The sequence below is a fragment of the Aegilops tauschii genome, chromosome 7 (genome assembly GCF_002575655.3).
Source record: "Aegilops tauschii subsp. strangulata cultivar AL8/78 chromosome 7, Aet v6.0, whole genome shotgun sequence".
NCBI lineage: Eukaryota > Viridiplantae > Streptophyta > Magnoliopsida > Poales > Poaceae > Aegilops > Aegilops tauschii.
Window position 1 is genome coordinate 192,336,128 of NC_053041.3, and position 142,048 is coordinate 192,478,175.

General features: G+C 47.5%; 9 protein-coding genes and 2 pseudogenes across 10 annotated transcripts; 5 read left to right on the forward strand and 6 right to left on the reverse strand.

Moving 5' to 3' along the window:
• The first annotated feature begins 19,649 nt into the window (after positions 1-19,649).
• LOC109784475 (uncharacterized) lies at positions 19,650-40,050 on the forward strand. Its single transcript, XM_040394219.3, has 11 exons — positions 19,650-20,324; positions 20,861-21,004; positions 21,078-21,232; positions 21,348-21,623; positions 21,714-21,838; positions 30,999-31,116; positions 31,202-31,294; positions 31,424-31,501; positions 39,038-39,140; positions 39,549-39,619; positions 39,713-40,050. Exons 1-10 carry the CDS (start codon positions 19,715-19,717, stop codon positions 39,569-39,571), a joined length of 1,725 nt encoding a protein of 574 aa, XP_040250153.1. The 5' UTR covers positions 19,650-19,714; the 3' UTR covers positions 39,572-39,619; positions 39,713-40,050.
• Positions 40,051-44,659: 4,609 nt separating this feature from the next.
• LOC109784467 (aspartyl protease family protein At5g10770-like) lies at positions 44,660-46,226 on the forward strand. The gene is made up of 2 exons (XM_073504816.1): positions 44,660-44,768; positions 44,983-46,226. The coding sequence occupies exons 1-2, from the start codon at positions 44,660-44,662 to the stop codon at positions 46,224-46,226; spliced, it is 1,353 nt and encodes a 450-aa protein (XP_073360917.1).
• An 11,557-nt stretch (positions 46,227-57,783) lies between these two features.
• On the forward strand, positions 57,784-60,419 carry LOC109784469 (aspartyl protease AED1-like). The gene is made up of 4 exons (XM_073504817.1): positions 57,784-58,189; positions 58,990-59,184; positions 59,326-59,924; positions 60,111-60,419. The coding sequence occupies exons 1-4, from the start codon at positions 58,021-58,023 to the stop codon at positions 60,417-60,419; spliced, it is 1,272 nt and encodes a 423-aa protein (XP_073360918.1). The 5' UTR covers positions 57,784-58,020.
• Positions 60,420-61,505: 1,086 nt separating this feature from the next.
• LOC120967927 (protein ALP1-like) lies at positions 61,506-64,997 on the reverse strand. The gene is made up of 5 exons (XM_045231093.2): positions 64,895-64,997; positions 63,780-64,274; positions 63,459-63,684; positions 62,425-63,378; positions 61,506-62,326 (listed from the first exon to the last, which is right to left on the reverse strand). The coding sequence occupies exons 2-4, from the start codon at positions 64,272-64,274 to the stop codon at positions 62,921-62,923; spliced, it is 1,179 nt and encodes a 392-aa protein (XP_045087028.2). The 5' UTR covers positions 64,895-64,997; the 3' UTR covers positions 61,506-62,326; positions 62,425-62,920.
• A 2,090-nt stretch (positions 64,998-67,087) lies between these two features.
• LOC109784470 (aspartyl protease family protein At5g10770-like) lies at positions 67,088-68,740 on the reverse strand. Its single transcript, XM_073504818.1, has 2 exons — positions 68,632-68,740; positions 67,088-68,413 (listed from the first exon to the last, which is right to left on the reverse strand). Exons 1-2 carry the CDS (start codon positions 68,738-68,740, stop codon positions 67,164-67,166), a joined length of 1,359 nt encoding a protein of 452 aa, XP_073360919.1. The 3' UTR covers positions 67,088-67,163.
• Positions 68,741-80,922: 12,182 nt separating this feature from the next.
• Positions 80,923-81,407, reverse strand: LOC109784471 (chalcone--flavanone isomerase-like; annotated as a pseudogene).
• Positions 81,408-100,132: 18,725 nt separating this feature from the next.
• On the forward strand, positions 100,133-104,783 carry LOC109784335 (aspartyl protease family protein At5g10770-like; annotated as a pseudogene).
• An 8,819-nt stretch (positions 104,784-113,602) lies between these two features.
• Positions 113,603-114,442, reverse strand: LOC109784336 (uncharacterized). The gene has a single exon (XM_020342929.1). It carries the CDS (start codon positions 114,440-114,442, stop codon positions 113,603-113,605), a length of 840 nt encoding a protein of 279 aa, XP_020198518.1.
• Positions 114,443-116,967: 2,525 nt separating this feature from the next.
• LOC109784333 (peroxidase 1) lies at positions 116,968-118,236 on the reverse strand. Its single transcript, XM_020342925.3, has 2 exons — positions 117,937-118,236; positions 116,968-117,821 (listed from the first exon to the last, which is right to left on the reverse strand). The coding sequence occupies exons 1-2, from the start codon at positions 118,141-118,143 to the stop codon at positions 117,054-117,056; spliced, it is 975 nt and encodes a 324-aa protein (XP_020198514.1). The 5' UTR covers positions 118,144-118,236; the 3' UTR covers positions 116,968-117,053.
• A 7,205-nt stretch (positions 118,237-125,441) lies between these two features.
• On the forward strand, positions 125,442-125,756 carry LOC141027026 (peroxidase 1-like). Its single transcript, XM_073503937.1, has one exon. It carries the CDS (start codon positions 125,442-125,444, stop codon positions 125,754-125,756), a length of 315 nt encoding a protein of 104 aa, XP_073360038.1.
• Positions 125,757-129,718: 3,962 nt separating this feature from the next.
• LOC109784334 (epoxide hydrolase 2) lies at positions 129,719-131,966 on the reverse strand. 2 transcript variants are annotated; one of them, XM_040394229.3, is made up of 3 exons: positions 131,377-131,966; positions 130,896-131,139; positions 129,719-130,113 (listed from the first exon to the last, which is right to left on the reverse strand). In XM_040394229.3, exons 1-2 carry the CDS (start codon positions 131,857-131,859, stop codon positions 130,900-130,902), a joined length of 723 nt encoding a protein of 240 aa, XP_040250163.1. In that variant the 5' UTR covers positions 131,860-131,966; the 3' UTR covers positions 129,719-130,113; positions 130,896-130,899. The 2 variants fall into 2 exon arrangements, with proteins under 2 accessions (XP_040250163.1, XP_020198515.1); XM_020342926.4 differs by having other exon boundaries at positions 130,904-131,139; positions 131,377-131,963.
• Between the last annotated feature and the right edge of the window lie 10,082 nt (positions 131,967-142,048).

Here is a 142,048-nt window from a genome sequence, read left to right on the forward strand (position 1 = left end):
TAGCATAAGGATTCATTTTAATCATATCAGTAAAACGCATACGCAAAAAGATAGGTCTAATCATTTCAGCAAAGCGCTCAAAATCCTCATCATCCTTTTTCTTGGATGGTTTGGGAGGAAAAGGCATGGGTTTCTGAACCCATGGTTCTCTTTCTTTACCGTGCTTCCTAGCAACAAAGTCTCTCTTATCATAACGTTGATTCTTTGATTGTGGGTTATCAAGATCAACAACAGGTTCAATTTCTACATCATTGTTATTACTAGGTTGAGCATCAACATGAACATCATTATTAGCATTATCACTAGGTTCATGTTCATCACCAGATTGTGTTTCAGCACCAGAAATAGAAATATCATTGGGATTCTCAGGTGTGTCAATAACAGGTTCACTAGAAGCTTGCAAAGTCCTATCATTTTTCTTTTTCTTCTTTTTAGAAGGACTAGGTGCATCTACATTAGCTCTCTGAGAATCCTGCTCAATTCCTTAGGGTGACTGTCGGTGTCAAAACCGGCGGATCTCGGGTAGGGGGTCCCGAACTGTGCGTCTAAGGCGGATGGTAACAGGAGGCGGGGGACACGATGTTTACCCAGGTTCGGGCCCTCTCGATGGAGGTAATACCCTACTTCCTGCTTGATTGATCTTGATGATATGAGTATTACAAGAGTTGATCTACCACGAGATCGTAGAGGCTAAACCCTAGAAGCTAGCCTATGGTATGATTGTTGTTGTCCTACGGACTAAACCCTCCGGTTTATATAGACACCGGAGGGGGCTAGGGTTACACAGAGTCGGTTACAAGGGAGGAGATCTACATATCCGTATTGCCAAGCTTGCCTTCCACGCCAAGGAGAGTACCATCCGGACACGGGACGAAGTCTTGAGTCTTGTATCTTCATAGTCCAACAGTCCGGCCAAAGGATATAGTCCGGCTGTCCGAGGACCCCCTAATCCAGGACTCCCTCAATAGCCCCCGAACCAGGCTTCAATGTCGATGAGTCCGGCGCGCAGATTGTCTTCGGCATTGCAAGGCGGGTTCTTCTCCAAATTCTGAATACCTGTTTGAGTAGTGTCCGGCTTCCCATAAATGTTGCACTCCTTGGCTTCCGCGCCTAACAATGGATATCCTCCACGCGTCGAGCGAATGCGAGAAGTCGGGGCATTTTTACATTTGCCACCCTAGCCATGTGGGCAAATCGCCTATTAAAGAGACGGAGATTCTCAGATCCAGATCACACCATCCTCCCACAGCGAGTATCCATTGGAGCGCGCCCGGAAAAAAAATCCATTCCATCATGGCCGGCCATCGCAGCTCCTCCTCTCGCTCCCGTAGCCCTAAGCCCGGCAATTGGAAGAAGTGTTCCGTCCCGCACAGTCAATTAGTAGAGTTACAGACCCAGGGATTTCTCCCTCCAGCGTATATGGTCCCCGTTCGAGCCGGGCTTGCCACCTACAATGGCGGGGAGCAAGCGGAGAGCTTTCCCGACCCATCCAAAGGGGAGCGGGTATGCCTTGTCCCTTACTTATTAATAGGGCTTGGATTTCCAATTCATCCATTCCTCCGCGGGCTCCTGGAGTTCTACGGCCTCCAGCTGCACAATTTTACTCCCGCCTCCATATTACACATCGCTGGCTATGTCGCCTTTTGCGAGCTATTTCTGGGCTGTGAAGCTCATTTCGAGCTATGGAAGAGGCTGTTCTGCCTCGTACCCCATACACAAGAGGGGTCGATATATCAAGTGGGCGGAGCCGAGATATGGCGCATCGCCGGGACCGGATATATGTCCGATACTCCGAAGAAGACGTCCGAAGATTGGCCTTCGGAGTGGTTTTATATGGAGGACGTCCCCCTTCCGGACCCTGTTCGGATGGGCCTTCCTGAGTTTAATAACGCTCCTTTGAAGAAACGCCGCAGCTGGCGCCCTCGGAGCCCCCAGGAGGAAGACAACAGAGAGGTCCTTTACCTGATGGGCCGGATACAAACGCTAGCCAAATCAGGATTGACAATAGTCGAGGTTATGTCCATATGTATAATGCAGGGGGTGCAGCCACTTCAGTATCGTGGACACCCTATGTGGCAATTCAATGGAGAAGACGATGCCACCCGCTGCGGTCGTAAAGGTCCGGACTCCGTCGCTGCTCTAGCAAAAATACTATCCAGTTTATACAAAGGAGAGGAAGAGGAGTTCATCCGTATCAAGCCACGGGATGGGTTCTCCATGTACAACCCCCCAAGCTGGGTGAGCTGCTACTTTTTACTCCAGACCTTCCCGCATTCTTTGTCATGAATATTTACCTTGCTATTTCATAGCAGGAGCTGCGAAAAGCTGTGAGGGAGGTCCACAACCCGCCTCCACAACCAGAGGACCCTGACCGGGCCCTCGACCCCGGACTCGAAGAGGATCCGGACATATTTGTGGAGCTGATTGACAGGACGTTCTATCAATTGAGCTCCGATGATGCCATGGTGGCCATCATAGCCGATTATCCTGGACTACTCCCTGCGTCGCATGTAAGTAAAACCGGAGTCCCAACTTCCGAGAAGGATCCCCTTTTCTGCACTTCACCTATTGCACACATATGGTGTCTTACAGGGAAGGCCCTCGGGACACCATGCGAACCCGCAGTGACTCACCAACAAGGGGCACCGAAGCCGGGTAGGCTTAAAAGGAAGGCGGTCAGGACTGAGACGCCATTGCAGAGGTATGAAACAAAACCCCGCTCCGTGGTTGTCGTCCTTTAAAATATAATAATGTCCATGTTTCCTAGTAGGAAAAACACTCGCCGGACTATATCCGGAAGGGCTGCCGGTCACGCCTCCACCAGTCAGGCTCTAGAGCCGGACATAGAGGCGGACGCTAACATGGGGCAAACGCCGGATGTTCCTCCTACAGAGGATGCGGATAGGCTATCCGCTACAAATTCCGAAGTGGAGAGCGCTATGAATCACAGGCGTCGCCGGGCCGTACTCCGTGACGTTTGTTTCTCCCAAGAGGCGTTTGATGCCTTCAACTCAGGAGACGCGTACATCCGAGCTGCTCAAAATGGTCTTGCCAGAGCCACGGACCAGTATGTAAAGGATATACGGGTGAGAAAATCTGATAATTATATATGTCAGTAGCCCCTGAGACTTGAAACAGTTGACACAACTGATTTAAGGATCATTATTTGTGCAGGTTCTTATGGAGAAGAATACCCAATTGTCTCAAGAGCTGGAAGAGTGCAAAGCCCAGCTATGGGCCGCAGTTGCCGTGCTGAAGGAGTCCGAGAAGGCCCCCTCTGGTAACACTTGTCTCTATTGCAAAGAATGACATGTACCAGATAGTACGCGGCATGCGTGCAAATCTAACAATAGATTCTGCAGATGACTCCGGAGTGAATCCGGAGGTCGTGACAGGGAATGAGCCGCATGCCCAACGACAGCTAAAGGCTGGTGAGCGCGTGCTTAAAAAGGTTAGGCAAGAGAAAAACAATCTCCAAGATGCCAATATCCAGCTGGGCGTGGAACTGAAAGATGTTCGGGCCCAGCTTGCTGACTCCGTAAAGGAGAATAAGAGGCTTCGACACGGCATTTTCAGTAAGTGCTTGAACGAACTTTTAAAGAGTTCGGCGAAGAAACCGGCTAACAGAGTTACATCTGCAGGTATGCTGACGGGTCGTCCCGAGGAGGAGATGCCCGGGTCTGCGGGTGATCTTATGCCAGAGCTCTCACAACTGCACGAACAAGTTCGGCAAGTGATGCAGGGCATTGCCCAAGCCTTGTGGCCATCCGTCTCCCTGCCAGGAGGCATGGGGGAGCTTGTAGAGAAGCTCAAGGGAGCGCGGCGGTGCTTCCAATTATGGAAGATATCAGCCTGCCGACAAGGTGCGAGGGAAGCCTGGGCCATGGTGAAGACGCGGTATACCAAGGCTGACCCTAACCACATGGCCGAGGTCGGACCTGTGGGGCCTGATGGGAAAGAGATCCCCGTCAGTTTGGTGTATGACCAAGTAGAATTAGCCGCAAAGTATTCCCAACAGGATTGTAGGCTAGACAGCCTGTTGGATGGTATAGAAGAAGAATCTAGTCAGTCTAAGTGACTGTGTACTTCAAGTGACATATATTGTCCCTAGACGGATTGTAAATCATTTGTCATGGCGGACCTTTTCGCTTCGACCTCTGGACCCGATAATCCGGTGTGTATCCGAATACCCGCTCAGTTATGTAAAAACCGGGGTACGCGTGGAAACCGGGCGTAGGGGTCATAAGTGCTTGAAAAGACAAGTACCCAACTAGCTATGTTATATTACATGGATAGTAAGAAACATCTTCCAGGGAGAATAGTTCCGTTAAGGGTTCCTTTCCCTGGGTACGCATACCCTAATGTGCATGTCCGAACTGCGAAAAGAGACGCAGGCTATAGACATCTGGGGGCATGTATTAAAATAAGTAAAAGTCATCTTTTGTTCACCGACCGAGTATTCCCTTAAGAACGCTAGCTTTCGGCTTCACCCAGTCTGAGGTACACATCCGGCTGACCCAGCAGTAACAATCGCAGAGGTGCTCCCCTTATGCCCTAGCCGAATTAACGGGAACGTAGGGCATAAACACAAGAGCCAGGCAACCCAGCTTGGCCAAAACTTAAGTCATATCGATGCATATAATGGCGAAAAAAGGTACATGTGGAAGAGTAACACATGTGTGGGGCATAGAGCCCGGAAAATAGTTATATTAAGCTTCTGTATAAGAAGCCCCCAGGTATAATGAGCGCGGTTAGCGCGTCAAGATTGTGTAGTCAAGACACAGTTTAGCCTTTTAAGGCCTTGAAGAAAAGGGAAAAAAGAAAGAGAGAAAAGACAGATAACGGATATGTAAAAAATTGACGGAGGTAAGGAGACGAACATAGAGTCCGGCACTAGGCGTAGAACCTTCGGAGTCTGGCTGCGTTCCATGGGTTTAGCTCGAGTCGATTGTCCGATGCATCCCGCAGACGGTACGCTCCACCGGTCAGAACTTGGTCAATAATGAAGGGACCTTCCCATTTGGGCTTGAGCTTGTTCTTTTTCTTCTCCGGTAGGCGTAGAACGAGTTCGCCAACGTTATAGGTTTTGGCCCGTACTTCTCTGCTTTGATACCTTCGAGCTTGTTGCTGATAGAATGCGGAACGGGATTTTGCCACATCACGCTCCTCCTCCAGGGAGTCCAAGCTGTCCTGCCGATCAAGCTCGGCTTCTTTCTCTTCATACATGTGCACTCGAGGTGAGCCATGAATTATGTCGCAGGGCAGTACCGCCTCTGCGCCGTACACCATAAAAAACGGTGTGTATCCGGTAGTGCGATTCGGCGTGGTCCGCAGCCCCCATAGTACGGAGTCAAGCTCCTCTACCCAGTGTGTGTCTGATTCCTTTAAGGACCGCACTAATATGGGTTTAATGCCGCTCATGATAAGACCATTTGCTCGCTCGACTTGACCGTTAGTTTGCGGGTGATAGACAGAAGCATAATCGAGCTTGATGCCCATGTTGCTGCACCAAAGTTTTACCTCGTCGGCTGTAAAGTTCGAGCCGTTATCGGTGATGATGCTGTGGGGGACGCCATAACGGTGTACAACCCCATATATGAAGTCTATCACCGGTCCGGATTCGGCCGTTTTAACTGGTTTGGCTTCTATCCATTTGGTGAATTTATCCACCATGACCAGTAAGTATTTTTTCTTATGGCTTCCCCCTTTGAGGGGTCCGACCATATCAAGCCCCCAGACCGCAAAGGGCCAAGTAGTGGGGATTGTTTGGAGAGCGGTAGGCGGCATATGGCTTTGGTTTGCAAAAAGCTGGCAACCGACGCAACGTTGGACAAGGTCCTGTGCGTCTGCTCGGGCCGTCGGCTAGTAGAAACCTGTACAGAAGGCCTTGCTTACAAGGGCCCGAGCTGCGGCGTGGTGGCCGCCAAGTCCAGCATGAATTTCTGCCAAAAGTTTCCGCCCTTCCTCTTCGGAGATGCACCTTTGAAGGACTCCGGTAGCGCTTTTCTTATAAAGCTCTCCCTCATGGACCTTGTAGGCTTTAGACCGCCGCACAATGCAACGTGCCACGTTTGGGTCCTCAGGTAGTTCCTGCCTAGTTAGGTAGGCCAGGAAGGGTTCTGTCCACGGGGCGATGACAGCCATAATCACGTGTGCGGAAGGTGTTATTTCGGTGGCGGAGCCTCCGACTACGTCAGAGTGTTCGGTATCGGGTGTTGTGGCCAAGTCCGGACTGTTGTTGCCGGTCTCTCCTTCCCATACCACGGATGGCTTAAATAGCCTTTCCAAGAAGATATTGGGTGGGACAGGGTCGCGCTTAGCGCCGATGCGGGCAAGGATGTCCGCCGCTTGATTGTTTTCTCGGACCACATGGTGGAATTCGAGCCCCTCGAACCGAGCTGACATTTTGAGGACGGCGTTGCGATAAGCTGCCATTTTTGGATCTTTGGCGTCGAAATCTCCATTTATTTGAGATATCGCGAGGTTCGAGTCCCCACGCACCTCCAGGCGTTGAATGCCCATGGAGACTGCCATCCGGAGACCATGTAACAGGGCCTCATATTCTGCTGCATTGTTGGAGTCTGTGTATAGTATTTGGAGTACGTATTGGACTGTATCTCCGGTGGGGAATGTCAGGACGACGCCAGCCCCCAGACCAGCCAACATTTTAGAGCCGTCAAAGTGCATAATCCAATTGGAGTATGCACCGTACTCTTTAGGGAGTTCGGCTTCTGTCCATTCGGCGACAAAATCAGCCAGTACTTGTGACTTAATGGCTCGTCGTGGTTTGTATATTATGTCGAACGGGAGGAGCTCAATAGCCCATTTGGCAATCCGGCCGGTGGCATCGCGGTTGTTTATTATGTCGTTGAGTGGTACTTCAGAGGCCACCGTGATTGAACACTCTTGAAAGTAGTGTCATAGTTTCCGGGATGCCATGAAGACCGCGTATGCTATCTTTTGATAATGTGGGTACCGTGATTTGCATGGAGTGAGGACAGTGGATACGTAGTATACCGGCTTTTGAAGTGGTAACTTATGTCCGTCCGTCTCTCGTTCGACGACGAGTACTGCGCTTACAACTTGGTGAGTTGCCGCTATATATAACAGCATTGGTTCGCCGGCATTTGGCACGACCAAGATTGGGTTGGTGGCCAGGATGGCTTTTATTTCTTCCAATCCGGCCGTGGCGGCATCCGTCCACTCGAAGTGTTCGGTGCGCCGAAGAAGGCGATAAAGGGGCAGTGCCTTTTCTCCTAATCGGGAGATAAAGCGGCTTAAGGCAGCCACGCATCCAGTTAGTTTCTGGATTTGCTTGAGGTCTGTTGGGATAGCCAACTGTGACAAAGCTCGAATTTTAGCCGGGTTTACCTCAATTCCTCTATTAGAGACGATGAAGCCTAAGAGTTTTCCGGCGGGCACGCCGAAGACGCATTTTTCCGGATTGAGCTTGATGTCGTATGTTCGGAGATTGTCGAACATGAGCCTCAAGTCATCTATTAAGGATTCGACGTGTTTGGTTTTAATGACCACATCGTCTACGTATGCCTCCACTGTTTTGCTGATCTGTGTCTCCAAGCATGTCTGAATCATGCGTTGATAGGTTGCGCCGGCGTTTTTGAGCCCGAAAGGCATGGTGTTGAAACAGAAGGGGCCGTATGGAGTGATAAATGCCGTTGCGGCTTGATCGGACTCCGCCATCTTAATTTGATGGTATCCGGAGTATGCGTCGAGGAAGCACAGTGAGTCGTGTCCTGCGGTAGCATTGATAATTCGATCGATGCGAGGGAGGGGAAGGGATCCTTTGGGCAAGCCTTATTAAGCTCCTTGAAGTCGACGCATAGGCGCCAGGATTTGTCCTTCTTTGGTACCATCACCAGGTTTGCTAGCCAGTCCAGATGTTTTATTTCTCGGATGAATCCGGCCTCCAGTAACTTGGCTAGCTCTTCTCCCATAGCTTGTCGCTTAGGCTCAGAGAAGCGCCGAAGAGTTTGCTTGACCGGCTTGAATCCTTTTAGAATGTTAAGGCTATGCTCGGCCAACCTGCGTGGGATTCCCGGCATGTCTGAAGGATGCCAGGCGAATATGTCCCAATTCTCGCGCAAGAACTCCCGTAGTGCGGCGTCTACTATGGGGTTTAACAATGCTCCGATGGATGCTGTTTTTGTAGGGTCCGTTGGATGGACTTGAAATTTGACTATTTCGTCTGCTGGTTTAAAAGAGGTGGACTTGGATCTTTTGTCGAGTATCACGTCGTCCCTGTCCACTTTGGAGCGTAGCGTAGTTAATTCCTCGGCCGCGAGGGCTTCGGATAACGCCTCGAGGGCCAGTGCGGCTGTTTTATTTTTGGCGCGGAGTGCTATGTCCGGATCACTAGCTAGAGTGATGATTCCATTGGGCCCGGGCATTTTGAGCTTCATGTACCCGTAATGGGGTCTAGCTTGGAAGATTGTGAATGCCTCCCGCCCCAGAAGGGCGTGGTATCCGCTATTGAACGGGGCCACTTGGAATGTGATTTCTTCGGACCTGTAATTCTCCGGCGTGCCGAATACCACATCCAGTGTGATTTTCCCAACACATCGTGCCTCCCGACTAGGGATGATTCCTCTGAAGGTCGTGCTGCTTTGCTCAATGCGGCTTCTGTCTATTTCCATTTTTCGAAGAGTCTCCTCATAGATGAGGTTTAATCCGTTGCCGCCGTCCATGAGCACTTTAGTAAGCCGGAAGCCGTCCACAATTGGATCAAGGACCAAGGCGGCTGGTGCTCGGGCTGTTCGGAATTTAGGTTCGTCACTGGCATTGAAGGTGATAGCCGTGTCGCTCCATGGATTTATTGCTGCCACGTGACAGACTTCGGCAAGGCTGCGGAGTGCTCGCTTACGCCTATTATTTGAGGCGAAGGTCTCGAAGACTGTCAGTACTGTATTGTTGTTCTCCACGGGATGGTGCTCTGCGGTATTGTTGATGAGGAGATCCTCACTGCTCTTGGCCACCTGCCGGAGTACCCAACATGCTCTAAGGCTGTGTGTTGGCATTGTATCCGCTGTACTGTGAATTTTGCATGGCCCATTGAGCCATCCCTCCAATACGGTTCCACGCCCTGCAGTGGGCTTATGTTTCTTTGTAATTGGATCGGGTGACTTACGAGAGTGCACCCTTTTAGTTCGGACTGGGGGTTTTGTCAGAGCCGGAGGATCCCAAAATTTTGTTTGGGTTTTCCAGGCGCTTTCCATCGCACAGTACTTTCGTACGATGGCCGTCAAGTCGGCGAAGTGTGCTATGTCACGGCGACTTATGGCGTTGAGGATTCCCCTGTCCGTGCAATTTTTGCAAAAGAATGAAATTGCGTCTTCCTCGCGACAGTCCTTAACCTTGCTCATTACAAGGAGGAATCTGGCCCAATAGTGGTGTACTGTCTCCTGGGGCTCTTGTCTAATGTGGGAAAGATCACTTATATCTGGGTGGGTGGGTAGATTTAGATCTGAACCCTGACCCGATCTGAGACCCAGGGGCGGAAGAGTTTCCGAGCTTGGAAGTTCAGGCTCCGGGATGCTGCCCAATAGGTCTGGCCCGCTGCCTGATTCTAGGTTCAAGGTTTGGGCCATGTCCTCCCGTAGATGGGTATCCAGCTCAGAGAGCTCAGGAATCCGGACATAGTTTGTCCTCAAGATAGAGGAAGAATCGCCGCATTGCTCCTCCACCACCGCTATCTGATGGGTGACCGGCGGAGAGTTAATTTCCCGTTGGTCGGGTTTAAGCCCAATCCGATCATAGTCCGTAGCGACTCCCAAAGCGGCGATGCGATCCAAGAGCTCGTTCAAAGAGGAGAGCTCCATTGGATCCATCTGCTCGGTGAATTCCGAGCCGACGTGGAGGCTGTTTTCGATGACCCGAGAAGTCATCGTCGGCGCAGCGGCCGAACGGGCGGTCATGACGAAACCGCCTAGTCGGAGAGTTTGGCCTACAGCCAGGGCTCCCCTAGAGGTGATGTTGTCCTTGACAACGAGGCGAACCATCCAGCCTTATGATGACGGCACGGTGGAACTCTCAATGAAAGCACCAATGTCGGTGTCAAAACCGGCGGATCTCGGGTAGGGGGTCCCGAACTGTGCGTCTAAGGCGGATGGTAACAGGAGGCGTGGGACACGATGTTTACCCAGGTTCGGGCCCTCTCGATGGAGGTAATACCCTACTTCCTGCTTGATTGATCTTGATGATATGAGTATTACAAGAGTTGATCTACCACGAGATCGTAGAGGCTAAACCCTAGAAGCTAGCCTATGGTATGATTGTTGTTGTCCTACGGACTAAACCCTCCGGTTTATATAGACACTGGAGGGGGCTAGGGTTACACAGAGTCGGTTACAAGGGAGGAGATCTACATATCCGTATTGCCAAGCTTGCCTTCCACGCCAAGGAGAGTCCCATCCGGACACGGGACGAAGTCTTGAGTCTTGTATCTTCATAGTCCAACAGTCCGGCCAAAGGATATAGTCCGGCTGTCCGAGGACCCCCTAATCCAGGACTCCCTCAGTGACCTTCAGGATACAAAGGTTCCTGAGTCACTTTACCCCCTCTAGTTGCAATTCTAATAGCAAAGTCATTATTCTTACTATTCAATTCATTGAGCAAGTCATTCTGAGCTTTAAGTACTTGTTCTACTTGAGTGGTAACCATAGAAGCATGTTTACTAATGAGTTTAAGTTCACCTTTAACTCTAGACATATAATCACTCAAGTGTTCAATCATATAAGCATTGCGTTTTAATTGTCTACCAAAATAAGCATTGAAATCTTCTTGCTTAACCATAAAATTATCAAACTCATCTAAGCATTGGCTAGCAAACTTAGTAGGCGGGATTTCAGCTTTATCATATCTATAGAGAGAATTTACCTTTACAACCTGTGTCAAGTTATCAAGACCATGTATTTCTTCAATAGGTGATGAATTAAGACCATGTATTTCTTCAACAGGAGGTAAATTCTTAACATCTTCACTTTAATACCTTTTTCTTTCATAGATTTCTTTGCCTCTTGCATATCTTCAGGACTGAGAAATAGAATACCCCTTTTCTTCGGAGTTGGCTTAGGAGTTGGTTCAGGGAGTGTCCAATTATTTTCATTGGTCAACATATTATTCAATAGAATTTCAGCTTCATCAACAGTTCTTTCCCTGAAAACACAACCAGCCCAACTATCCAGGTGGTCTCTGGAAGCATCGGTTAGTCCATTATAAAAGATATCAAGTATTTCATTTTTCTTGAGAGGATGATCAGGAAAAGCATTAATTAATTGGAGAAGCCTCCCCCAAGCTTGTGGGAGACTCTCTTCTTCAATTTGCACAAAATTATATATATCCCTTAAAGCAACTTGTTTCTTATGAGCAGGGAAATATTTAGCAAAGAAGTAATAAATCATATCCTGGGGACTACGCACACAACCAGGATCAAGAGAATTAAACCATATTTTAGCATCACCCTTTAATGAGAATGAAAATAATTTAAGGATATAATAGTAGCGAGTTTTCTCATCATTAGTGAATAGGGTAGCTATATCATTTAATTTAGTAAGATGTGCCACAACAGTTTCAGATTCATAGCCATAGAAAGGATCAGATTCAACCAGAGTAATTATCTCGGGATCAATAGAGAAATCATAATCCTTATCAGTAACAAAGATAGGTGAAGTAGCATAAGCAGGATCATATTTCATTCTAGCATTCAAAGATTTTTCTTTCAGCTTAGCTAATAATTTCTTAAGATCACTCCTATCATTGCAAGCAAGAAAGTCTCTAGCAGTTTCTTCATCCATAAAATAACCCTCAGGCACAACAGGCAATTCATATCTAGGGGAGAATCTTCATCATCACTTTCATCAATATTATCAGTTTCAATAATTTCATTCTCTCTAGCCCTAGCAAGTTGTTCATCAAGAAAATCACCAAGTGGCACAGTAGTATCAAGCATAGAAGTAGTTTCATCATAAGTATCATGCATAGCAGAAGTGGCATCATCAATAACATGCGACATATCAGAATTAATAGCAGAAGCAGGTTTAGGTGTCGCAAGCTTACTCGAAACAGAAGGTGAATCAAGTACAGAGCTAGATGGCAGTTCCTTACCTCCCCTCGTAGTTGAGGGATAAATCTTGGTTTTCTCGTCCTTCAATTCCTCATAATGATCAGCAGATATAAATCCCAAGTGACTCAAAGAATAGAGCTATGCTCCCCGGCAACGGCGCTAGAAAATAGTATTGATAACCCACAAGTATAGGGGATCGCAACAGTTTTCGAGGGTAGAGTATTCAACCCAAATTTGTTGATTCGACACAAGGGGAGCCAAAGAATATTCTCAAATATAAGCAGTTGAGTTGTCAATTCAGCCACACCTGGATAACTTAATATCTGCAGCAAAGTATTTAGTAGCAAAGTAGTATGGATGTAACGGTAATGGTGGCAAAAGTAACAGTGATAGTTTCGTAGTGATTGTAACAGCAGCAACGGAAAAGTAAATAAGCGAAGAAAAATATGTGAAAAGCTCGTAGGCATTGGATCGGTGATGGAAAATTATGGCGGATGCGATTATTCATGCAACAGTTATAACATAGGGTGACACAGAACTAGCTCCAGTTCATCAATGTAATGTAGGCATGTATTCCGAATATAGTCATACGTGCTTATGGAAAAGAACTTGCATGACATATTTTGTTCTACCCTCCCATGGCAGTGGGGTCCTAATGGAAACTAAGGGATATTAAGGCCTCCTTTTAATAGAGTACCGGACCAAAGCATTAACACATAGTGAATACATGAACTCCTGAAACTACGGTCATCACCGGGAGTGGTTGTCGGATCATAACACATAGTAGGTAACTATAGACTTGCAAGATAGGATCAAGAACTCACATATATTCATGAGAACATAATAGGTTCAGATCTGAAATCATGGCACTCGGGCCCTAGTGACAAGCATTAAGCATAGCAAAGTAATAGCAACATCAATCTCAGAACATAGTGGATACTAGGGATCAAACCCTAACAAAACTAACTCGATTACATGATAAATCTCATCCAACCCATCACCGTCCAGCAAGCCTACGATGGAATTACTCACGCACGGCGGTGAGCATCATGAAATTGGTGATGGAGGATGGTTGATGATGACGATGGCGACGGATTCCCCTCTCCGGAGCCCCGAACGGACTCCAGATCAGCCCTCCCGAGAGAGATTAGGGCTTGGCGGCGGCTCCGTATCGTAAAAGGCGATGAATCCTTCTCTCTGATTTTTTTATCCCCGAACGTGAATATATAGAGTTGGAGTTGAGGTCGGTGGAGCTCGAGGGGGCCCACGAGGCAGGGGCGCGCCCAGGGGGGCAGGCGCGCCCCCACCCTCGTGGACAGGGTGTGGGCCCCCTGGCCTTGATTCTTTCACCATTATTTTTTATTATTTCCAAAAATAATCTCCGTGAAGTTTCAGGTTATTCCGAGAACTTTTGTTTCTGCACAAAAATAACACGATGGCAATTCTGATGAAAACAACGTCAGTCCGGGTTAGTTCCATTCAAATCATGCAAGTTAGAGTCCAAAACAAGGGCAAAAGTGTTTGGAAAAGTAGATACAACGGAGACGTATCAGTGTGAAGTGGAGTACATAGCTGCTTCAGAAGCAGCGATTGAAGGATTCTGGATGAATGAGTTCATATCCGATCTAGGTGTAATACCTAGTGCATCGGGTCCAATGATAATCTTTTGTGACAATACTGGAGCAATTGCCTTGGCGAAGGAATCCAGATTTCACAAGAGAACCAAACACATCAAGAGACGCTTCAATTCCATCCACGATCAAGTCAAGGAGGGAGACATAGAGATTTGCAAAATACATACGGATCTGAATGTTGCAGACCCGTTGACTAAGCCTCTCTCACGAGCAAAACATGATCAACACCAAGACTCCATGGGTGTTAAAATCATTACTATGTAATCTAGATTATTGACTCTAGTGCAAGTGGGAGATTGAAGGAAATATGCCCTAGAGGCAATAATAAAGTTGTTATTTATATTTCCTTATATCATGATAAATATTTATTATTCATGCTAGAATTGTATTAACCGAAAACTTAGTACATGTGTGAATACACAGACAAAACAGAGTGTCCCTAGTATGCCTCTACTTGACTAGCTCGTTAATCAAAGATGGTTAAGTTTCCTAACCATAGACATGAGTTGTCATTTGATGAACGGGATCACATCATTAGAGAATGATGTGATGGACAAGACCCATCCGTTAGCTTAGCATAATGATCGTTTAGTTTTATTGCTATTGCTTTCTTCATGACTTATACATATTCCCCTGACTATGAGATTATGCAACTCCCGAATACCGGAGGAACACCTTGTGTGCTATCAAACGTCACAACGTAACTGGGTGATTATAAAGATGCTCTACAGGTGTATCCGATGGTGTTTGTTGAGTTGGCATAGATCGAGATTAGGATTTGTCACTCCGTGTATCGGAGAGGTATCTCTCGGCCCTCTCGGTAATGCACATCACTATAAGCCTTGCAAGCAATGTGACTAATGAGTTAGTTACGGGATGATGCATGATGGAACGAGTAAAGAGACTTGCCGGTAACGAGATTGAACTAGGTATGAAGATACCGAAGATCGAATCTCGGGCAAGTAACATACCAATGACAAATGGAATAACGTATGTTGTTATGCGGTTTGACCGATAAAGATCTTCGTAGAATATGTAGGAGCCAATATGAGCATCCAGGTTCCGCTATTGGTTATTGACCGAAGATGTGTCTCGGTCATGTCTACATAGTTCTCGAACCCGTAGGGTCCGCACGCTTAACGTTCGATGACGATTTGTATTATGAGTTATGTGATTTGATGACCGAAGTTTGTTCGGAGTCCCGGATGAGATCATGGACATGCCGAGGAGTCTCGAAATGGTCGAGAGGTAAAGATTGATATATTGGATGAAGGTATTCGGACACCGAAATGGTTTCGGGACGTTTCAGATATTTATCGGGGAACCGAGGGGTTACCGGAACCCCCCGGGGAGTTATGGGCCTTATTGGGCCATGATACGTCTCCAACGTATCTATAATTTTTGATTGCTCCATGCTATATTATCTTCTGTTTTGGACATTGTTGGGCTTTATTATTCACTTTTATATTATTTTTGGGACTAACCTATTAACCGGAGGCCCAGCCCAGAATTGTTGTTTTTTGCCTATTTCAGAGTTTCGCAGAAAAAGAATATCAAACGGAGTCCAAACGGAATGAAACCTTCGGGAACGTGATTTTCGGAACGAACATGATCCAGGAGACTTGGACCCTACGTAAGAGAAGCTTACAGGAAGCCACGAGGTAGGGGGGCGCGCCTACCCCCTGGGCGCGCCCTCCACCCTCGTGGGCCCCATGTTGCTCCACCGACGTACTCCTTCCTCCTATATATACCTACGTACCCCCAAACGATCAGATACGGAGCCAAAAACCTAATTCCACCGCCGCAACCTTCTGTACCCATGAGATCCCATCTTGGGGCCTGTTCCGGAGCTCCGCCGGAGGGGGCATCGATCACGGAGGGCTTCTACATCAACACCATAGCCCCTCCAATGAAGTGTGAGTAGTTTACCTCAGACCTTCGGGTCCATAGTTATTAGCTAGATGGCTTCTTCTCTCTTTTTGGATCTCAATACAATGTTCTCCCCCTCTCTCGTGGAGATCTATTCGATGTAATCTTCTTTTTGCGGTGTGTTTGTTGAGACCGATGAATTGTGGGTTTATGATCAAGTTTATCTATGAACAATATTTGAATCTTCTCTGAATTCTTTTATGTATGATTGGTTATCTTTGCAAGTCTCTCCGAATTATCAGTTTGGTTTGGCCTACTAGATTGATCTTTCTTGCAATGGGAGAAGTGCTTAGCTTTGGGTTCAATCTTGCGGTGTCCTTTCCCAGTGACAGTAGGGGCAGCAAGGCACGTATTGTATTGTTGCCATCGAGGATAACAATATGGTTTTTTTATCATATTGCATGAATTTATCCCTCTACATCATGTCATCTTGCTTAAGGCGTTACTCTGTTCTTATGAACTTAATACTCTAGATGCATGCTGGATAGCGGTCGATGTGTGGAGTAATAGTAGTAGATGCAGGCAAGAGTCGGTCTACTTGTCTCGGACGTGATGCCTATATACATGATCATACCTAGATATTCTCATAACTATGCTCAATTCTGTCAATTGCTCAACAGTAATTTGTTCACCCACCGTAAAATACTTATGCTCTTGAGAGAAGCCACTAGCGAAACCTATGGCCCCCGGGTCTATCTTCATCATATTAATCTTCCAACACTTAGTTATTTCTGTTGCTTTTTTACTTTACTTTTATTTTACTTTGCATCTTTATCATAAAAATACCAAAAATATTATCCTATCATATCTATCAGATCTCACTCTCGTAAGTGACCGTGTAGGGATTGACAACCCATTATCGCGTTGGTTGCGAGGATTTATTTGTTTTGTGTAGGTGCGAGGGACTCGCGCGTAGCCTCCTACTGGATTGATACCTTGGTTCTCAAAAACTGAGGGAAATACTTACGCTACTTTGCTGCATCACCCTTTCCTCTTCAAGGGAAAACCAACGCAGTGCTCAAGAGGTAGCAGGCCATAAGGGAGAAGGAGAGGGAATGCCAGAAGGTGCCCCCCCAAGGGCAGTCCAAATTGGACTGGGGGGGGGGGGAGGGGGCGCGCCCCCTTCCTTCCCCTCTCCCTCTCCTTCCCTCTTTCCCCCTCTTGGATTAGGAGAAGGGGGGGGGGCGATTACTACTAGGTTTGGAGTCCTAGTAGGACTCCCCCCTGGCGCGCCTCCTCCCTGGCCGCCAGCCTCCTCCTCCCTCCTTTATATACGGGGGGGGGGGGCACCCCAAAGACACAACAAGTCTTCTCTTAGCCGTGTGCGGTGCCCCCCTCCACAGTTTAACACCTCGGTCATATCGTCGTAGTGCTTAGGTGAAGCCCTGCGCCGGTAACTTCATCATCTCCGTCGCCACGCTATCGTGCTGAGGAACTCTCCCTCGTCCTCAACTGGATCAAGAGCTCCAGGGGCGTCATCGTGTTGAACGTGTGCTGAACACGGAGGTGTCGTACGTTCGGTACTTGGATCGGTTGGATCGTGAAGACGTTCGACTACATCAACCGCGTTACTAAACGCTTCCGCTTTCGGTCTACGAGGGTACGTGGACACACTCTCCCGTCTCGTTGCTATGCATCTCCTAGATAGATCTTGCGTGATCGTAGGTAAAATTTTGAAATACTGCGTTCCCCAACACATTTTGTGTTGAAGTTTCAGATAAAGGCCAGTTTTGTCCATTATGCGATAACCTCTGCTAGCCTCGGATTTCTTTCCCAGCAGATTTCATATTTAAAAGATCATGGGACCTGCCTACATGCATGCATATCACGTAGGTGGAGTAGCAATGGGACGTGATCGGAGGTTGCTGCTGTTTTATGCTCTAGCACCGGATCTGGGAAAGCAAGCATCCATGTTGGGCTCGCCACACATCTGTCCAGCCGTACCCTTGTGTAGGTGCCCCTGACCATCTTTTTTCCGAAAGTCCATCATGGCCCTTTGTAGCCTATGTCGGTTAGTCCACAGGTGTCCAGAGCGTCACGAAACCGTCCATTTGTGCCTAGTACGGCTATTCACGCCATCATGTTCATGGCCCTGGAGTACTTCATTAAGTCTCCTATCACTGCCCATGTATATCATTCGCACCAACTATGCCTCGGAGCATATCCCATGTCATGTGATGTTCATTTACTTGAGCTTCCCTGTAGACGAAAGTAAACCGTGCTTTTAAATCAACTAGTTCATCGGTGACCACATCAATATGATACTTCGAGTAACCCACAACTTCAAGCTTTATTTCATCATTCCAGAATATTCCAAGGCCGCCGCTCCTACCGGAGCTACTTACATCAAATTTTTTATTGTACCCTAAAGTACCAGCTAAACTCTCAACTCTACTTCCCTCTAACTGAGTTTCAAGAATGCACAATATAGAGGGTCAAACTGCCTCATGAGATCACGAAGCTCTCGAGCCGTCACGGGTTTGCCTGCCCCGCGACAGTTCCATACTAAGAGACTCATTGTGCTAGGCGCGACCCCCTTGGAGGCCCGCCAAACGCGCATCATTGTTTTTATTCACTACAGAATTCTTCCCAAGGCCCTTGTTAGCTGCTGGTGGTGTAAGTTTATTCCTCTTCGGGTCCTGTTTCGAGGAAGGGCTCTGTGGTATCTCTGGTGCGGTGAGTAGTAAGGTCTGGCTTGCTCCGATAGGCGAGGAAGTGGTGGTGGTGTTATTTAGCATGAGCTTCGGATCAGCTATAGGTGCTGCCCCCCGCTTCCTATTTTTCTCTGACTCTTGCATAACAATATCATCATTGGGATCTGGGTTCACATACTTGGTCAAATCATCCTGCTGGTCACGTGCCGAGCCTCTTCCCTGACCTCGTCCAGAGCGTCTCCTGCCTCTTCCACCTCTTGTTCCTCTACCTTCACCCGGTCCTCTACCTGCACCTTTGAGCCAAGTAGCCTGAAGGTCCTTATAGACCAGAGCTTTGGGGGGGGGGGGGTGGACACCATCCCCACACTCTTTATGCATGTGCCCCAGGTGGCCACAGACTGCACATCAGTCTGGTAGTCTTTCAAATTTCACTCGAAAAATCTCTCGAACTACATCCTGCTTCTTCTTTACCACTAGCGAGACTGCATTCTTGAGGGGTTTTGTGACATCAATCGTGACTCGCACCTTGTAAAAATTGCCTTCAAAGGCTGGAGATTTTGGTCCAACATATATAAACTCGCCTACTGTCGCCGACAAAGCTTTGATCTCTGGGAAGTACCCATCTGGAAAGTCATGAATCTGCATCCAGATGTCCATCTTGTTAAGAGTAATGTTGGACGGCCAAGTGAATCCATCTTAATGAGCTATCACCATAGCTTTTCCCTTGAACGACCATGACCCCTCCTGCATAACTCGCTCCCAGTCCCCAAGGCATGAGAACTGCATCGTGTAGATGTTTTCTTCAAATGGGCAGATCTTCACTTCTTGTGCCAGATCCCATGCCACCTTCATGTTCCTATAGAACCAATATTGACTATAGGACTTGGTCGTGTGCACCCTAGCAATGGCCATCCACCTGGTCGCTTCCGTTGGCAGTTCGTCCTCCTCAACGACCACATCTTGCAGATTATCTTCGTTGTGTCCTAGTTCTTCCATCATCGCCTTCAGGTCGGAAGTGGCAGAGCCCGAGCCAGAAGCGCCTGAGTCTCGCCCAAGAGAGATGTTTTCGTGGGCGGTGGATCCCAAACTTCTCGTCGGCCCCCCGAGCAGGCCAAAGGTCCAAGACCTCGGCCGCCGGAGCAAAGAAGACGAGAGGGAGGGGACAGAGGTCTCTACGGTGGAGGTCGCGCCGCCGCCCGAGAGGAAAAAAACCCTAGCGAGAGGGGGTTTTTCTGGAAATGAAGTGCTGAGCTCGCTCACCTGCCCAAGAATACAAGGGTCGGTTCAAGAATGTGAAAATAGCCCATCTTGTCGGTCCATTCTCAATCCAACGGCCCAAAAGCCCTTGGCGCACACGATATGATCTCCTCCCCCCTCGCAACCCCTGCCCGCATCGCCTCGATCCGGTCAGCACGGTCATGGCGCCGACCACGCAGGAAGATGTGTCGGGATCTAGTTCGAGGGCAGGACGGCGGCGGCGGCGGCGCACCCCGGTGTCCGACCGGTCTGCGGAGGCCCAACCGGAAGCTGCGCCGACCTCGCAGCGAGCGGCGCCGACCACACAGGATGAGGTGTCGGGATCTAGGTCGAGGGCAGGGCACCGGCGGCGCATCCCGGTATCCGACCGGTCTGCGGAGGCCCAACCAGAAGCTGCGCCGTCATCGCAGCGAGGCAAGAGGAAAGCCTCCCCGGAGCGGTCGTCCGCAGCATCGCAGCGACGCAGGAGGAAAGCACCCTTGGAGCCGTCAGAGGACAAGAGGCAGAAAAGAACCGCCAAGAAGCGGAAGAGAACTGACGAGAAGAAAGCCGCTAGCAGCAAGGGCGAGGAGGCCGCGGCGACGACCTCAGCTTCACCAGGCGCATCGCATGCCTCCTCCTCCTCCGAGGCTTCCTCTGCGGCCAGCTCTCCTCTGCGTTGCCCTCTTCCCCCCGCCCCCGCCATGGGCGCAGGACGTAACTACGACCCTGCGATGGAGCCTGCCTACGAAGCCTATATGGACTTGAGTTCCAAGTACCATGCGAAAAGAAGCAAGTTTGGGACTTTCCTTTTCATCTTATAGCCATTATTGAATGCTGCTAGAGATTTTGATATAGTACTCCCTCTTGTGTGCCATCAAGATCTTATATTGTGGGACGGAGGGGGTAGAAAATTGGATATCGTATTACCCTCTTGTGTGCCATAAAGAACATTTCAGCACGCAGTTATGCATGCATGACTGAATACTACATCTAGAGAACTAGATATGGCAGAAAATTGCATATGGAGGAAGAGTATGGTATTGTCCTCCCTCTTGTCTGTGGTAACAATGCCTCGGTGGGCATGTATGGTTGGATCCTGCGAGAGGCATATGTAGAAGATTGTGTATTGACTTGAGAGGATGCGGTAGAGAGTTGTATAAAATGTTGCAACAGTTTGGCTGACACTAGGCACTACTTTGGTGCTAGTGTGGCCCTAACACTCCGCTTTCATTCCATCTGATTAGTAGGATGTCTCTTTTGCTTAAGATAATATGGATTTTGAATACAATAGACTGATTCACCATTTTTTGCATGTTAACCTGCAGAGCGCCAACTTCAACTTGTAACACTTGATCGCTCCAAGGCTTCTTCATGTATGGTAAATGAGAAATTGCAGAGTGTTCGTGAGTCTGCAACAAAAACAGTTCTTCAAGTAGCTAAAGTTGTTCTTGGCTTTTCGTCCTATGTCGGTATGTAACACATTGCCTTTATTCGATCTCTCTCTATCCTTTGTCTTCATCTAATCTATTATTGCATCTACAGATGGTAAACTGATGGCACGATCATCGGGCTTTCTAATTGATTGGGATGAGAGGAGTAAAGCAGGCACAGTTTTGACATCTGCGCGCATAATCTGTTCAAAGTATTCAGCCCTAAGCCAGTGGTCAGGTACAGATGAGTATGCACCTAATGCTGAGGTGAGTTCACAAACAAATGAATTTTGGAATTTTGGTGTATATGCATGCCCATGTATTTTTGTACTTACAAGTGTGCTAAATGCACATTTATGTTATCTTTTGTTTCCATCTTTAGATTGTTGCTCATTTATTGGATGAAGATGATGCTACTGTACCAGCACTATTGCTTCATTATGACAAGCACGTCAACATTGCTTTGATTAAGGTTGAGATAGAATTATGTGCTAAGATTCCTAGCTTCAGTGGTGACGTGATCTATGGTCAAGAGATATTTGTGCTTGGTAGAGATGAACATCAAAATTTGACTATTCATCATGGACGTGTTCAATTTATGGGCCCAAATAAATTTCAACGCCATCATTATCTCTTCAGTGGTTGTGTGATTAATCAGGTATAATTAATCGTACATCGTGATTGTCTCATAAATTATTATTAACTTATGTTGCTTATAATTCTAATGTTGGCAATTTAAATATTTTAGCCTAGCATTGGAGGACCTGTTATTGACTTGAATGGACAAGTTTGGGGGATGGCTAATTTTCCAGGAACGGCATTTATTCCTTCCTCTATTATATTGAAGTGCTTGGATATGTGGAAGAAATATCAGTAAGTTTTCTTTCATTGCGATCATTATATGATTTTAGTATTGAACAAATATCTTGAGAAAACCGAAACATGATAGATGTTGTTGTGCACTTGTTCACCCCAGTTCAATCTCACGGACAGAACTTGAGAGCATAAGAAACAAAGCACTTGAGATAAAATTACAGTATCAAGCAAGGGACCGGTTTCCCACCGTAAACAAGAGGGTGCGAGGTAATTTTAGGGCGTGCATGCAAGTAAATTAGATCCTGCATGTGAGAAGCAATTGGCGTATCAAAGTCGTTACGGTGGGCGTTCCTGACTTCTCTTCTTGGATAAGGCAGCGTTTCAAATTTTTTTTTTTGCGTGGATGTAATGACCCAGATAAGCTCCTGCCGGGAACTATAGAAAAAACGTCCAGTAATGGCAAAATGCATCTTCCTTTTAGGCATTAGAGAAAGATTCAGAAATAGAATGGTCTTTTGCACTTCTCTGTACCCCAGTTTTAGGATGATTCTCAAATACAAAGAAGCCAACAACAGAAAAGAAACACAAGGTAATATCTGGGATAAATACAAAAATAAAGGATATCACAAGGTAAAGTTGGATATAGCAAATATTCTACAAACTAACTAATAGGCAAGTGAACAGTAAATTTAAAATCATCTTATGGGAAGACCTCACGGATATAACATCCATGGATTTCGAGTCGCTCGACTAGTCGACGAGTCGCAGTTCCAGGGCCGACTCAGCCTCTCGACTCGACTCCTGGGATGAGTCGAGCGACTCGCGCGACTAGTCTCGACTAGTGAAGCAGCACAAAGTTTGTGGAGGAGCAACTCCACCTTGCTGTTAGAATGTGTACAGCACAAGTGTTGAAGGAACAGCTTCAACGTGCTGCGCTAGATATCGCTCTAGAGGCGAATGTAGGTTGATAGGCAGCAAGAGTTCAATCCAGAACTCCTAGGGCACAAGATCTACTCCAAGATCTTAGATAAGGACAACAAGTTCTATTATAGGTAGGGGTACATAGTCTGCCTCCAAAGTAGAGGCGAGGACCTCTATTTATAGGGCTTCGGGAAGCCTTCACATACTTCTACTTATAGCTGGAATACTCTAGAAAACATTATGTAAGTTTCACCATTCTACTCATAGCTACTCACAACTAGAAGACTCTAGAAAACAGTAGGTAGGATAGAAAAGAAAAGGAAAGAAATACTACACTAGAGTGGAAGCATCTAGGAGTAGCCAAACAGATCTGGCATGTGTTTTCTTTCTTCTCATCTAGTGTTCCTCATCATTCTCCCTTGGTTGTTTGGAACTCGCCCTCGAGTTATCTTCATAGAGCGCTTCTTCTGGATGGTAGAGAGTCAAGTCCGCAACATTGAAAGTGTTGGAGATACCCATGTCACTTGGAAGATCTATCACATAAGCATTATCATTTATCTTCCTCATGATAGAGAAGGACCCATACCTTCGCTGCCTAAGTTTCCCTTTAACACCTAAAGGCAGCCTCTCTTTTTGGAGGTAGACCATCACCTTATCACCGACTTGGAATGATTTTGGCCTCTTTTTGCAATCAGCAAGTTGTTTATATTTCTGATTTTGTGCTTCCAAAGCGCCGCGAATCTCTTCAAATAACTCGGTGTAATTATCAGCAAAGGACAATGCTGATTTTGAGTTTCCCCTTGATGGCAGCTTCACCAGGTCCACCACATGTGTTGGAACTTTAGTGTAGACAATGGAAAAAGGGCTCCTTCCTGTGGATCTATGCTTGGAGTTATTGTAGGAGAACTCTGCGAGAGATAAAGCCAAATCCCATTGCCCCTTTCTTTCTCCACAAATGCAACGGATCAGATTACCCAAAAACTTGTTCACCACTTCCGTTTGTCCATCTGTTTGTGGATGAGCAGTGCTAGAAAATTTCAATTCAGTGTTGAATTGCTTCCACAAAGTGAGCCAAAATGCAGCAAGAAACTTGCTATCACGGTCTGAGACAATGGACCTTGGAACTCCATGAAGTCTGGCCACTTCTCGAAAGAATAGGTTTGCCACATGATGAGCATCCGTTGTCTTGCGGCATGGGATGAAATGAGCCATCTTAGAGAATCTATCCACGACCACAAATACAGCATCACTTCCTCGTCTTGTTCTTGGCAAGCCCAAGACGAAGTCCATAGAAATGTCCTCCCATGGAGCAACAGGAACAGGCAAAGGCATGTATAACCCTGTGTTCTGGACTTGGCCTTTGTAGGTCTGACATACGGGGCACCGTTGAACGAACTTTCCAGCATCTCTCTTTAGTTGTGGCCAAAAGTAGCGAGCTTCCAGGTTAGCGATAGTCTTGTCCCGTCCAACATGGCCACTAAGATCACTTGAATGGAGCTCTCTAACCAGCTTGTCACGTAGAGAACTTCTTGGAATGCACAAACGATCATTTTTGAAGAGATATCCATCTTGCATCAAATAGTCATCACCTAATGGTTGGCCCCTTGCGTGCTTTACCCAAACATGGCCAAAGTCTTCGTCACCCTCATACAACTCCTTTATTTGACCCATGCCCGGAAGTTCAGCTTCAAAAGAAGTCAAGAGGCATGCACGACGACTCAAAGCATCGGCCACTCTGTTAGTTATTCCAGATTTATGCACGATGAGATAGTTAAACCTCAAGATATGCTGCCCATCTTGCTAGCATGCGGTCAACATGCTTTTGATTTCTAAAATGCTTCAAGGATTGATGGTCGCTATAAACAATGAACTCTTTAGGCAGCAAATAGACTTCCCAAGTTTTCAACGCTCTGAAAACGACATATAATTCTTGCTGATAGGTACTCCATTTCTGTCTAGCTTCACTTAACTTCTCACTAAAGAAAGCAATGGGCTTCCTTTCTTGAGATAGGACAGCTCCAATGCCTAGTTGCCTACTCCACTTGCATCACACTCCAACTCAAAAGTCTTGTTGAAATCAGGTGGTACCAAGACAGGAGCTTGTGATAGCTTTTGTTTAATCTCATTGAAGCTAGCTTCAACTGCTTCTGCCCATTGGAACTTTCCTTTCTTCAAACACTCGGTAATTGGTGCCATGATAGTGCTGAAATTCTTAACAAATCGCCTATAGAAAGTTGCAAGGCCATGAAAGCTTCTTACCTCAAAAATGGTCTTAGGAGTTGGCCATTCTTGGATTGCTTCAACCTTAGAATCATCAACACGAATGCCGTCACATGTTATGACGAATCCTAGGAAAAGAAGTTGTGTTTGCAGGAAAACACATTTCTTCAAGTTGACGTAGAGCTCATTTTCCCTTAGTACTTCTAGCACCTTCCGAATGTGATCAAAGTGTTCATCCTCATCCTTGCTATAGATCAAGATGTCATCGAAATAGACCACAACAAAGTGGGATAAGAAGGGTCTAAGGACTTGATTCATTAAGTGCATAAAGGTACTTGGTGCATTTGAGAGTCCAAATGGCATGACTAGCCATTCAAACAACCCTTCCTTTGTCTTGAAGGCGGTCTTCCATTCATCCCCGGGTCTTATACGGATTTGATGATATCCACTTCTTAAATCTAGCTTTGTGAACACTCTTGCTCCACTAAGCTGATCCAACATATCATCCAGACGGGGAATAGGGAATCTATACCTTACGGTGATCTTGTTAACGGCTCTACTGTCCGTACACATGCGCCAAGATCCATCTTTCTTTGGCGCGAGTAGGGCTGGTACAGCACATGGGCTAATACTTTCTCGAATGTGCCCCTTTTGCAACAATTCCTCCACTTTCTCCTTCAATATACCATGCTCCTTTGGGCTCATTCGATAGTGTGGAAGATTAGGAAGACTTGCTCCCGGAATTAAGTCAATTCTATGTTGAATTCCTCTCATCGGTGGCAAGCCATGTGGCTCCCCAAGTATGTTCTGAAATTCTGCCAATAAACCACGTACCTTTGCTGGAATTTCAACAGTCAGGTGCTCTTCTCCCTTTACAACAAGTGCAGCACACAAATCTGCCTCCTTCAAGTCTTCCATAAACTCATGAGAGGTATGGGAGATAGTTAACATAGTTTTCCCCTCCTCCTTAGAGGTATTACCTTTGGGTTTGTTTGGTAAGATAATGATCCTTCTCTTGTTCCAAATGAAAGAGTAAGAATTTTCCTTGCCCTTGTGTGTAGTATCCACATCAAATTGCCAAGGTCTCCCAAGAAGAACATGGCTGGCATCCATGTCAACCACATCACACAACACATTTGAGCGATAATGCTTACCCAAAGAAAGTGGCAGGTTGCATTGTTTGGTGATCCTCATATTCACTCCTTTCTTGATCCATCCAATAGTGTAGGGATTTGGATGATCATGGGTTTCAAGCTTTAAATGGTCCACCAACTTCTGGGAGATAAGATTCTCGCAGCTGCAACTATCAATCACTAGTTTGCATACCTTGCCATTCACCGTGCATTTGCTCTCAAATATTTTCTTCCGTTGTGTATCATCGAGTTGTGGTGTGGAACATAGGACACGCTGGATCACACATACCACCTCTTCACCTTCTTCTTGACAAACCTCTTGTCCGTCTACATCTTCAGATTCGTATTCTTCCTCATCGCTTTCACCATCATGGATAGTCGTGTTAACAAATTTCCTTAGTGGGCAGCCGCTGGATATGTGTCCCTCTTTACCACATTTATAGCACTTTGGGCCTTCATTTGCCTTACCCTTGCCTCTAGTTTGCTTCGGGATGGGCTGTTTTGTCTTTGGTGGAGTGGTCTTTTCTTCCACTCTGTTAGGTTGGCTCCTAGATGAGCCTTCGGTATGAGAATATGGAGGATATGGAGCCTTAGTTGTCTTTCTCATCCTCACAAACCTCTCGGCCTTTAAGGCTAGAGCTTGTGCTTGATCAACGGACCAGATTTGTTGCATCATCAATCGATCTTGAATAGCATCATTGAGACCATTGATGTACCTTGCAACTTGTTGCTCTTCAGTTTCAGCAAGGTTGCACCTCACTTGTAGCCTTAGAAACTCCTCCGTGTAATCTGAAACAGTCCTATTTCCTTGAGCACAATTTTGAAATTGGATAAGTAGGATCTGGTCATAATCATCGGGCAAAAATCTCCCTTTCAAGAGGCCTTTCATTTGTCGCCAAGTTCTAACACGAGGTTCTCCTCTGAGCCTGCGCTCCTCTTGAACGCGATGCCACCATGCACCGGCTCCTCCTTTCAGTTTGTATGCGACCAAAGGAACTCTACGATCTTCCGAAACCTCCATGACCTCAAAGAAAGTCTCCACTTCATATAACCAATCCAGGCACCCTTCAATGTCAACATTTCCATTAAAACTTGGGATCTCAGCTTTCACCTTGTATGTATCTCTTGCATATGTAGGGTTGAGTGCTCTCCGATATGCGTAGACATTTGGCTCTTCAAGGGCATCATCATACTCTTCACCTTCAGAAGCCTCAACATAAATTGGCCTTCTTGAATCACGTTGAACAACATGTTGTCATGGCAGTCTTGCTCCAAGATTACCTCTCCTTCTTCCTTGATGAACATCTTCCTCTTCTTTAGATGAATCTCCTTCATTGGTAGCAGGGGGGACACCCTTTCTTATCATCTCAACCAGCTGGTCAAATCTCCTATTAAGATCTTCACGCAGCTCTTTGATTTGTTGTTCAGCAGCATCCATCCTCTTCTCCAATTGCTCCATTGCTTGCTGCAACTTACTCTCGAAGAGGACAGCAAGAACTAGTATGGGTCAACGAGGCTCTGATACCACCTGAAGCAACACAAAGTTTGTGGAGGAGCAACTTCACCTTGCTGCTACAATGTGTACAGCACAAGTGTTGAAGGAACAGCTTCAACGTGCTGCGCTAGATATCGCTCTAGAGGCGAATGTAGGTTGATAGGCAGCAAGAGTTCAATCCAGAACTCCTAGGGCACAAGATCTACTCCAAGATCTTAGATAAGAACAACAAGTTCTATTATAGGTAGGGGTACATAGTCTGCCTCCAAAGTAGAGGCGAGGACCTCTATTTATAGGGCTTTGGGAAGCCTTCATATACTTCTACTTATAGCTGGAATACTCTAGAAAACATTATGTAAGTTTCACCATTCTACTCATAGCTACTCACAACTAGAAGACTCTAGAAAACAGTAGGTAGGATAGAAAAGAAAAGGAAAGAAATACTACACTAGAGTGGAAGCATCTAGGAGTAGCCAAACAGATCTGGCATGTGTTTTCTTTCTTCTCATCTAGTGTTCCTCATCAACTAGTCACGACTAGTCGCGATTTTTGGGTCGAACGACTCGAGGCAGCGCTGGATCTGGAGCACTCTCCCACCGCCGTGCTGCTGATGCTGCTGCTGTGCTGTCTCGCTGCTGCTGCTTCTGCGCCCCCGCTGCAGCGCTGGCCGCCGCCGCCGCTGCTGCTGAAGCTGCAGCAGCAAGAGGAGCGGGCTGGGAGGAGGAGCGGTGGCAAGAGAGCTGCTGCGGGGGAGTTGAGAGATCCATCGCTGGGAGGAGTGGTGGACTGGTGGCAAGAGAGTGCCAGCAGAATGTGTGGCGGCTGTGGTGAGGGAGGAGGGAGTGTGGATGGTGGATTAGGTCACGGGAGGAGTATATAGCTACTAGATGGGCTTTTGGGCCACAGGGAAGTGCATAACTAGTGGCCCATCTCTCAGTTGGCCCTGGTTACTGCTGCTGCTGGTGTGCTCCTCCCCTCCTCCCCTGGTTGCTGCTGCTGCTGTGCACTTGTGCTCCTCCCCTGACTGCCTGCTGCTTAACTCACGTCGACTCGTCGCTATGTCGACTCGTCGACCGTGAGTCTAGACTAGTCACGACTAGTCTAGAGTCGCCCCCTCCGAGCGACCCGTCGACTCAATTACTCGAAAACATTGATAACATCTTTTTCTGCAATACGTAGTTTCACATGAAAGAACAATGAGATCCATGGATAGGTGCACCTGCATCATATTGGATTACCAAATGTAAATACACTGATGATACTCATACTACTTTGCACCACCCATTCAGTTTTGCTTAGAGGGAGACACTCCAGCACCTAATTGACACAATCAAATGCATCATAATCCGTTCTGATAGACTTTACTGGCTAAAAATCATCAGATCCACCACACCAAGAGATGGAACGGATCAAAAGTGCAACACTACTAAACCTGGGAACCCCAAGAAAGCTCTAATTTTCACAGTTCTGCACCAAAGAATCATTTTGTAGGCGGCTGATCCTTGCACATCGTGGAGCGTCTGGTTGAAGCGCCATTTCTGTTGTTGGGGCTTCCTCCGCAGCTGCTGCTCATTGCTACTGGTTGGCCGGAATCGCCGGAGGAGGCGATGCATAACACCCCTCAGGAGTTGCTCTTTGCTGGATCTTGGTGCTTACCTCCTGATTCGGTCCTGCATGCATTCTCTTCTCATTCCCTGGACTATTGTACATCTATGTATGATGGAGCATCACGGAGCAAGCAGCTGGTTCATCCACCAGCATCACGGAGCAAGCAGCTGGTTCATCCACCTTCATACCATGGACCTAAAACGTCTTATAAAAGTTTAAAAGTTTACAGAGGGAGTAGCTTCTAGGTAGAGCTTTCGCAGTAATGAATCGCTTGCAACTACCTAATACTAATAACAAAATCAAAATGCTCAATAGCATACGGATTATGCAACTGATGGAAAATCATGCAGATAATCATGTAGATGAATAAATAAATGAAAGTAAATAAATGTGGTAGTGGTAAAAAGAGAAAGGAAACAAATTAGTCATATTTGAATGGATTACCCTGAAGACAAGAAAACATGTTAAAGAAGACCAAAGCAATGCCTTACAGTTTATAAGAATCTGAAGCAAAAAATGTTGGTATGGATCCCTATAGAACCAATGGCTGGGCAATAAGTATACAATTATGTTTGTTTCACGAATGTGCCAAAACTGATGTTTAAGAGTTATAAGCTCCAGTAGAAACAAGAAACTCGATAAATGATTCTTGTTTTAGTAGAAAGTTTTTCTTTTTATTTTACATGAAAAGTTGCATATCTAGTCATTGGTTAGTAATATAGCTAAGCACATTACATGCCAACATTGCAAGAGCATCTTTAGAATGTCAACCTTTAATAGACAAATGCTTATAAGTAGACCCTCCCAAACAAGCTGAATGTATTTCTGAAGGAAATAAAAAAGGCTGAATAGAGGAAAATTCCATCAGAAATTAGGGCCTAATAATTGTGAGACAACATTACCAGTAGTAAGCCCATAATATATGCATCGGCTAGAAGGATTTACCTTTGACGACAGAGATCTGACGCAGAACTTGGATCTCCGAAACAAGCATCTGCAAATACTAGGTTTGGAGCAACACAAATTAAAACTGGACCACAGAATCTCAAATGAGAAAAGTAATACAATCTAAACTAATGGATTCAGGCTTGAGCACACCTTAGGCCACAACAGGCTACAACACGAACACAGAAAACAATGGTTAAACCATTGTTTGTAGAAACAGAAACTAGAATAAATCAGCAAGACTGAAATATAGAAGTAAAAATAAGTTATACTAATTACCCTTGTTTTACCGAAAAAGGCTTTCACCCCGCTTTATATATAAAGCAAACCACCAAGCCACAACATCCAACAGAGTTCAAACAACACACACCCACCCACACGGAGGTCTCACAAGTAAGAGGTTCAGCGAGGGCACTGCTGAGGGCACAGCTCAACAAGCCCTAAAAATAAAACACACTACAGCAGCATAGGAAATTCATATGGGAAATTACCCTTGTTTTATCAACTGAAATATAAGAAGGCAAGTTATATCTGGTGACAACTCGTCTTTAAAAGCCAATTCATATGGGAAAATCCAGTACAATTCATCCTGATTCTGCACCTATAGACCCGAGATACTTCTCATCTCAGTACGAGCTGTAATGTTTGCTTCATCTTCTTTGAGCTAAACTGTTCTCTTCAAGCCCAGTATATGAACCCAATTATCTTACAGACCACGTTTTATTGCCTAATTCTGTCGGTACGACCCAGAGACATGAAACCTACATAGATCTAATAATGATTACACTAATTATCTCTTATTTGTTAATCAAATAACTACATTTGATGGACCACAACAGACAGAAAATGCAGCATAGATACAAAGCTCCATTCATCGAATTGTTTTTTTTGCAAGGTGTATCCCTCGGATGCATATTGGGATGAAGCTTTCACCCATTAAATTTCTTGATCCAATTCATGTGGAGAGGATCTTTCGTAGGTGTAATGTCGATTCGGGTCTAATAGTTCATGAGGTATATGTTGTCTACTATTCCTTGTTTTCTTTAAAAATGTACACTTTTCCCTCTGTTGAGTAGTGCATGACAAATTGAACTGTAGGTGTCTCATGGATCAGTTGCTGACGAACTAGGAGTTAGACCCGGTGATATCATTGACTCCGTGAATGGAGAGCACATTGCTACCACAATTGAGGTAATTATCTTAACAGTAATAGCAGTAATTGTGTTATGTTGTTTTGTGAGTTATAAGTGGATAGAAAACTTACGTCTCATGTTTATGATCTTAATAACTCACATTTATTATTCTTGTTGTTGCTATCAGTTGGAGAACTTACTTATGAGAATATGTGAGAGTCATCTTGACGAAGGAGGAGTCATCGGTTCCTGTGTGGACATACCAGTAAGTTTATTTTTACCATGTTTGACTGCAGTTTACTTTTATATCTACTGCAAAAGGCCTTATGTTTATCTATAGTTACAAGACATTTATTAGTAGGTTGACCACACGGAATGAGGGAAATGCAGAAATATGATCGTAAGAAGACGTCTGTTTACTATATAAAAGGCACAAGTTTTCATGTAAATCACTTAAAAAATATTCAGATTATTCTAATTTTTCTCACATTAGTGTTTGTTACTCTTTTATTTAAGATAGGATTCTCCATTTTCCCATTGTGCATGAATGGAAAATGAGATACCGTATAGGTAGAAGATGGAAATATATTTCAAAAGCCAAAGAAAGTATGGTAAGCAAAATTAACTAACTCAAATTAGCCTTTCGACACCTGAAAAAAATGGGAGAAAATAGATTACTGGACACCAAAAGCACATCCTTTTTTTTTGTCACATTTCTATGATGTTTCATCTTGCCATCCCCCTTTTTCGCATCCTGTAGCTTCCCCCACGCAGGCTATATCAGGAGCATGAAGGAAGTACGTTAGCAGAAACATGTTGACTAGCAGCATCCCATCCCATGAGTTATACTGGATACTGCAACATCCCTTACAATCATTGTAGGAGTTCTTGTTTGTTCATCCTGTTCAACAGCTCTGCTTTATCTGTTTTAGCAGCACACATGCGTGGAGAATTATCTCACTAGGAGATTAAAATCAATATTTTCAAGGCTGCATCTATTTCTTAACTTCCAAATTCCCCAACACACAGCTGCTAAGCCCAGTGCATGAATTCTTTTACCTTTGGGTGAGAATTTCTCGGCCCATGATTTTTTTAGCTGATTGAGAAATAACATCAGCATGAATGAACATAGCAATCTCTCTCCAAACATCCTCAGGCATAGCAGATTCAAATAAAAAATGTTGGACAACTCCAGGATGGCCTCAGATGTACTAGTTTTTTTTATCACCCAGCCATTTCCTTTTTATCATTTTGTCTTCTTAACAGCGCACCTTTTATAACAACAACAAAAATGTTTTAACTTTGATAGATATTTCGGCTTTCTATATGTGTGTAAAAGAACTATCACCATATCTATCATCTATACAAATTTCACTGTAAACCTGCCTTTATAGTTTATTCCCCCAAGACCATGTGGTAACATCAGGAGCAACAGACAGACTAATCTGTTGAGCTTGTGACAATACAAAATCCTCTTTGTGACGCCTGTTAACAATCTCCTGAAACTTCGCTGCCATTGGTAATAGCATTGACTCACTGATTTATCCTTCTTATCACATATATCATAAAGAGCAGGGTATTATTGAGCAAAATTTATCACCAATCTATTTAGCCTCTCATTATTTGGTATTATCATCATTACAAATGATAGACTTTCTTGCCTTTCAAATTAATATTTTGAACCTTTAGTAGGCAAGCACAAGTCATCTGTCTTCTTTTTCCTTGACATTCTCCTGCTATAAACGTTCCTGTTTTTAGAGTTTCCACCATCATTTATTAGGGATATTTACTTTCATTTCCTCATAGTTTTAATAGCAAGAACTGTTTCTTTGTTGACCACAAATGTTATCCCAATTGACCTGGTGATATGTTCCATTTGTCCCAGCGCTTTGCTAGACAGTGTTCAGAAATAAGAGCATACAGCAAGTAGGGATGTTGGATAACTGGGATTAATCAATGTAGTCCTGCCATCAGTTTACATATATATCCCTGGTAGATATCAAGCCTTCTCATGATTTTCTCATCTACTTTCTCCTAGTCAATGACATGTGTTCTAAGATGCAGTAACAGCTGCCCCTAGGTATTTGATTGGAAAGTTTCCTATTTGATGATTGAACATGTTTGCATGAGAAAGGGCTAGTTCGTCATCTTTCCCAATAGTCATGATCTCATCTTTCCCAATAGTCATGATCTCATCTTTCCCAATAGTCATTCTCTCACCTTCAGCTAAATGGCTAAATTAATTTTTTGAACATACAACAGAAGCACCACTTTCTGGAATCTGTACTTTGGAAGAAGGATGACCATCACATAATCAGTCTGTAGGGATATTGCATGATCAACGTTTGGAAGAAGGGTGACTATCACATAATCTAACCCCTAGCATCAAATTTATTGTCGCAAAACTCTTGAGAGTAGGAGTGTATGCATGATATAATTTGAAAATGTCCTACACCTACGGAAAAAAAATCCATAAAAGTCCATCAAGACCAGCAGTTCTGTTGGATTTCATTTTAAAAAGAGCATTCCCTTTAGTTTCTTCTTCAGTAAATGGATCTATTTCAACATAGTTGATGTTTGGTTGTCTCCGCGCTGCTAAAAATACTAGTTAGTTGCCTGTGCGACATTTGATCGAGAGGTAACGTGTGTAGTTTCTGACAATATTGTTATGCCTGTTCATCATCTTCCTATGTCAATACTCCTTCGGTTTGTTTTCTCGTAGCAGAGCGTCTCCTTATCCAATCTGTCTACATTAGCATCCCCCTGCCTAGCCCTCGACTCATCCTCGTGTTGTCTTGTCTGCATTAGCTCTTGTCCCTACACCGCCTCGTCCACATTGACAGATTGACTTATCCTCGCATGCCCTAGATCATCTTTAGTGGTACCTGCCGCTTTGTTGTTCACCCACCTGCTTATCCTCGCACTGCTAGGTGACACCTCTTGTCACATGGCATGACAAGGCACAATAAGTAATCTGGGCCACATTCTGTTCTGGCCCAATTTAAGAACACCCCCCCCCCCCCCCCCCCCCAATCCAGGTACTATCACCCATTACATTTTGAGCCAACCCAGCTACTGCAGCTCATTAAATTTGGCCCAATTTATGGCCTTTTCATTCTCATATTTTGGAGCAGCTTACTAATATTCTGTATAACAATGTCATATCGTGCAGCCCCAAGGCTTTTTAAAATATCTTTATCACAACAACACATTAAACATCACACACAAATTTAGCCATTCCACTAATTGAGCTAAGTGCAATTGACCTATTCAATCACAGTTTACCAAGATACAGCAAGGAATTGTTTCGTGCATGAAAACAATGAAATGTTTGTTGACCAAGTAGAGAAACCTTCCGAAGAAAACTTTTCGCAGCCATAAATTTAGCTATTCCGGTATCATGCTAAAGGAATTGTATTGCACATTGCACGTATTGTTACTTACTAGTCCTCTCAGTTTTTCAGAACGGACCCCTAACTGAACTGAACATTTGTATATTTTAGAAGCCAAATGTTCAACCAAAAAATCTACAGCCTGATGCTCGACTGACTAATACTGCATTACTATCCAAAGGGTAAAGAAATATGAATAAAATTTTAAAGCAAACTACACTTTAGTCCAGATATATATTGCATTTTAAATCTGTACAACCACAATGTAACCTCAGTTTTTTGTGAAGCAGATTAACTGCAACTGCCAAGGACTAGTACAGATGCAGTAACCATCTATTTAAGCCGAGCAGTGCTCCTTGGTCGAATGTGAGAAGCATAATATAGGTTTGCTTCATTTAAAAATATATTTGCTTTTGGTCTTGTGATAGCTATACTCGTTCGTAGGATAACCAACATGTATTTTGACAAACTGATGTGTATCTTTTATCCACTTTCAGTTACAGTCAAGCTAAATGAGTTGAATCGAATTGAAAATGTACACAAAAGTAGAACTCTAGTAAGCTACAGCCTTAGTCCTTCAAGTGATACTGAAAAATACACCTCAAACCCTAGCAATCACAACTCCTCTCTCTGAACACAAGCTCAAGAATTTCAAGAAAGGACCATTTGGCGGTGACTCATGTGAGCCTTTATACCATTTCAGCTGCTACATCATGTTTGTGAAAACCATGGACAGGTTATAGGTAAGAAACAAAATTGAAGCCATCTTTAACATCAGCACGGGCCGAGGATGGGACCTTTTTCTGATTTTGTTCTCCTAGGGGGATCCCCAGTTTTGCGTTGCAGCAACCTACTACCATGACCCATGTTAGCATGAAAAATTCAGCCCCGCTGACCTGCAAACAAAGTAGCATGAGCACAACTGAACCAAAGAAGATCACAAGATTAAAAGATAGATCAGCATTATAGACAAAAGACATTATAGATGGTTGAATAAAATAACTCTTTCTCCTCAATCTAACATAGCAGAGTATGCAGGACTAAAATCACTGCACATATCTAATCTAGTATCTGTAAGATTCAATAAACTAACAACCATGCTGCACACATTTTCTTCACAAAATGCAACGAGGATTTAGATTTTAATACTGAGCGAGCACACCCCAATAGCTACGTAATTTACCTGCTTTACATGCTATTTAGACATTTAGATTTCTTTGGAGGCAGGGTCTTTAAGAAAGGAATGTGTTTGGTTCAAAACCAACATAAGGCAAACTGGCATTGTTCTATCCTTACTAATTGCAGTGCGTTAGTAAGAAAACTAAAACGGTCCCTTGCACAAGTGAAGTAGCAGGCTTCCTTGCATCAGATAAAGAATGAATTCAAAAGATTCCGTGGACTGAATTATTTTAGAAAGTGAAAATAATGTTACTAAAGTTGGGAATCCAAATATTCAGCTACAGCAGAGGACTTGCGGACATGTGTTTTGACGAAAAAGGGTTTCCCCCCGCTTTATAGATAAAGCACCATCACCACCACATTCGAGTAAGAAGATACAAACGCACTCCACCACCACACTCAACGCACACACCCAAGGCGAGATACAAAGGTGCCGAGCACCGAAAACACCACCCCAACGACGACTAAGCACCCTAATGATAAGCTGAAGACCACCATGAAGATGAACAATCAACCGAGGAGCGGTGAGACGGACACGGCCGGAGCGGGGACTCCAAGACGATGCCTTCATGAAGGATACGACCGTAGAAAGCCGTCATCATCTGATCCCAAAGATCAAGTTTTCACCCGGAGTGACACGCAGGAAGTGGGAGCACCACGACGGAGCCTGCAGGGAGGGGAACGACGTCCACAGACGCCGCCTCCGTCGGCCAGTATCGGGACTGGGCAAGTGGTGAACCCCGGTGCTCCTACCCCTCCGTCGCAACCCCACTCCGCCAACCACCCGCAACCATGCCGCCCAAGCGACCGTGGCTGCCCGCCCGCACTCGAGCTGCGCGGTCAGCCCACGACTAACGAGCCTCCCGCTACCAGAGCCGCCGCCCTGCCTCCAGACCACCCCGATGACCACCAAATGCCGAGACTAAACAAATCCGCACCCCAACCGCCTCCGAGACCGCCAGCCAACCGCCTCTGCCTCGAACAACGCCGGAACCAAGAACACGCGAGGATGGGGAAGGGGGAGGGGGAGGAGTGGCCCACGGCCATGACCGGCAACCACCTTAGGCCGGCGATGGGCAGCTCAGCAGCGGAGCCCCCGTCCCTCCAACCAGCTCCCCGCCTCGAAACCACTAGTTTCGCCCCACCCAACCATTGGCCCGGCCCCGCGCGAGACCACGGCAGCGGCCCGTCGCCGGAGCAGAGGAAGCAGAGCCCTCGCCGCCACGTCCATGGATGGCTACCAGAGAAGTCTCCCGCGCCGTACGACACCGACCAGCTGCAAGGGCCCGACCAGGCAGCGGCGCACGCATCCACCCGCTGCCGCGCCGCCTCCCCGCCCATGAGCCATGGTAGGGGAGGCCGACCGCGACCCAGGTCGCCCGTGACCCGCGGCTCCAGAGGCGGATCTGGGTGCGCCGCCGCGATGCAGCCGCCGCCACCACCACCTCCGTGCTGCCCGTCGCATCGCCGTCACGCACCGTTGCCGGCCCACTATGGAGCGCCGCATCCGGCCCACGCCGTATCCCCCATGCGCGGAGACGAGAGAGCCCTGCCGCCGCCCGCGATGAGAGGGCTTCGGCCGCTCGCGCCCCCCGGCGGTGGTGAGGGAGGAGGGAGGGACCGGCAGCGGCGCTAGGGTTAGGCCCCCCGGACGCCCACGGGAGGAAGGGGACCTGCGGACATGTGTTTTGCCTACAGAAATCATTAGTCAGTTGCATTTTTATGTGAATTTTTGTCCCATTAATGGTTTTTTCACCGTTTGCAGTTGTGGTGTTCTTTCTCTTTCTACTATCATTAGCTATCGTACGGAATACTCTGTGTTGTGATCACCTTTCAACAGCGAACCGTTTTTTGGTACCAGTATAATTCATTAATTCTTCCTCAGCATGAAGTTTTGCAACTAAACTTGAAATTGTTTTGTAGAAGGTTATTTTCGTGTTCCTTGAAGAGTTTCCAATTTAATTGCCTCATGTTTAAATAACTATAACTTATTTTTCTAGCTGCAGTGTCCACACACACACAACCCATTGGCACTCATAGCACAACCCATTGGCACTCATAGCACGTGCTCCCCACATGGGTTGAGCCGCAGGCTGTGCACCACATTCCGTAGGTTTTCTAGACTTAGTTACAATGCCACATGTCGTCTTAACCCGCCGTCGAGTTTTTGAAAAAAGAACAACCCCGTCCTTGAAAGTATTATGTATTTTTTCCTCTTTTATTTGTATATAATATCTTAACCTGACTAGTTTGTGCCAAGTTCACTTAACTAGTCTTGAAAATGAGGATGTTGGAACCAATGCAGCTCAGATGTGAATATGGGTGGTCTGTTATGACTGAGATCTATCGTTCTTTTGCATTTCTACATGCATGCTTCCAATCCTATAAAGAACCTATCGCTTTTTTTTTACGCTTTAGAATTTGTGATTTAGGGGTATAGAAGGCCCTGAATCCTCTGCCTTCCTTTTTGAAAAATTACAATTTTATTTTATTTTCCTAGAGTACTCATTCTGTGAACGCAAGGGATAAACTTCTCTGCAAGCTTTTTAAACCATTTTGATGACTTGGTGAAATCTCCACAAGAGCATCTCTTATAGTAGCACCCATACATCTGCTTTTCTCATGATATCTATCTGATAAAGTTTCAAAGGAGTTGGAATGTTTAGTACTACTACCTTTCAAATTTCTCTTGCTTGAGTATGCATGTTCTTATCTAATAAAATTCTCTTTCAAAGCAGTCTTTCACCTTTAACTTGTCTTGTGACTGGGAAGGCTCGTGGTCCTTCTGGGTTGCTCAACATTGAGTTTTTTTTTCTATGCTTTTGTGTTCCACCACCTTCTATCCATCATTTAAAGCTTCAACATTTACTTCAGTCTTCTTAAGATCACCTTCAGTCTTCTTATGATGATACCTTCTTCACCAGGCTTCCTGTTTTTTTGCGTATCGTCTACATATGGTTCACATTCTTCCTCACCTTAGCAGCTCAAATTGAATGATCAACTTTGTTCTTTTCGCCAGTCCCCCATGACCTTAGCAGGAGCAGATTTGGATTTGGCATGAGTAGGTTTTGGGCACCGTGTTTTATCAGAACAAGAGCAGAAAGCATTCTTAGAGCAAAATATTTTCACCACTCTTATAAATTTTTAAAGCTTTCTTAGATTCTTGTTTGAGTAACTTTTTCCTTCTTACCACCATCTCTTTATCATTTGCATTGTTTTTCAATTTACAGGTTGGTATATTGCACGTGCGGAAAGGTCGCAAAGATCCGAGGCACAGGAGCACTTTAAGTCTGAGATTAAATGTAGCAGAAGGCGTAGAGGCGTTCACAAGTGGTATGCATCCTTTCAACTAGTATGAGGCTTCTAGTAGAAGGCATATGGATTTGGGGCTCGGGCCAATACGGTTGTACTCCCTTTGTAAACTACTCCCTCCGTTTCTAAATATAAGTCTTTGTAGAGATTTCACTATGAAGTAGATACGGATGTATCTAGATGCATTTTAGAGTATAGATTCACTCATTTTGTTCCGTATGTGGTCCATAGTGGAATCTCTTCAAAGACTTATATTTAGGAACGGAGGGAGTAATATAAGAGCATTTAGATCACTACTTTAGTGATCTAAACGCTCTTATATTAGTTTACAGAGTGAGTATGTTTTATGTTTGTATATCCGAATGTGTGTTTCCCTCCGTTCATTTCTATGTGAGATAGATGTTTTAACAATGAAATTCCACTTTCCAGGTACTTTAACTGTCGAAGTATGAGATACTTGTCACTGCAAGAGAGTGCGCCTAGTTGATTTGATGAATATGGTGGGATAGGCATTTTAACTTTCCCCCCACTAGGTGCTTAATATGTTATTATATGAAATAAAGATTGATCATATATCTGCTTTTTTATTGCAGAAGAAGAAAAGCGGCACCACTAGTCAACGAATTGGAGTCCGTGACTTGCCTAGAGTGCAACTGTCTGGATGAACGCTTGTACAGTAGGTAGTTTATGCATGCAGGGAGTAGCAAGGAGACCAGGGTGCTGCTGTGACACTGGTTGTGGCCTAGATAATTGGTTTCAGGGCTGTTGGTCAGAGTTAAAATTTATGCCAACTTTGTTCTGGGGCTACCATTATAGGCACTCGTTGATGACGGTTTCGGGGAGACGTGCTTGTGTTGCATGAGCTGATTTGTTGACATAAACAAATGATTAGCATTTTTCTTGTATTATTAATGGTTGGTTTTACAAAGCATTTGTTGTCTTCTCTTAGTTAAAATTATGATTTCCCAGATGTGCTGCCTAGAGCATCTCCAAAAGCAGACCCAAAAAAATGAGCGCAATACCTAAAAATTAAACAGTTTTTTTTTGCCCAAAATTCCAACAGCAGACTTACCGATCATTTTATCTTCTAGTAACCTAAGGGCAACTCCAACCGTCTAACGCATTTTGTCCATTTGAGTCTGCGAGGGCAAAAACCACGGCCCAACACGATGACCCATTTTGTGAAACTGTTAGTTTTGTGTTTGCCCTAATGCAAATCCGCTTTAAATTTAGGCGAGTGATACGCGCTGGCGGACCGGTCAAGCGCGAGCCCTCCGATTTGGCTTCCTGCAGCCGTCGGATCCCTCCTTTCCCAATCGTTTTCTTTCCTGACTTGGTCAATGCAGTAGTCCGTGTCCTCCAACCTTGGCTTGGCTCCTTTCCCAATCGTTTTCTTTCCTAACTTGGTCAATGCAGTAGTCCGTGTCCTCCAACCTTGGCTTGGTCAAACGCAGTAGTTTGTGACCTCCAGCCTTCACGTGCGCGCTCCCGCGCGAGAGCAGCAGTTCCCCGCTTCCCTCCTCCGCATGGACGCCGGCCGCTCACACCTCTCCTCCTCGCACCGCTGCACTCTGTTTCTCACAGAAGAAGCCTTCCCAGCTTGTCGATTTTGTTTGCAGCTTTGTCGTCAAAACCGGATGCAATTTCCTTGGTTGTCTGGTTGCAACTCCTTGCCATCGACCCTCATGGTTGCAGCATCCCGGTGCGCCACTCATCGCCCTCGCGGTCAAGCTCGCCGCGCAGGGTTCTGCAAACAACGGCCACCTGTCAACCATGAATGGATGTAGCAAAACGTTTCATCGGTTGTAGCAAAACCCGGTGACGGTTGCAGCAAAAATGTCACCGTCGATGTCGTTGTCGCGGGTCGCAGCTCCGCCGTGGATGGATACAACAAAAGGTTTTATTGGTCGTAGCAAAAACCAATAGCGGTTGCAACAAAAACGTCACCGTCGATGTCGTTGTCGCGGGTCGCAGCTCCGCCGTGGATGGATGCAGCAAAAGGTTTTGTTGGTCGTAGAAAAAAACCAATAGCGGTTGCAACAAAAACGTCACCGTCGATGTCGTTGTCGCGGGTCGCAGCTCCGCCGTGGATGGATGCAGCAAAAGGTTTTGTTGGTCGTAGAAAAAACCAATAGCGGTTGCAGCAAAAACGTCACCGTCGATGTCGTTGTCGCGGGTCCCAGCTCCGCCGTGGATGGATGTAGCAAAAGGTTTTGTTGGTCGTAGCAAAACCAATAGCGGTTGCAGCAAAAACGTCACAGACGCCGTTGTGGGTCGCAGCTCCGCCGTGGATGTATGTAGCAAAAAGTTTTGTTGGTCGTAGCAAAAACCAATAGCAGTTGCAGCTCTGTGCTATGTGGTTGCTGCAAAAAAAGTCGTGACCTCGGTGGTCACCGGTTCCAGCAAAACCGGATCGTGCCTGCAGCAAAAATGATTGTTGATTCCAGCAAAAAATTAAATGCAGCAAAAAATCACGGCGGCGACCGCCATCGCCGCTCAGCACTATCCTCTCCTATTTTGCAGCAAAAACAATAGTTGGTTCTAAAAAAAATCAAATGCAACAAAAACATGCAGCCATCGTCGTCGTCATTGAGCACTATCCTCTGCTGTTGCAGCAAAAAACAAAGCTGGTTCTAGCAAAATCAAAAGTGGGTTCCAGCAAAAAAATTAGCGACTTATTCGCAGCCACGCCGGTACCGTCGACCACCATCCTCGGTCACCTACAACAGCGGGGGGTAGCAAAAAGCGAGCGCGTGCGGTGGTTCCGATGGGCACCTGCAGCAGCGCGTGGCAGCATATGTGTGGAGGCCCGCGAGGGAACCCAACCGTTGAGATGGGGGAGAAGGGAGGAGCTGCAGGACGGTGAGGTAGTGTCGCGGTTGGGCCAACTCGTCTCGGTGGAGGCAGAAGACAACGACGGAGGCGCTGGGCTGTGAGCAGGAAAGAAGGAATGCTGGAGAAGATCAGGTGAGCGATGGATAAGGCAAGGGAATAAAAGAATAGAAAGAGGGAAGCTTGTGGGTCCAAAAAGACGCGTGGGACGCGCGACCGGCGCGTCGCTTCGGCCGGTCTGCCGGCAGCAAGCGTTTCCCTTAAATTTAGGTCACGTTTTGTGTCCACACTGATATGAGACAGACGTGTCACACTTCTGCTCGTTGTTCGGCCTGGACCCGTGCGTTGGCCACCCAACCACATCTGATTTTTTGTCAAAAAAGACCACATACGTTTCTGGATTGATAAAAAAGACTACCTGCTCATTGTATCGACAAAAAAGACCGGCTATGCCATGGCGGCAGGCTTGGTAGGTGACACATGGCATCTGTTGTCACAGTGCACGCCGGCACGGCCTGCCGCCACAGCGCACGGTGGCAGCCTGTGCATCACAGGGAATTGGCCGGGCCAACAGAACGGAAACATGCTAGTGGGCCACACGACGCGACGCGACTTTGGACTGTAGGGTTTTCAATTTGTTCTGCGCATGCATAGCAAGTACACGCACATGCACCACCATTCTACTCCCTCCGTTTCTAAATATTTGTTTTTCTAAAGATTTCAACAAATGACTACATACAAAGCAAAATGAGTGAATCTATAATTTAAAATATGTCTACATATATCTGTAAGTTGTAACCATTTGAAATGTCTAGAAAGACACCATTTGAAATGTCTAGAAAGACAAATATTTAGGAACGGAGGGAGTACTAGCGGGGCAAAGCCTGTATGCATGAGGCATGCACAGCCAGCGCTGGTGGTGCCCAAAAATTGTTGCATGTACTTGGATGAGGCGCGGTAACCGAAAACAATCGTCTCTCAACTGACAGCCCTGTAATCAAAAGTCGTGTTGCGCGCAGCACCCAGTACCTGCCGCCACAGGGCGTGGCGGCGGGGCCCACCAGCGCCCCTTCGTTCCGTTCGCTCGATTGATTGGTTGTAATGCACAGGCTGCCGCCGTGCGCTGTGGCGGCAAGCCCTGCCGCCGTGGTCTGTGGCGGCAGGTGCCACGCGTCGGCTGCCGGGCCTACCGCCACGGCATAGCTGGTCTTTTCTGTCAATATGTTGAACAGGTGGTCTTTTTTGTCAATCTGAAAACGTATGTGATCATTTCTGGCAAAAAATCACACCATATCCATTTGGGAGGGGGGGGGGGTCAGCCACCCAACAACTTTCCTGTCAGTCCTTTTTGAATCTCCACCGCATGAAGGAGAGTGTACCCATCACAAGACATGAAGCTGACATGGGAGTCGCTGGACGCACCACCACCAACTAATCCTTACCTCAAACATCCAAACGCCACCAACCACCACGGTCCAAATTTGAGCAGAGGTGGCCCAGATTCGCCGCCACCAGCAGCATCACAACCAATCGAGAGGAAAGAGGCATGGTTGGAATGAGACACTAGGAGGAGCAGCCGACAAGGTGGCTGAAGCAGCCGTAGGTCGGGGTCGGGGGGGGGGGGGGGGGGGCTCGAGTAGGTGGAGTATGGGGAGGGGACGCGCTGCACGAACTACAGCCCTGTGACGGCGGCGAGGGAGTGAAGAGGACGCAACCAGAGGAGACACTGGGCCGCCGCCGCCGCAGATATGCGATGCTAGGGGAGGGATGCGCACCACCGCGCAAGGCCGCTGGCCGCCGGACCAGGGGCCGCGCCGCCCCTCGCCGCCAACTGCCGGGGCACCGCCGCATTGGGCCGCGAATTGCAGGGACGCGTGTGTGAGGGAGGAAGACCCTGCTGCCGCGGCCTCAACACGGGCTTTGCCCGAAGGTGGCTGCCCACGGCGGCGAGGGGAGGAACCGGAGGTGGGGGTGCCGGAGGTGGCGTAGAGTGGGACACCGCCCATGTCATCTAGGGCTACGCGATGTGGCAACCAGCAGAGTCCCTCTTAACCATTCAACCACATATTTGTTCTCTTGAAGCATTTATTTTAGTAACAAGGTCACGAAGATGATGCATTGGCACGCAAAGGAGCAAAATGATGGAGTAGTACCGAGACACCTGGCTGATGCAAGGTAACAACGTCCTATGTTACAAAAAAACTACTTTTGCGACTAGCAACAATGAAGGTAAGCCAATTAGGATGCAAGGTAAACAAGACCTTCTGTGCAGAAAAAAAATCCAACTTTTGCAACTGGCACTGAAGGTATGTGATATGGATGGATATATTTGAAAGCTCACTTGTGCCGGCTAGCCGCGCAATTTTAGCCTCAGTGTCGGAACCACGGACGTTGATCCCGATCCACTTACGTATGCACACGCTGTTTATACGTGCGCGAAGCTTTGGGCTGATCGTGGAAGCATATAAACAAGAGAAACCACACGCACAAGACTGAGAATAACCATTTTATATGCCCACATTATATGATATCAGTCGCCATTGAAGAACCCAGCTGCTAAACAAGAACAATGCTGACGTCCTCGACGTACCTCATGTGCTCATTCATGGCTATATATAGGCAGGCTTCCGCCAGGTACCATGCAACTACCACCCGGCTTCCGATCTCCACTACTAGCTACACGTTACGAGATACTAGTACAAGCAGCAATGGCTTCCGCCATTCCCTGTCTGCTCTTGTGCTTGCTCATTCTTGCTCCTCATCTCGGCAGCTCCTACCGCACAGGCTCCATCAATGGCGGAAAGCATGTCATCACCCGTGCGTCCCATGAATCCAAGAAACCATCGACCTGCTCCTCCAACCCTTCTGGTGAAAATTCTACAGTATCTTCATCATGTGCTTGCAACTAAGTTTGCTCTTTATGCTAAGTTGTTGAAATATATTGCCCACCTTCCTGCATCAGTTCGGACTTTTGGATGAGTTAACTGGAGAATGAATTCAATAGCTGCTAACTTATCTACACCTTGTGCAGGAGATGGCAATGGACTGGCTGTGACGCATCGGCTGAGCCCGTGCTCTCCTTCCGCCGCCGGTCTGGGCCAGAGCATGCCCTCGGTCGGCGACGCCTCCAGCCGCGACGCCCTCCGCCTACGCGGGCTCCTCGACGACTCAGCGGACAGCCGTGGTCTGACGATCCCCTCGACCGGCACCCCCCTGGTCGACCTTCCGGATGCACCGGAATACCACGTCGTCGTCGGCCTCGGTACTCCGGCGCAGAACCTCACCGTGGGATTCGACACGGCCACCATCGGAGCCACGCTTCTCCAGTGCAAGCCATGCGCCGCCGGGGACCCATGCGACAAGGTCTTCGACCCCTCCCAGTCATCATCCCTTTACGACATTCCATGCGGCAGGACATGGGAAGGCTGCCCCATTACCCGTTGCTCCACCCCCGGCTGCACGTTCCGCGTGACACACAACGGCTCCCTCGTGTTGAACGCGTCCATGGAGAAGGACACCCTCACGCTGGCGCCGTCGGTCCACCTGCGCGGCTTCAGGTTCCTTTGCATGGAGATGATGAGCGAGGTGCCGACGGACGGCACGTCGGGAGTCCTCGACCTCAGCAGGAACCACTACTCGCTGGCCTCACGGGTCCTTCTGTCCCCAGACACGGTTGCCTTCTCCTACTGCCTGCCGAGGGGCGCCGAGTCCCAGGGCTTCCTCTCCTTCGGCACCATCCGGCCGGAGCTCGCCGGCCGCAGTGTGAGCTACGCCACCCTGCACAGCAGAGCCCCTCGCCGGAACCTCTACTTCCTGAGGCTCACCGGCGTGAGCATCGACGGGCTGGACCTCCCGATCTCCGCCCAGGCGCTCGCCAGCGACGCGCTGGTCGAGGTGCAGACGACGTTCACCTACCTGAAGCCGCGCGTGTACGAGTACCTGCGCGACCTGTTCAGGTATGCTATGAGTAATTACAAGGTGGCGCCGGCGTCGGGCGAGCTCGACACGTGCTACGACTTCACCGACATGGACGCTATCGGTGTGCCGAGCATCACGCTCAGCTTTGAGGGCGGGGCGAGCCTGGAGCTCGGATTGGAGCAGATGATGTACTTCAGCAACCCCCACAACATCTTCTCGGTGGCGTGCCTCGCGTTCGCGCCGGCGCCGGCGTACGGGTCGGGCGCCTCCGTCATCGGATCGCTGGCGCAGGCGTACACGGAGGTGGTCTACGATCTGCGTGGAGGCAAGGTCGGGTTCGTCGACAACCGCTGCTGATCGATCAAGCCCAGTCAAAGCAGCACGTGCTAGCATGCATGCAGTATATTGAGGGTTGGTTCTTCGAAAATAAGGCTCTCACTAGGTAGATGGTTCTTCAAAAATAAGACTCACAAGAGTCGGCGGTGATGGTGTGGAGTGGAGTTATCTCCGCGCTAGCTAGCTGATGGATAAGCAGCAGCTGGATAAGTTTTTTTCTGTATAAGTTAGTGTTATGCTGCCTCGGCATCTTGATTGTTTCAGGCTGTATCGATCGACCGATAGCCAACGTGCTTGGTATTTACATTAATAAAATAACGGATTCTATAACTCCCGAATGTCAGGATTTTAGCGTTTGGTCTCGAACGCCTCGACTGCCGTCAGATGATTTGCACACATCTTAGAGCAGGTGACACTGCCAAGTCAGCAAAGAAGTAGTTCGGGATTTTTCTCTCAACTCCCGAACGACCGATTGACCAAACGACATCGTCTCCTTCTCCTCCCTTAGCTTTATCCCTTTCTTTCCCTCATCCACTGTTCCTCTCCACAACGTCTCTGTGGATCGCCGCTAGCTGCCGCCAGCTCCCCGCGCCGCCGCGTTGGGCGGGGTCGAGGCCGCATACATCTGTGTGATCCTCGCCGGGGTAGAGGTGCGGTCGTGGCGGAGGCCAAGCGCCGCCGCGGTAGTCGTCTCCCCTCCTCGAGCTCGTTCAGGCGATGCTGACCGGAGCGCGGCGTGACTCTGGTCCGCTCCCACCGACTAGAGGTGCGGTCGTGGCGGAGGCAGAGCGCCCCCGCTCGCCCACGCCGCGGCGGCGGGCTTCTAGGTCGTCTCCCCTCCTCAAGCTCACCGCCCGGCTCGAGGTGTGGTCGCGCGAAGAGGGCGGGCGCGGGGATCACGCGACGACGGTCGCGGCGGCGGCTGAGGCGTACAGGAGCAGGAGGAGCGGCAGCGGAGCAGTGCAGCGCTGTGCCATCTCTGCTCCCGTCCGGTGAATTGGGGGAGGCATCGATGACTCCAGCGATTCCCGGTGTGCACTGGGCGGAGAGTGGAGTCGGGGTGCCCGGCGATGAGTCCGCGGTGAGGCAACACGATGGGCTCCTCACAGACGGCGGCCATCCTCAGAAGGGAGCCCGACGGGGTGGTGCTCGAGCTTGAGCTACACCACGGGTGAGGGGGATCCGACAGGTCGATGCGTCGCCGCTCTCCTTCTGCAGTTTTGTGTCTGCATCTGTACAACGTCCCATTTCCCCCATTTTTTACCTATGACTGATGAACTTTGCTAGATGCTGAGTACCATGAGCTTTTCTGAACACATTTTTGCCACTGCTTGTGTATGGAATAGTCCCTAAATTTGCCATGCTACACTAAAATCTGAGTAGAACACAATTTTTTGTTTTGATTTTTGTAGTTACTAACTTTGCCATGTGAGTAGTACACAAATTTAGGTTTTTGGTCCTAATACATGGCAATTTCTAATCACGATGTTTAGCACAACATGGCAATTTCTTAGATTATTACAAATTCTCATACCATGGCAACTTTATAAATTGTTAGTTCATTCACACATGACAATATTTTTTATAGATTTTGTCTTAATATCATGGCCCATCTCAGATTGTTGTTTTCTAATGGTTATATGGCAAATGTAGGCTTTTTTAGTAACTATGTGTCATATAGTCATATGGCAACGAGGTGATCATTGCATTTTACGGGGTTTTTTTGCCATGAAAAGTTAATTTGTTTTTGCCATGGCATTTTTTGGAGTTCTTTTGGGTTTTGCACGCCAATTTAACAATTGCCATGGCAACTTAATATGTGTTTTGCCATGGCAAGTGTAGATGTTTTCCCACACGTCGACCATTAATAACTTTTCCGCGACAACATTTTAGAAATTATAATTTATGGCAAACTCAAATTATTTTTTCGCCATTTTGGGAACTCAAAATTATGTTTCCATGGCAACTCAAATTTTATTGTTGTGACAAATTACATTATTTTATTGCCATGGCAAAAATCATAACATGTTGCCTTCAATGGCTTTTGCTTTTCTAAAAAAATGAGTTGTGCCATGGCAAGTGTATTTTGCTAACGTAGCAAAAGCTATAATTTGCCATGGGCCGTAAAGTGAATTTGCCATGGCAAAAAACTTCATAACTTTTGGCTTTGTAAAAAAAATGTTGTGGCAATGTCAATAGTTTTGTATTGATGATATCGAAATTTTACCTACTATTGAAGAAAAATTGACAAATTTTTCTTTTAATTTTCCATGGCAATTTCCCCTATGCTGGCATGGAGAAATTAATCTATAACGCCATGGCAATTTATTTTTGAACCTCTATTTTTTCTATGAGAATTTTATTAATTTATTGCCATGGCAATTTTTACTGTTTTGACATGGCAAGTTTACCTATTTTTGCCATGGCAATATTGGACCTTCAAATGAAAAAAAACATGGATTTTTTTCTTTCAATTAGCCATGGCAATTTTTCCTATGTTGACATGGCAAATTTATCCGTAACGACATGGCAATTTCTTTTTTTAACCTCTATTTCTTATTTTTGAATTTTAACTTTTATTTTTCCATGGAAATTTTTACCTTTTTGACATGGCAAGTTTACATATATTGCCACGGCAATATAGGACATTCAAATGGAAAAAAAAAAGATGGCAAATTTTTCTTTCAATTTGCCATGGCAATTTTTCCTATATTGACATGGAAAATATATCTGCAATGCCATGGCAATTTCTTTTTTTAACCTCTATTTCTATTTTTCTGTTAAAATTTACTTTTTTATTTTTCCATGGCAATTTTTACCTTTTTGACATGGCAAATTTACCTATATTGCCACGGCAGTATAGGACCTTCAAATAAAAAAAAGATGGCAAATTTTTCTTTCAATTTGGCATGCCAATTTTATCCGTAACGCCATGGCAATTTATTTTTTAACCTCTATTTCCTATTTATTTTTTGTTCAAATTTACTTTTTTATTTTGCCATCGCAATCTTTATCTTTTTGACATGGCAAGTTTACCTATATTGTCGACCTTCAATTGGAAAAAAGCGCAAATTTACCTATATTACCTTTACATACATGTCAATGCAATCGCTAATGGTTTTTTTCATGTCAAACCAACTTTATGGGACTGGCATTTTTACCTAATTTTCTTTGAATATTTAACTTTACATATGATCCATGACAATTTTTTGTCCCGGCAAAAAAGGGCTTGTGTTTATTTTGTCCCAGCAAAGAAGGGCTTTTTGTGTCGCTTCTGGGCTTTTTCTTTTGTTTCTACAGAGAAGAGGCATGTAAGGCGGTGTTCCTAAAAAAGGGCTTGTAGGGGCAGTGGGAATGGGCGTTCGGGCTGGGGGCCTCTCGTTCCAAACGAAATCATTCGGCCGGGCTAAGATGGCGTACCGAACCTTTCGTTCGGTCTGGTACGCCCCCAGACCGAACGTTCGGTAGTTATCGATGTCCTAAAATAAATAAAGGTTATTGCAAATTGTTGTTCGTTCCAAAAGGAAATTAAGTTTAACACAAAGTGAAAGGACCCTGGAAAAAAATGCTTGTTTGCCAGACTGCCTTTTTCCCCCGAAAAAGATTCAGGTATATTACTATGTTGTGTCCCACTATTCAGTTTTGCCATTAAAAATTACAAATATTCAAAAATGCCATCAATCCGTGAGATGCTTGCTCAAAAACGCCATTAGATAACTCAAAAATGCCATTGTTCCGTTAGATATTTGCTCAAAAATGCCATTAGACATCGTTATTTTCACGTCAAACTCATTGACCATGTTATATGATAAAAATAAGTCTAGACCCACATGTCAGTTCTCTCTATCTCACAATGATAAGTGTGGCCCCAATTGTCAGGAGTAACCAAACGAATAATTTTACAGGAAAATAAGAACGCCGTTGGGATCAAGTGGGCCCCACACTTTATTATAGTGAGATAGAAGGAGAGCTGGCATGCTGGTTCATAGGTATTTATGTCATTATAACATGGAAAAAAAGATTTGAGATCACAATAATGGTGTCCAGTGACATTTTTGAACATGTGTCTAACGAAGCGATGACATTTTTGAGCAGTTGGAATTCCTAATGGCAAAACTGAGTAGTAGGACAAAACCGATGGCATAAATGGTAAAAACCCCTACTATGAAAACCATCAGAAATACAAAGCACCACAAACACAATGAAGATTGCATCGAGGTCTCTAGACCATCGGATGATCACTATTGTCACCAGAATGAGTCCGTCTAACATATTGAGAAAACACCTTTGGTGCCTTTTACATCAATGTGTGTGTTCGATTCCTTTCCCCAAAACAAATATGAATGTTTCATTTATAAAATTTTAATTTATATTCGTTTAGCTATTTTTCTAGAAGCAACGTGTTTATTTATCCGTTTTTTCAGTTTCAATGTGTTCGTTTATTTAACAGGTAACTGTTGCTCTGAAAAACAATGTCGCTCTGTTCCAGTCCTTTGCTTTTTTTAGGGGTGTTCCAATCCTCTGCTGGGCTAAATAACAGGATACCCCCCCCCCCCCCCCCCCCAAAAGAAAAAAAGGGTAACTTTTTTTTGAGAAGAAGAAAAAAGGATAACTTTTTTTTTAGACAACCTCACGAAGCTTTATTAATTCGTCACGATGTTTATAGGGACGGATGGTAAATTTCCGAGGTGCCCTAACAAACATGGCGGCCACCACCGAGAGAAAAAGTATGCTTCGCTAAATTGTAAGCTTCATGATTGAAGCTCCTAAATTCATGACTAAAACTACAAAAATCAAAAAGCACAGAGTAGTCTATTATTTCATGTACAATTGCACCGTAGCTAGCCGAGTTATCCAGCTGTAGATCTTGCACCACCACTTTGCAGTCTGTTGCAACTTCAATCCTCCTCTCGTACAGATCATCCGCCAAAGCTAGGGCTTCTCTGATTGCCCACGCTTCCAAAGTAGTCGGATCAATGATGTGATTAAAACAGAGAGTCGAAGCCCCCAAGAATAGGCCGCTGTCATCTCTGCATATTGCACCCACCGTCCCAAAACCAGCGCTGGACACCGCAGCATCCACATTTAGTTTCGCATTACCCGTACTAGGTGGCACCCAAGACGAGGAGCGTACCACCGCCGGCGCCTGGTTCCTTGGTGATCTGTTATTGACAACCTGCAGCTCGGCCAGATATTTGGTAATGAAAGTATTAACTGAGTTTGGTGCTTTGAAGATATTTTCGTGGATAGCCTTCCGTCGGGCTCCCCAGATTGCCCATAAAGTAACGACCAGGTGATCAAACAGCTCCCTTGGGAGGATTTCATTCATAGCAAACAACCACTCCTTCGGATTATCTTCCCCCTGATCAATCATATGTGATACTAACTCCTCAGGCGTCAGAGCCCATACACTTGCCGGTTGCCGCAATCGGACAAGAGATAAGCGCATGTTTCCATGTATCGACTTCACCGCAGATTGGGCAAGTGTCTTCCGTAGCCATATGCCGGTGCTTCAACAGAGTGCCTGTGGGCATCGACTGTCGGGCAAGACCCATACAAACACTTTCAGCTTTGAGGGAACCTGCAGGTGCCATATCAGAGACCATTTGCTGTTTTCGTTGGGGTCATACGAGGTACTCCCTTCCACATCGAGCAGGGCATCATGGGCGTGTTTTAGTCTCAGTATCATCCTGTATGCCGAGCGTACACTGAATCCTCCGCGGGGCTCTTCATGCCATGCCCAGAAATCATCGACCTGGTGTGTGCATAGCGGGATCCATAGAATTGCCTCCGCATCACCCTGAGTGAAAACAGACCGGACCAAAGCCTCATTCCAGCTCGCCGTTGTATTATCAATAAGCTCTGCAACTCTAACTGGTGCGTCTGGTTGAAGCGATGAGGCAGGACACTTGAAGTTGTCCCGAGGAATCCAGTTATCACGCCAAATGTTGGTCGTTTCTCCATCCCCTATTCTGCGAACAAGACGATATGCCAAAACATCTCGCCCGTCCAGAACTGCCCGCCAAATTTGGGAGGGGTGCGAGCCAAGTTCCGCTTGAATCAAGGAGCAGTCTGGGAAGTAGACCGCCTTAAGAATTCTGGCGCTGAGAGAAGTGTCATCCGTGAACGTTCGCCAGGCTTGTCTCGCCAGAAGTGCAAGGTTGAAGATCTCCAAGTCATGAAACCCCAGACCTCCCAAATGTTTTGGCATAGTTATAGCGTCCCATGCAACCCAACAAGGCTTTCTCTTCCCCTATTTCGAACCCCACCAAAACTGTCGGATGATGGAGTTAATATTCTGACAAAGACCTCGTGGCAGTCGGAAGCATGCCATGGAATAGACTGGAATCGCTTGTGCTACTGACTTGATTAGAACCTCTTTCCCAGCAGATGAAAGCAACTTTGCCATCCATCCCTTGATCTTTTCCCAAACCCGGTCTCTGAGGTATTTGAAAGTACCATTCTTCGAATGACCCACGTCAGTCGGCATGCCCAGATAACGCTCACTCAGATATTCATTTTGGACATGCAGGGTGTGTTTTATATTTTCCTTCAACTGTGTTGGGCACCCCTTGCTGAAAAAGATTGATGATCTCTCATTATTGATCCTTTGGCCCGAAGCACGACAATATGTATCAAGTAGGTTTGACACCAAATTTGATCCCTCCACACTCGCCTTGAAAAGCAGCAGGCTATCATCGGCAAACAGAAGGTGATTTACGGTTGGAGCCGTAAGAGCCACCTTGATACCTGATACTGATGATTCAGAACTTGATTTATGGAGGCACGAAAGGCCCTCTACTGCAATCAAGAATAAGTAGGGAGAAATAGGGTCTCCCTGCCGGATACCTCTTGTTGGTTTGAACGATTCAAGCTTTTCACCATTGAAACACACAGAGAAAGAGACTGAGGAGACGAGTAAATTGCATAAAACCACCACTTTGAGGGCTAGGTTTGCGAAAAACACTAGGATACAGTTTCTCTGCAAAAAAACCACATCTTGCGTAATTGTTCTGCAAAAACCACTGATCGGCGGATTTGGCTCGGTTAAGTGTGTTTATGACAGATGGGGCCCTTTTTTGCCTACGTGGCGTAACATTTCGTGCCAGGTCAATTTTAATATAATTTTACAAACTAGTCCATAGATTTTTACATAGACACCCCTAAATAATAAAAAATGCAATCAACCCACGTGCATCCGCCACTGGTTGGGTCGGTCAACGCAGCCCGCGTCGGGCGCCTCCTCGCGCAGGAGACAAAATCGAGGGGAGGGGGCGGCAGCCCTCGCCGGATCCGGTAGCCGGCGTTGGGCGGCTCCTCGCCTGGAGGCCAGATCGGGGCCGCGGTGCGGCATCCTTCGCCGGATCCGGCAACCCGCGCTGGGCGTCTCTCGCGCGTGAGGCCAAATCGGTGCGGCGGCGCGGCATCCCTCGCCAGACCCGGATGAGGTGGCGAAACTAGAGGGGAAATCGGGGCGACAACGCAGCTTCCTTCGCCGGAGGTGGCGACGACTCACGTGGTGGTGCGCAGCCGCGTGGTGCATCGAGGGCACCGCTGCCGTGGTGGAGTGGAGCGGGGAGCGCCGGGGCTGGCTCGAGGTGGGCACTTACCCGCCTGGTCTCGAGGCCAGCACGGCGTGCGCAGTCGAGCGGCGGCAGCGCCGGGCGCGTTGTGGTGACTGGCGCCATCGAGTTCGAGGAACGCTGCGGCGGGCACGCGTTGTGGGTGTTCGACTTCAAGTCCAAGAACTGGACCATGGTGCACCCTCCTCCGCAGTTCGCCGGCTTCGTCTGCTCCGGCGAGCTCCTACTTGCAGCGGCGTGCGGGATCCTCTCCTCGGGCGGCTCGGGAGCGAGGTTGACGAAGTCCAGGGAGACGGGGCAAGGGCCTGGGCGGTTAGGGGAAAGAATGTTGGGGTGATTTTGCTTTTTGACCCATCCAGCGCACTTTGTGCAAAACGGTATGCCACGTCAGCGAAAAAGGGGCCCCATCTGTCATAAACACACTTAACCGAGCCAAATCCGCCGATCAGTGGTTTTTGCAGAACAATTACGCAAGATGTGGTGTTTTTTGCAGAGAAACTGTATCCTAGTGTTTTTCGCAAACCTAGCCCTCAAAGTGGTGGTTTTATGCAATTTACTCCTGAGGAGACCATACCCCATAATAACATTTATCCAATGATGATCAAATCCGAGCTTGGTCATGATCCCTCTCAGGTAATCCCACTCCACTATGTCATAAGCCTTCATCATATCCAGTTTCAACGCACAAAAGCTGTTTGTTTTTGCCCTAGACCGCTTCATAAAATGTAAGCACTCATAAGCACATATAACGTTATTCGTAATCAGCCTTCCGGGGACAAAAGCAGACTGTTCCTCAGAGATTATATCAGGCAGAATCACTTTTAACCTATTTGCAATGACCTTCGAGGCTATCTTGTACAAAACATTGCACAAACTAAAAGGACGGAATTGAGCAAGTACTGTAGGATTCGTTACCTTTGGGATCAAGACTAGTACTGTGTCATTGATAGATTCCGGGCTCTCCTCGCCCTTTACAATTTTGAGCACTATCTCTGTTACTTCATTGCCGCAGACATCCCAGTGTCTCTGATAAAAGTGGGCAGGAAAACCGTCAGGTCCCGGGGCTTTGGTCGGAAACATTTGGAATAATGCTGTCTTGACCTCCTCTTTAGTGTATGGGGCACAGAGCTTTGAATTCATTGCGGATGTCACCTTCATGGGTACGTGCGAAAGCACCGCCTCCATATCCTGTACCCCCTCCGAGAGGTACAAGCTCTCGTAGAAGCTCTTAGCTAGCGCCTTTAGCTCCTCCGGATCAGAGATCTCAACTCCCAAGGAATTCTGAAGTGTCTTGATCATGTTTTTTTTTCGCCGCATACTGGCCCGTAGGTGAATTTTGTGTGTGTTCTTGTCACCCGCCGCAAGCCACTCAATACGAGCTCTTTGTCGCCACATAATCTCCTCGCGGTGGTACAGCTCTATTAGCCGCTCGTTAATCTTCAGCTCCGTGTGGGACGGGCCTAGTCTCGTCGGGTCGTTTTTTAGATCGACCAACATGTCCTTCAGTTTTTTTATCTCCTTCTTGACACTCCCAAAAGTATCCCTACTCCACCTTCTTAAGCCCTGCGCGAGACCCTGCAGTTTGTGCCGCAGCTCATCCACTGACGTGCACAGGGGTCCGGTCCCCCAGCCCGTGTGTATACAATCCTTAAACTCATCATGCGTTTCCCACATCAATTCATACTTGAAAGAGCGCTGAGTCCGATCCGCAACTTCCTCATCTACTCGAAGCAACAGCGGAGAGTGATCCGACGTGACGCCCGTCAGGTGTGTGACAGAGGCCAATGGGTATCTAGCTAGCCATGCAGTATTGGCCAAAGCTCTATCAAGCCTGCACTTGGTGTAGCTGCCTCCTACTACTTTCTTCTCAAAGGTCCATTGGTTACCTTTATAGCCCAGATCCAGCAACATGCAAACATCCAGTACTTCACGGAAGGCTTGTATCTGAGCATTACTCCTCTGTCCAATCCCTTGGTGTTCTTCTGGACGTAAAACCTCGTTAAAATCACCAATGCATAACCATGGGAGGTCACTCAAAGTACTAATATTCTTTAAGGTCGTCCATGTTTGGTGCCTCAAATGAGTTTGCGCCTCCCCATACACACATGTCATTCTCCACTTGGCCGCACCCTGTTCCTCAACAGAGACATCGAGATGATAGACGGAATAACCAAGAATTTCAACATTTATTGAATTGTTCCAAAACAAGCCAATGCCACCACTTCTACCTTCACTACCAACAGCGTAAGAACTATCATAACCAAGCGTTCCAGCCAACGCTTCTACCCTAGTGCTATCCATCTGAGTTTCAACAATGCATAAGAGGGTAGGGGTAAATTGTCTCGCGAAATCGCGGAGCTCTCGAACCGTCACAGCTTTACCCGAACCACGACAATTCCAACAAAATATATTCATTGGGCCCGGCGGCGCTCCTCGAAGGAGCCCGCCAAAGAAGTGACAGTCCTGCCAAGACCGCCAATGCTATTCTCTTCATCGTCCTCTGTTGCTGATCTTATCTTAGGTCTCTTTGGATCCTGCTTGCTGCTAGGGCTTTGGGGAACAAGCGGAGGTGCAGGTAGTTGTAACGTTCCATCCCCTCCCGATGTGATTGCTGCACCAACCGTTGACTTCACCTCAGCCGGCGCCCGCTTTCTCACCTCAGCCGGCGCCCGCTTTCTGTTGTTGTCAGCTTCAGCCATATCCATGTCAGCTTCTTGGGCAGCTTCATCCTTCCCAGAGCTGCCACCATCATGACTAGTTCGGGCATTGTTTCCCCGTCCGCCGTGTCCTCCCCGACGTCCTCCACGGCGACCCCGACCTCCACCAGGCCCTGTCCAGTACGCATTACCCATGACGCCCTAAGGTCCTTGAAAACCAGAGCTGAAGGGGGGTGAATGCCACTGCCGTGCTCCTTAAACAGGTGGCCTAGCATACCACATACCGCACACCAGTCAGGTAGTTTTTCATATTTGACTCTATAGATCTGACGTCTCCCATCCCGTATCATTGGTACTGCATTCTTCAGCGGCTTTTTGACATTAATCCGTACCCACACACGGTGGAAATTTCCAGCAAAATCCTGTGATTGGGGTTCGGCATAAAGAACATCTCCAATTTTTGCTGCTAACAGTGGCACAAGGTGGGCATATAGGGGTGGAACATCATGTATTTGCACCCATATCTCAATTGTATCCAACTGAACCGTGGACAGCTTTGCAAGCCCATCATATGGTTTTAAGATCACTGCATCTCCCCTGAAGTGCCACGGACCCTCCATTGTAACTCGTTCCCAATCTCGCAAGCAGGAGAATTGGACTGTATACAAATTTTCCTCCAGCGGCTTGAACTGAACCTCCTGGGCTAGATCCCATGCAGCTCGCATATTTCTGAAGAACCAAAACTGGCTATAGGTCTTGGCCGAGTGAACCCTTGCGAGCGCTATCCAGCGAGCTGCCTCCGGCGGGGCCTCCTTCTCATCGAAAACAACATCATCCAGGTCCTCTTCCCAAAGACCAAGCTCTTCCATCAACGCTGCAACCTCATCCGTCGCCGTTGGTCGTGCTGTAGCCGACCCTGAAGCTCCGTCTGAAGCCATAATCGCCAAACCCTAACCCGATCGAAAACGAACCGGGCCTCCTCTGCAAACCCCAAACTTCTCCGCCTCCCACAGCCCCCCCTGATCGGCGCGCCCAGGGACGCACCCGATCGCCGGATGAAAGCCGGGGATTCGTGGCGTAGATAGGGAAAACCAGGTCTCAGACGGCGGCGATGGAGATCGCCCGAGAGGATACAAAACCCTAACTAGAGGGAAAAAGCCAGAAAAAAAAAAGCTTCTTACTGGGCTAACCTCTGCTGTGCTCTGCTCCAGTCCTCTGCTGGCTATTGGGCCAGGCCCAGTAAGCGGCGAAAGGGCACTCGTCTTACTGGGCTAGCCAGCCGTGCAGCAAGCTGCACTAATAATATTATTTTTCAAGCGAAAAAAAGCTTCACCCCGCGCGCCCAGCCGAGCCGACGCAGATGGTTGCATCATCCTCATCGAATCCATCGCGCCGAGGCGGCAGCCAAGCTCCTGCTCGGCTCATCCGAGGCGCAAACCTTGGCAACAGCGATTTTGTTTTTCGTGATTATGTCGAACCTGATACGATGCCCCGCGTCCGCCTATAAAAGGATTCGGAGCACTGCCGCTCCATTCATTCACCGGTGCGAGACAAAGACCTTGAGCTGTGCTTGCAATGGCGTCCGCCGGACGGTCGCTCCTCTACGGCCTGCTGGTGCTGGTGCTGGCCCTCCTCTGCGTCGGCGCTCTGGCGGCTCCGCCGAAGCGCTACCTCTCCGTCAGCCTCGACCAGGTGGTCGCCTCCAAGGCTCGAGCCCAGTGCTATGATCCCTCCTCGTTTTCAGGTATGGGTCAGAGCACTACACCTGTAACCAAAAAAAAAAACACCAAAGAAAAGGTATGGAGTACTACGGGTGTGAAATTGCCGTACAAACTTCTGATGCTTCGTTTTGAAAAAAAGAGATGTTGCTGCTTTCTCGGGAGAGTTATTTTTCTACCATGCACGAGATATATCATGCATGCATTCACCATCTGTCTTTACTTTGAGATTTGTGGCGCGTTTTCTGATTTTTGATACATTTTGTCTTGTTTGAAAATATTACATGTTCCTTTTTCTTTTTTCAAAGTTTATTGCCGTGTTTTATTGTTTACCAGCAAATTCGCTAGGAAAGATGGCACTCTTATTTGTGGTACACAACGAAATATTATGACACGTTTTGAAAGAAGGGAATCAATGAAAACGTTCGGCGACAGATAAAACAAATTTTGTCACACAAACTAAAGAACGTGTGATATGAATCTCAAAGCAGAGACAGAAATAATTTCCATACTTTTCACGCCAAAAAAAAAAAGAAATTATTTCCATCCTTGCCGGGCTCTCTGTGACAACTCGCCTGGGCAACTCCGCACAAAACATCTAGAGTGTGAAGCAAATCTATACATATACGGCTACATCTTTTTTTTTGAGAAATATATACAGCTATATTCATCCACTAGATCACAACGCATATTATAATATGGCGAAAGCTTTAATTTAGGCACAAATAGGTTTTAGAATGTTATAAGAACAAAAACATTTACTTTTATCATTATTACAGAAAGAGCAATACATATATGTAACATGTGATATGTAAATGATTGACAGGCGAGACTTCTGGCAACAAGTTCGCCATCCATCCATCTTGCAGCGCGGCCGAGCAGGCGGGACGCCATCGCAACATCGCCAGCCACGACAGAGCCCGGCTGAGCACCATCCGCCAAAGGTCTTACCCTTCAGCCATGCCTCCGATGTCCATGCCTCCGATCCCTCCGTTCATTTTCCCGCCAAGCCCCACACCAGGTTCAGCACCAGCAAAGGGCATGCCTCCGATGTTACCAGCCATCGCCTTCCCTCCGATGTTCTTCCCGCCAAACCCCGCACCAGCAGAGGGGATGCCTCCAGTCCCAGCCGTCGCCTTCCCTCCGATATACTTCCCGCCAGCCCCTGCACCAGCGGAGGGGCCGTCCGTCACCATCCCGGACATCCCGGGGACCAGCGGCTACAACATATCGGAGTTCATCGTCGTCGTTGGCTTCGGCACGCCGTCTCAGCCATCCGCTCTGTTGTTTGACACCGGCAGCGACCTGTCGTGGGTCCAGTGCCAGCCGTGCACGGGCCACTGTTACCAGCAAAACGGCCCGCTCTTCGACCCGACCAAGTCTTCCACATACGACGTGGTGCGCTGTGGGACGCCAGAGTGCTCGGTGGCCGGCGGCATGTGCAACGGCACTACCTGCCTCTACCAAATCGGCTATGGCGACGGCTCGTCCACGACTGGTGCGCTCTCACAGGAGACGCTGACGTTCTCCTCGTCGCGTACCTTTTCCAGCTTCCCGTTCGGATGCGGCACCACCAACCTGGGCGACTTTGGCAGCGTCGACGGCCTGCTTGGCCTCGGCCGTGGCCAGCTCTCGCTGGCCTCGCAGACGGCCTCCTCGTACGACGGCACCTTCTCCTACTGCCTGCCGTCTCACAACATGAGCAGGCCTGGGTTCCTCAGCATCGGCGCCGCCCCGGACACCGGCAAGGTCCAGTACACGGCGATGATCAAGAAGCCGCAGTACCCGTCCTTCTACTTCGTGGAGCTCGCGTCCATCAACATCGGTGGCTACGTCCTGCCGGTGCCGCCATCCGTGTTCACGAGCAAGGGCACCCTGCTCGACTCCGGCACCACCCTCACGTACATCCCCTCGAAGGCCTACGCCTTGCTCCGCGACCGCTTCAAGTTCACCATGAAGGGGTACAAGCCGGCGCCGCCCTCCGAAGAGCTCGACACCTGCTACGACTTCTCCGGCCACAACGCCATCTTCATACCGGGGGTGTCGTTCAAGTTCAGCGACGGAGCCGTGTTCGAGCTCGACTTCTTCGGGATCATGATGTTCCCTGATGACGCGCAGCCGGCCTACGGGTGCCTCGCGTTCGCGGCGGGTGATGATGATTCCTTCTCCATCATCGGCAACACGCAGCAGCGTTCCGCCGAGGTGATCTACGACGTTGCAGCCGAGAAGATTGGCTTCGTTCCCTTCAGTTGCTGATTTCCTTCCTGGTAGAAAAGAAGTGACCCATGCGTATCAATCGCCACTCTATGTCCTACCGGCTGCATGTGTTAGTATCCTGTACTTTTTTTCGATTTCCAACTATGAATAAAGGGTTGAGGCGGTGGGTACATATGGAAAACGTTTGCCTTCACCCAGCTGATTTGAGAACAATTTCGCTATGTCTCAGTCGACTGAGACTTAGTTATGTCTCAGTCAATATTATATTTCTTGGATTTTGCATTGAGATTTGTACAATGTTTTTTCTTCTTCTTATATACTATATCACTTGACTGAGACTTGTTTAACTCTCCGTCGACTGAGACCTAGCTACACCCATTTGAGAAGAATTCTCCGTCGCCCCCACAACCGACCATGTCTCCTGTTCTATCATGCAAGAGTTGTGTAGTATTTATTTGTCTATAGATGGCCCTATTTTGTACTTAAGCACGCCCATGGCCTCACAGAAAACTTATGTACTCAAACCTTGTTGTTCGCATTGATATGAAAAACTTTGCGTTCATCCAACTGATCTGAGAATAATTCTCGGTCGCCCCCACAACCGACCATGTCTCCCGTCCTATCATGCATCTTGTTTCAAGAGTTATGTAAGTATTTATTCGTCTAAATGACTCTATTTTGCACTTAAGTGCATCCATGGCCTCCTCGAAAATTTATATGCTCGTCTCTTCCGCTAGGCGCGTTCTCTACGCCGGCTTGCCGTCTTTGACCATCAATGGGTCATCGCTCTGCCTGCCGGACACGTCCTTCTGATATCCGCCACAGCGTTGTCGCCACTAACATTGCATTCCAAGCGTTTGGTTGTATTGCCCAGCTTGCCCATAGCTGAGCTAGCCTAGCTAGCTTAGCTCGGTTAGGCTACCTTTGCCTTAGCTGCACATTTGGTTCAATGCCCTTGCTAGCAACAGCCATCAGCTAGTCGTTTGGTTGTGCTGCGGGCAAGGTAGCTCGTTTTCACAGTATCCAAATACAAGTAGCTTATAACAAGTGCATCATCACTACAATATTATTGAAAAAATATCAGTGAAACAGAGAAATGGCTACAGGCAGATCAAGTTGTAAATAGCCATGCAAAAATTCAGCGCAACTTCATGATTGTAAATTTAACACACTCTGTAAACACACTGACACACTCTGTAAACACACTGACTGATAAAGAATTAATCTGACTAACAAGCTTATTTTTTAGGAATGAAAAACTCTCTGACATCATTACATGCTAGCATGAGTCATGGACATTATTTCCCTAGGAGACGATGCTGGAAGACATACAAAATAATCCTAAACTTTTACAGTAAAATGAATCACACGCCAGGAGGAACATGAACGTGTTCAGGAAAGTTATCACGGACCCAGCGCCGCACAAACTCTTGAATAGCAGCCATCGGCCTCCCCTTCAACATGGATGCCACTTGTTCATTGGTGGCCAAAGATGTCTGCAGTGAAAGTCGGACGAATAGAGGGTATTCTTCCATGTCATCAATTATTTTGAATAAATTCTCATTCGGGTTGGTCACGTGTGTGAAACGCATAGTATCCGACATATCACGCAGAGACCGCGTCATGTCTTGAACTACACTCTCCTCACACTTCACCCTCTTACCTTTATCACGTTTGCCACCTCTAGGACGCTTTGAAGATGAGCTTTCATTATTGGTGTCGTCAGGAAGACAATCTGAATCATATTGTGTTGCAGGATCAACCTCAATATCAATCGCATTCTTCTCGGTGTCACCAATAAAATCCTTGTCACGAGCATGAACACGGTCATAGGGTGTTTGAAGGACAGTGAACTCTCCGGTAGCATGCTTATCCTGAAATATGAACTCCATCTCATCAAAGTTGGCAATAGGCACATTGATATATTTTGCCCTCTTGTCTTTGGTCTGGAAGAGAGGAGGAAGCATGAAAATGTTAGTTATAAAAGACAAAACATAATACAAGATGGAAATATAATTTGACAAAATTTAGATGTAATGCTCACGTTCTTCATCCGTACAACTTCAGTATCATCATATAATATTATCTTGTTGACATCATCAAAATTGGCACCGCTTAAATTCTTCGCCTCTAGTATGATCTTCCACTGACCTTTCAGCTTATGGAACTTGTGATAAACTTGCCTTTGTGTGAAGGCGGTGGTAAACTTTGCATTGATTTGTTTTGCACACTCCTCATGATGTGTCTCTTTGAAGACAAATTGTTTTCCCTCAGACTGAATCTTTTCTTTGTAGTAACGTAGCATTTCATCTACAACTTGGGGCTGCCACACCACATTGTTACCCGCCATATCCCTGTGGCATCAATTAAATTTTATAATTCATAGACAGAATAACACCTCTGAGATGCATATCGCATTGCACTCGTACCAAGGGAAAGAAATCATGGTTACAAGTTGAAGAAAGAAAACACACAAGTCGTTCTTCTAAGTGATAATACAACTTAGAATCAACAAATTCATACAGAAAGTTTGAAAAAAATCAACCACGTCTAACATTATGCCTATTTCTCCACATATTGGCTGCCATGGCATCCCTATCTCTAAGCACCTCCCTTTGTTCCTCACGTAAAACCCGTTGGACACGGCCAGCTGATCTTGGATATTGCTCAAACCAGTTCTGCTCACTGTAGACTAGTTCATCAGGACCCCCGTTTAGTAATATCCAGTTGTGAAGGATACAACATGCTATGACGACTCGAACTTGTGAAGGAAAGGGATAATAAGGCCTAGTTGTCAGAACTTTGAAACGGTTCTTTAAAGTTCCAAATGCCCTTTCAACAGTAGTACGAAGGGATGAGTGCCTTAAGTTGAAAAGCTCATTCTGGGTGCGAGGTCTATTATTACCCCTCCATTCACGCAAATGATATCGAGTTTGGCGGAACGGTGGTAGGAATCCTTTCCTAGCTGCATAACCCGCATCCCCAAGATAGTATTTACCTAACATGACAATATCAGCAATTAATCACTCATTCACTCTGTATGTTATATGTTCATATGTAACAAATGCAGGGGCCTACCTTCAGGGACTCTAAGGCCATTTGGATGCTCAAGAGAATGTCTTAAAACAGTTGAATCGTGTGCCGAACCCTCCCAGCCCGCACAAACATAAGTGAACAATAAATCAAAGTCAACTGCCGCAAGAACATTTTGGGTAGGGAATGGTTTCCTGCCACGAAATCTGTCGACTATCCGAGGTGGAACGTTACATGGAACATGTGTACCATCAATAGCACCAATACAGTCCTAAACATCCAAGTAACAATTAATTAGTAATACACCTACTGCACTATGAAGTTATTTAAAAATTTATGGGTAACTAGATGGACATTGTACTATACCTTAAAATAGGGATCAAATCGTGGGTTGCCTTGAATTTTTGATGGTGTATCAAGTGTTCGATGCCTAAGCATTTCTGGCCCGAGTTTCCCAATTGCAAATAAAACTCTGTTGAAGTAACGACTCACTGTCTCACCTGACCTTGTGAAATGGAAACTAATGTCGATATTTTTCTTATGATGCCCTACTGTAGTGAGGAACATGGCAACTTGCTCCTCTACAGTACAATGCCATGTATCTTTAAGTGGACCCATACGGCGTAATTTATCACAAAGTTTGAAGAAAACTGATTTTCCCATGCGCAATTCACCAATGCAGTGTTTCTCCTCGCCACAATACAGTTTCCGTAGATATGCCATTCTTTCTTTATTTCTCTCTAACAATGAGTATCTTGTAGGGTGACTAGAGTTGCTTAGATATATGATCAATGGACAATATGCCACTACAAAAGCACTGAAGAACGCAATTTTTCTGTTAATTTGCGCACTGTCGTCCATCTATAAATACAAAGAAGATCGAATATTAATGACTCACACAACACGGTGTCGTTAGTATATACAGTCCAGGACTATTATAGACAAATCTTTGTTCATATAAATGAAAATAAGATGCTGGCACAAGACAAAAATAGAGGAGGCTCTGTTTGTTAAGAAAATACATATGTAGAAGTAATGAATCAGTTCAGATGCATGCTAAGTAGATAGCTCTGTATGCATGATTCAGTACATAGCAAATTAAGGATTCAGGTGCAGATGCATCATACATGTTCAGTAAAATCAATTCATGTCATGCACTCCTATGAGCTAGTACTCAATTGCAGTCCGGCCAAAAATAAAAATCAAGAGCTGGGTGCCTCCCAACAACAGTATCCTCCCCAACCCCAACGCCACAGTGGCTTTATACTAGAGTTTCATATCACCTTAGCTATACCAATCTAATCCCAAACCAGCTCACCCAACAAGAATCCAACCTTGGATAAGACCACGGGGAGTATAGAAAGATAGTACTTAGGATTTGCAGCTTCTAGTAATAATCAATTCCTGAACCAGCTAATCCATTGCCAAGAAAAAAGCACATGCATACACAGCAGAATTCAAGAGAGGAGGCGGGCACAGACCTGGGAAAGGCGGGTGGAGGCGGACGCAGACCAGAGCAAGGCCAGATGTGGGCTTTCGCTGTCCGCCTTCAGCTATCGTGAAGGGGAACTGGGGCGGATTCGCTTGATTTCTCTCTGCAGCTGACGGAGAATACGAAGACCTCGGGGGATATCGTTGGGGATGAGAAAAAATCGGGGGGAAAGTGGAGGAGGAGGTCGAAGTGGAGAACGAAGATGTAGGGATTTGTTGCAGCAGACTTATCCATCCGGAGAGTTCCGCGTAGATCCTTTTCGCGCATTCCGGCTTTGCCGTCGAGGGCGAGCCGAATCGGCTCTCCCCGCGGAGCGAGGACTTTCTAGCCTAGCCAGGCTAGCTGCCCCCAAAAGCTAGGATATTTTTGCGCTACCAAACGGCAAGCCTAGCCTAGCAAGACAAAACTGATTTTTGCCAAGGAACCAAACGCACAACTGAATCATGTTGTTGCCGTTAACCGTGTCAGACACACTAGCACCATATTAGCCCGCCTGACAGTCACGTATGCGCTAGACCAATGGCCGTGTCACCGATAACTATAACGACACATGAGAAGACGTGTTTGTTTTGTTTCTGACGCCATAGAAGGTGTCGCGACAGTTAAAGCAATGTGCCAAACAATAAGTCGTCTTCTTTTGCCATTGACCGAACATCTGTAGTGGTATTCCTTCTCTTGAGCAGTGTGACGACCAACAGAAACCGTCAAAACAACCTTTTTTTCTTTTCTTGCAGGACACCGCTCTTGATTGGGCTTTGATCCCCTCGCATCGAACCGCTCTTGTGCCGTCATTTATTAGGGTTTAAAACTTGTTTTTTTAATATTGTTTAGCCTTCGCTATAATTTGCATCTACAAGAGGTGTAGGACTACCGCCTTGTCAGATCATCGGTGGAACCCCAACTTGTTCATATATTCCGTGTGTTCAGTTTATTGTCTGCAATTTCATATTGCAAGTTACTATAGTTCTTGCCGATTCTCCGCTTGCTTGCGGGACCTCAAACCTCGTTGTTCACATTGATTGTGCCTACCACACACCGGAGATTGGTTTAGCGATTGTGGATGTGTTGTTGGGTAGGGTATAGTCGGGTCGTCTAAGTCAAATTCCACCAAATCGATTGCTATCCCCACTCATCGAAAGATCGGGCTGCCACCACATTAGTGCCACCTTCCTCCCTTTCCGCCGCTGAGCTTGTCTTCCCCGACGAGACGTGGCCACGGAGGGCAAGACCGTTCATGCTTGACGCGGGGTAGGAGGAGTCTTGGAGGAACTACATGTGTGCCCCTTCCTCCCGACTAGCGGTTCCGCCATGGCACTCAGGTCGACCCAAGTGACTTGGCAATGACCACCATCTCAAAGTACCTCTTGGGCACACTGCATCCGCACACTGTGCATGGTTGGTGTTGTTTAGGGCCATGGCGACAATGTCCGCCCAAGATGATGCAAGAGGTGCAGTGGCACGCAAATATGGCGGTGCCTTCTCTACGGCACCGACAACTACTGCACACAGGGTGGTGCCTTCTCTACACCGTTGACAATGGCCTTCAAGGAGGCGCTACCTGTGCTCCAGCTCAAATACGACGACCGGGGTTTCATGGATCACGAACGCCGTGGAAGGTCACCGATGCTAACAAGTTGCTCGACACCTGGTGGTGGAGTTTGGTGTATCGGTAGATATACAACACCTGCAAACAAGCAAGATGCTGAGGCAGCATAACAGAAAGGGTGTGACTAGGTCTCATTCAAGTGACACATATATAGAAGAAAAGAAAAACTAAAAAGAAAAAAGTTGTATGAATCTTCATACAAGATCAAAGGAATATAGTATTGACTGAGACATAACGAAGCAAAATGGCTCGACAGAGGACCCCGTATATTGAGGATCTCTTGCCTCTCGAATGTCCTGTTATCTTGGAATAAACTACTATTATCTTAAAAGAACACAATTTGCAATGACCTGCTTTATTTATTTTAATATACCAAGCACGTTGGTCTATCGGTTGATACGGCACCTGAAAACAAGCAAGATGCCGAGGCAGTATAACACTAACTTATGTAGCTGTTGTTCCCTCAAAAAAAGAAAAAGAAAAACTTATGTAGCTGCTGCTTATCCATCAGCAAGCTAGGCGGAGATAACTCCACCCCACACCATCTACCTAGTGACTTGTGAGAGCCTTATTTTTGAAGAACCAACCTTCAATATGCTGCCATGCATGCGATGCATGCATGCGACGTCCTGCTTTGAGCGGGCTTGATCGATCAGCAGCGGTTGTCGACGAACCCGACCTTGCCCTCACGTAGATCGTAGACCACCTCCGTGTACGCCTGCGCCAGCGACCCGATGACGGAGACGCCCGACCCGTACGCCGGCGCCGGCGCGAACGCGAGGCACGCCACCGAGAAGATGTTGTGGGGGTCGCTAAAGTACATCATCTGTTCAAACCCGAGCTCCAGGCTCGCGCCGCCCTCGAAGCTGAGCGTGATGGTCGGCACGTCGACGCCGTTCAGGCCGGTGAAGTCGTAGCACGTGTCGAGCTCGCCGGACGACGGCGCCACCTTGTAACTGCTCATCGACAACCTGAACACCTCGCGCAGGTCCTCGTACACTTTCGGCTTCAGGTAGGTGAAAGTCGTCTGCACCTCGACCAGCGCGTCGCCGGCGAGCGCCTCAGCGGCGATCGGGAGGTCCACCCCGCCGATGCTCACGCCGATGAGCCTCAGGAAATAGAGGTTCCGGCGGGGGGATCTGCTGTGCAGGGTGGCGTAGCTCACGCGGCGGCCGGCGAGCTCCGGCCGGCTGGTGCCGAAGGAGAGGAAGCCCTGGGACTCGGCGCCCCTCGGCAGGCAGTAGGAGAAGGCGACCGTGTCCGGGGACAGACTGACCCGTGAGGCCAGCGAGTAGCGGTTCCTGCTGAGGTCGAGGACTCCCGACGTGCCGTCCGCCGGCACCTCGCTCATCATCTCCATGCAAAGGAACCTGAAGCCGCGCACGTGGACCGACGGCGCCACCGTGAGGGTGTCCTTCTCCATGGTGGCGTTGAACACGAGGGAGCCGTTGTGTGTCACGCGGAACGAGCAGCCGGGGGTGGTGCAACGGGTAATGGGGCAGCCTTCCCATGTCCTGCCGCATGGAATGTCGTAAAGGGTTGATGACAGGGAGTGGGACGGGTTGAAGACCTTGTCGCATGGGTCCCCGGCGGCGCATGGCTTGCACTGGAGAAGCGTGGCTCCGATGGTGGCCGTGTCGAATCCGACGGTGATGTTCTGCGCCGGAGTGCCCAAGCCGACGACGACGTGGTATTCCGGTGCGTCCGGAAGATCCACCAGGGGGGTGCCGGTCGAGGGGATCGTCAGACCAGGACTGTCCGCCGACTCGTCGAGGAGCCCGCGTAGGCGGAGGGCGTCGCGGCTGGAGGCGTGGCCGACCGAGGGCATGCTCTGGCTCAGACCGGCGGCAGAAGGTGAGCACGGGCTCAGCCGATGCGTCACCGGCAGTCCATTGCCATCTCCTGCACAAGGTGTAGATAAGTTAGCAACTATCAAATTTATGCTCCAGTCAACTCATTCAAAAGTCCGAACTGATAGAGGGACGGAGGTGGGCAATATATTTCAACAACTTCGCATAAAGAGCAAATTTAGTTGCAAGCACATGATGAAGATACTGTAGGATTTTCACCAGAAGGGTTGGAGGAGCAGGTCGATGGTTTCTTGGACTCATGGGACGAACGGGTGATGACATGCTTCCCACCATTGATGGAGCCTGTGCGGTAGGAGCTGCCGAGATGAGGAGCAAGAACGAGCAAGCACAAGAGCAGACAGGGAACGGCGGAAGCCATTGTAGCTAGTGGAGATCGGAAGCCGGGTGGTGGTTGCATGGTACCTGGCGGAAGCCTGCCTATATATAGCCATGAATGAGAACATGAGGTACGTCGAGGACGTCAGCATTGTTCTTGTTTTAGCAGCCGGGTTCTTCTATGACGACTGACATCAGATATGTAAGTGGGCATACATAATGGTTATTCTCAGCCTTGTGCATGTGGTTTCTCTTGTTTATATGCTTCCCCGATCAGCCCAAAGCTTGGCGCACATATAAGCAGCGCGTGCATACGTAAGTGGATCGGGATTAACGTCCGTGTGGTTCCAACAGGGATGCCAAAATTACACGGCTAGCCGGCACAATGAGCTTCCAAAGATATCTATATCGGTACCTTCATCACCGGTTGCAAAAGTTGGACTCTTTTTCCCTCCACATAGTTAAGGTGTTGTTAATTACCTTGTATCCTAATTGGCTTATACCTTCATTGCCGGTCGCAAAAGTAGTTCTTTTTTACATAGGACATTGTTACCTTGCATCGGCCAGGTGTCTCGGTACTCCATCACCATTTTGATCGTCTGCGCTCCGATGCATCATGCTTGTCTCGTTATTACCAGATAAACACTTCAAACATGATGGAATGATATAAAGATACAACATCTGTTTTTAAATACAAAACATTTTGGTAATGTTGTGGAGTCATTTTTTTTTTACGTTGTGTTTGTGTTTGGATGTCTGTATTCAAGACCTCCGTGTTGAATTGGGTTCAGTTTCAATTCAGCCAAGAAACTGTAATGTACACAAATACGAATTCGGTTATTTGGGTGTTAATTGAATTGGCTCAAGGAATCCTACTCCCAAGTTCCAATACAGAATCATGTTTGGATGTCGAACTATGGAATTGCATAGCAACATTAGTATATGCATCCTAGAAATCAAGGACAACATAAACACACACAAAATAGTTTATACACCAACAAAGTACAACACCTATAATTTAAATAGGTGTTCCCAATTCTCAACAGCCACAAAGACATAATTCCAAATTTAACATCACAATTGTTCAAATAAGTTGAAGTTGAACATGACATAGTTCCAAATGTAACAAAACATTTTCTTTTGCAGCGGAGGCTGATTCCAACGAAATCGGAGGGGTATGCCTATGTATCGTGGGAGGGTTCTTCTTTTTTCGCGAATACACTAGGATGCGTATCTTTTCATTGATAGGTAAGGGGAGGGGGGTGTACAAGCAGTACAAGAGAGGGGGGAGGGCATGCAAACTTACTATCTTGTGCACAGGAGGCAAGAAGTAAGCTGCAGACTGTTGGTGACGGGTCGCTAAGCCCGGGTACAAAGTAGGGTGACTACTCAAGTAACGATCTAAGTCCGTGGGCGCCCGCTCTTGCCCAAGATCGGATTTCATCTTGGATGGACGCTATCAGTCGTGCAATGGAGGGGGTCTCGCCATCGAAGACACACCTGTTGCGGTGGCGCCAAGTAGACCAAGCCGTTAGGAGAGACAGTGTGGCGAGTCCTTTGCGGTGACAGGCGGGGGAGCTGGAGATGGCCGACGTGCACCATGGGAGGAATCCCTCGCTGCCAAATGGTGCACGGATGGTGGCGCGAATCCAGGCAAGGATATCATGCGAGACTTGCCTAGAGAAGGGGCAGCTGGTGAGGATGTGCTGCATCGTCTCCTCGGACTGATCACAGAGGACACACCGGTCGTTGTGCGGGCGGCCATGCCGGGCGAGTCTCACGGCGGTCCAGCGGCGGTCCAAGTCTGACAGCCAAGTGAAGATCTTGACACGGAGAGGGGCCCAACATCTCCAGGTAGTGCGCCAGAAAGGAGCATCGGTCGATCCAGCGAACAACGCCCGATAGTATGACATCGCAGAGTACCTGACGCCGGCCGTCCAGCGCCAGGAGAGGTGGTCGGGAGTGGCAGAAAGGGTGATGGTCGAAGCAGCCGCCGTAGATGCACATACTCGATGAGGGCTCGAGGAGTCAACACGCCACGTAAATCAGCGATCCAGCAGCCCTTCAGCGACTGTGCGGGACTTGCGTTGCCGTCGTGGTACCAAAGGTAGCAGCGACGGGGCAATGGCGGCCATGGATTTCCCATGGAGCTAGTGGTCCGTCCAGAAGAGGCAGGAACAACCGTCTCCCACTGTCCAGGAGGTAGAAGCTCGGAATATAGCCATAGTGTCGGTGTCGCTCGGGAGGTGCAGGTGCACCCAAGGCTTGGATGGGTTGATACGCTGCAGCCAAAGCCAGCGGGCACGCAAAGCAATGCCCTGGTGGTGAAGGTCAGGGATCCCCAAACCACCAAGCTCAAGGGGGAGGGTTCTTCCATGCTAGAGATTCAGCGGCTGTATCGGTTAGATTTCAGTCCGTAGTTTCTTTTGCCATGGCAATAAAAGCAAACTTTTCATACTCCATAGAAGTTAATTTTCCAGGAGCGATAAAAGTAAATTTGCCATGTATGTTAAATTAAAATTGCCATGCAAAATAAAGGTAAATTTTCAATTGTCAATATAAAGTAGTAAAAAATTGACATGGCAAAAATAAAGTAAAATTGCCATGGCAAATAGAAATAAAATATCATGGCAATAAAAGTAAATTTACCATACTACAAAGTAAAATTTTCATGTTCTTGGAAAGGTAACATGTTCTGAAGAAAAAAAAATCATACATTTGTTGTGTGACTATTTCAAAAAAAATGTTTTGAATTTTGCCATGATGCATGGGACACACTTTTTCCAAATAATTGCCATATGATAATCCACACATTTTTTTTGCCCCGTGGTATGCCCAATGTACTCAGTGATTGTAGACTTTGTTTCTTGTTCATTTGCCATGCTCAATGTACTATAATAAAATTGAGATGGCAAATTTTCCATGGTTCCATGAAATCCAAAAAACTTGCCATTGGCTATTAAATTGACATGAGAAAGTAAATTTGCCATAGAAATATAGGTAATTTTGCCATGATAATAAATGTAAATTTGCCATGGAAAATGAAAAGTACATTTTTGGCATGGCAAAATAAAAAGTGGATAATTTTCCATGGCAGTGTAGCTAAATTTGCCATGTCAACCGAGGTAAATTTGCCATTCCAAATAAAAAAGTAAATTTTTTTCATGCTAATAAAGTAAAAACTACCATGTCTTACGCACCAAAAAACAAATATTTGCCATCTTGAACACCACTCTTTTTCCCATATGGACATTACCAAAAAAGCTAAAATTTGAGCATGTGACAAAAGGATTAAAATTCACAATTTAAACATTGTGGACATCATGATAAAGACTGTAAAACTTGCCATGGCAAAAATTAAATAAAGTGTTCCTACCAACACAACAACTGCCACATGGTGTATCCTTTGTTTTTCATGTGTAATTAGGGTGGATTGATGCAAAACTAAAAAGACAATAGACAACATAAGTTGAAAGAATTGCCATCGATAAAGTATAACATTTGCCACCTAAAAAGACTGTGCCCACTAATTTGTCTCTCTACAAATCTCTGATTAATCAACTAGTAATCCATGCATAAAGTACAACAATTGCCACAAAAAAAGACTACTAAGTTGCGACTACTCTAGAATCTCCAAATCAATAAACTACTAAATGAATGCGCACACTTGATTAAGACTGATTTAATCCATGCATCAAAAACATGAGCACACGGGAAGAAGCATCAGGGGCGTAGCAGGCAAAATATAGGTGAAAAAAAGGGGTCAACACCCGAGTGCTCCTCGCCATAGTTGGGAGGGGTAGTCGCATCGACCCCTCCTTCACCGATGGGAATGCCATGAGCAGCAAGCAACCGAGTGCGGCCGGGGGAAGCTCCGGCTGCCGCCGTCCACCGCCACCAACAGTTGGAGCTAGGACATAGCCGCCGTCAGGTTCTTCTTGTGCTTGAAGGAGAGCATGGAGCCCTCCTGGTACAACCCCACGAGTGTCGTCCGGTTGGTGTCGTGGTCCATCACCGTCATCGCCGGCAAGCCTATATATATACTCCCTCCGTTCCTAAATATAATTCTTTATAGGAATTTCACTACGGACCACATACGGATGTATGTAGATACATTTTAGAGAGTAGATTCACTCGTTTTGCTCCGTATGTAGTTCATAGTGAAATCTCTACAAAGACTTATATTTAGGAAGGGAGGGGGCATGCAACGATCCGTCTGATTCCTCTGGTTCCGTCGTGCGCCGTAGGGTTTCCTGCCGTCGGACTCCTCATCGTCGAGTAGATCGTGGAGGCCGTGCCCGTCGTATCCCACCGCTGCATCTCATGGCGGGTCAGGGGGTTGCGGGAAAGAGCTCGACGGTGCCGGCCGGGTCGGCCCGTGCCGGAGTGGGGCCGCAGGATGGCTCTGCCGGGGCTAACCGTGGCGTGCCGGCGGCGGGCCGAGGCGTCGCACCGGCGGGTGCTAATGCGTCGGCCCTTGGCCGCGGTGGAGCTAATGGACCGCCCAGAGGACAGTGGGGGGATGATGGTTATGATGCCTACGGGGATGGCCAGCACCGTGGTTCGTCGTCTACGGGAGGTGGACGCGGATACGCTTGGCAGAGTGATGGTTCTGCCGAAAGACCATTCCTTGGTCCGACGGGTGGCTTTGTCAAAGGGGCTACTGGCCCGAATAACCGGTAGAGAGGTGGATTCCGTGGCCATCGTGGTGGCCGTGGTGGCGGACGTGGTCGGGCCCGCAAGCAGCCCCCGCCACCGGTCGTGGTTGACCATCAGGCTTCGGATATGGCTGTGGATCCCGTGCGGTCGACTGAGCTGCCTAGCCAGGCAATGGAAGTTGTGACGGCTTTGGCCAACGTGGAGGTTCCTGATACTGGAGTTGCTGCGGAGGCAGGGGATAGGGCTGAGTCTGAGAGGGCGTCCAAATGGGCGCGTAAGAAAGAAAAGATGCTTTGCTATCGTTGTGGTGAGAAGGGCCACTTTATTGCTGAGTGCATGGCGGAGCTTTGTAACTCGTGTGGTAAGACTGCTCATGTCATGAGGGATTGCCCGGTTATGCGTGATCAGGCTCCTGCTCTCACGATGTATGGAGTGTACTGTGCCGAGCTCACGTTCTTTGAGTCTCCGGCGGCGAGGGAGACTATAGCTGAGACTCAGAGTTTGACTACTGGACTTGTGAAAGCTACCCGCGAAGTGGTTTCTGAGGCGCAAATTGTGCAGCGGCTTCAGGAACTGGCTCCAGGTGATTTTCAGTGGGAGCTCGTCCAGATTGAGGACAATGTGTTTCGGGTTGATTTCCCAACGGTGGAAGATTTGCAGAAGCTGCTGAGTTTTGGGTTGTGCAAGGTGCCGGGTACTAAGTGCATCCTGGAGTTTCACGAGTGGAAGAAGGTGGAGCCTAAGGGAAAACCGCTCACTCAGGTGTGGCTGCGGTTTTCAGGGGCCCCATCTGAGTCTTTGACAGATGCTCGAGTTGTGGCGAGTTTGGGTATGATGGTTGGTAAGACTGAGGATGTGGACATGGCTTTCACCCGCGCACATGGGGTGGCCCGGCTCTTAGTGGGTGTTTTGGACATCGATTTTGTCCCAGATATGGTCAACTGGTTTTATCGGGGTGAGGTATTTCCACTTCAGATTGAGTTTGAGGATTCGGAGCTGTTTGCCGATGCGGTTCCCGGGGCTGCTATGGATATGCACGAGGGGGATGATGATGCCGGTGCTCGTGGGAACCCGAATAATGAGGCGGGACGCGAGAGGGCCAATGGGTCGAGTCCGGCTGCTCAGTTGCCCGGTGATGGTTCTGGAGTAGAGTCTCCCTCGGCTCCGGCGGTACCGATGAATACGTTGCGGTTCGGATCCTTCGAGCCAGCATCGGCTCCTCCCCGGCTCTGGAGTGACAGGGTGGAGTCTGCGGATAGTTTTGAGTATATGCTTCCGCCGTTGGAGCTTGATGATGTGGCTTGTCCTGTGGAGGATGGTTTGTTGGGGACGCTCTCGGTGACGGCCGTGGGAGGGGTTAGGGAGGTGGAGCCTCAGATGGGACCGCTTTTTCCTAACATCTCAGTGGTCTCGAGCCGGAATGCGTCGACTGTATCGGAGGTTCGGTATGGGGAAGGGGGTCTGGGGCAGGTGGCCTCGGCCTCTCCTTCTCTTAGTCTGGCGCCGGTGACACCGGTGACGCCGGCGATGGTCGGCTGTGGGGAAGGCCGCATGGGTCAGGTGGACCTGGCCCTCTCTCCTGTGGTGCCGCCGGTCACGGTGGAGTCGGCCAGCGCTGGGGGAGGGAGCCCGAGGCAGGCGGCCTCGGCTCCTGCCTCTCCGGTTGTGGCGGTGACTCCCGATCCAGCAGCCGCGCTGGGGGGGGCTGGGGCAGGTGGCCATGGCTCTCCCTTCTTCACCAGCGGTCAGGAGGACCGCCGCTCCTACGCCGACGGCTCTACCCTCTACATCCGCAGGTGGGGTGGGAGGAGGGCACGGGCAGACGGCCCCCGCCTTCTCCTATCCGTTCGTACCCGTGGCCGCGGATCCCGGCGTGGGGTTTCTGTCTGTGGGGATTGGGAGCCCGCAGCCACCTCCTCCGGTAACCTCGGTTGATCCTTTGAGGGACTCAGCGCGAGGCTTTACTAGGGAGGAGGTCGTTGCTTTTGGCGGGATCCCAGACCCCGTCTCGTCGGGGAGACGGTTCTGTGCTCGCATCCACGAGCTCCCGGAGGTGGATGATATGCAGCAGCGGTGCGCTATGAGGGCGGCCAAGCTTCAGGATGCTGCAGTCTCTACTGGTTATCTTCCGAGCCACGGCTGTGATCCGTTCATGGTCGCTACTCACTCCGATGGAGGCCAGGGAGCATTTGGTTACTGGATCTATCCGCTGGGAGATGGTAGCTCGGGATATATTCAACCGGTTTGGATGGCGGTCATGTAATAGGATAGGCAATTAGTTTACCTATCTATCTTTAGCCAGCCGGTTGTGGCGTCTTATCTTGGCTAGTCTGTGTGCCCAGCCTCTTTAGCTCCGTGTGAGCTGTCTTTTTATTACTTTTCAGTCGGAGACTTTGGAACCTTGTTGGAACCTTTTATTTTGTTAATAAGATGGCCGTATGCATCTCTCTGATGCAGAGGCCGGGGAGATCCCCCTTTTCGAGAAAAAAGGAAGGGAGGGAGTACATCTAGCGCATCCATCCACTCCAACCCACCCTCGCCCCGGCTGGGCGCGCCACATCTGTCTTGTGCTGCAAACAACCAGTGTGTTGTGCGCTCCACAACACCACCACTACGAAAGTCTCATACGGCCACCGCTGCGCAACACCGGTGACCACCATCGCGTGGGCCCGACCACCAACACCGCCTGCGAATCCAACTCACCCCGGTCCCCCCGCACATCATACCTGGATGTAGAAAAAAAGGCCGGGAACCGCCGGTAGCTCGGTCCTCCTTGGTGAATATTGTATGATCTTACATGGAGTATTTGACAAAAAACTACTATGGGGATTGGCGTCCCACTGAACTACCACTTTGAAAATTTTGACAGAAGCCATCATTTTTTCCGTAATTCGTCCCTAAAAACTATCGAAAACGATTGATGGCCGTTTTAGACGATTTAAATGTGTTCATGACAGGCGGGACCCATCCATCAGGGATGACGTGGCAGGAAGTCAACGCCGTTTATTTTGACCATTATTATAGATGGGACCCACACATCAGCATCAACCTTCTTCTTCCTCTTCATCTTTTCTCTCTCTGGCATTTCATTAAGCACCTTATGTGTATAGGGCAGCACCACCGCACCAACCACATCGAGCAGTGGCCAAAGCAGCAGCCTCCGTTGGCTCTTGACGACGAGCCTAGGCGTAACATCAAGCAGCCAAGAAATGAAGCAACTACGTGCCTCGAGGGCAGAGTATCTGCCTTCTTACGCCCCTGCATGCGCATTGATATGGGCTAGAAAGGCTTCACTCCGGACCGAAAGTCTATCTTAACTAGCCCAGCTGTTCACCTGATGCATCACGTGATTGCACATGTCAACTCACTACTAGGAAAACGGCTATAGCTAATATGGACATTAATGGTGCATCATGTATGTGGTATAGCAGTGGCGCACCAGATACAGGTACGCCATTATTGACCACATTACTAATGGCGCATCTGGTGTGTGATTCGCCGTTACTAATTTTGAAAAAAAGATAAAATAAATTTGTTAGCAGTGGCGCACCAGTGGATAGTGCGCCATTACTAGGTGGTGCGCCATTACTAACTTTCTGAGGTGGCCAAAAAATTCACCAAATGCATCCCTGGACCGCCTTTTCAGTTTAAAAAAAAGAAAATGATAGAAATGTCAAAAAAATAAAAAAAATAAGATTCCAATGTGATATGTGGTCTAGTTGTTAGCAAAATTTACAAACATGAATTTTCGACTTTTTTGCAAAATCTCTCGAGAATTTGTAAAATGGGCATAACTTTTGCATACGAACTCCGATGAAGAAGTTTTTTATATGAAAAATCATCTACTCGAAAAGTTATATCCGAATTCAACTAGGAAAACCCCGTTGAAGATTTTTAGAATCCTCAAAAACCTAACAGAAAAAAAGTTACGGGACTTTCAAGATCTGGAGAGGCAAAAAAATCAAAAAAAAAGACTCAGTAATGGCGCACCTGCCCATGGTGCGCCATTACTATCTTCCCGCCTTCAAAATTCAAACTATATCAAAAAATAAAATAAAAGTTAGTAATGTCTCACCTGCCCAAGGTGCGCCATTACTATCTTCCCGCCTTCAAAATTCAAAATAAATCAAAAAAATAAATAAAAAAAGTTAGTAATGGCGCACCTGCCCACGGTGCGCCATTACTATGCCGTATATATGGCTGGGCGGGGTCCTCTCCTCCTTACCTCTTCATTTTTCTCCTCCACTCCATCTCCTCCTCTCCTCCACTCCATCTCCCCTCCTCTCCTTCACCATACTCCCCTCCTCCTCTCCAGCGACCTCCTCCTCCTCCTCCTCTCCGGCGACCTCTCCTCCTCTCCGGCGACCTCTCCTCCTCTCCGGCGACCTCCTCCTCCCTCCTCTCCTCCCTTCCCCTCACGGTTTCTCCTCCCTCCTCTCCGGTGAGCTCCTCCTCCCTCCTCTCCGGTGATCTCCTCCTCCTTCCTCTCCGGTGATCTCCTCCTCCCTCCTCTCCGGTGATCTCCTCATCCCTCCTCTCCTCCTCACGGTCTCTTCTCGGCCCTCCTCTCCGGCGAACTCCTCTCCGGCAAAAGAACGTACAAGATCCAAAAACGAGAACAAAATTTGAAAAAAATATCGTGCAAAAAAAGAGCAAAAAACGAGCAAAAAAAGGGCAAAAAAATCGCGATCCAGATCTAAATTTAAAATTCAAAAATAGCAATGGCGCACGGTGGGGGTTAGACGGTGCGCCACTACTATTTTCCCGCCTTCAAAATTCAGAAAAAAAATCAAAAAAATTCAAAAAAAAAAAGTTACCAGTGGCGCACCTGTAGCAATAGTAATGGCGCACTACAAGGTGCGCCACTGTTACCTGCAATACTAGTACTTGTTACTAGTGGCGTGGTGATAGTGGCGCACCTATAGTGCGCCATTAATGGCAAAAATAGGTGCACTACTAACAGGCCTTTTCCTAGTAGTGACTAATTAACTTTTTTCCATTGCTAAAAAATAATTAACTATTTCCCAACCCCTAAAAAACCATTTCCCCTATAAATTACTAATTTATTATTATTGTCTCAAAAGAATAATTACCTATTAATTAATATACATGAGCAACATTTCAAAATGAAAATGAACTCATATTGAGCATACATGTGTGAAAAAGACTTTTTTCATAAAAAAATGTTCCCTATTTTTTATTTGTTATTGTTTTATTGGTACATTTTTATTTTTGGTGGAATTTTTTTTCATGCTACTTGTGTAACTACAATTGCACGCCCGTGGACCATGCCTCACTATAGTAGCATTTCCAATGATCGCATATAATTATAGTGGCATGGCACAGGTCACGCTTAAGAGCAAGTATAATAAGGTAACATAAGCAGGTTATAAGGATTAAAATATTATATCTTTGCTTAGTTGGAGAAGAGAGAAGAGGAGAGAGAAGAGAAGCGGGCTCTTGGTTAGTAGCCGGCTCTAACACGAGCCCCAAGACGCTTTGTGAGATTGTAAGATGGGCCAACTAGTAATAAAGTAGTACACATATAAAACTTACTATTATACATGTCGGCCATAAGGTTGGCTCTAGATGACATGGCAACTCCTTATAGCCGATTGTTGGCTATATTATTAACCATGCTCTAACTACGGGTGCATGGCCGCTGGTTGTATACAACCGCAATTCCATGTCCACCAATTGAACGTAATTTTTTTCCACATGTTCGTAAGTCGTGCACAACTGTATGTTCACTTGTTTTTCATAGATGCCAATAAAAGCAAGCAGTAATTATTTTACCTGTGGGGTCGAGTGCTGCTAAAACATGTTGGGGAGGGTCAGAACATTATATTTTAAAACATGTCTGAAAAACATGTTGGCTAAAATAATTTTTAAAATAAGTCTTTGAGACAAAACAATACCAATAAAACCATTTTTATAATATGAGTTCATTTTCCTTTTTCCCATGTTGCTCATGTATATTAATTAATAGGTAATTAGCCTTTTGAGACAATAATAGTGAATTAGTATTTTTAGGGGGATAGTGTTTCTAGGGGTTGAGAAATAGTTTTTATTTTAGTAGGTAAATCGTTAAGTAGTGACCTGTGCAGCTGCGTGATGCATCAAGCGAACGGCTGGGCTGGTTAAGATAGATTTTTTGCAGTGAGGCTTTATCTTTTCTAGGGGATGGAGTGGGGCCATGCTAGCCTATATCAATGCGCACGGTGGGGCGTAAGACCAACTTCAATGTACGACCCCAAACAGATGTTTAGGGACGTCTATTTGGTCTGTTTTTCATCCGTTTGATGGTGACAATAGGGTCGCGTCTGCCCGGATTTGTGGATGCGGCGTTAGTGCATCCAACGCGCGGCCGCATTTCGGCTGTCCGCATACTTTTTTGCAAACACATTTCTTATTATTTTCATCATCAATTTTTTGATACATTGTAGTGCATTGCCAAATCTTGAGTAGAATTGCAAAGAAAATAAGAACCACAAGAAGACAGTTTAAAAGATATCCAACTCTCATAATTGCTCTCGTAAGTTTTACTAGTGCCTTATCGATGCATTCATTGTTGATCTGCGGATTTTCGATCTTGTATGCTTCTTTCTTCTTCGAGTCTAAAGAAGTAGACGTTGTTTTTCGCATCTAGTCTCATATCTAGCCTCTATCTAGCAACAAGTACATGAACATCTATAAAATTACGCTCTATCAATAGATCGATGTATTCTTCTTCCCAATACCAAAAGTTGCGTCCATCCTACACAATAAATATTTGAGTGTAAGCAAAACGAACCGAATCCGGGAGCACAACCGAAACTAAACTAGCGCATGCCCATCGTTTTTGCATTTGATGAACACCCATCCAAGATGCTCAGGCGTTGAAGACACTCGACGAAAGACCTTTCGTGGACAATTGTCGCACTTTATGAGCGGCAACGGTGCGCCGACGAGCCTTTGGGCACGCACCGAGCCCGGACACGGCCGTTGGTATATTTATCGGTGAACCGGCGACGGGGTAGATTCGAGCGGCTAGAGGTGGAGTTAATACCTGCATGCGGCCTGGGGGCGTTGCCGGGGCTGTGCGGTCTGGTACCCGGCCAGTCCTTGGCACGGCGCGGCGGTGGCGGGTAGGGACGAGAGGGGAGTAGGGCGAGGGAGGGTGCGGCTGGAGAGGGGGGGCGGGAATAAAAAATGAGCGCATGTGTCCCCGGCGGACGTGCCAGAGAAGGACATGGCACGCGCCACGCGCGATCCGGCGTGTCCCGTCGGCCGCAAAAAGTGACCTAAAGTTGGGCCAGAAATGAATCCAAAACGGACAGAAAATAGACGCTGGTCCGTTTGCTTCCGTGCGTTGGACCGCGTTTTTTATCCGTTTACCATAAACAGATGGACGTGACCGGTCGTGCGTTGGAGTTGGACTAAAAAGGCACCGCACTCTGCCTTGCGCCCAGAGGCAGGGTAGAGCAGCCGGCTCCGCCTTGTGTAGGCGTATTGTCCAGTGCTCGGGGACACCACACATTTTGTCCTCCTCTGTGCTAGCGGCCGCCGTGCCAACATCGAAGCGCCTCATTCTGGTGCACGGCACGGGCCACGGCGGGTGGTGCTAGTACAAGGTGACCGCCCTGCTCCGCATCGCGGGGCACTGCGTGGCTGCGCGACACGCCCACCTTCGAGGACTACAGCCGCCCACTGCTGGACGCGATCCGCGACCTCCCGGACCATGGTGGACAGGCTGAGCTTCGCGGCCGGCGACACCCCGTGCTCGCCGATGATGGACTCGAGCACGGCCTCGTAGAGCCGGGCGCTCTCGATAGCCGCGCCGCCGGACTCCGGCACCGATGTGTCCATGGAGAAGGCAATGGTGAGGACGCCGGCGGGGGAGTGGGTGAGAGTATGGAGGCGCCGGGGGCGAAGCTGTGGCGCTTGAAAGCCTTGAACTTGTCGACGGAGGCGGCCTCCGTGCCCGTGTACACGCTGGTGGCCTTCCAGTACGTGACGCAGTTCTCGGTCACCTTGTCTGAGTACTGCGCGCGCGTCAGCGGCAGGATCATCGTCACCCTCGTGAACTTCTCAAACTCGCCTGCATCGCCAGCCATTGGTTATCGCAACAGCATGTCAAGCAACACAGAGAGTTACCTCCATCCCACAATATAAGATGTTTTTTGCAAGCTACGTCTTACATTGTGGGATGGAGGGACTAGTAGTTACCCAAATGGCTCCTCTCCCTTCTCCCCCTTCGTCCCCCCGCGCCCCGCTCCCCTGTCCTCGCCGTGGCCCATGGCTCCTTCCCTCCCGCCGCCCCCCCCCCCCCCCCCGTTCTTTATGGGTCGGGATGGCTCTCCCTGCTCCTCTTCGGCGGCGTCCTTCCCCGGTTCGCGTTTCTGGGCGCTGGGCGACTCGGTGGAGTCGGATTCTGATTCGGAGGAGTGTGCTTCGTCGGCGGTGGTTTCGGTGGTGCCGCCCGCGCCGGCGCCGGGCCGCGCCCGAAAATTTGCTCCGGGTGGCCGGGGCCGGCCGGTGTCGTTTCCCTCTGGGTCGTCGGGGTGGTGGTGCGTTGGCCGGCGTCGGCGGCGTGCGGGTCGGGGCCCGGCTCCTTCCCCTGAGTGTGGTCTCCTCGGTCCTTCCCCGTCCGCTATGTTGGTAGATTTGGGTGATGTGGCATCTCTGGTCGCTAGTCCTGTTCGTCCTCCTCCTCTCCGGCCTAGGCTGGTGGCGGCGGCGGCGGTCGCGCCGGTTTGTGCGGGGGCGGGTGGTGGCCAAACCCTAGATCCGGTCTGCTCTGTGGTCGAGATGGGCCTTGGTGAGCTCGTGGGCCTGGCGGCGCCTGGTTCGATTCGGGTTGGGCGGCTCTGTCGTCCCTCGAGTCTTCCCCCCCCCTCTCGTCTGTGGGCCCGGGGCAGCTGTCTGTGGCCACTGCTCCGCGTCCGTCCCCTTCCCGGGCCTGCGGTCCCGTTCCGGCCCATTCGGCCCTCTCTGGCCTGGCCTGTTGTGGCTATTTATGGGTGCGTCGCGGCGCTTCCCCCCCTTCCTAGGGTTTCTTGCTTCCGCCGCCGATATCCGCAGGGTGCGTCGCCCTATCCGCCAGTTTTCCAGATCCGCTCCCTCCCCACCCCCTCTACTCCTCTCCTTCGCTGAGGTGACTGCCATGGACAAGTCTCGGGGTTCCCCCTCCGAGGCCCTTTCGGGTAGCAAGCGGGCCCGTGAAGCTTCGCCGGGCGATGGTGTCGATCTGGCCTATGAGGCGGAGCTGCGCTCCAAGCTCGAATCTGAGCGGGCGGTGCGCGTGCTGCCGTGTGAGCGGGAGGATTGGGAAGCGGGGCCGGAGCGCTCCGTGGCTAGATCTGGGACGACGGTCCCTGGTTCTGGGCTGGATCCGTGGGAGGCCGCTGCTACTTCGGCTGGCGGTGGTTCCTCCTCGTCGGCGCCGCGCCCCGCTCCGGCCAGGGGCCTGGTCCCTCCGCCCGGCCCCCTCCTCGCTCGTTTGCGGCGGGCGCTGCCTCTCGCTCGGGGCCGCGCTTCGGGCCTGGCTCTTCCTCCTCGCAGGCCGGGGATCGGCGCCCCCCTCCCTCTGCTTCGGGTGCCCCTTCTGCGGTCAGTGGCGATGGCATCCTGCCGCTGCCGCCGCCTCCCCCTCCTCGCCAGCACCTTGCTTCCTCGGGCCCTTCACCGACCCTGACTTGCTTTGCTTGCCACCGCCCGAACCACTTCCAATCTAGATGCACTAACCCACCCTTCTGCCTCATCTGTCGCTCTGATGGCCATCTTACTATCGACTGCCGTAACCGTACCAAGAACCCCTCTTTCATTCAGTTTGGTTTCGGTATTCCCGGATGTTCTTTCTTCGCTCTGGATGCTGATGTTCATGTGGTGATGGCTGCGCCGTCCCTCTCTAACGCGGCCATCATCACGGTATGCGGTCAGCTGATCTCTCCGCAGACCCTCCTGGATGGTTTGAAAATATGGGACGATGGTGGCTGGGATTGGCAGGTGCGCCAGCTTTCAGAGTATGAATTCGCAGTGGTTTTCCCCTCCAAGGACTGTCTACGGATGATCTCCTCGTGCACCAGTTTTACCCTCCCCCTCAACCAGCTTGTGGTATCTATCAAAGCGGCTACTTGTGGTGCCAAGGCGGTGGGCCCGTGAAAGGATCTAGATGACGACTAGAGGGGGGTGAATAGGCGTTTTAAAACTGTTACGGATTTGGCTTTATCCTAATGCGGAATTAAACTAAACGGATACCTTTCAAGCACAAATCCTAAATATGCTAGGCTCAACTAAGTGCACCAACAACCTATGCTAAACAAGATAGGCACTTAAGGAAACTAGCAAGCACAAACTATATCACAAGATATGGAAATGTAGGAACAACTAAGCAATTCAACTAGCACAAGATATATCAATATGAGCAAGTATGAATTGCGGTAAGTAAAGGGTGTGGGTAAGAGATAACCACAAGTGAGTCGGAGACGCGGATTTATCCCGAAGTTCACACTCGTGAGAGTGCTAATCTCCGTTAGAGCGGTGCCGAAGCCAAAGCTCCGGGGCGTCACCAAGTGACTCACCGTATTCTCCTTTTCGAGTCACCCCCAACGGATGAGCCTCGATTCACTCGGGGTTGGTCTTGAAGGCGACCACCACACCTTTACAAACTTCTCCTGAGCACACCACAAACAAGGAAGCTTCCGGAGGAACTTGACCACCTAGGCCACTTCAACACCCTTCCCCGGAGCACACCACAAGAGGAAGCTTCCGGGGGAACCTTGGCCACATAGGCCTCTTTCACAATCTTCTCAATGTATCACCAAACCGTCTAGGAGGCGGAGGCCTCCAAGAGTAATAAACTCACGGGCTCACACTCGAACAAATCGATGCAGGGAGCTCAAACCAATGCAACAAATGCAATGCAAGGTCAAGCAACAAATGCTCAACTCACTCTCTCAATCTCATAAGATGCACTCTTGAAAGTAGGAGATTGAAGAGAGGGGATGCTTTGGATATGATCAACAAATGGCTCACTAATCCATCCACAAATTCCCCTTCACATAGAGGGGAGATAGGGGTTTGGGAGAGGTGGAGAGAGGCTCAAAAAGGTGTTTAGAATGTGTGTGAACCAACCCCCAACCGGTGGGAGCAAAGGGCCCTTAAATAGCCAAACTCCGAAACTAGCCGTTGGGGCTCCAACGGGCATTTCCTGGGCACCCCATGCGCACGGGGGTTGAGACCCCGTGTGCACGGTGTCCCGTGTTCACGGTGTCCCGTGTTCACGGTACGAGCCCGTGTGCATGGAGTACCCAGAATTCTGGACACCCCGTGCGCACGGGGGTCGAAGACCCCGTGCACACGGGGTCCCCAGGACAGCCAGCAGCAGCCCACTAAAACATCGATAACATGGGCATACGGACTCCGAATTCGATGATCTTGGGCTCGTTTTGAAGCTATGGAAAAGTCCAAGGTCCTCACATAGAGAACCACCCAAGATCAACAAGAAAGAATGATGCAAGTAATGCAAAGGTTTGAGCTCTCTACATGCGACGTGATCAAGCTACTTGCCCGAGAGTCCCTCTTGATAGTACGGCTATCAAACCTATAATCCGGTCTCCCACCAAGCACTATGAGACCGGCAAAACTAGGAAAACCTAGCTAAGGTATACCTTTGCCTTGCACATTCACCTTGAGCTTGATGATGACTTTAATGCTTGCCTCAAGTTGGAATCCCTTTCTTGTCCACGACCACTTGGTGAAGATACTCGAATTGCTTCCTCATGATGCAATGAGGGAAGCCTTATCTCAAGCCCATCTTCACATGCACATTATCATGATGTGGACCGCAAGCTTCAAAGCATATAACCTCCGGCTTCTCATCTTGCACCTGGACTCCCCGAACTCGATGACCATCACCACTTGATGTCATCTCATCTTGCACTTGGACTCCTCGAATCCGATGACCATCACCACTTGATGTCATCCACACATAGACTACACGAGATCTTTATTTTTGATGCAAGCCTATGAGAAACACCTAACCCACATAGACATAACAAACATATAGCATGGGTTAGGTAACAACGCATAATTCACAATTACTTACCATACCACTAGATCACTTGATCTCATGTGGTACATTGTTTGTGCTTTGTGAGTTGACCACTTAGATATACTCTTCGAGCTTCATCTTGGTCAACCAACATCTTTACTTCAAGCTCCATCTTGGTTTCTTGAAAGCCACAATGAACTCTTCATTTCACTTCATTGCTTCAAGACAATATCACCAAAGACTCTTTCATGACCATATCAAGTTCCACTATGAATATCATCTTGGTCACCACTTGCCCTTCTAAAAACTCCATCCCAAACTCTTGAGAGGCATAATGAATTCGTCACTCTAGTTGCTTGCTTCAAGACTTGATCAACATGATCTTGTCTTGAGAGGCATAATGAATTCTTCACTCTAGTTGCTTGCTTCAAGGCTTGATCAACCGAAACCCAACACATGAGCTCACCATGATCTTGTCTTGAAACCATAACTCGAATTCTTCTCTTTGGTTATTCTCTCAAGCCTTGATCCTCAGAAGACCAACTTGAAACCTCGCTGGATATGGAATCTCGAGAGCCAACACCTAGGCCCCGTGAGCACGGGGTATCCAGAGAGTTGACACTCGACCCCATGCGCACGGAAAGTCCGTGTGCATGGGGTATTCAGAGAGGGATACCATAAGGACTTCTTCGGATGCTTTGATGGCAATCTTCACATAACAACCCAAAGAACTTCAAGCATCACTATGGAACATATCTTCATATAAGATCCAATGCACTTGATGCTCCATAAGAATTGTCATTTAATACCAAAGCTTAGAGCAAATATAACTTCATCTATATGGACTTCATCCTTGATTCCATCCAATATCCTTGAGGCATTATCTTCATATATATGGACTTCATCCTTGATTCCATCCAATATCCTTGAGGCACCATCTATGGACAAAACCTTCAAATATATCTCACTGAAAACATTAGTCCATGGAGATTGTCATTCAATTACCAAAACCACACTTAGGGGCTACATGCCCTTTCAATCTCCCCCATTTTGGTAATTGATGACAATCTCAACAAGAGGGTTTATATAATGAATTTAAAACAAGTATGCAATCTATCCGAGAATAAATTGAATACTTGAGGTGGTTTTGATAGCCTCAAATATCACAAAGATAGTTGATGTTATCAAAACCATTTGTACTAGCATCGAAATACTACACAAGAATTTGATTCTAGTAGAACCACACTATATAGAGCAAACTCCCCCACAATATATGCATGGAAGAACTTGGTGGAGTTTCCTCTATATACAATCCATGCAACAACCACAACAAATGTAGATATGCATGAACCAACCTACTTCACCTAAACCCTCTAAACTTCTCCCCCATTGGCAACAAGTGCCAAAATGGAGAAAAAATCTAGAAGACCAATATAGTATGAGTTCCTCCTTAATTTGTGCATTTCTCATATTGTGAGTGGAATCAAATGCACATATCCAGTTACGAACAAATGAAGAAATTCACACTATATTGAGGATCCATAAAATGCACCAAAAAGATATTATGATATGAGCATAGGAGTGTTCTAAAGAACATAGAGAAGCTCCCCATGATTTGTGCATTATTTAGTTTTGTACTTGGATACAACGTGCACAAAATAGGATCATCACTTGACTAAGCAAGGGTCCAAAATATATCCAACAACTCATGAGTGCAATGATATATGGAATACATACAAGCACTCACTACTCAACCTCTTACCGGATCCACCAAAGAATAAAAAGAGACAATTCCAAGGACCGGCAAGGAAACGAAAGGATATCAAAGAGGGATATGCACTTTCTCATGTGTATAAGTTTCTTACGTGGCCAATAATCATCAAGATGAGCATCCACAAAGAAACTTGCACACACAAAAAGATACAAAAGATAAGAACATGATATCCAAGAATGAATCCATTATTTATACAAACTTGATCTTAGTGTAGGGCTTTGTCACATGGCACATGGCACAAGGCACATGGCGCAAACTGATCTCATTTGCATAAAAATGAATTACTAAGCATGAGAGCAAATACCACAACCAAAAAGATTGTTTCTTGCAATTTTATCAATATTGCACATAAGAGCACTTTGAGGAATTGGTATGCAATAAATTGCTTAATTGGCATATTTGGGATAAGTGAACCATGAGCATGGTTTTATAGATCCCCATGATATGCTTCTTCTCAAAAGTCTCATAGATGCAATAAGGAGGTTTAAGCTGTTGCAAGAAACACAAACTCAACAAGTATTAAACATGCCATGATGCAACATACACAATGTTGACTCTAATTTAAACAAACGCATGAAGTAAGTACTTGTTACCGAGAGAGCATTGGTTCAAGGGGCCCTTGATCTAGCCCATGAACATGAGGGACTTGATCTTGTTCTTGGATAGGTAAATGATCTCCCATAGCATCTTGCTCTTGTGTTGGGGGTGATGACTTCCCTTGTGGTGGATCCACAAGAGGGGCTATTACTCCTTCTTCTTCTACATGGACAAGGGGTGTTTCTTGTGGAAGAATATGACCAATCCCCATTGTACTTGTAGCTTGGGAAGGAGCCTCATCACCTACAACACTTGAAACAAATTGCTCCGCATGGAAGCTGTTATTCTCATCACACTCCACATTCACCATTTCCTCAATACATCCCGTGGATTTATTGAGAATACAGTAAGTGTGGGAGTTTGATGCATATCCAACAAAAAGACCCAAATTATGTTAACCGGGTTGAATTGATGAGAATGAAACACTTACAACCGAATCGGGTTTTCATTTATCTTCTCCCTCAAATCAAAGAATCAACCAAGCTTGGCTCTAATAATTTTCCATGGTGTCTCCACCTTCCTTGTGAATAAGCCAAGCATCCAATGCTTCTCCACAGTACCTAAAACACATTAAGGTACAATTTGGTCCCCAAACATATTGGGTCCGAAGTAGTTAGGACAACCACAATATATAGGGCAAACTCCACATTAAATATGTGCAAAAGGATATGAACTTGAAGTTCATGCACACTTTTAACCATTAATGATTTTATGGAGTTTACCCCTACATAGAGGATCAAGTAGCAAGCAAGGCATGAAGAAGAGTATAAATAAATATGCATGCTCATGCCTACCAAGATCCAGAGAGATACGATTTGGACAAAAGAACACTTAACCGAAGAATACTCCGATAATATCACAAAGTATTCAAGTTGTCCAAATTATATCAAAGTGACGAATCCACACAGGACCGCACACAAAGTACAACATATGAACTAAGCAAAAAACCAAAGAGCATATAGGATATAGGATATACAATACACACATGCTCAAAGGCTTATCTTACTCAAGTAGATAATAGATAGCACAAGCAGTGAGATAAGGCAAGTTGAAGAACAACCCGAGAAGAAGATGATCATAAGGTTCTACCACATGAGGGAATACCAATTGTAAGAGAATACAAATGGTATTTGGAATTAACACTCGGGGGTAGATTACGAAGATGCACAGGATCATCAACAACTCCAAAGCAAAGAAAGATAAATAAAGCGTACTTGGCCGGGTGGACATTTCTGCCCATAGGACCCCGTGCGCACGGGCTAGGTCAGCCCCGTGCGCACGGTGTGTCCAGAGAAAAAACACCACCCCGTGCGCACGGGGGTCTAGGACCCCGTGTACACGGGGTGTCCAGTGATTTTCACCCACCCCGTGCGCACGGGGGTCCAGGACCCCGTGCGCACGGGGTGTCCAGTAAGTTTCGTGGTACCCCGTGCGCATGGGGGTCAGATACCCCGTGCACACGGGGTGTCCAGAAACTTACTGAAGAACCTCACAGGACACCGCGACGAAGCACGCAACAAAGGTAAATAACAACCAACAAGAGATAATTAGTGGATACTCTGAGAATTTGAATTTCAAATGAGCTTGACATACCACATAGTGACTAGATAAGATTGAATATCAATACTATGTGGCATTTCTCATATTCACATTTTGGGTTTGTGATGTGCACACAACAAAACACTCCCCCATAATGTGATGATCCACTAATATCTTGCAAGAGCCAATCATGATACAATACAAGCTCAAAACAGCAAACACCACTATATAATGTGCAATGCAACCTACACATGCTAGATAACACAAATCAAGCATACTAAGAAACACAACATATAGATGCACATGCTAGATACAAAACCTAAGCATGCAAGGGGCGAGCAACTTTCAATGTAAGCAATAAAAATACAAGTTACCGCAAAGAGGAACATTGGATAGATAATATGAAGATAATCCACATGACTTGGCTCGAACAAATAAATGGTGGATATCCTTTTCTTTATGAACTAGCCAAATCTTCAATGTCCTCCACACACCTATTGATCAAGTTTGAGCTTGATGGTACCCAACCAAGTTGGGTCCTAAGAAGTTAGTCACAATAGGCTTGGCAACCCAAATGGCCTTTTCCATGTCCAAGCCACTTTGGGCGCCAACAAACTTGGCAAACAAATTGCCAACAACATCCTTCCTAAGCGAATAATGATCATTGACTAGAGGAGGCTTAGGGATGTTACCGTTGGGACAAGATGAGGATATGTGTCCCTTCTCACGACAATTATAGCAACATGTGCTCCCCCTTCTCTTCTTCTTTATTTTCTCAACTTGGGGAGCATTATCTTGGTTCATCATTGGTAGTGGCCTTTCTTCAAGTTGAGGTTGACCTTGAGATTGAACTTGAGGCCGCTTCCCTTGTTGCTTCACATTTGAAGCCTTCTTCTTCAATGGAGAATATCTCACATGGTGTCCAACATTCTTGCACTTGAAGCATGTAATGTTGGCATCATTCTTGACTTGGTCTTGTCCCTTCTTCTTTTTCTTGGACTTCTTGTTGTTGGAGATGAAACCAAGTCCACCCTTGTCATGAGGGGATTTCTGAACACTCAAGATAGTGTTGAGAGTGGAATTTCCTTCATGACACATTTCCAAGTCTTTCTTCAAATTAGTGACTTGGGCCTTGAGCTCTTTGTTTTCCTCTACAGGGTTAGTATCAACAAAAGTACTAGAGGAAGTAGAAACTTCATTGTTAGAGCAACAAGGCAAGGAGAGCAATTCATCACAAGAATTGGGAATAATATGTCTAGATGAATCACTAGGACTAGCACATGTCAATAAAGCATTTTGAGTAGAAATAGTGCTAATGTCCACATGAGGCTCACAAGATGTTACCTTAGTCACAATAGCCTCATGAGCTAACTTTAGCCTTTCATGGGAGATTAGAAGGTCATCATGAGAGCCCAAGAGCTTTTCATGACTTTCTTCTAATTTCCCATAATTGCTAGTTAGCAAAACAAGTTGAGCCCGTAGCTCAACATTCTCCTTCAAGATAGATGCTTCACAAGAAGTAGAGTTAGTAGCACAAGCATCATTGACAATATGAGAGGAGCTAGAAGAAACTAGAGACTTCACATGAGTAGCTTGAAGTTCCTCATAAGACTTAGAGAGTTTGGCGAGCTCTCCTTTGACATTCTTGTAGCCAAGGTCAAGGTGCTCAAAATCCTCAAGTTTATCATGAGCAACTTCAATCTCTTCTTTGGAAGATTCTAAGTCTCTAAGAGTTTCTAGAGCATCAAGAAGGTTACAATCAAGTTTATCATTTTGTTCTTGCTCTTCGTGAAGTAAATCATTACACTTTCCAAAATGAGTAATAAGATCTTTAAATATCTCATAAGTGTTCTTATGTACTCCACGAAGAGAATTACCAATTTCATATATTTCTTGACTCATATCCCTATCACATTCATCATCACTCTCATCATTGTCATTACTAAGAGTAGATGATACCTCGGTAGTACCTCTTGCCATGAGGCACATGTGAACATCGGAGGTTGATGATGATTCTTTTGGAGAGGGAGATTCTTCATCATCAAGAGTAGGATATCCATGTCCATCCTCTTGACACTCATAGCATTTCCTCTCCAACATAGTGATTTCCTTCTTTGCTCTTCTAGCAAATTCTCCATTAGTGATGTGTGCACCATTTTCTCTTATTTCCTCTACATGGTTAGTCAAACAACAACTAGAGGAAATAGAAGCATAGATATCATGGCAACAAGGAGAATCAAGCATATCATCACAACAAGCATTCAAGGAATCTCTATATGATATGTAAGGACTATCAACACAAGAATGTATGTCATTTTTGCTAGATGTGTTCAAGTCCAAAGAAGCTACAAAATTAGCATTTATGCATGAAAGATCATCAATGTTGAGCACAACATCATCATCACAAATTATATTTCCACTCACCATGTCATTACCTTGGGACATGTCATATGATGGTGAGGTGGAAGAAGTTGAAATGTCCAAGCACACGGAGGAAGAAGCAATATGGAGTTCTTCATGATATGAATATGTGGAGAACTCCTCAAGAGACACCTCCGAAATATGATTGACCTCATCAAGATTGGACCCACCATATATTTCTTCAAGTTTTGTCCACATCTCATGAGCCGACGCACACGTCATAATTGACTCAAACACTTCGAGGGATATAGACCGGATTAAGGCATTCTTTGCACCATACCCACAAAGCATATCATCATTTTCCTTAATAGATGGAAAAAGTTCATCCTTCCATGGAGAAGGCCCTACAAGAAGAATTCGCACAAAATTTGGACCCATGGCCCAGAAATGACAAAGCATGCGAATTTTCCACAAGTGATAGTTTGTGCCACTAAAACAGAAAGTGTCATCGTGCACTATACCACTAGTCGACATCTTTACTCTCTAGGCGGTGAAGCCTAGCAAGGAGAGACCAAAGCTCTGATACCAATTGAAAGGATCTAGATGACGACTAGACGGGGGGTGAATAGGCGTTTTAAAACTGTTACGGATTTGGCTTTATCCTAATGCGGAATTAAACTAAACGGATACCTTTCAAGCACAAATCCTAAATATGCTAGGCTCAACTAAGTGCACCAACAACCTATGCTAAACAAGATAGGCACTTAAGGAAACTAGCAAGCACAAACTATATCACAAGATATGGAAATGTAGGAACAACTAAGCAATTCAACTAGCACAAGATATATCAATATGAGCAAGTATGAATTGCGGTAAGTAAAGGGTGTGGGTAAGAGATAACCACAAGTGAGTCGGAGACGCGGATTTATCCCGAAGTTCACACTCGTGAGAGTGCTAATCTCCGTTAGAGCGGTGCCGAAGCCAAAGCTCCGGGGCGTCACCAAGTGACTCACCGTATTCTCCTTTTTGAGTCACCCCCAACGGATGAGCCTCGATTCACTCGGGGTTAGTCTTGAAGGCGACCACTACACCTTTACAAACTTCTCCTGAGCACACCACAAACAAGGAAGCTTCCGGAGGAACTTGACCACCTAGGCCACTTCAACACCCTTCCCCGGAGCACACCACAAGAGGAAGCTTCCGGGGGAACCTTGGCCACATAGGCCTCTTTCACAATCTTCTCAATGTATCACCAAACCGTCTAGGAGGCGGAGGCCTCCAAGAGTAATAAACCCACGGGCGCACACTCGAACAAATCGATGCAGGGAGCTCAAACCAATGCAACAAATGCAATGCAAGGTCAAGCAACAAATGCTCAACTCACTCTCTCAATCTCATAAGATGCACTCTTGAAAGTAGGAGATTGAAGAGAGGGGATGCTTTGGATATGATCAACAAATGGCTCACTAATCCATCCACAAATCCCCCTTCACATAGAGGGGAGATAGGGGTTTGGGAGAGGTGGAGAGAGAGGCTCAAAAAGGTGTTTAGAATGTGTGTGAACCAACCCCCAACCGGTGGGAGGAAAGGGCCCTTAAATAGCCAAACTCCGAAACTAGCCGTTGGGGCTCCAACGGGCATTTCCTGGGCACCCCGTGCGCACGGGGGTTGAGACCCCGTGTGCACGGTGTCCCGTGTTCACGGTACGAGCCCGTGTGCACGGAGTACCCAGAATTCTGGACACCCCGTGAGCACGGGGGTCGAAGACCCCGTGCACACGGGGTCCCCAGGACAGCCAGCAGCAGCCCACTAAAACATCGATAACTTGGGCATACGGACTACGAATTCGATGATCTTGGGCTCGTTTTGAAGCTATGGAAAAGCCCAAGGTCTTCACATAGAGAACCACCCAAGATCAACAAGAAAGAATGATGCAAGTAATGCAAAGGTTTGAGCTCTCTACATGCGACGTGATCAAGCTACTTGCCCGAGAGTCCCTCTTGATAGTACGGCTATCAAACCTATAATCCGGTCTCCCACCAAGCACTATGAGACCGGCAAAACTAGGAAAACCTAGCTAAGGTATACCTTTGCCTTGCACATTCAACTTGAGCTTGATGATGACTTTAATGCTTGCCTCAAGTTGGAATCCCTTTCTTGTCCACGACCACTTGGTGAAGATACTCGAATTGCTTCCTCATGATGCAATGAGGGAAGCCTTATCTCAAGCCCATCTTCACATGCACATTATCATGATGTGGACCGCAAGCTTCAAAGCATATAACCTCCGGCTTCTCATCTTGCACCTGGACTCCCCGAACTCGATGACCATCACCACTTGATGTCATCTCATCTTGCACTTGGACTCCTCGAATCCGATGACCATCACCACTTGATGTCATCCACACATAGACTACACGAGATCTTTATTTTTGATGCAAGCCTATGAGAAATACCTAACCCACATAGACATAACAAACATATAGCATGGGTTAGGTAACAACGCATAATTCACAATTACTTACCATACCACTAGAGCACTTGATCTCACGTGGTACATTGTTTGTGCTTTGTGAGTTGACCACTTAGATATACTCTTCGAGCTTCATCTTGGTCAACATACATCTTTACTTCAAGCTCCATCTTGGTTTCTTGAAAGCCACAATGAACTCTTCATTTCACTTCATTGCTTCAAGACAATATCACCAAAGACTCTTTCATGAACATATCAAGTTCCACTATGAATATCATCTTGGTCACCACTTGCCCTTCTAAAAACTCCATCCCAAACTCTTGAGAGGCATAATGAATTCGTCACTCTAGTTGCTTGCTTCAAGACTTGATCAACATGATCTTGTCTTGAGAGGCATAATGAATTCTTCACTCTAGTTGCTTGCTTCAAGGCTTGATCAACCGAAACCCAACACATGAGCTCAGCATGATCTTGTCTTGAAACCATAACTCGAATTCTTCTCTTTGGTTATTCTCTCAAGCCTTGATCCTCAGAAGACCAACTTGAAACCTCGCTGGATATGGAATCTCGAGAGCCAACACCTAGGCCCCGTGAGCACGGGGTATCCAGAGAGTTGACACTCGGCCCCATGCGCACTGTAAAGCCCGTGTGCATGGGGTATCCAGAGAGGGATACCATGAGGACTTCTTCGGATGCTTTGATGGCAATCTTCACATAACAACCCAAAGAACTTCAAGCATCACTATGGAACATATCTTCATATAAGATTCAATGCACTTGATGCTCCATAGGAATTGTCATTTAATACCAAAGCTTAGAGAAAATATAACTTCATCTATATGGACTTCATCCTTGATTCCATCCAATATCCTTGAGGCATTATCTTCATATATATGGACTTCATCCTTGATTCCATCCAATATCCTTGAGGCACCATCTATGGAAAAAACCTTCAAATATATCTCACTGAAAACATTAGTCCATAGAGATTGTCATTCAATTACCAAAACCACACTTAGGGGCTACATGCCCTTTCAGCCCGCTTAGCAAGATCTGGGTGCTAGTTGACGACGTGCCAGTTGGGCTTCGATCTGTGGAGTTCATGATGGCGTTTGGTAAGCTCATTGGCAAGCCCGTGGAAGTGGATTCGGAATCCCTGTGCAAGGTTGGCCCGGTTCGTCTCAATGTTTGGTGCATCGACCCCGTCTGCGTTCATGGTTCCGTGGATGTCTTCCCTTCTCCTGAGGGTGTGCGTCTTCGGGTTCGGGTGGAGGGTGTTGAACCCCGTGCTCCACCTCCACCTCCGCCTCCTCCTTCCAAGCCTTCGGACCAAGATGACACGCAGGGGGATGGTTCGGCTGGGGGGCATAACCCAAGTGGAGGTACTGATCCGTGTTTTACACAATCTGAATGGGACAAGTTGGATCCGGATGAACGCGAGCTGCTCAAGGATAATGCCCCTGCTCCTAATCCTCAGAAGGAGGACTTGGCTTCTCGTGACGCTGGTGTTGGTAAGGGGACCCCCTTCTCTGGTGTTTGCTCCAATGTGCCTACTCGCCCGCAGTCTCCTTCCTTCTCTGGGATCGAGGATCTTCCCGCTTCCCCCTTGCGCTCCACCGAGCCCTCAACTAAGAAGAAGAAGAAGTCTTCGGTCCGGAAATTCTCGGCTAAGAGTCGGGCCTCCTCCACTTCCAAGCTTTCGGCGGCGGGTCTGGCTCGTCGTTTGGACAAGGATCTGGGTTCCGCCTCGGGGTCTGGCCCTGGGCCGGCGTCGCCGATCCGGTGCTCCCCTGTGCTGCATTCTCCGGCGTCCACGGCGCGGAAGGGCCGGCGTGTGCGCGACTCTGGCGTTTCGGTGGCGGTGCGGGCGGAACGGCGTGCCGCGGCCAGGGATCTCCCTCCTTCAGGTTCGTCTGCCCAACCATCTCTTCCTGCCTCTCCTGTTCGCCTTGTTTTATCAGCTCTATCAGATGATCATTTGTTGCATATCATGTCTGCTATTGGGGTGGCTGCTATACCGGGGATGGGCTCCCCCTCTCACCTTCTTTCTGTCATTAGGGCCAATGAGGCAGCCCAGGCTGCCATTGCTAAGGCCCTTGAGGCCGCAAAAGGTGCTGGTCCTGCTGGTGCTCAGGGCCAAGCCGGGGGGTTGGAGGCGACAAATGGTTGTGGCGAGTCATCTGCCCCCCCGGCCCTTGCTAAGGTTGGGCGTCCCAAGCGATCTAAGCCTTGTGGGGCTCCGTGCTGATCGAGTCTCCGTATTAAAAACCTTTTCTTCAAATGAGAGCTTTATTCTGGAATATTCGTGGTTTCGGTGCTAGGGGGCGCCGTGACCAGATTCATGACTTGGTTTGTGGTGAACATATTGACATTTTAGGGCTGGTCGAAACGTTTAAGGAATCCTTTTCCCCTTCTGAACTCTCTGCGATAGCTGGGATGGATAGGTTCGATTGGCACTTTCTCCCCGCCTCGGGTCATTCCGGGGGAATCTTGATTGGGTCCAAGCGGGACGTTTTTGATTTCATTGCTTTTGATCATGGCATCTTTTGGGCTAGCTGTGTGGTTCATCATCGTCAGCTGAACACTTTGTGGGAATTTATGGTGGTATATGGCCCTGCGGATCACACGCTTGCTCCTCTCTTTTTGGACGAACTATCGATTAAGATTGAAGCATGTAATATTCCTCTTCTAATTGGGGGTGATTTCAATTTGTTACGTTCTCCGGCCGACAAGAATAATCCTAATTTCTCCTGGCCTCTTGCCAATGCTTTTAATGATTTCATTAGTAACTGCGCGCTGCGTGAGCTCCCTAGGGTGGGGGCGCGTTTCACCTGGTCTAACCATCAATCCTCGCCTGTCCGGTCGGTGCTGGACAGGGTTTTTGTTTCTGTTCAGTGGGACTCGCTGTTTCCCCGCGCGCTGCTTAAGGCTAAGCCTGCGGTGGGCTCTGATCATGTTCCCCTGATCCTGGATGCTGGTATCCTTTCTCTTGTTTCTCCCTCCCGTTTCCAGTTTGATGCTTCTTGGCTTGTTGTTGAGGGCTTTTGTGACATGATGGTTTCTAAGATTACTAATCTTCTTTCTTCTCCTCATCGCTCCTTTGGTCCCATGGATGATTGGCACAAGGTGTCTTATGAGTTGCGTAAATTCTTAAGGGGGTGGTCTCGGAATAGGGCGGCCGAGTTGCGTAGAGACAAGGAATCCCTCGAATCTCAAATCCGGGATTTGGACCAATCTACTGACACATTGGGCTCTCCGCCTCTCAGTGGGCTACTCGCTACTCCCTGGAAGACGCTTTGGTGTTGCTTCACCAACAGTCAGAAATTTACTGGCGCCAACGAGGTGCCCTTAACTGGACCTTGAAAGGGGATGCTATGACGGCTTATTTTTTTGCGATCGCGAATGGCAGACGCCGCAGATGTTTCATTGACACTCTGTTGATTGACGGCGCTAGAATTTCTGACCAGTCCCTCATTATGAATCACATTGTTAGCTTCTATTCCAATCTACTCGGCTCTAAGCCGGACCCTGGGCTTGGCCTTTGCCCTGACTTCTGGGATGAGGGGTCTAAGATCTCTCCGGGCGAAAATTCGGGCCTGATGGTCCCCTTATCTGATGAAGAGATTTGGCAGGTGATTAGCTCGGCTAACCCGAATGCTACTTCCGGCCCTGATGGTTTTTCGATCCCCTTCTTCAAAAAATTCTGGCCGCAGTTGCGGCCTCTCATTTGTACGATCATCCAAGGGTTCTGGTTGGGTACGGTGGACATCTCTCGCCTTAATTACGCTGTCCTTACCCTTATTCCTAAAGTCAAGGGCGCGGATTTGATCTCGCAATTTAGGCCGATTGCCCTTATTAATAACTTCGCCAAGTTTCCGGCTAAAGGGTTAGCCACTCGTCTCTCCCCCATTGCCCACCGTACCATTAGCCCTTTTCAGTCGGCTTTCATTAAGGGTCGTTTCATTCTGGACGGGGTTCTCTGTTTGCATGAAATCATTCATGACCTTAAGATTCGCAAGTTGAAAGCGGTGATTCTAAAATTAGACTTTGAGAAGGCCTATGACTCGGTGAGTTGGCATTTTCTTCGTAGAGTTTTATTGGCCAAAGGGTTCGAGGGGCCCCTCATCCATAGGATTCTGCAGTTGGTCTCGGGAGGCCACACTGTCATCAATGTTAATGGTCAGGTTAGCAAATTCTTTGCCAACGGTAGGGGCCTGAGGCAAGGCGATCCTGCCTCTCCCATTTTATTCAATTTTGTTGCAGATGCTTTATCTCGCCTACTCTCTAGGGCAGCCACTAGTGGGCACATTACTTCGGTTTGTTCTAATCTCATTCCCCATGGTCTCACCCATCTCCAATATGCGGACGATACTATTATTCTGGTCGAGTTGAATGAGGCCTGCCTTGCCCACCTCAAATTTATTTTACTATGCTTCGAGGCTATGTCGGGGCTTAAGATTAACTTTGCCAAGAGCGAAGTAGTTGTGACTGGTGTGGACGAATCGGAAGCCGCGCGAGTGGCCCACCTTCTCAACTGTAAGCAGGGCTCCTATCCGTTCAAGTACTTGGGTTTGCCTATTTCCCCGGATGTGCTCCATGCCAAAGATTTTGCCCCGATAGTCACTAAGGTGGGAAACAGGGTCCTTCCCTAGCGGGGTAGATATAATACGAATGCTGGTAAAGTGGCTCTAATTAATGCTTGCCTCTCCTCCCTCCCCATGTTCCTTATGGGCTTCTTTCTCTTGTCGGCTGGGATTCATGCTGGTTTTGACAAACACCGTGGGGCGTTTTACTGGAAAGCTGCGGACAATCGTCGCAAATATCGCTTCGTCAAATGGAAATTGATGTGCAGGCCCAAAAACCTTGGGGGGTTAGGAATTCTTAATACTTCCATCATGAATCAATGCTTGATGATTAAATGGTGGTGGAAGATTATGAGCGCTGAGGATCAACCCCTTTGGCTGTCGATCCTTAAGGCTAAATATTTCCCGTCCTCGAGCCCGATGTTTGCTCTGCCGCGTGGTGGCTCTCAGTTTTGGAAGTCTCTGGTCAAAGTTAGACCTGTTTTTCAATCTTTCGTTAAGTTTGTTGTTGGGGACGGTTCCTCGATTCGGTTTTGGCTTGATTGGTGGTGTGGAGATTCACCTCCCTCGGTGACCTTCCCTACCCTTTTCTCTTACTGCTCTGACCCTAATATTTCTATTGCGAAGCTTGCATCCCAGGGGTGGAACCTAGCCTTTCGCCGTTCTCTGTCGCCTATAGAGTTTGAAGATTGGCAACGTCTTACTGCCCTCTTCCCTACGCTCTCGACGGTCAAGGATTCGGTGCTTTGGCCGCTTTCTGCCTCTGGGCGTTTTTCTGTTAAGTCTCTTTATTCTAAGCTCGTTGGTGGCACGCCTACCAATCGTTTTTCCCAAGTTTGGAAGGCCGTATTCCCCCTAAGATTAAAATTTTCTTGTGGCAAGCCTTTCGAGGCCGGTTGCCCTCGGCTGATCAGATTCGTAAGAGAAATGGGCCGGGCTCCCAGTTTTGTGCTCTTTGCGGTGATGTGGAAGACTCGGATCATATCTTTTTTCACTGTCACCTAGCTAAGCTTATTTGGAGTTGTGTGCGGGGCTGGCTTCATGTGTCTTGGGCCCCTGCCTCCTTTGCCGAGTTGCGCAGCTTGGCTTCCAACCTCTCCGGTGTATCTAGACACATCTTTTGGGTGGGCTTGGGGGCTTTATGCTGGTCTCTGTGGACTACTAGGAACAAATTTACTATCGAGCACGTGTTTCCGGCTAAACCGGCTGACTGCTTATTTAAATCGTGTGCTTTCCTGCAGCAGTGGAAAGCATTGACTAAGGTCGACGACCAAGAGGCGCTCGCTATGCTGATCTACAAAATCCGGACGACGGCGTCTCAGTTATGCAGACAAGAGCAGGATGCTTGTTTGCTTCTTTTGGGCCAGATGCTTTAGCTTTAGTTGGTTCTTTCTCTTCCGGCCTGCGTGCCGTGTACTGGCGTGAGAGCCATGTACCTGACTTTATCCTTCGTCGTCTTGCCCAGCGTTGGGGCTTGGGTGTGTTTGATACTTTTCGATGATGCTGTTGCTACCTGCCTTATGGCTTTATTTATAAAGTCGGACGTATGCCTTTCCTTAAAAAAGGAGTAGTACGACGTCGCGGAAGAAGCCGACGTCGGAGGCGAGGTCGGCGACCTCACGGACGACGAGAGGGCGGTGCTGATGGGCCAGAGCTTCGGCAGTATGAGCTTCGTGCTCGCGAGCTGAGGAGTTCCCTCACAAGGTCGCGGCCGCCGTGTTCGTTACCGCCTTCATGCTGGACTGCGCCAGCCCGCGAAGCCGGCGCCGCAAGCACCTTCTGTTCCTGGCCACGGCCGCTATGAGCATGTGAACGTGCGGCACGGGAGGAGCACCGGGATCGTGAGTTATCTACGTGCACACGAGGTGCTTGTTGAAATGCACGAGAGGAAGGAGGAAGAAAAGAGATGATATTGACGTGTGGGTCCCAACTGTAATAACAGTCAACATAGTGATCAAACTAAATGGCGTTGACTTTTCTGGCACATCAATCCTGATCCTGTCATAAACGTGTTTAAATCGTTTTTGGTAGTTTTTAGGGACGGATTACGAAAACGAAAAAATTTCCGATCTATTTATCTTCAATCATGGCAGTACAACGAATACCAGAAATAATAAAAATTACATCCATATCTGTAGACCACCCAGCGACGACTATATAAGCACTTAAATGAGTCGAAGGCGCGCCGCCGTCATCGCCTCTCCATCGCCGGAGACGAGCACAACTTGTTGTAGTAGACAGTCGGGAAGTCGTCGTGCTAAGGCCCCCTAGGACTAGTGCACCAGAACAGCAACCGTCGCAGATGAAAAATAACGTAGATCAAAAGAATCCAACTCGAAGACACACGAACGTAGACGAACAACAACGAAATCCGAGCAAATCCACCAAAGATAGATCCGCCGGAGACACACCTCCAGACGCCACCAATGGTGCTAGACGCACCACCGGAATGGGTCTAGGCGGGGAGGCCTTTATTCCATCGTCAGTGAGCCGCCGCCGTCTCGTCTTCCCAAGCAGGACACAAACCCTAGTAAAACTGAAAGAAACGACTAAAAACGGAGCCCTCCCGTCGGTCATTGCCGAGGTCCACCGCGCCCCATGGCCCTAGGGCCACCGGAGAGGAGCGGATCTGCGGCGGCGCTGGCGGGCGGCAGAAACCCTATCTCTTTTTGCGGAGGAGGAGGCGGCGGCTGTTGTCGTCCAAAAAAAGGTAAATTTTGTTTAAATTTTTAAAAGTGGTAGTTCAGTGGTACGCCAACCGCAATTGTGATAGTTTTTTTTGTCAAATACTCTCTAAGATCAATGAGAAGAAGCAGAAACATCAGAGTCGTGAGCTCGTCCACGAGCAACGCACAAGTAATGATGAGGCACATAGATTAGCTAGAATGGCCACTACCCTAGACATTGGACGACATATGTGGCTCATGGATCCATCAGATCATCTTTGTATTCCCCTAAATGTTGATACATAAAGTAAAGCGTTTTTCTTTAAAACAAAAGGCAAAGCGGAGAGGAAGGAGAAGGAGGGCGCCACGCATCATAGCCAGACGTGGATTTTTTGAGCTCGGGTTTTTAGATACCTTTTATCCTGACCCTCCAATGTTGCTTTGAAATCCGTGCTATACAACTAACTTAGTACATGAAATTTTCTCTTTTTTGTTTCTTCAAAACGAAACAACATATGAATTTCAAACTTTGCATGACAACAAAATAAATCCTACTATAATTATAAAACTTCAGTTTTTTGGTCCAACATAAATATATACAAAATGAGATATGTTAATTAAAAAAATCTTGTTTTTAGTATTTATGATGCACGAAGAAGTCTGATTTTTCCCACATTCTAGTTAGAATGTTTTGTTGTGCTGCAAAGTTTGAAGTTCATATGTTGCTCCACAAGAGAGCGGAAAAAAAATACTTGCACGAATTGCGATGCAGAATTGAATGGCTAGATAAGAGGTTGCCAAGAGCCTAAGCTCCACAATATGTTCTAGCTAGCCAGCCGTGCGGCAAGCTGCTGTGATGATAATTTTACAAGCGAAAAAAAGCTTCAGCCGACCCATCCGACGGGATCGGTTGCATCAGCCGACCTATCGGACGGAATGGGTTGCATCATCCTCATCGGATCCATCGCGCCGAGGCCGCAGCCAAGCTCCTGCTCAGCTCGTTCGAGGCGCAGGCCTTGGCAACGACCACGCCCGTTTTTGTTTTTCGTGATCATGTCGGACCTGACACGATGCCCCGCGTCCGCCTATATAAGGATTCGGAGCACTGCCGCTCCATTCATTCACCAGTGCGAGACAAAGTCCTTGAGCTGTGCTTGCAATGGCGTCGCCCCGACTGCCGTCGCTCTACGGCGGTCTGCTGGTGCTGGCGCTCCTCTGCGGCAGCGCTCTGGCGGCTGGGCCGACCCGCTACTTCTCCGTCAGCCTCGACCAGGTGGTCGGCTCCAAGGCACGAGCCCAGTGCTATGATCCCTCCTCGTTTTCAGGTATGGCTCGGGGTGTACTACGGCCAGGTGTGAAAGTACCGTACAAAGTGCCGATGCTTCGTTTTGAAAAGAAGTGTGCTGCGTTTTCTGATTTTTGATACAATTTGTCTTGTTTGAAAATATTACAACTTTTTCTTTTCTTTTTTCAGAGTGTATTTTGGTGTTTTATTGTGTACCAGCAAATCTGCTCTGAAACAAGGCACTCTTATTGGTGGTAAACAATGCAATATTATGATACACACTTTGAAACCAGAAAACTAATGGAACATTATGTAACACTATGAAAAAAAAAACAATTTTGCTTGACCGCAGAAAAGAAGTTGTATCTAGAGTACGTGTACCATATCTATGCAGCTATATATGTCCATCCACTGGATCACAGCACGTATTATAATTTGCTGAACATGTGAACGTTTTAATATAGGCACATATAGGTCTTAGAATGTTCTAAAAATAAGAGACATTAATTTTTTCAAATGCATTTTTTACCGTTATTACAGAAAGAGCAATACGTATACGTTTTTGTAACATGTGATATGTAAATGATTGACAGGCGAGACTTCCGGCAACAAGTTCACCATCCATCCATCTTGTGGCGCGGGCGAGCAAGCGCGACATCCTCAGCCCACGACAGAGCCCGGCTGAGCACCATCCGCCAAAGGTCTTACCCTTCGGCCATGCCTCCCATGTATCTCCCGCCGACCCCCGCACCAGCCGCCGCCTTCCCTCCACTGTTTTTTCCACCAAGCCCCACACCTCTTCCAGCATCAGCGGACCTGCCTCCTATCAGCATCCCGGACCACCCGGGCACCTATTTCCCGCCAAGCCCCGCGCCAGGTTTAGCACCAGCAGATGGCATGCCTCCGATGTTACCAGTCGTCGCCTTCCCTCCTATGTTCTTCCCGCCAAACCCAGCACCATCAGAGGGGATGCCTCCATCACCAGCCATTGCCTTCCCTCCGATATACTTCCCGCCGGCCCCTGCACCAGCGGAGGGGCCGTCGGTCACCATCCCGGATGTCCCGGGGACCAGCGGCTTCAACATAACGGAGTTCGTCGTCGTCATTGGCTTCGGCACGCCATCTCAGCCATCTGCCTTGCTGTTCGACACCGGCAGCGACCTCTCCTGGGTCCAGTGCCAGCCGTGCACGGGCCACTGTTACCAGCAAAACGACCCGCTCTTCGACCCGACCAAGTCTTCGACCTACGACGTCGTGCGTTGCGGTACGCCAGAGTGCTCGGCAGCCGGTGGCATGTGCAATGGCACCACCTGCCTCTACAACGTGACCTATGGTGACGGCTCATCCACATCTGGCGCGCTCTCACAGGAGACGCTGACGTTCTCCTCGTCGCGCAAGTTCTCCAGCTTCCCGTTCGGATGCGGCACGACCAACCTGGGTGACTTTGGCAGCGTCGACGGGCTGCTTGGCCTTGGTCGTGGCCAGCTCTCGCTGGCCTCGCAGACGGCCTCCTCGTTCGATGGCACCTTCTCCTATTGTCTGCCGTCTCACAATATGACGAGGCCCGGGTTCCTCAGCATTGGCGCCGCCCCAGACACCGGCAAGGTCCAGTACACGGCGATGATCAAGAAGCCGCAGTACCCGTCCTTCTACTTCGTGGAGCTCGTGTCAATCGACATCGGTGGCTACGTCCTGCCGGTGCCGCCATCCGTGTTCACCAGCAAGGGCACCCTGCTCGACTCCGGCACCACGTTCACGTACATCCCCGCGCAGGCCTACACCTTGCTCCGCGACCGATTCAAGTTCACCATGAAGGGGTACAACCCGGCGCCGCCCTTCCAAGACCTCGACACGTGCTATGACTTCTCTGGCCAGAGCGTGATCTTCCAACCAGGGATGTCCTTCAAGTTCAGCGATGGAGCCGTGTTCGACATCGACATCTTCGGGGTCATGATATACCCTTATGTGGACCACCCGGCCATCGGGTGCTTCGCGTTCGCGTCGTCTGATCCCACAGATCAGTTCTCCATCATCGGCAACACTCAGCAGCGTTCTGCTGAGGTGATCTACGACGTTGTAGCCGAGAAGATTGGTTTTGTTCCGCTGAGTTGCTGATTTCGTGGTAGAAAAGTGAGCGATGCATATCGCCACCCAATGTGCCAGCGGGTGTCGGTATCCTTTACTTTGTTTTCGATTTCCAACTACGAATAAAGGGGTTGAAGCGGTGGCTGCTTCCTTTGCATATCGAAAACATTTGTGTTCACCCGGCTGATTTGAGCAGGATTCTCGGTCACCTACACAGCCGACCACGTGTCCCGTCTTATCATGTGTCGTGCATGCATGCATGCATCGTATTTGAAGAGCTGCTCGTATCTCATGCTTTTTTATGAGCGTGTGTCTACTTTGTCTGATCGCAATTTGGGTATTTATTGAAAATAATCATATTTAGGGAACTTAGTACCACTTTCTGGTCAGGGCATGAGGAACCACACCATCTTTGCACTTAACAAAGAGCAATGATTGTACGATTTGCTCATGGAAACAGGGAAACCGACAGGTAGGCCCCACTTGTCGGGCTGACATGGCGAATATTAAAAACTTTTGACCAACTGACGTGTCAAATGAGACGTGGCCCCACCTATCAATAACTAGATGGTCATGTTCTTCACATCTCTCTCTCTCTCTCTCTCTCTGAGGCATTTCATCGAACAACATTTGGGCGCTAATACTTTTTCTCTTGGTGGAGAGCGTGTGCAGCGGCAGCTCGTCCGCCTCTTCATGGAGTCCTGGTGGGTAGTTTTTCTCGTAAGCGTGGCTTCCCACACCATGTCATGTAGCAGTAGCTCCCTGTAGAGAGGATATTTGGTGCAACTCATTGTATTCCATGGAGTAGGTTACATTATATACACAGGATGTCTTGCGTGACAAGGTAACTAATCCTACCATATCTCTAGGAGTTAGCTATACAAGGCTAGAGAAGATAAGACTAGAAATACAAGATATGTCACGTTCAACACCCCCCCCCCCCCGCGCAGTCGAAGCGTCGCCGTCGGCGATGCAAAGACTGGAACGAAACTCCTGGAATGCAGCGGTTGCAAGCCCCTTGGTCATAATGTCGGCAAACTGCTGGGTGGTCCGTACATGAAGAACACGAAGCTGACCCAACTGTGCCTTCTCGCGGACAAAGTGAACATCAAGTTCAATATGCTTAGTGCGCTTGTGCTGCACTGGGTTGGCCGCGAGATAGGTGGCCGAAACATTATCAGAGTAAACCACCGTGGCTTTCGGGATGGAAACCCGAAGTTCGCCAAGTAACTGACGGAGCCAACATGTCTCGGCAACAACATTGGCGACGGCACGGTACTCGGCCTCGGCACTCGAGCGGGAGACGGTGGGCTGCCGCTTGGAGGACCAAGAAATGAGAGAGTCACCAAAGAAGACACAATATCCTGATGTGGACCGTCGAGTGTCAGGACAGTCAGCCCAATCCGCATCAGTGTAAGCGAGCAGCTCGGTGGAGGTAGAGGCACGAAGACGAAGTCCGAAGGTTGGTGTGCCACGAATATACCGAAGAATGCGCTTGACCAAGGACCAGTGAACATCACGGGGCGAGTGCATATGCAAGCAAACTTGCTGGACTGCAAACTGAATGTCTGGTCTGGTGAGCGTGAGATACTGAAGAGCACCAACAATACTGCGATAGAGAGTGGCATCGGTAGCAGGTTGCCCAGCAGTGGCAGAAAGCTTCAGCTTGGCCTCAGCAGGTGTGGCAGCAGGTTTGCAGTCGGTCATACCAGCACGATCCAGGAGATCAAGAACATACTGTCCTTGATGGAGAAAAAATCCGGAGGCATCACGTCGCACATTAATGCCGAGGAAGAAGTGCAATGCGCCCAAGTCCTTCAGCCGAAACTCAGAACCAAGACGACCGATGATGTCGCGAAGTATGTCCGCGCGAGAGGCGGTGATGAAAATATCGCCCACATACAAGAGAAGCATGGCGACATGATCAGCTCGATGAAGCACAAATAGCGACGTGTCCGAGGTGGTGCTGCGAAACCCAAGAGCAGTGAGGAATGCTGCAATGCGGTGATACCAAGCACGAGGCGCCTGCTTCAGACCATAGAGAGACCGTGAGAGCAAGCAGACATCATTAGGCCGAGTGGGATCAACAAAACCAGTAGGCTGCTCACATAGAACACGCTCCTGGAGATGACCATAAAGAAAAGCGTTGTTGATGTCAAGCTGATGAACAGGCCAATGACGAGATGCAGCGAGCTGAAGGACAACACGAATCGTGGCGGGTTTCACAACCGGAGAAAAGGTCTCCGAGAAATCAACGCCGGCACGTTGTGCGAAGCCACGAACAACCCAACGGGCCTTGTACCTGTCCAAGGAGCCATCCGGAAGGAACTTATGCCGAAATACCCACTTGCCAGTAATGATGTTAGCTCCAGGGGGACGGGGCACCAGCGTGTAACACCCCGGATGTAACTTTTCATATTTGTAACTCCAACTCTTGCCATTTTCGGCCGTGTGTTATGATATTCACTCCGTGGTCGGGTTTTGTTTGTCGTTTTGCTTTTGTTCATGTCATGCATCTCATACCATGTCATCTTATGCATTACATTTGCATACGTGTTCGTCTCTTGCATCCGAGCATTTTTCCCGTTGTCCGTTTTGCAATTCGGCACTCCCACCTCCTCCGGCGCACCCCTCTTGTTTTCTTTTAGTGAGCGGGTGTTGAACGTTCTCGGAATGGGCCGAGGCTTGTCCAGTGGCCTTGGTATACCACCGGTCAAGTTTCGTTCCATTTGGAGGTCGTTTGGTGCTCCAACGGTTAACCGGGTAACCGCAAAATCCGTTTGTGTGTTGCAGCAAAACCCCTCTCTAAACAGCCCAAAACCCACCAAACTCTCTTCCATGCTCTAGGTCGTTCGATCACGATCGTGTGGGCAAAAACCGCACCTCATTTGGAGCCTCCTAGCTCCCTCTACCTATATATACACCTCCCCTCCCGAAAAATCTCGCAGATCGAACCCTAGCCATCTCCCTCTCCGCGGCCGGACGCGTCCGCTCCGGCCGGATGAAATCACGCCGCCGCCCTCGCCCAACCGGCGCCTGCCATGTGGCGCCGTACGCCGCGCCGCCGCGCGAGCCCGCAAGGCCCGCGGGAGGCCCTCCCGGGGCCCAGATCCGCCGCCGCCCGCGCGCCTCCTCCTCTGACGCGCGCCACCGTGCCCCGCTGCCGTCGCCTCGCCGTGCCCCGCCGCCGCCGCGCCCCGAGGCCGCCGCCCTCGACGCCGATCGCCGCCGCCTCCCCGCGCCGCTCCGCCTCCTCGCCCGACGCCGGCGTCCACTGCTCCGGCAGCTCCGGCGAGCTCCCTCGAGCTTGAACCCCGTGCCTCGATCCGATCGGATCTGGAAGAGACCTACGGTTGACTTTTCCCGTATCCCGAAATTCTCCAAGTCTTTTATTTTTACAGTACATGTCCATGTTCATAGCATCATAACTCTCTGCATATAGCACCGTTTCACGTGTGTAATATATCAAAATGTTCGTCTTGTGATGCTCTACATTTTGTTCCATTGCACCATGTTCATTTGAGTTCATGTTCATGCCCAAATCTCTGGTGCAAGAGTGCTAGTTGCTGTTATCTGCTGTTACTTATCAGAACTTGGAGATTTGTTATTTTTGTTGCATTTAATTTGTGCATCTTATGGGCATGAGCTCTACATGTGTTTTGTTGTATGCCATGCCATCTTTCCAGGGTGTATGCCATGTATTTTTGTGATCTCTGTGGTGACTAGCACAAGCATGCAAACTAGGCTCCGTATTGTTTCTGATTTCAGGGACAGTAATTTCTGTCTTTGTCTGCTGTTATTTTGTTGCCATGTAAACTTGATGCTACAGAGAGTTCCATGCATATTTTGGAGATGTTTAGTAAGAATGTTTTGTAGATATTGTTGTAGTTGATCCATTCCTGACCTTGTTTGCATTTATATAGTGCCATAGCATGACTCAATATTGCTCTAATTTTGCTATAAAATATTTCTGGCAGATTGTTAACATGATATTCAATTTTTCCAAGCTTGTTGTAGTTGGTTCATACATGCTATGTATTCAATCTTGCCATGTATAGCTTCATAAACATGCCATCTTGCTGTAGGTATGCTTGTTTTGTCATTCGTTGCTTTGTGGTGAGTGCATCAAGCTCACCAAGATGCCTTCATATTATTGTTTCTGTCATGCTCTGTTTTCTGCCAAGTCTGGAACGTGTTAACGAAACTTGCTATGTTTACATGGTTGCCATCATATCTTCTAGTCCTTTTTGGCTTATGGTCAGTAAGGGACTTTTGTTATATGCATTTAGTAGAATACTGCCATGCCCTGTTTCGCCATGTTAAGTTCCTGTAGCATGTTGATTTCGTGCTCTGGACATTGCTACCTGATGCTGTTTCAGTTATGTCCAGTAATTTCACTAAGTCTGTGAACCTGTTATCTTTTGCACTTGTGCCATGCTTGTTTGAACCTGTTATGTTGTGATCTAGCCGTAGCTCAGTGTTTATATTTTGTCAAGCATCTCCTGTAGATTACTTTCATATGCTTTGTTGCTGTGTTGGAGTGCTGTAGCATTGTTACTTGTTGCATTCTAAGTGCTATCATGCTGTTAATCGCAGATTCGTGTCATTCTTTTTGCTTGCCATTTGCAAACCGTGCATCCGTTTCCGGTGATATTTATATCGATTTTGACCGAAATCATCTCCTCTTTCCAGTGGCATGCTTGGTTTGGCAAGTTACTGCCTTGTTCATCATTTTCCTTCCGGAGCACGCATATGCATCGCATATCATATCTTGCATATCATACATGTTTTGCATCATGTTGCTTGTGCATCTCCCGTGATTGATTGTGGTTCCGTTGCTTGTGTTCTTGTCTTGGGTAGATCCGGGAGACGAGTTCATGAACGAGGAACCTGTTGAGTACGCTTACGAGGATCAAGCTTTCGACAACTCTGAGAACCTTGCAGGCAAGATGACCATACCCTCGAAATCACTTCTATCTTTGCTTTGCTAGTTGTTTGCTCTATTGCCATGCTGCGCTACTTACCACTTGCTATATCATGCCTCCCATATTGCCATGCCAGCCTCTAACCATCCTTTCCTAGCAAACCGTTGTTTGGTTAAGTTACCGCTTTTGCTCAGCCCTTCTTATAGCGTTGCTAGTTGCAGGTGAAGTTGAAGTTTGTTTCATGTGGGGACATGGATATGTTGGGATATCATAATATCTCTTATTTAATTAATGCATATATATATATTGGGTAAAGGGTGGAAGGCTCGGCCTTATGCCTGGTGTTTTGTTCCACTCTTACCGCCCTAGTTTCTGTCATATCGGTATTATGTTCCTTGAGTTTGTGTTCCTTACGCGGTTGGGTGATTTATGGGACCCCCTCGACAGTTCGCCTTGAATAAAACTCCTCCAGCAAGGCCCAACCTTGGTTTTACTATTTGCCACCTAAGCCTTTTCCCCCGGGTTTTCGCGAGCCCGAGGGTCTTCTTTATTTTTAAACCCCCGGACCAGTGCTCCTTCGAGTGCTGGCCCAAACTGGGCGATGTCCGGCGCCCCCTGGGCAACCAGGGTCTATGCCAACCCGACGTCTTGCCCATCCGTTGTGCCCTGAGAACGAGATATGTGCAGCTCCTATCGGGATTTGTCGGCACATTCGCGTGGCTTTGCTGGTCTTGTTTTACCATTGTCGAAATGTCTTGTAAACCGGGATTCCGAGACTGATCGGGTCTTCCTGGGAGAAGGTTTATCCTTCGTTGACCGTGAGAGCTTATGATGGGCTAAGTTGGGACACCCCTGCAGGGTATTATCTTTCGAAAGCCGTGCCCGCGGTTATGAGGCAGATGGGAATTTGTTAATGTCCGGTTGTAGAGAACTTGTCACTTGACTTAATTAAAATACATCAACCGCGTGTGTAGCCGTGATGGTCTCTTCTCGGCGGAGTCCGGGAAGTGAACACGGTTTGAGTTATGAATGAACGTAAGTAGGAGTTCAGGATCACTTCTTGGTCATTACTAGATGACGACCGTTCCGTTGCTTCTCTTCTCGCTCTCATTTGCGTATGTTAGCCACCATATATGCTTAGTGCCTGCTGCAGTTCCACCTCATTACACCACCCTTTCCTATAAGCTTAAATAGTCTTGATCTCGCGGGTGTGAGATTGCTGAGTCCCCGTGACTCACAGATTCTACCAAACAGTTGCAGGTGCTGACGATGCCAGTGCAGTTGATGAGATCGACCTCAAGTGGGAGTTCGATGAGGAACGTGGTCGTTACTATGTTTCTTTTCCTGATGATAAGTAGTGGAGCCCAGTTGGGACGATCGGGGATCTAGCATTTGGGGTTATCTTATTTTCATTTGGATCTTGACCGTAGTCGGTCTATGTGTGTATTTTGGATGATGTATGATTTATATTTATGTATTGTGTGAAGTGGCAATTGTAAGCCAACTCTTTATCCCATTCTTGTTCATTACATGGGATTGTGTGAAGATGACCCTTCTTGCGACAAAACCACAATGCGGTTATGCCTCTAAGTGGTGCCTCGACACGTGAGAGATATAGCCGCATCGTGGGCGTTACACAGCGTCCAAGTCCGGTTGGCGACGAGGGCATCATAGTCAGAGCGCATGGCGGCAAGCCAATGCGGATCACTCAACGCAAAACGCACCGAGCGCGGTACGGGTGAGACGACCGTGACGCTGAGGTTATGATAGCGAGGGTTCGATTGCCGAATCCCGTCCTTGGCACGTGTCACCATAGAATGATGAGGCGGCGGAGGCGGTGGCCGTGCCCGCCGTCGAGGAGGAGCCACAGCCTTGGGAGAAGGCAGGGCGACGGTGACAGCCGGTGACGAGGCGGCAGGCAAAGCCGAAGACGGGACCGCCGATGAGGACGGCGTGACCGCAGCCGAGACGGCGGGTGACGAGGGCGACGAGGCCGCAGGTGGCGACGACGAAACCGCGGGCAAGGCCGCGGGTGGCAGCACCAGCGATGGCGACGGGGCCACGGACGAAGCCGCGGGTGGCCGTACCAGCAGCGGCGATGGAGCTGCGGACGAGGTCGCGGGTGGCCGCGATGGCGACGACGACAGGGCCGCGGGTGACCGCGATGGCGACGCGACAGGGCCGCAGGTGGAGCCGCGGGTGGCGGGGAGGCCGCGACGTGCATGTGCGACGCCGACCGAGGCAAGGCCGGCTCCTCCTGAGCCGGCGAGCGAGGCCCCGCCGAGAGGCCTGATGGGCCCGCCAAAGAAGAGGGCGGGCGCGGTGAAGGAAGCGCAAGGGCTCCCCGAGACCGTCGAGTGGGAGCGTCCGAGGTCGGAGCTGCTGTCGATGAAACCTGCTCAAAGGGAAAAACAGCTTCATCAAAGTAAACGTGCCATGAGACGAACACTCGACGAGAGACCGGGTCGAAGCAGCGAAAACCTTTGGTGTTGGGTTGATAGCCAAGAAAGACACAAGAGAGAGAGCGTGGTGCGAGCTTGTGGGGCGCGGTAGCGGTCATATTGGGATAACACAAGCAACCAAAGACGTGGAGATCATCATAGGATGGAGGAGACCCAAACAGAAGATGGTGAGGGGTATAGTTCCATCGTGGTTTACAAGGCCGGAGGTTGAGAAGGAGAGTGGCGGTGGCGAGTGCATCGGTCCAAAAGCGAGGTGGCATGTGTGCATGAAAGAGCAAAGCGCGGACACTCTCATTGAGGGTGCGGAGAACACGTTCGACACGGCCGTTTTGTTGGGATGTGTATGGACAAGTTAAGCGAAATATGGTGCCATGAGTGGATAGGAGATGGCGAATGGCGATGTTATCAAATTCTTTTCCGTTATCGGTTTGAAGATGAGCAATGGTGCGATGAAAATGGGTGTTGACATAGGCATAAAATGAGTGGAGGGTGGAGGCGACATCGGATTTGCGGCGTAACGGAAAAGTCCAAGTGAAGTGTGAAAAATCATCTAAAATCACAAGGTAATATGATAAACCCGAATTGCTAGGCACTGGGGATGTCCAAACATCACAATGAATAATATCAAAGGGAAAAGTAGCAATTGATGAAGATGAAGAAAACGGTAGACGAACGTGTTTTCCTATGCGGCAAGCATGACAAGTATGAGCCACTGATTTATTACATGAAAAGGGAAAAGTGCTCAAAATTTTATGAAGAGCGTCGGCGCCGGGATGACCGAGACGAGCGTGCCAAAGCGAGACATCGGCATGGAGAGCAACCGGGCCACTGCGTGTAGAAGCACCGCATGGGTAGAGATCATCAGGAGAGTCACATCGGTGCAGAACCCTCCGGGAGCGAGCATCCTTAACAGAAAAACCGAGAGCGTCAAACTCAACAGTGACAGGATTTTCACGAGTAAGAGTACGAACAGAACAAAGATTTTTAATTAAGGATGGTGAAACGAGCACATTATTGAGAGTTAAAGAAGAAGAGGGTAACGGAAGGGAGGATGAACCATGATGGGTGATGGGAAGAGAGCTGCCATCACCAACCATGATGCGGGAGGAGAAGGGATAGGGAGCGGCACGAGATAAGATACCGGGGTTGGAGGCCATGTGAGCAGCGGCGCCGGTGTCCATGTACCAATCGCCGCCTCCGTTGTAGGCGCTCGGTGAGGGGGTAGCATGAAGGGCGGAGAGAAGCGTCGGGTCGTAGACCTGAGGGGCGCCACCATATGCACCATAGCCCGGCGCACCGCCGTACGCCGAGGGACCACCATAGGCCGACGGGCCACCGTTGGCCGCGGCGGTGCCATACGCGGCAGGGACCGGTGCGGTCAGCAGCGCCTGAGGGGTGCTCGGCCGTGGCCCGAGAATGCCCGGAGCTGGTGGGCGGGGGACGGGCATGGAGTAGGCGTGCACTACTCCCGTCCATGGGTTATACCCCGAGAGCCAAGGCGGGGGAGGTGCAGCCGCCGCGGGCGCAGGGGTGTGCGGCGTCGTGTTGGAGTTGCGGCCCCGGCCCCCGCGACCCTCTGCTTGCGGCCGCCGGAGGGCGCAGGCGCGGGTGGCGGGGCTGGAGCGGGAACGCGCGGCCCCGGCTGGGTTGGGGAAGAGCCGTGGCCGGCGGCGAGGCCGACGTGGAGAGCGGCGTGGGTCGCCTGCCGAGCGGTGTGACGGAGACGCTTTTCCTCCATGCGAAGATATGTGACCGCCTTCGCGTACGTCGGCGTGATGAGGGAGAGGTTGGCGGCGGACTGGCCAAGGTCGGGGTGGAGGCCGCGGAGGAGGTTGGTGAGGAGGACCGAGTCATCGATGGTCATGCCGACGTCGCATAGCTCATCGGCGAGAACCTTCAACCGCGTGCAGTACTCGTCGATCGAAAGATCGTTTTGCTGCATAGTGAAGAACTCCCCTTGAAGAAAGACGCGGCGCTGCAGTTGATTGTCGAGGAAGAGATCACACAGGTGCGTCCACATAGCATACGCGGACGGATCGCGGGCGTTCACCATGTTGAAGAGGCTGCCGGAGATGGTGAGGAAGAGCCACTTGACGATGCAGGCGTCCACAGCGAGCCACTCGTCGTCGTCCTTCATGTCGCGGATGTCAACGCTCCCGTCAACATGCTCGATGAGACGGTAAGAGCGGAACAGCAGCGCGAAGTACGTGCGCCATGCGTTGTAGGATGGCGAGTCGAGGTCGAGGATGACAGGTACGTGGTCCTTGATGTGAATCTCGTTGAGGCGATCGGAGGTGAACATGGCACCGGAAAAGGAACCGGCATCGGATGCGTCAACCTTGGCCATGGAGACGGCGGGTGGTTAGGGTTTTGGGTGGTGGTGAGAGGAGGAGGAGGGAGAAGGCGGCGGCGGCTACAGAGGGAAGAGGGTAGCGGCGGCGGCCCTGAGGGTTTCGGGAGAGAGGTGGTGAGGGCAGGGGGAAGAAGAGAAGCGGCGGCGGCGGCGGCTACGGGAGATGTGGCGGCGGCTTGAGGTGTGGGAAGGAGGAGGCGGCGGCGGTGGCTACGGGGGGAGTAGCGACGGCGGCGGCAGTAGGGTTTAGGAGTTGGCGCGGCGGCGACTAGGGATAGGCGCGACGGCTTAGGGGTGCGGAAGCGACAGAAGATCGCGGTAAAACTGATACCATGTAGAGAGGATATTTGGTGCAACTCATTGTATTTCATGGAGTAGGTTACATTATATACACAGGATGTCTTGCGTGACAAGGTAACTAATCTTACCATATCTCTGGGAGTTAGCTATACAAGACTAGAGAAGATAAGACTAGAAATACAAGATATATGTCACGTTCAACACTCCCGCGCTACCGCGTCTTGCCCGCCATGAGCCAACTCCATGATTCATCCGCTGGGAATAGAATGCCTGTAACTCCTCTCTCCGCCTCGTGCCGCTCCATTGTCGGGGGGCTGTCGTTCCACGTCATGAAGACCGTGGCCTAGTGGAGTTATCTGGCAAGGTTGAGAGCGAGCGCTAACTCCGGGTGCTCGAGCTCTGCGGTGCAAGCCAGTGCCTTCTCCTGCTTGCCGGTGACGTGGACCTCCAGAGCCTCCCTGTCTTGATCACAGATAGGCGCGACTTCCAAAGCTTCGCTGTCTGCCATGGCTCAGCGCAACGCCCACTAACTGTCTTACTGCCTCAAGACCGGAGCGCGGAGCGACGACCCTCCAAGGAGTGGATCCGGAGCTTGGGCTTCCAGATCGAGCAGGTCCTCCACCCTCGTGTGCTGCCATCACTCCTCAGCCAGCCGCTTCCGCGTGGGATTTCTCTGCAGACAACTACTCCACTCAGCTCCACCATCGCCGAAGTTAAGCTCCAGCACATTGTGGACACCCGCACACGACTTGCTTGATAAAATGCCATGAAGAAACAGAGGAAGAAGTAAAAATAAACCTAGGAAGAATATAAAGGCCGAGTCATTGACGGAATGAGAGGTTGGACCCATCTCCACCTCAGCAAAATGTACATGTAAACAAGCCATGTCATCCCGGCAGGTGGGCCCAACCTGTCGGTTTCCCTGTTTTCACGAGCAAATCTTACCATCAATACACTCCGTCAGTCATTAAGCGCAATTCATCGTGCTCTGACCAGAAAGTAGTACTAGGTTGTTACTCTAGCCCTAAATGTGATGATTTTTTGTAAATACCTCATGATGATACAACACTGTCTCACACTTGTTTTCCTATGCAGTGCATGGTCCTTTTTCTTTTTTGCGGGAAGCCATAGCTGATTACAGTCCACACTTTTCTTTGTTTACAGCTAAGTGTTGATGATATGTACTATTAATTTTTTTTCTTCCAAAACAATGGTAAAAGCTCTGCCATTCTTCATTAATAAAAAAGTAAAAGGTAGTTATCTACGACCTTTTTCAGCGATTTCATCTTGCTAGACCTTGGATCGTGCTTACCAATAGTCCAGATCACATGGTTGTCCCGTAGTTCACTTTTGACGGATTTGCACAAGGAGCTAAACAAGATGGGCCGTCCTACTTTTGGTTTTTTATTGTTTTTCTTTTCTTCTTTTTTATGTTTTCTGTTTCTTTTCTTTCCTTTTTGGTTTTCTGTTTTTCTTTTTCAAGATTTTAAAAATAGTTGAATTTCTTGAAAAATGTTTGGAATTTTTATTTTATTTTGAGTTTTTCATTAATTGTTCAAAACTTCAAAAAACGTTGCCGTTTCCAAATTAATTTCTGTTACTGCATAATTTCCCTTGTATAAATACCATGTTTAATTCTCTAAGATTGTGTCTCATATATGGATATTGTCTTTGGAGGCCGAGCTCCATGAAGCTCGGTTTTGAAAATTTTGAATTTTGTCGAATTTCATATTTTCTACATTTCAAAAAATTCTAAAAAAACAAACATATACATGAAGGCATAACACACATGTGGAAATTTTCAGGGAAAAATAAGTTGAAATAAGGGTTGTGCAAAAAGACAAATCTGGGACTTTTTAACACATGATACTATCCATCCTTCCAGGCCATGAATTTGTCTTTTTTGTACAGGTCACATTTCAACGTTCTGAAATTTTACGCACATAGACATAACATACTTGTTTACTTGCACAATTTTTTTCAGATTTTTTTGAAACCAAAAAGTTTGAATTTTGATTTGTTTCCAAAAAAAAGTCCACCATGGCTCCCGAGAGCCAAGCATCCGCTCTCTCATATATACTACTCCCTCCGTCCCATAATATAAGAGCGTTTTTGACACTAAACGCTCTTATATTATGGGACGGAGGGAGTAGTATATTTCTGAACGCGAGCAGTAACAATAGACAAATTAAGATACACCATCTGGTTTCCAATTCTCAACAAACACTTGTTCCACGGCGTTAATCCGCTATTTGCTTCTCTAGTTGAGGACGTAGCATTTCTTCCTTATGCCTCCGTCACCGCCGGTAAGCACGCCGACGTTGCCCATCTTGATCATGGACTCGCTGAAATCCCTGAAGAACGCGTCGTCGAATTTGCCGGTAGCGACGCGCCGGACGTATTCCTCGGTGGTGGCGTCAGTGAGGAGCGCGGCGTCGGAGCGGAAGAGGCCCCTGCGCTTGGCGACGTGGCGGTAGTAGCTGGTGTCGAAGGTCCTGTAGCTGCCGGGATCCATCTCCGACAGCATGCTCTTGTCGTCGACGCTCTTGCACTTCAGCCTCAGCTTGTCGGCGTACTCGCTGTCCAGCGACGGGTCGACGAGGCCGTTGCCGGTGGTGTTGTAGAGCCGGTCGGCGAACGACGGGCAGTGCGCCGTGCCGAGCGTGTGCGCGCCGGAGAGGACGACGAGGTCCTTGAGGCCGAGACCCTTGGAGGCGAAGATCCGGGTGAGCAGAGGGACGTCGCCGAAGGAAGGAGGCAGCTCGTCGCTCGCCTCGGTGGCACTGGAGATGCTGCCGTCTCTCCTGCCAAGCGCCACGGGCCAGGAGGGCCCCTTGGCCAGGACGACGGCGTCGCGTGCCATGAGCGTGAGCACGTCGGCGCAGGAGACGATGCCAGGGCATGCGGCCTCGAGCTTGGCCTTCACCCGTTCCACGGAGCCGAATCCCCGCAGGCTCTTGTTGGGCTTGGCGTCCCTCTCTGCCAGCTTGCCCTTGGTGGAGTCCAGCAGCACAGACGCGTCACAGCCCTGCATTTTGCGTTGCATTTGCGTACATCATCAGTACACGGACATGCATACTTCTGCAAGTGCACAAATACTGGAGATGATCAATGGAACGCAGAGTGTGGAGGGATGTGCTTACCCTGACGAAGCAGTCGTGGAAATGAAGCCGGAGGAGCGGGCCGGCGAGGCTGGGCGCGGCGGAGATGATCTTCACCATCTCCTCGCGGACTATAGCCTCCACGTCCGGGCATGACTTGCGGTAGTATCCGATCTCCAGCTGGGCCACGGCCGAGCTCGCGGCGAGAACCAGCAGGGATAGAGGGATCAGGAAAGACCCCATCGCCATGAAGCTTCAGAAGCAAGGATGTCTTGCTACTGGATTGTTAAGTGATCTGCGTAAGATCGATGAAACGTGGGTGGATTGATATGTCCTTGCAGTTCCCGGTATTTATAGATGTGTCAGGAGGACCGCTGATTACGTAGTAGACGTACTTGGGTGGATATGCATCTGTGCGACGGACACCCTGTTTCTGCGTATACACGCATGTGCTAACTTCCACGGTTCCACCTCAATTAGCTACCACCAGCTATGTACGTGGCTAACAAATACACACAGAATTATGCAACGAAGCATTGACGCGAAACAAATTAGACACCGGCCAGTTCGTGACCGCGTCCATCACAAAATGACATGCTGTATCTATGTCATCTTGCCCGAGCTTAGCTAGCTTCAGCGGACGGGAAGGCATGCAATTATCCTCGACTTAAAAAAGGAACATCGGAGTACAGTAATAGACGAAGGGAATAAAACTCCATGTGCCTGGCCAATGATTTGGGCAGTTCGTCGCCAAGGGAATAGCAGTATAGCTCTGTGATGAGGAGGAATTCTTGGGTGATGCGGCGGATTTCAATGGCACGTCCCGTAACGTACGTGAAGGTTACGAAACATGCACGTTCTCCGCAGCATTGGCAGGTAGGTTGACCATGCCCGTTTGGCCTTTTGCGCGCCAACATGGAGAGTTTGGAACAACCTGCAGACCGATATATATGTGCACTGGTTATTTTATTTTATTTTTTGAGAAAATGTACACTGGTTATTTGACAGACAGAGTTATAACTCATTGCCTGATAAACAGGCGTTACAACGTCATTGCATCGAGCTTTACCGCAAAGCCAGTTATGAAACCACAAATTTCAGTTGAGGATATCCATCGGCGGGGTAGGTGTATGGAGGAGACGAGAGGGAGGAAGGACGAAGGGGTGACCGAGCGAGAACTGAGAAGAGATGAGGAAGGATCAAGCAAATTACAAGAAAAAACCCACCATATTTTGGGCTAGGGTGCAAGTTTGCTACCACACCTTTTTTCTTCTTCAAAAAAACCACTATTTTATAGGCCTATTGGTTACAAATTGCACTGGTCTTGGGCTTACCATGTTTTGACAACGGACGAGTGGGACCCGTCTGTCAAGCTGATGTGGCATGCATATGTGCACAAATGCTTGAGGTGGATGTGGGTCCCACATGTCATCCTCATTCCATCTCTCCTTCTCCTCCCTCCCCCTTCTCTCTCTCTCTCTCTCTCTCACACACACACACACACACACCGGGACACCTTCCTCCCAACATTTCAAATTTAAATCACATAAGAATTCAACCAAAAACAATAACAAAGAGCATCCAAAAGCCAACATATAAAGTTTAAAACCCGACACATCCAACACAGTTCTTAAAAAGCGACCACATGCAACATAAATTACACACTCCCATTTCCACTATCACGATCATAGAATATCGATCTTGGCGTTTTGGAAGCCAAGTTCTATCCATGAGTGAGCCCCCAATAATATCGACATGTCATCCACCCCTCTCGCGTCCATGAGCATGATCCTCTAGTACTCTTGCTCCTTCCTCTTGTTCATCTCCTTCTTTGCCTTGATCATCAACCACTTCTCCTTTGTAGCAACCGTATGCTCCTCCGTCATGGGTATCATCTCCTCAAATTTCCATCAAAGCGTGTGTGCCTTAGTACTAGCGTTCACCCACAACCACTTCTGAATATGTTCGAGCTCCAACCACCCAACCATCTTCTCTTGCTTGTGTTGGGCTACCAACTCCTTCCTCGTCTTGATCCACGCATTGAGTTCTTCTTTGTATGCACCCACTCAACCATCCTTTTTAGCCACTTTCTCTTTTTTTCTCCCATCCAGCCGAGAGCTTGGACTGGGGCTTCTCCCCCTACAATCATCACCCTGGTCATCCTCCTCGTGATCAATTGAAGATGATACGCTCAATCTTGACATCATCGGTGTTGTTTCATAATTTCTCCTTGCCCACTTCACATTTCCTTTGAGCGGCGTGTAACAATGCAACAAAGTAAATGGCTTGTTCCCATTCATCTTGAATTTTTCCTACATAGCTCTTGGTTGTAGATGCCATACTCATCAATTGTCATTCCAATAGAAGGTGTGCTCTTCACTTGATCAACACATCATCTCGAGCACCGGTTGCAACCACCTTGAATTACACTCCAACAGTGTGTGAGAGAACTTTGCGTTTGGTTGGAGGGAACCTTGACATTGGTTGCATACTATTCGTCAATCCTCTTTCAAAATGTTTCATTGGTTAGATCGGTGTCAACCACGACATCAAGAGAGACGAACATCCAAACATAGCGCAAACACACATCCTGCTTGGGCATGTAACTTCACAACCTTGTTTGCTTCTTCTATGAGATGTGGCTCGATCTCCTGCGTTATGGACTACTATTTCACATTTCTTGGCTATCATTCATTACAGAGAATGCAATGTCCTCAAGCCAAATGGTGTTAGAGTCATTCAAGATGGATATGAAGTTTTATATCCCACCTCGTTATGTTTCGCTACAACAATGTAGAAGTGCAAAAGAAAATCACCATCCCGTGATCATCCTTCTCCCTGATCTCCCAACAACCGCCACATCGCCGACCACCCCCCTACCCATTTGCTCCAAGCTGATCCATCCTCCTTCTCAAGCTCCCCATTGCTGACCACCTTCCCCTATGCCAAGGTGCTATAGGCCATCGTGTGCTCCTCCTCAAGTTCCCTATTGTTGGCCACCTTCCTATTCTCCCACATGTTCCATGCCATGGGAAGCTCCTCCTTGACCCCCCCCCCTCACCGTTTTACTGAGCCCATAGTCTACCCCAATTTCAGTTTGTATTCGTACATACTAGAAACACCATTTATTATTTTATGAAACATGGTTGCGAAATTAGTGAAATTATTTGATTTACAATTATAAATTAATGGAATTACTTAATTTGTGGTCTGGTAATGGAATTAGTGGAGTATTATCAAAAAATTATCATTTCCCCCTGAAATTAGTGGAATTATTGAAATTTGTGTTGTTGAAACTTGTAAAATTAGTGAAATTGTTGAATTTGTGTTGCTGATTTTTTTTCGAAATTAATGGAATTGTTGAAATTCGTGATGCTAAATTGTAAAATTATATGAAGACGTGTTTTTGAAAATTGTGAAATTATTGAAAATTGTGCAGTAATTAAAATTCGTGTTGCTAAAAGTTTAGAGACAATATCAGGTGAAAACCCCTTCTTCAGTGGAAGCTTGGAAACTTGAGCGCTGGCCGTTGGATCCTATATGCATGGACTAGATCCAGACATTACTGCTACTTAGTATTTGCATTAGAACGCCCGCTGGCAGCGCTGCTATTTTGCAAATAGCCCCTCAGTGTTAGTAGAATTAGAACTCTATCCAACAAAACTCTGCCCAGACAAGAGAAGTATGTACAGGAATGGATACTGCAAACAGAACACTTGCAGTTCTATCAAAATCTTGGGCGACCAAGGCACGTTTAAGTACAGAGGTAGTAAAAGGGATCATCATAAGACAAATCTGGGGCGTCCAAATATGCAGGCACTTGCAGTCTCTACTAGCCAAATTAGCATAACTAAGATCCATCAGTTTAACAACAACCACCACTTGCCTCTCGCTGTAGGTTAGGTCTTTTTTCATGACGATGAACAACCTCTCTGGTTTCAGTGCATTCTCCTCGATGAACCGAAGGAAATCAAACTCGTTATGATTCCCTTGTTGCTCACACAAAGACAAAGACTTGATGTGCGACGGGACAGACTCAATATGAATGTTCTCCTGCCATAACTTGAGACTAAGGTTGCTAGCGGATTGACATGGTTGGCCAGACAGTCGCCGAAGAGGAATCACCCACATCGCTCGCTGGTCCTGCGCGGAACGAAGGTTCGTGCTGTAGGAAAGCACCATCTCCCCACAACTCTCCTAATCCTAGCTGTTAATGGGGAAGAAATTCGAATCGGGATTGGCTGGCTCCATAGGAAAAGGAACGGGATGGCTCAGCCTCCATTGGGGATATTTCTGTACCGATGTACAGGATTGTTGTGAGGTTCTATTTGCAATCTGTACAACTTTTCATCTCAGAACGCACATTCCCTATCCAACGGCACAAGATCAGGTTTCCGTGCTTTCACTGAATGTATGGTTTTCACTAGATATGTACTCAAAAGTTTAAAACTTGTTGAAATATTATTCAAATTTTCTGTTAATGATTTTTTTCGAAATATTACTGAAATACTAAAACATATGTTTATGAAAATTTTAAATCATTGGAATATGTGTTCTGAAAACATTTAAATATTACTAAAATTATTGAAGGCGTTGGCGGGAGGTGAGATTCCTCAACTGCCAAGCCTCGTACGTTTCGCCTGACTGTGTCCGGTGCTAGGATGAGCAATGAAATGTTGACTCAAGATTCAAGATTTTAGTTGCTAACTATATACACTCAATACTTGGTATCATCCACCGCCGTCCAAGTACAACGTTTTGCTAAAACCCATTGTTGCGTAGGATTTACTTAGACAAAAGCCAATAATCGTGACGGTTGTGCTCGGACTATGCATGTATCGACGCGCTCATGAACTGGCCTCGAATTGTTTCACAAAAAATGAACTGGCTTCGCGCAGCCCATTTTCTCCTGTTGTATACGCGCACCGGCGGTTCATATATGTTTGTGCATTTGTTTATTGAGGCGGTTGTATCAGAGAGGAAATTAGCACATGCATGTGTGCACACAAATAGGTTGTCGGACCAAAGTGTACGTAACTGGCACCAAAGTGTACAAGGAACTCCGAGAGAATTCCCATCCAACCAGCCCTACATCACTCAACAACTCACAAGAACAAGAACTATCAGACAATCTCGCTGCGGATCAAAGCTTCATTTATTTAACACTTTGGCTATATGTAAGTCGCCTGACAATTTGGGGTAGTTAATTTTTTTCTTTTTACCGTTGATTCCTGGTCTAAAATTTGTGTTGTATCTTTTCGGGTATGTTCTATGAGCTAGTTTGGGCTATTTTCTGACTGACCACATATATTTAGGTCAGTCGATTTGTTACTGGGCTGAAGCCCATTACCTATACCGTCCAGCCCATCCTTCTTTCTGTTTTTTCTTTTCTTTTTCTGTTTTTATGCATTTCTTCTTATGTTTCTATTTTTCTTTATTACTTTGTTTTACGTTTTTCCTTTGTCGGTATTTTTGGGATGTTGGATGATTGTAAATATATACACACAAATACTAAGCAAATATTAGTAAATTACACTATTACATTATCGTTGTTTGCATACTACAGAAGTGTAATTTTATTGCAAAGTTATGTGCAAGTTTATCTAACCTTTTTCATTGGTATTACTCTTAATGGATAAAGATAATGAAAAAGAAAAACTTCATTTTTATTTAGTGTCATTGGTACTACTCTTTAAGAATAAAGATAAGAACAAAGATATGCCGGCTCAGTATCTCAGAGGTGCTCATAAGGTTAGGGTGTGTGTTTATATGTATGTGTTCATAGAGATGAGTGTAAGCGTGTATATATGAGCGCCTACGTCTATACTGTGTTAGAGAAAAGAATAAAGAATTAATAATGATTTTTTGTGTTCCATGTAAAAATTTATTAATTTTATTTTGATTTTTATTATTTTGTTTTCGTTCTTCCCTAAATGTAATACGAATGCCACGAATACACTCCTTAGAAAACCTTTTTTTGTGATATCACTATTCTATGCTTATTCTTGCATAGTTTCAAAAGAACAAATTTTTTGTGTATATTGTTTGCAAATTTGTCATTGTTTGTTTTAGATTTATTTTATTTCTTCTGAAAGGGCAGTACCAATACCATCAATTCATTATTTCTTAGAGAACCTCACTATCTTGATTTCGCTTCATTTTTATTTCATTTTCTTTCTTCTTAAAGGGTAATACCAATGCCACCAATTCATTTTTTCTTATAAATAATTTATTTTGATTTACTTTTATTTATTATTTTGCTTTATTTCTTCTTTTAAGTAATATCTATGCTAATAATTCATCCCTTCTTGTGAAATTCCTTTTTGTGAAAATTCTACTATTATATGCTTATTCCTGCACATTATAGAAAAGTGCATATTCTGTTGATAGTGTGTGTAAATTTTGTCATTGTTTTATTTGTTTTTTATAAAAATGCTTAAAGGGTAATACCAACACCACTAATTCATTCTTAATTAGTGAACTTCATTATCTTGATTTTGTTTTAGTTTTTATTTTATTTTATTTTTTGTTAAAGGGTAATATCAATGTCACTAATTCATTCTTCCTTAGAAAACTTTATTATGTTGATTATTTTGTTTCTTCTTTAAGTGTAATACCAATGCCACTAAATTATTCCTTCTTAGAAAACTTAATTTTGCAAAAAAAGAATCCACCATTATATGGTTATTCTTGCATATTATAAAATAGCGCAAATTTTGTGTACATTTTGTCACTGTTTTTTTAGTTTCTTATTTTTCTTTTTATTTTTCTTAAAGGGTAATACCAATGGCATTAATTCATTCTTCCCTAGAAAACTTCCTTTGGGGGGGGGGGGGGGGGGGGGGTAGTATTATTATAGGGAAAAGAAGGGTAGAGAAAGAAGAAGGCGACTGGGCCTTTGGATCTTGATCGGGTGGTGGAGACGATTTGACTGAATGCCCAAAAAAACTAGGTGCCTATCAAATAATAGTCCCCGTAACAATTTTTATGCAATATGTGTACAATTCATATCACTGTCTAAAAATTGCACTACTATATGTTTATTTTTGCATAGTATGAAAAGTTGCAATTTTCATGCAAATTGTGTGCAATTTTCTGTCATTGTTTGTTTTATGTGTTTTTTTTCATTTTTCGGATGTAAATATGATCGGGGACAAGCTCTCTGTGGTTGTAGCAATTTTGAAGAAGCACTCCCGACTGTGATGATGTTTTGAAGTTTTAACCGACGAGATAGGAGCCGCTCGCCCGAGCGACATAGCTACATGTGGTCGCGTAGCTAGCCGGCCAACATGCGAAGCTAGCTTATGTGTATATGTGTTTCTAGGAACTACTATGGGAGCAGGACAGTGTAGAGTACTTGTGTTAATCAGCGTGAGAAAGTCTAAGTCATCTAAGCGTGAAACAAGTATGGGCCAGTTAGCTTGGAGGCTCCAAGTTGGAGCTGTCGGCGTGTATGGCTTTCACTTGCTCTCGACGCGATAAGTGCATCTGCATGCGGCCAGAGCAGCTGAAAAACTTTAAGCCGTAGGGTGACATGCAACGTGCACATGCATGAGGAGTATGAGGCTGAAGTCCAAGAGCGTCGACAACAAGAGCATGCTGTCAGAGATGGATCCCGGCAGCTACATGACCTTCGACACCAGCTACTGCCGCCATGTCGCCAAGCGCAGGGGCTCTTCCGCTCCGACGCCGCGCTCCTCACCGACGCGGCCATCAAGGAATACGTCCAACGCGTCGCTACCGGCAAATTCGAGGACGCGTTCTTCAGGGATTTCAGCGAGTCCATGATCAAGATGGCCAACGTCGGCATGCTCACCGGCAGCGACGGAGAAATCAGGAAGAAATGCTACGTCCTCAACTAGACAAGCTACCAGCGGATTAGTTCCGTGGAACAAATGTTTGTTGACAAGTGAATTGATAAGTCAATCTTTAATCGTAACACTTTCGCAGCACCAGATGGTGTTTGTTAGTTTGTCTATTGTTACTGCTCGCGCTTACAAATATATATGGCACAAACGTAGAGAATTAAACATTTTTAAATCTAAGGAAAATTTTGTAAAATTCATGACCATTTTTTAAAGCTTGTGAACAATTTTAATACTTGCGAACATTTTTAAAAATTCATGAATATCTTTCATATTCGTGAACTTTTTAAAGTTACGAACATTGTTTAAATTCACAACATTATTCCCAATTTGTGAACATTTTTGTAAATTTGTAGACAAAAAACCTTTGTTTTTCAAAAATATTATAAGTGTTTTAATCTACCCCTAATAATAATGCAAATATTGCTTTTGGTCGTCCATCTAAAAAATTACCCTTAAAGTTGCTATATATTCCCTGCTATGCCATCCATAAGTGAAGAAAATGATTCAGTTTTTTTTTAAGTCACCGTCGTGCTCAGTTTTTTTATAGGTATGATACCCAACATATATCACACACTGGCAGCCTATCTCTCCAACGTTTTTCCCACTCCTTTTTCCGAAATCACTAATTAAGAAGTACTCGTTGCAAAGAACACTCTACTTTTCCAGGTCGCGACAAGTGGTGCACATGCAGCGCGCCACTTGTCGCAACCTGGATGTTTTCCTTTTTTCATAGATCCGTTTATTCAAAACGTTTTATCTCTTAAACTGTGCGTCCAAATCTCGAACCGTTTTCACCATTGGATTCCTCGCGTCAAGATCTTCAAAACTAGATCCATGTTGATAGGTTTTGACAAACTTTTTTTCACAAAAAAAACCGACGAAAAAAACCGGGCAAAAAAACCGAAACGGGAGCACGGTTTTTTTTCGTTTCCGAAAGAGGCACGCCCGTGCCTCTTGCAAAATCACAACAGTACCTCTCGTGGAAGCAAAACCGTGACTCTCGTGGAAGGAAAAAAAACAGAAAACGCGTTTTTTTCGTTTCCGAGAGGCACAGTCGTGACTCTCGCGAAAGCACAACCGTACCTCTCGCGGAAGCAAAACCGTGACTCTCGCGAAAGCACAACCGTACCTCTCGCGGAAGCAAAACCGTGACTCTCGCGAAAGAAAAAAAACAAAAAATGCGTATTTTTTCCCTTTCCGGGAAGCACGTCCGTGACTCTCGCGAAAGCACAACCGTGCCTCTCGCGGAAGCAAAACCGTGACTCTCGCGAAAGAAAAAAAACAAAAAACGCGTTTTGTTTTTCCCTTTCCGAGAGGCACGGCCGTGACTCTCGCGGAAGCAAAGCCATGACCTTTGCGAAAGAAAAAAAACAGAAAACGCGTTTTTTTCCGTTTCCGAAAGGCACGGCCGTGACTCTCGCTAAAGCACAACCGTGCCTTTCGCGGAAGAAAAACTGTGACTTTCGCGAAAGAAAAAAAAACAAAACGTGTTTTTTCGCGTAAATTTTTTTTTTGAAATTTTTTATCGAAAAGCTAAGGAAGACCGGGGGAAACCAAAACGTCGAAAAAACCCGGAAAAAAACGTTTAAAAAGCCGAAAACGCGTGCGGGAAAAAAAATCCGGAGGGAGCGTCCAGAGCGCGACACGTGGCGAATGGCTGAGAGAGCACCAAGTGGCGCTGATCGTTGCGAGGCTCCGAAGGAGCGCGCTCGTTAACTAGTTGCTCTCTCCTTTTTCTCAACCCCACCCACCACGTACGTGTTCATGGGCTGGCCCAGCGTGGCGCCCCTTTTTTTCCATTTCGTTTTTTGTATTTTCTTTTCTTATTTCTGTTTTTTTATTTCTTCTTTCAATTAATTCGCAAAATATAAAAAAAATCACAATTTGAAAAAAAAATCAAGATTTAGAAAAAAACTTTTAATTCGAGATTTACAAATTTCAAAAAGTGGCAAATTTTGAAACAAAATGTTCTAGAAATCATAAAATGTTTATGAATTTAGAAAATGTTCGAAAAATCATAAACTTTTCAAGATTTCAAAAAATATTGGTGATTTTACAAAAAAATCGCAAATTATAAAAAAATTCACAATTTGCAAAAAATTGTCGGCAAATAAAATCAAGTTCTTGATTTTGAAAAAAATGATAATGTATTCAAAACATATTCATGAATCTGAAAAAATATCCAAGAAATTTTTGAAAATACTAAAAAATATTCATTTTTTTGTGAATTTCAATTTTTGGCCCTAATTTAAAAACAATCATCAATTCAAAAAATGTTCAGGAATTCAAAAACTATTCATGTGTTCAAATGTTCGTCTAAACAAAACAAATGTTTGTGAATTAAAAAATGCCCAAAGTTTAAAAAATATGTCGATTCAAAAAACTGTCCGCCGTTTCAAAAGTCTTTTATGTCTAGGTTTTGATTAGTTTTTGGAAAGTCTTTATATGTCTAGGCGTTGGGAGTAGTTCGTGGTAGATGAGATATATTTTCAAATTTTAAACATTTCCTTGCGGTACACAATGACAAGTGTGTCATGCGGTGGCAAGCTCGTTGCCTTGGGATTTACCATGTCGAATGCATTGCGATCACGTGGACATCACGTCCATCATCAGTGAGGGTCGGAAGAAAGATAAGTGGAAAATGATGTGCCACCATGTTAAAATAGAGGACGCTCATATGTCGGGGTATTGAGTCATACTTATTTGAGTAGCGTGTAATTTTTTTATCTATCGTTGCAATGCACAAGCATGTTCGCTAGTAGAAAACCAAATGAAATAATAAAATTGGTTGAAAAATCGAGCACAAAAATATTTATCGGTACAATATGCACAAAGCGCTATATGGATCCTGACCCCGTGCTTCTGCTCGCAATCCTAAATGTTTTTAAAAATATTGGAAAGTATTTAACAGAAAAATGACCAAAATAAAGAAAATCTCTGAAGCTTATTGAGAAAAACCTGCCAGCGCAATACACACATAGCACTACAAGTGCGGCTGCATATTGCACGTTTTCTGTCTATCACGCGTGTTAACCCAGGACTGGAGCTCTCAGACTTGGTTATTACAGTCGGTTCTGTTGAAATATATTGCACGCCTCTCTTCAACAGTTCGGACTTTTGGATGAGTTGGCTGGTGCATGAATTCAATATGGTGTCAGAGCCAAGAGGTTTTGAGTTCCTGTGTTAGGTTGCACTTTAGTTATGCTGGGTATAGTGGTGTTTTTCTTAGTTGGCACTGTCTTGGCTTGTTGTTCTATGCAGTATTTATTTTTTTGAGAGGAAGGTAGAATTGTTCGGTGTTTAGCTATAGTTTTATTATTTAGTCTCGATGAAGAGCAATGGTGATCAGGTGAGCTCCTTTGTTCCCCACAAAACTAATGGACCACAAGCAAACAACACATTTGGCACCTAGTTTTTTTCAGGGAAGGCTATCATGGCCAGCTTTATTGATTAATGCATAAAGATACATCGTCTACGAGCTTGCTCACCAGACAATCTGGAGGCTCGTTAGTCCAACTAGAAGAAAGTTTATTACAATAACTAAAATTAGCCAGCACATGCGCCGCTTGATTTGCTGATCGAAAACAATGCTTAAAGTTGACCTTCTCAATCAAGGTAGAGATGTCCACACATTCCATGAATATCGTTGTCGCCGCGTCCCACCAAGTACTCTGACCGGAGTAGCAGTTGATCACCATTAGAGAGTCGGATTCCGCTTCAACTCACTGGAACCCTAGGCTATTTGCCAAGTTCAGTCCGTCTCTCATCGCCATTGCCTCTGATGTCATTGCGTCCTAGTTGGTGTCTTAAGCACCCGATATAGACTAGAGTGCAAACGAGCGCACACCCCCTCCATTCCTACAATTGTTAATGGGCAAGCCCATCGAAGCGCTCGAACGCACGAGAGGGAACACACCAAGTGGAGCAGGTATAATTATAGTAGTAAACACCACAAATTATACAAGTAGTGGACAGTAAAAAATATACTTACATAAATATGTCCGTACTTTTTCAGCACAATAATACAATGGTCAAAATATAAATTTTCCGATAATCATGAACATTTTGACCTTATTCATTATGTATTCGATATACTTCAGTTTAGTTGAATTTCTTTATGAAGCCGATTATGAGCGCACTAATTTCCTCTGGCTTTTGTTCATTTATGAAATGCCCCACATCTTTCATTATCACCACGTCATCTAGTAATGGAACAAACTTCTTGAGACCACCTTTGTTAATGAAAACTTTTGCGCCTGCAATATTGTATGTTAGATCTAAGTCGCCAACTGTGAACTTCGTTGGCACCATTATCTCAGCTCCCGTCCATGGTGAAGTTAACTCCCATGTCCTAAACATAGAACAGATATTGTTGTTAGACAAGAATATTGTGTGGTGCGGTCCAGTTACCCTAGAACTTTTCTTCCATCATTTCTCCGAGAGATATATGGTAATTACATTTCTACGATTGGATTGTGGACGATGTACCACATTGGTTTATAAGACAACTTCATGTGGTATGACTGCAGACAAAATGTAAAAGTATACTCCCTCAGTCCGGAAATACTAGTCGGAGAAATAGATATATTTTCGGATGGAGGGAGTAAAAGTTTTGGGCAAGTAAATGGTTAAATCAATATGGAATTATTCTGGACAAATTTGAAAAAAAAAATACAAAAGTTTTGGACAGGTAAATGACACAATCAATATATTATGAGTAATAATATATTACAGGTTTTGCAGCATCTTAGCAAGGTGAACTTGCTCTTGAGCCATACTTTACATATTCATGGTAAATATTTCTTGGAGCTCCATTTAATTTGGGGAAATCATTTGCCACTCATTGAGTTAATTCTAAATGGAGTAATCAGTGTTTCCAAAAATCTGTATATTTTATATTTTATAATAATATTGGTCATATCTAAAATACAGTTTAGAATTTCGACCTTATATAGAGCATTCCAAAAATTGTAGATATATTTGCTTTGAATCAAATCTAGTCTCTTTTTCTCTAGAAAATTCCTATAACTTTCTAGAAAACATTTTGTTAAGCTTTGGATCAAATTTCAAGTTTAGGCCTTCATAATTAGGTAAAAAAAGCTCAAGAGGAAAATAGTCCAAAGTAAGCGTAACTTTATTACTTATTCAGGGCCCGGTAGTAGTTCAATCCCCCGGTGAAACCAGACTTATCAAGCTGGGTCGTGTAGTACTTGACGTCCTCCTCTGTGATCCAGCTCGGCAAGGGCACCTCATCATCTGGTGAGCCCCACCCGCTCTTCGGGATGAACAGTGGGCCAGGAGTTCGATCAGCGAAAAACTTTCTTAGCACCAACTCCGTACCAAGGCGTTTGAATTCTGCTTCAATTGCCCCAGGCTCCTACAATTAAATTAGCACCAGATCGGTCATGTTTATTTTGCGTGCAATTCCGGAGACAATATATGGATTGAAAAGGCAATGGTTTCATCACTCGTATGAAATTTCTGTAAAATAAAGTGGCATTTAACTGTTCTTAGGTTGTAGAGCGCTCTATCTGCTATACACTCACTTTGTTAACCAACTTTCAAAACAAGTATGGCTTCAGGCTCGCAGCAAGACTTTTGCCTTGCATGGTACCTGGAAGCTGCAGATGTAGAAGTCGTCGCCGTAGAGAGCCCTGACAGCATCGACGGGCTTCACCGCCGGGCTCCGAGGGATGAAGGGGACGCTCAAGGGGACCAGCGCCTTCACCCTGTCAGGCCGGAACAGGCACAGGCTCCAGGCTATTATGGCGCCCCAGTCGTGCCCCACCACGAAGACCCGCTCCTGGCCGAGGGAGTCGATGAGCGCGACAAAGTCGCCGACGATATGCAGCGCGGTGTACTGGTCCGGGCCGGCGGAGGGCGCCTCGGAGTCGCCGTAACCGGGCATGTCGGGGGCGACGGCACGGTACCCCGCCGCGGCCAGCGCGGGCATCTGGTGCCGCCAGGTGTACCACAGCTCCGGGAACCCGTGCAGCAGCAGCACCACGGGCGCGCCCGCCGGGCCGGCCTCCGCGACGTGCAGGCGCACCCCGTTGACCTCGACGCTGCGGTGCGTGATGACGCCGTCGGAAGCCATGTCTTGGTTAGTTCGCGGTGACGAACTGATCGACGATGGGAGTAAGCAGGAGCAGCAGCTGGCTTAGAGCTCGTTGAGGTTGATGGTGGATGTGGCTGGACTGGACGGCCGGAACGCACTATATATAAGGAGTGTGGGTGGATCGCAGGGGTTACGGGTGCAAGAGTATTGCACGACATCTCCATGTCGCCTCGTTCTTTCCGCCCCCTGCTTATCAAAGCTGGTTTCGTGTAATCTTTTCTGAAATCACGTTTTACATAAAAAAAAAAAACTAAAATCACGTTTGGGTGGCCCATCAGAAATGTGGATAAGCAGAATTGGGTTTCCACAAAGCCACGAAAATGTATCTTGTGGAAAACCACTAATACTCGTTTTTGTACAAACACGTTTACATCAAAACATGTTCCCAGCCTGTAAATAGGTCGCCGGGAACCTTTGATGGCGTGGCGAGCTCGGGCTGGGTCGAGCAACTATAGGAACAGAGAAAGAACGAGAAGCGAGATTGCCGGTTTGGGGGAAGAAGCGGAATCGCGCGACCTTAAGGAAGAGACAGGAGAAAAGTAGTACTAAAGTACTAATCCAAACACGTTTTTATCAAATCTTGTGTCAACGTTTTCTCACCCAAACGATTTATTCCACAAACCCATTGTAACATAAATTCTCCCCTACACTGGTTTTCCTAAAAACACTCTTAAAACAAGTTTTCTAAAATGTCAGGTTTTACTTTTGATATCCAAACAACCACTAAGGACATTTCTAATAGATCCCTTATAATTGGTTAGATTAAATTTTACTTCTCTAACCGTCACCTAGCCGATTCCCAATTCACCATAAGAGAGTAAATTTTTTACTCTAGCCCCAACTTTCTGTCAGCGACCTGGGCCTCGCTGGGTCTCGGCCAGGACCCAGCCCACAAGGAAGACATGGACTACATATACAAGGGAGGCAGCTACACGCGAGTTGGCTTGGACCGGACGGCGGCTTCGGCCGATAGTCTAGCTTATCTTCTTCCTCCTCTTGATGTAATTCCCCTTCCTTCCTCCTTCAATCCCTCATGTGATCTGAGCTTGTAATCAAATCCATGGTGATTGAGTGAATCAACTAGTTGGATCCTAACAATTGGTATCAGAGCCGTTCGATCCTGCACCAAAACTCCACCCAAACTTTTTCCCCAATCAAGTCCATGGACTCACTACGACGCGCGGAGCTCCTGGCGACTCTCTCGCCGGAGGGTTTGGCGACGTATGAGGTTCTAAAGGCCCAGCTAGCTCGCGATCTGGATCGAAGCTTCGCCGCGTCCAAGGCGAGGCTAGAGAACTCTGTGGTGACGGCGTTCGACGACCTCCACACCAATCTGGACAAGCTCACTCACGAATCGATGCTATCAAGCAGGATCTCCGATCCGACGTAGCCAACCTCCTCCGGATTCATCGCGTCAACGGTGAGCACGCCTAGGAAATCGTGGCCGCCACAGCTCCGACGACGCCCGCTGCGAGCCAGGCCTTCTCCAACCCCGAGCGCGGCCTGGACATGTCGACTTCATCAACAACGCGCTTGACGAGGCCTCCGCAATTCCCCAGCAGTGGCATCCTCACCAATGAATTGCACGAGTCACAAGTTGCTGCTTCCTCCTCCACAACCGGCTGGGCTGCGTTCCCAACTGCCAATTATGCTGCGCTCTCCGTGCGTGCGGCGACGGCGATGGGCATCTCCACGCCGACTACGACTCGGGCGCCATCCGCGTCTGGCGACATCACCTCCCTTGTCGCGCCGGCAACCACGGGATCAACGAGCCCAAGAGGATACATCAGTGCAGTACCAGACACTAGCCTTTCGGTGATTCCACCCAAGCTCACCGTGTTCACAGGGCGATCTACGACCTTCTTCACCTCCATGGCAGCAGTGTCCGCCTCGCTCGATACCGGCCCTACTCTCGACATGCCCACCAAGTGCTCGACCAAGTGTCCAGGAGAAAACAACGGTTCAACAAGGACCACACCGACTCCTACAACAGCACCATTGCATCCTTGACCAGTGATGTTCCTACTACGTGTGAGGTAAGCACGGAGGTCAGTTCCATGGATCTGAAGGATGTATCCATTTCGGCTCCTACACCCACAAAGGTCACAACCACCGGAATGTTGCATCCCTTGTTGGATATCACGCTTGGCAAGCTAGCTCCTGCCAAATGTTCGACTGAATGCTCTGAAGTCGGCACCCACACCATGATGCTCGGCGACGCCCAGTCCTCTGCACTTTCTCTTACCATGTATATTCCCAATGCTCAACTAGATTCGTCCAAGTTGTTCAATGAAAGGACGTGGCATGTTGACATTGACAATGATTCTAAGATCGACAAGACTGTGTCGTGTAGGAATGTTCCAGTTGCAGCTCTTACTACTCTCAACACCAACTCTAGTGATCTTGGACAAGAGCTACGACCACTGACGTGGCCATCGTCTATGGAGACCAACTTGATGATGACTACTCACAAGAAGCTTGGTTGGGTTACTGTCTTACTGAAAATTTGGTGACAACAATTTTCAGACTCACTCCTGTAGATGATAAAGGTTATGGTGCAAACAAGGAAAAATTATTCTCTGTTGTTCCAGTGCACAACTGCGACCCTATTTTCAGTTTGCATCATGAAAAGTCATGGAATACTAGATGTTTCTACTCCTGTGCCTGGATGGAATTTGTTAACAGCAAGGGCATAATAGGAGTACAATCAGCGGAGTACTGGTTCCCAGTCCAAGATAGGTACGGATCGTGTTCTCTTGGGAAGCCACATGAAGCTCCAGAGCATACTGTTGCCGAGAAGCTCCTAATACACGATCTGCTCGACTCAGTGTCACCGCTTGTTGTTGATAGCTTGCCATTGAAACCACCATGACCATTATTCTTGCAGCTCAACAAAGGGGTTCCGGCGACAATAATCCTAATGCCCAAGTTACGTCCATTTTCTTGGTTTGGTGAGTTTGGTGATTCTTCTCATGCATGTGAAACCTGCACTGAATTTTGCATTCCTTGGGGCTATATGTGGAAGTTGTTACAAGGTTTTCCTGCTCAGCCATGTCTCTGTTGTGAGTTCCTGAAGGTTGATAAGCTACAATAGTATTTCATTTCCCTGGCCGAGTTGCAGCCCTGGCATTACTAGGAGATATCTTTGCTGCTGAGGGATAATGATCAATTGGGTTCTCTGTTTGTGCAATAGGAAATTGCCTGGGCACATTGTCATGGACCAGGGAGTGTTTGGTTCCAGTCTTGTTATACTGAACATGATTCTTCATATGGTTCTGAGAGTTTACAGTGGGAAATTGCATGGTGTCCGAGTTCTGATATACAACCATGGTTGCCATCATTGTCTGGAAAAGTTACCATATTACAGATTATTCCGTGTGATGGATACTTGCGATCACCATGGGACCCTGGACAGCAAGCACCCATCTCCTTCAGTCAACTTGCTGGATCCATGCAACTGAGGAATGGAGTTCTTGCAGCTGTGAAATTGCAGGTTTCGTTGATGGAGTTACTGAAATTAGCATTGTGGATTTACGAGTTTCCTTGGATACCTATTCAAATGCTTAATTCACTGCCATTTCCTTGGGTTGGCGAGGTTGGTACATTTTCTCATTTGTCTAAAATCACTGAATTAGGCATCCCGCTGGCGGATGAGTGCACATTCAGGCTTCCATGGTCACCAACAAAAATTCACCGCACATTTTATGCTATGAATGGGTACGACGGAGATGTTAATCTCTTGTTCCTTGGGTTCCCCTGTTCTGGATCGGTCCTACTGATACTTGAGCATTTCAAAGGGCAACTTGTCTAGACACCATCCTTTCCAGGATCTATTCATGTCTCCAGGGCCGAGCTGGTGCCCTGTTCTGTGCATACATATAAGGCCTACAACTTCCAGTGTGAGGTCTTAACAAGATTGAATGATCGGTCCACAGTGAGTAAACCAAGTACTTTGTTTCTCACGGTGGCTCATGGTGTGCTAATTCTGCAAGCCTACAAACTGAAGCATGATCCAAGTGAGATATTTCTTGATTGCGTTCAGTCTTCTGTACAAGCTCCTTGGGATCTCGGTTGTTCGGCATATAGTCGGCTTGAGGGCAAGCCTGAGTTTATGGAGGGGAGATTGTCAGCAACCTGGGCCTCGCTGGGCCTCGGCCAGGACCCAACCCACGAGGAAGACATGGACTACATATACAAGGGAGGCAGCTACATGCGAGTTGGCTTGGACCGGACGGCGGCTTCGGCCGATAGTCTACCTTATCTTCTTCCTCCTTCTGCTGTAATTCCCCTTCCTTCCTCCTTCAATCCCTCATGTAATCTGAGCTTGTAATCAAATCCATGGTGATTGAGTGAATCAACTAGTTGGATCCTAACACTTTCTCCCTAAATATACTCCACTGAGATGGGCTGGAATAAAATTTCCTTCGCACTCTCGCCTACCCCCTGCTTTTCCTGCGGGACCCCATGCACACCGCCGCCGGTGTCGTGACCCCATGTAGGGGTTGCGTGTTCTGCAGGCGCATGCATGGTTACCGCTACACGAGTATTGCATGACATCTCCATCTATTTTATTTTTATTTTTTTGCGAGTACGACATCTCCATCTCGCCTCGTTCTTTCCGCCGCCTGCTTCTTCTCATCTTTTCCTATACATGGTCCACGCGCAGACGATCGAGTCTGAACCAAGTCTTCCTAGACTGCGAGTATAACTGGCGTGTGCATTGTCTTCCCGCATGATGCTATGTCATTTTTTCGGTTTTGCTAAATCTCAGGTGCCTGAAATTTTTCTTCGCGTCCGATTTTTGCTATGCATGAGGCCGGAGGTGAGGGCGACGTGAGGAGCGGCAGCAACGAGCATCGGCAATGCCAAGGCCGACCAGACACCTCGCCGGAGCCGGGGATGATGATGCGTGTGGCAGCGAACTAGGGAGTCCCAAGTGGACGTGAGGAAGAAACTTAACCAGGGGGTCGCCGGGTTCCTGCATATTTGTGTGTGTGTGTGTGTGTGTGTGTGTGTGTATGTGTGTGGGTGGGTGGGTGGGTGGAGGAGGGATGGGGGTAGAGGGATGACCGGGGCGATGACCAGCAACGACGGTGGGGGAGGTTGTGGGGAGGGCAGAGCGGTGTGGCAGTGCACGGCAGCGCCCGCCGGCTGCGGGTGGTGGGGTCTGATGTCTACTACGCAACCTTCTTCTTGTAGACGTTGTTGGGCCTCCAAGTGCAGAGCTTTGTAGGACAGTAGCAAATTTCCCTCAAGTGGATGACCTAAGGTTTATCAATCCGTGGGAGGCGTAGGATGAAGATGGTCTCTCTCAAACAACCCTGCAACCAAATAACAAAGAGTCTCTTGTGTCCCCAACACACCCAATACAATGGTAAATTGTATAGGTGCACTAGTTCGGCGAAGAGATGATGAAACAAGTGCAATATGGATGGTAGATATAGGTTTTTGTAATCTGAAAATATAAAAACAGCAAGGTAGCAAGCGGTAAAAGTGAGCGTAAACGGTATTACAATGCTAGGAAACAAGGCCTAGGGTTCATACTTTCACTAGTGCAAGTTCTCTCAACAATAATAACATAATTGGATCATATAACTATCCCTCAACATGCAACAAAGAGTCACTCCAAGGTCACTAATAGCGGAGAACAAATGAAGAGATTATTGTAGGGTACGAAACCACCTCAAAGTTATCCTTTCTGATCGATCTATTCAAGAGTCCGTAGTAAAATAACACGAAGCTATTCTTTCCGTTCGATCTATCACAGAGTTCGTACTAGAATAACACCTTAAGACACAAATCAACCAAAACCCTAATGTCACCTAGATACTCCAATGTCACCTCAAGTATCCGTGGGTATGATTATACGATATGCATCACACAATCTCAGATTCATCTATTCAACCAACACATAGAACTTCAAAGAGTGCCCCAAAGTTTCAACCGGAGAGTCAAGACGAAAACGTGTGCCAACCCCTATGCATAGGTTCATGGGCGGAACCCGCAAGTTGATCACCAAAATATACATCAAGTGAATCACGTGATATCCCATTGTCACCACAGATACGCACATGCAAGACATACATCAAGTATTCTCAAATCCTTAAAGACTCAATCTGATAAGATAACTTCAAAGGGAAAACTCAATCCATTACAAGAGAGTAGAGGGGGAGAAACATCATAAGATCCAACTATAATAGCAAAGCTCGCGATACATCAAGATCGTATCACCTCAAGAGCACGAGAGAGAGAGAGATCAAACACATAGCTACTGGTACATACCCTCAGCCCCGAGGGTGAACTACTCCCTCCTCATCATGGAGAGCGCCGGGATGATGAAGATGGCCACCGGTGAGGGATCCCCCCCCCCTCCGGCAGGGTGCCGGAACAGGGTCCCGATTGGTTTTTGGTGGCTACAGAGGCTTGCGGCGGCGGAACTCCCGATCTATTCTGTTCCCCGAAGGTTTTATGGTATATGGAGATATATAGGCGAAAGAAGTCGGTAAGGGGAGCCACGAGGGGCCCACGAGGGTGGAGGGCGCGCCCCCTGCCTCGTGCTCTCCTTGTTGATCCCCTGACGTGCACTCCAAGTCTCTCGTATTGCTTTCTTTCCAAAAATAACTTTTCCGAAGGTTTCATTCCGTTTGGACTCCGTTTGATATTCCTTTTCTTCGAAACACTGAAACAAGGGAAAAAAACAGGAACTGGCACTGGGCTCTGGGTCAATAGGTTAGTCCCAAAAGTAATATAAAAGTACATAGTAAAGCCCATTAAACATCCAAGATGGATAATATAATAGCATGAATACTTCATAAATTATAGATACGTTGGAGACGTATCAGGGCCGGCGGTTGCGGCGAGGTAGGCTAGAGGCGCATGTGAGGAAGAAGATATAGGGAGGTTGAAGATAAACAATATGACCGGTTTCGGCCATTTGATCAAGATCTAGCGGTTTATGAGAAAAGTGACCGATGACTGACATTTCCACGTACCTAACACATGGGGAGGTTTTTTTTGTTTAAGCTATGTCATTCTTGCGTAATAAAGTTGGCAGTTCTTATCTCCGTCGCTTCCTCCTATGTATACCTCACAATATAATGTCTTCGTTTGCATGCAATTAATCACTAGATATTTTATAGTGATGTTTCCACAGGGATATGCAAGGAGCACGTCCCTACTTTCAATGACCCAGTTCAATCTTTAAATGGAACACGTGAACGAATTGCCGGCCAATTATAGATGGAACGTTTGCCAGCAGTATATATCCACGACCTGCACCACGCATACGTGTTTCGTTTGCACGTGCACTTGTGCAGGAGGGCTATCGCTGAATTTGTTCCCACCTTTCAAGAAAAAAGTTCACATTGCATACAAGTTCTTAAAAGTATGCCAATTTCTTTGTTTCAAAAAAAGTATACCAATTTCTCAATAAGGGATGTCGGGCCACTTCTTCTCTTATAGTCTTGATTTTTTTTGGAAAAACTACCGATCTATCCATCATCTTTCAACGCAGTATTGGCGGATTCAGGGCTCCGCCGACCAAGAAAGGTACGAACTATGGGGTGCGCGCGAAGAACTCAATCTCCCCAGCCTATCAAGTCGTTGCTCTCACGGCCTAGCTCGATGAATGGGAAAGGAAAAGGACACGTCAATTTACCCAGGTTCGGGCCACCTTGCGGTGTAAGAACCTACTCCTGCTTTGTGGTGGATTAGCCTCGAGGTGGGATGTGGATGAACTAGTACAGAGGAAGAACTACCTCAGGAGGTCTGTTCTTGTGTAGGTATGAGCTGTGAGGGTTCGGATGGCTCGATCCCCTCCTATGGTGGTGGCTAAGCTATATTTATAGTGGCCTTGGTCCTCTTCCCCCAAAATGAAGGCGGGAAAGGATCCCACAACGACCAAGTTTGAAGGAAGACAAATAGTACATCTTATCTTGACGAAAGGTGGTTTTCACGTGCAAAGCTTCTCGTCGTGACGTCGTGGTGGGCTCGGCGATGACTGTCGGTGTCAAAACCGGCGAATCTCGGGCAGGGGGTCCCGAACTGTGCGTCTAAGGTTGATGGTAACAGGAGACGGGGGACACGATGTTTACCCAGGTTCGGGCCCTCTTGATGGAGGTAATACCTTACTTCCTGCTTGATTGATCTTGATGAATATGAGGATTACAAGAGTTGATCTACCACGAGATCGTAATGGTTAAACCCTAGATGTCTAGCCTGTATGATTGTGATTCTGGCCTATGGACTAAACCCTCCAGTTTATATAGACACCAGAGGGGCCTAGGGTTATACAGAGTCGGTTTACAGAGGATGGAATCTTCATATCCGAACGCCAAGCTTGCCATCCACGCAAAGGAGAGTCCCATCCGGACACGGGAGGAAGTCTTCTATCTTGTATCTTCATGGCCCATCAGTCCGGCCCACGTCACATAGCCCGGACGCATGACGACCCCTTAATCCAGGACTCCCTCAGTAGCCCCTGAACCAGGCTTCAATGACAATGTGTCCGGCGCGCAGATTGTCTTCGGCATTGCAAGGCGGGTTCCTCCTCCGAATATTTCAAAGTAGTCTTCGAACACAGATAACGTGTCCGGCTCAGCAAAATAAGCTCCGCAAAGAGTATAATATTTAACAAGTCCCATCTACTGACATCTTCTGTAGTGAGACACCACGTCTCCGCCCAGTCATTATTTCGAACCGTTTTTTAGCCTCCCGCTCCGTGTTTCGAGATGCAGTTTCCATTGGCACGTCTTGTCAAAGCAGAGATCGTGTCCCCTTATTGCGGGATTCTCATCAATACGGGTGTGGGTAATCCAACCGCGCCGTCTGCACGACCCTTGGGGAATAGGCGAGTTTTAAGGCAAATGGGGAGGCGCTTGACATTCGCCGCCTTTATAAAGAGATAAGGATTCACCTTTTCACCCACACCTTCTTTCTCTCTGCCCACCCATTCTCGAGCTCCAGCGCCCAAGCTTCCATCCTTTTCGCCTCAAAAAGCACTTCGACCATGTCCGGATTTGGAGTGCAGGGCAAGTGGATGGCCTCCTCCGTCACGGAGAAGGACATCACGAAGCTCCGGGAGGCGGGGTACTTGGCCCAGGAAATCGCCCACCCGCTTCCGGCCAAGGGGCAGATCGTCCCCACCCCGAAGCCCCATGAGAGGGTGGTATTCATCCCCCACTTCGTCCGCGGGTTGGGATTTCCTCTCCACCCATTCATCCGCGGACTCATGTTCTACTACGGGCTAGTTTTCCATGATTTGGCCCCAAAGCCCTTCCTCAACATCTCGGCATTCATTGTCGTGTGCGAGGCCTTCCTCCGCATCCCACCCCACTTCGGATTGTGGCTGAAGACCTTCAATGTGAAGCCGAAGGTGGTGGGCGGTCAACACGCAGAGTGCGGAGGCGCTATGGTGAGCAAGCTGTCCAACGTCACGTGGCCCAAAGGCACCTTTGTGGAGACAGTCAAAGGGTGGCAGCAGCAGTGGTTCTACGTCACAGAGCCCCGCAACACCACCTGGGCCGCGGCTCCTGAATTCAAGTATGGGGCCCCAATGTGGCTTACCTTCTGGCTAGAAAAGGGCCTGGACTGGGCGTCGTCGGACGAGGTGCCAGCGCTGTAGACGCGCATCAAGAGCATGGTGGATAAGAACATCAAGCTTGTCAATGTGATCCAGGTGATGCTTTTTCGCCGGATCCTTCCTTGCCAAAGTTGGACTTGCAATTTGTGGGAGTTCGATCCGGCCAAGCACCAGACCATGCAGCAGTTCTTCGGCTCCACGCACGATGGCATTTGGAAGGTGCTTTTTAAGGCCAATGAGACGTGGCCGCAGACGACCGAGGACCGTGGGTACAACCTGACCCATCCTGCCAGTTTGGTAAGTTTTTCATATTTTGAGGTGTATCCTTCACCTGTACATTCAAGGAAGATGTCTGAGCTTCCCTATCTGTCTTTTCAGGGCTGGACAAAGAAGGCGGAGCGGATCCAGTGTCGGGCTCAGCTGCCCGAAAACCCAGCAATCCCACTTCTAATGAAGATGCTGGTTCCGGCGCCCTACCAGGCGCCGGAGAAGAAGGCCAAGGAGACCAGAAGTGGCCTCCGCCGTAAAGGCACTTCGAACGTGACGTCCGAAGACGCTAAAGCCCACTCCTCCTTCACCACCGAGGAC

What these genes read in the sequence shown, in the direction of transcription:
- LOC109784334 (XM_020342926.4), bottom strand. Translation starts at nt 131,859, where the DNA reads ATGGCTTCCGACGGCGTCATCACGCACCGCAGCGTCGAGGTCAACGGG. An exon ending in TCTACATCTGCAGCTTCCAG is followed by an intron (nt 131,140 to 131,376) that starts GTACCATGCAAG and finishes ATTTAATTGTAG; the next exon opens with GAGCCTGGGGCAATTGAAGC. An exon ending in TACTACCGGGCCCTGAATAA is followed by an intron (nt 130,114 to 130,903) that starts GTAATAAAGTTA and finishes TTCTATGTTTAG; the next exon opens with GACATGGGAGTTAACTTCAC.
- LOC120967927 (XM_045231093.2), bottom strand. Translation starts at nt 64,274, where the DNA reads ATGGACGACAGTGCGCAAATTAACAGAAAAATTGCGTTCTTCAGTGCT. An exon ending in GATTTGATCCCTATTTTAAG is followed by an intron (nt 63,685 to 63,779) that starts GTATAGTACAAT and finishes TTGGATGTTTAG; the next exon opens with GACTGTATTGGTGCTATTGA. An exon ending in TGGCCTTAGAGTCCCTGAAG is followed by an intron (nt 63,379 to 63,458) that starts GTAGGCCCCTGC and finishes TTGTCATGTTAG; the next exon opens with GTAAATACTATCTTGGGGAT.
- LOC109784475 (XM_040394219.3), top strand. Translation starts at nt 19,715, where the DNA reads ATGGCGCCGACCACGCAGGAAGATGTGTCGGGATCTAGTTCGAGGGCA. An exon ending in GTGGTTGTGTGATTAATCAG is followed by an intron (nt 21,624 to 21,713) that starts GTATAATTAATC and finishes TAAATATTTTAG; the next exon opens with CCTAGCATTGGAGGACCTGT. An exon ending in GTTCCTGTGTGGACATACCA is followed by an intron (nt 31,502 to 39,037) that starts GTAAGTTTATTT and finishes TTCAATTTACAG; the next exon opens with GTTGGTATATTGCACGTGCG.
- LOC109784469 (XM_073504817.1), top strand. Translation starts at nt 58,021, where the DNA reads ATGGCGTCCGCCGGACGGTCGCTCCTCTACGGCCTGCTGGTGCTGGTG. An exon ending in TGATCCCTCCTCGTTTTCAG is followed by an intron (nt 58,190 to 58,989) that starts GTATGGGTCAGA and finishes AATGATTGACAG; the next exon opens with GCGAGACTTCTGGCAACAAG. An exon ending in CCGGCAAGGTCCAGTACACG is followed by an intron (nt 59,925 to 60,110) that starts GCGATGATCAAG and finishes GACCGCTTCAAG; the next exon opens with TTCACCATGAAGGGGTACAA.
- LOC109784336 (XM_020342929.1), bottom strand. Translation starts at nt 114,442, where the DNA reads ATGTTCACCTCCGATCGCCTCAACGAGATTCACATCAAGGACCACGTA.
- LOC109784470 (XM_073504818.1), bottom strand. Translation starts at nt 68,740, where the DNA reads ATGGCTTCCGCCGTTCCCTGTCTGCTCTTGTGCTTGCTCGTTCTTGCT. An exon ending in TGGGAAGCATGTCATCACCC is followed by an intron (nt 68,414 to 68,631) that starts GTTCGTCCCATG and finishes CACCTTGTGCAG; the next exon opens with GAGATGGCAATGGACTGCCG.
- LOC109784333 (XM_020342925.3), bottom strand. Translation starts at nt 118,143, where the DNA reads ATGGCGATGGGGTCTTTCCTGATCCCTCTATCCCTGCTGGTTCTCGCC. An exon ending in TCCACGACTGCTTCGTCAGG is followed by an intron (nt 117,822 to 117,936) that starts GTAAGCACATCC and finishes CGCAAAATGCAG; the next exon opens with GGCTGTGACGCGTCTGTGCT.
- LOC109784467 (XM_073504816.1), top strand. Translation starts at nt 44,660, where the DNA reads ATGGCTTCCGCCATTCCCTGTCTGCTCTTGTGCTTGCTCATTCTTGCT. An exon ending in CGGAAAGCATGTCATCACCC is followed by an intron (nt 44,769 to 44,982) that starts GTGCGTCCCATG and finishes CACCTTGTGCAG; the next exon opens with GAGATGGCAATGGACTGGCT.
- LOC141027026 (XM_073503937.1), top strand. Translation starts at nt 125,442, where the DNA reads ATGCATGAGGAGTATGAGGCTGAAGTCCAAGAGCGTCGACAACAAGAG.